Source organism: Ambystoma mexicanum, chromosome 10 (assembly GCF_040938575.1).
Source record: "Ambystoma mexicanum isolate Mex_15411 chromosome 10, UKY_AmexF1_1, whole genome shotgun sequence".
Classification (NCBI taxonomy): Eukaryota; Metazoa; Chordata; class Amphibia; order Caudata; family Ambystomatidae; genus Ambystoma; species Ambystoma mexicanum.
In genome coordinates this window covers 350531246-350675424 of record NC_090932.1, presented here as the reverse complement: position 1 = coordinate 350675424, position 144179 = coordinate 350531246, and positions in this window count along the sequence as shown.

Sequence of the window (144179 nt, the reverse complement as noted above, 5' to 3'; positions counted from 1 at the left end):
TCCCATTAAATAGATTATTACATATATAGAATACAACGATTCGTGTGAGGTGTTCACGCAGCTTGTACTTCTTGCAAACTCTCTTATTATGGGACTAAAAGTCTAATGCCATCCTCCAATTGAAGTTCATGTTGCTAGATATACGCTGATCGTCATGTTCAATAATAAGTGAAAAGTCATGATATCGTGTAGACCAGGGGTGCACAACTGATTTTGACAGAGGGCCGAAAGTACCTTACATGAGGGCTATAGTGGGCCGAAAAGTAAATGTGGGCGGGGCGGTAGGCGGGGCGTGGCAGGAGGCTTTTTAAACCCCCAATTTGTACTAAACACATGGAAAAAGAATGTTTTTGAGGGGTAACGATTTTCATTTGCATTTCAAACTTACATTTTGTACTACACATTTTCCATTGTTATAATTTATTTCTATTTAGTTATTGTATCTCGCCTGTTTAGTTAACTTATATATATTTTATTGACCCTAGATTGGACATGCCGTTATTTTGGACTGCTACAGTTTGCTATTTGGGTTGCCCAAGAGGAGTATGGCCTTCATTGAGTCAGGTTTCCTCAAAAAGCCAAAGATGAACATCTCCTAACTGTGCCTGTTTTAGCTTTATTATTGGGTTCACTCTTGGAGTGCAACACTATGCCCCATGTCCCTCACCGCCAACCAAACACTATGCCCCATGGCCCCCTCACATCCAACCAAACATTATGCCCCATGGCACCCTCACCCCCAACCAAACACTATGCCCCATGTCCCTCACCCCCAAGCAAACACTATACCCCAGGGCCCCTTTACCCCCAACCAAACACTATGCCCCGTGTCCCTCACCCCCAACCAAACACTATGCAGACCCGAACCCCCACCCCCCAACCCCAACCCCCCACCCCCCAACTCAGCACACACACAAACATGCACCCATACAGACCCGAACCCCCACCCCCCAAATCAGCACACAAAAACCAGCACCCATACAGACCCGAACCCCCACCCCCCAACTCAGCACACACACAAACATGCACCCATAAAGACCCGAACCCCCAACTCCAAACCCCCCACCCCCCAACTCAGCACACACACTCTCAAGCATGCACCCATACAGAGCCGAATCCCCCACCCCCCAACTCAGCACACACACACAAACATGCACCCATACAGACCCGAACCTCCCACCCCCCAACTCCAAACCCCTACCCCCCAAATCAGCACACACACACACACAAGTACCCAACCAGACCCGAACCCCCACCCCCCAACTCAGCACACTCTCAAACATGCAAACATACAGACCCAAACCCCCACCCCCCAACTCAGCACACACACTCTCAAGCATGCACCCATACAGACCCGAACCCCCACCCCCAACTCAGCACACACACAAACATGCACCCATACAGACCCGAACCCCCACCCCCCAACTCCAAACCCCCACCCCCCGAATCAGCACACATACACACAAGCACCCAACCAGACCCGAACCCCCACCCCCCAACTCAGCACACTCTCAAACATGCAAACATACAGACCCAAACCCCCACCCCCCAACTCAGCACACACACAAACAGGGACCCATACAGACCCGACCCCCCACCCCAAATCAGCACACACACAGACCCGAACCCCCCCACCCCCAACTCAGCACACACACAAACATGCACCCATACAGACCCGAACCCCCCCACCCCCCAACTCAGCACACAAAAAACATTAAAATCAAAACATTCATACACATCCGACAACTCCCCCACCCCCGCATCTCAACATACACGCAAAAAACATTCAAATCCAAACATTCATACACATCTGACACCCCCCCACACCCGCATCTCAACATACACACAAAAAATATTACAATCCAAACATTCATACACATCCGACACACATCCGACACCCCCCACTCCCGCATCTCAACATACACACAAAATACATTCAAATCCAAACATCCGACACACATCCAACACCCGCCCACCCCCGCATCTCAACATACACACAAAAAACATTAAAATCCAAACATCCGACACACATCCGACACCCCCGCATCTCAACATACAAACAAAATACATTCAAATCCAAACATCCGACACACATCCGACACCCCCCCACCCCCGCATCTCAACATACACACAAAATACATTAAAATCCAAACATTCATACACATCCGACCCCCCCTCGCAACATACACACACAAACATAAAGCAAAACAGACCCGACACACAAACACAAACAGACCACCACTTACCGGAGACGTGCTGGAAGGCAGGCAGGTAAGCGGCAGGTAAGCTGGAACACTTGAATCGTACTACGGCTGGGGTGGTCCAAGGCTGAAATGCCTTCCGGCATCAAGCTTATGGACCACACCAGCCGTAGTGCTGGCCCTCTATTGGTGCAGCACACACGCATTACGTGGCTCGTAGGAGCGACATGGTGCGTGTGTGTGCTGAGCCAATGAGGGCCAGTGTTTTGCCCGGAAGACAACAAAGACTTTCCTAATGGAGGGCGGCCGCGGGCCGCCCTCCATTAGGACAGTCTTTGTGCCTCGCAGGCCGGACAAAAGAGCATGGCGGGCCGCAACTGGCCCGCGCGCCGTATGTTGTGCACCCATGGTGTAGACAATTAGATGACATTGGGCCTCATTATAATGATGGCGGATACGGAATGAACGGTAAGGCACCGCCGAATTACATTATTGCACCAGCACCATTACCAACGGTGCTGGTACAACCATAGCGAGTTTGGCGGTAGCCGTACCTGTAAAACAGGCTAGGCTACCGCCAAACTCGTAATGAGGCCCATTGAGTTGTAAGAATAGTGGAATTATTTGTTCTTAAAATAGTGGTGGTTTAAGAGGAGCAATTCAAGTGTGATGGGTTTCAATAGGCCAAGAAGAAGTTTGTTTTCCAATTGACTTACTAGAGAAAAGATTTGTTTTTAACTGCTACCTGTGATGTCTAAAGTATTTAAAAAATACCATGCTTTGCATTAATAATAACAAATGTATATTGCGTTGTGATTATCAACAAGGGAGTTTTGTTTTCTCGGACAAGGCTGGAAAACCACTCCTACTGATTAGTTTTTAAATCTTAATATACTGTGGTGATCAGGAGTAGCCCAGTTTTAAGAGGCTGGTTTGGTTGCCTGTGATGTCTGAACGTTTTGTGTGGTCTAATAGTGTTTGCGACGTGTGAAAGATTATTGCATGTTTCATAAAAACCACTGTAAAATTAAATGGGGAATCAGGTCTACTTTTAACAATTTAGTGGGATGGGCCTTTTTTTACCAGGAACAAAGGTTGTGTTGGTGATGGGTTAGGAGGCAGATTCACTGGAAATTGAATAGCTTGGTGATCATTTCAGTGCAATATTTCTGTTAAAACATAAGTGATATCCATATTTTTACCAACCAACCAATACCAAGAATTCATTTAAATATGCATGGATATTGTGATTAGGCGAAGACTGTCTGGAGAGTCAAGAATGCTTTATTGTGTAACAATAAAGTACCCCGAACCAGAGATCCCTTACAATGTTCTGCTCTAGATCTACTGTTTCTTTGATCCAATAGAGCCTTCCTGATGCAAATCTATAACGCAGAAGGGAGCCACATTCCAGTTTAAGAAACAAGCCCTTCCGAAACAAATAATTCTTATTTTTCTCCATAATTGCAGCATCTATTTGGAAAGAGGAAGGCAAAAGGGTTATTGGTGGGATTACACAAAAAAGGATGCATTTGGAATAACAATACTAAACAAATTGAGAAAACAAGTTTCAGCATATTCGGTCAGCTCCATTGCCGTCATTATTACCCCATGACATAGTGGTGCAGCTTGCAGAGTGGTATCCTAATCCTAATTCTTCATTGTCAACCCATTGCAGATGTGCAGGTGCCCTGTCACAGAACTAGAGCTCCTTGTGGTTCGGCAAGCACTCATTCTTCAGGGTCACCTTTAGTCACCACTCTACATGGTCCTGCGTTTACCTGGAATGCCCCCACCTTGAACATTCCCTTCCAAATTACAATGGACAATCTTATCCTTGCACGACCATTGTTCGTCATCCAGAACCACATGGTGTGGGCCAAACCGTATAACCCTATGTGATGCAGAATACACAGAATGCCGTTGTAAACCTGAAATGGCTTCCAGACCCTCACCTATTCCCTAGGGGGAAATGATTCATTTCACATTCCTGTTTTTTCCTCCCTCATGCCTTCTCTTATATTCTAACTGATATTTGCATGCTCACTCAATCCAAAGGAATCTCATAAGCATTCCGGGGGCAGCCACAAACATTCTCATCTCTCTTCTTTTCATCATCACAAATGGTGTACACCTTGTAGCAGTATGGGGAGTGTGCTGTAAGCTGCAATCATCTCCCACAACACTTGGTGCTATGTTAGACTGCTTGCTACGGATATCTGTAAGTTCTCCTTGATCAAGAAATTCACCTTTTCCACCAATAGATTTCACTGAGGGTGGTACAAAGTGGTTCTCAAGTTTCTTATCCAATGAGTAGCCCAGAAGCTAGCCATTTCAACAGAAACAAACTGTTCTCCATTGTCAACTATGATGTAATTAGGAAACCCTCTTGAACAACTCCCTCCAACATGAAAACAATGACCACTCACGTGGTTAAAGCTGGGACAAATTTGTCTTCGAATCAATTTCGGATGTAATCCGTGAGGACCACCTCATACCAAGATGCATAACCCAGTATCTCCATGGGGTAAATAAAATAAATCCCCAATTTCTTGCACACTCTTAACGGAACACCTAAGGGAACAGGAATAAGCCTCTTAGTCATATCACTCTCTGGACAAGCAGAGCAAGTCAGGAACAGGAATAAGCCTCTTAGTCATATCACTCTCTGGACAAGCAGAGCAAGTCTTCACAATGTACTCAACTAAGGCTTCCTTGGTCGGCCACCAGTATTGTTTTTTGAGTCCCCAATATATATACTGCAGTCTAAATGTCCGGCATGGGAATTAGTAGCAATTGTCAGTCTAATGGCTTTGGGGGGGACTCCTCTCATTTCACCTCTTGCTAGACTCCACTCACACAGGGACAACACATCTTTAACCATTGCATATGAGTGCTTGCTCATGGCCTTGCTCTGCCACCCTCTCTGGAAATAGCCAATTACATTCTTTAACTCATCATACTCACTCAAGGTTCTCCTCCATTCCTATTTTGCTGCTATTGCATTCCCCATCTCCATTACACATGCCACACATGTATCAATTTGATCTATGTCCTGTCCTATTCCACTCTCAGGAGGGAGTCTGGATAACTCACCAGCCAATGGATTATTCTTCAAGATATGTAATTAACAAGAGCACGGAAGCCCACTACTGAGGACGCACATGGTTCAAATACCTGTTCTATGGAATTTCTTCCACCCAGGAGGGTCTACAACCATGTTTTAGCTCACTGCACCCTCCACAGAGGAGAAATGTCCCTTTGTATAACAGCCTGGTCCCACCCATAAGGGCAGACTAGCACCAAAAAATGCTAAGCAATTCACTTCTGAACAAGAGTGCCATCAGCAACCCTGACACATGTTTTGGCTTAGTTGGGCCTCCTCAGTGAAGGAAAGTTGATCCTCTGTAAGGGACAGTGAGCCAGGGGTCCACATATGGACTACCATTGGTTACGTAGGTTGAAACCTCAAGTATTATAAAATTAACAAGAGTGTGGAGCCATTGGGCCTCCTTACAAGTATTGTGGTACGGTAACCGTTGCTACCGTACCACCATACTAGGAGATGTGCTCACGGGTGCCTGTCTGACCTGCCGGGGCAGAGCAGCACCTGCGAGCACAGCAAGTCGGATGCACCATCACCGTTGTAAACGGTGCCGGTGCATCCGACTTCCCCATTCCCATTGACCCCTCTAGGGCTCAATGAGAATGGGGACTGACAGGCACTGGCACCCGGTAATGGAGGAATTACCGGATCCGGCAAAGTCAGAATACCCCGGTAATTCCTAATTGCTGGATGCCTGATTTTTCCGCAAGTTTGGAGGTAGCATTGCCAGTTATACCAGCAAGACTACCTCCAACCTCATAGTGAGTCCCATTGTGTTTGATGGTAAAATTAAATCCTTGCACATTCATTAAGCATCTTACTATAATGGGGGCATTCAGGCCTGAGCCAGGCATGAGACACGTGTAGTAAACTGATATACCAATCGCTTATGCTCACTATGTATCAGAAATATGATTCCCCAAAGTGAGTTCTAGAAGTAGCCTGCTGTGGAGCAACACTCTCAGGCCCCTTTTTCAGTAACCAAAAATCCAGTTTCTCCATTGCTGGGAGCATTGGATGCAAAGGCAATGACTACTTCTGACTCCCTTGGTACTGGTTCAGAACAGCTCCTAAGACTGATAGCCATGGTCAAGTGAGCATTTATTTGACCTGACCGCCAACCTATACAATGTTGGGGCATTTGAAATGGCTGGAATATGATCTCAACCATTATGTTCTTTTTGAGAACCCTGACATAAATATGGCTTACAACTCTAACTACTAACTTGAGGAAGGAACTTGACTGGTCCTTATCTTCAGGTTTGTTTACAACTAAAATGGTTATGAGATTGCTTTTACTAATCCTGGTTTAGGCTGGAGTCCAGTCAGTATATGTCCCAGACATGTTGCACATAAGACTTTGAATTTCTATCTATCTCTTTCTTTTTAGTTAGATTTGCTTTACACAATGTTCACAATTAGTGCATCAACAACTGATATTGCTCTTTCTCTTCCCAAACTGTGAGAAATTGCGACCTGAAAAGGGTGAAAATCCCTCTTTATTTAATTTGTATTATCACATAAAATGATGTGGGTAATCCCATCTACAAAAGTGTAATCTGCTAACCAGAATCCCCTTTTTGTCATCTCTATGCCAATAATATAGTGCTACCCATGCACTGCTGCATCAGTAGCCTGATCCAGAGTGCCTGCTCTACTCATGGAATAAAGGAGGTTTAAAGGTCACAAGATGCCCACAGGGCATCATTTAAGATATGTCCTCCTGCACCCAAACTACAATGATCATAAGCAACTCATGCTGGTGGCAGTGTAAATTCTTACTGAAGCTATGCCTGCATGTAGGCACAGTGCATGATACTACTTATGATCATGGGTGCCACATCCGAATTAATATTGCACATGTATCAGCTCCTGTGAGTCAGCTCTGTTGTGGAAGGTGATGTGTAATTTGGTCAGCTGGATGGAGACTTTGAAATGGCAGGACAGGAACCTGGAGGACAGGGCCCCTTCTTTGATCACTGTGTGAGGCCAGGTAACACCCTCCACCAGAGGTAGCTGCACAACAGGCAGCTGTCCTGGGCCTGGGCATCAAAGTGGCACACCCATTCAAAAGGAGTAGCTTCACACCAGTGTTCTGCATGCCTAAATGCCTTTGTTCTCAGTGGGATGGGAAGGGCAGGATTAGAGTAGGCAGGAGTGCCCTGGTCAATGGAAGGAGACTTCCACCTGTAAGGATATTTGGCATGTTACAGCACAGAGTACAGCACTACTGCACAGGTAGCAAACAGCACAGAGTACAGCACTACTACACAGGTAGCAAACAGCACAGAGTACAGCACTACTGCACAAGTAGCACATTTTTTTGCAGCACCACCACAAGGATGCGGTGCATTGCTATATGGGTCACCAGATTAACAAGGAAAGACAGGCTATTCAGTCAAAAACGATTTTAAATATAAAATGCAAATCCAGTTCCTCATTGTAAAAGCACACATTTTTACATTAAAAATGCATACTCTGCCTATATTGCTAGAGACACATTTGAAAATTAACAGCTAACCTATTAACCATTAACCTGACTAATAAAACCTTATTTAACATAACCCACTAATAAAATGTGTTCTCCACTGCAGAATTAGGCATACTCTGAAAGCCATTTAAATGTGTGTGCAGATTTTTTTTTCTCCGTGTTTTTGTGCACAGTAACTGCAGGAAGAAGGAAGTCAGATTTGCAACAATTGCAAATGTATAAGCGAAGCTATTGTTGAAGAGTAGGAGGATGAGAGATGATGGATTTCATTGGGACACGTCATACAGAGGGCTGAGAGGAAAGTTTTAGTGGGCAGTAACGGGGAAAAAGACAGGCAGACATTTTTCTGCACTACTGGGGAGAAGACCTGGCTGTGGGACTCCTGACTGAATGCAGATCCCTGCGTCCTGCTATAGTCAAGATTTGGCAGTCGAGATTGGGGAGAGCTGAAAGAAGGACCTTTCCACTGGCTGAGGCGTTCCTATCTGCAAAAGCTGAGAATTCCAGGCAATGACCCCGGTTTGAGAAGGCAAGCGTTCCTTTTTGCTGGAGTTAATCCAAGGGAGCCACATTCACAAAGAGAACAGCCAAAGAGAACAACTAAAAAGATAAGGTAATGAGAAGTGTGGGAGCTGAGTGTGTACGGTAATATGCAGTCAGTGTAGGATTCCTGTGCATGCCTTAATCAAATGCTAATGTTGCAATTTGAGTTCTGTTCTCCGCCACTCTCTTTGCAGTGTGTCATAGACAATGCTTTTACTGTACCATTTTATTTATTTCTGTAAAGAATGAGATCGTGTTTAAATGCAACTTTTATAATACAGAAAAATATTTGAAAACAGACGGGTGGTGTATTGACTATTTACCATTACAATGCCGATGATGTGGGGAGATTTTTAAACAGTGCAATGGTCATTTTAAGACAGATGTGTGCATGTCAGAATCAGTATGAATAATTGTGAGTGACTGTAGCATAGCTTGTTGGAGGTACATGAGCCAACGGGAAGAGAGACTCTCTGAACATAGCTCCCTACCGTATATAAGGTAGTGGAAATTACCACAAGACTACCATATATAGCTCTCTGTCGTAAATAAGTCAGTGAGTTCGCCCATGGTGGCACACCAACACTATCACTGAAAATGTGGTATTCCTAAAATGTAGGTCTGAGGTCTCTCTAGTGATCACACGAAAAATCTAAGCAAAGATAAGGGATTCTGGACATTGGGGCCACAAATAAAACAAGGGAATTATGCTCACCAAAATACCACCAACCACGTATACCAAATATGCAGGTCTGGGTGCTGAAATAATGCATGTCCATTGTATTATTGTTGCACATGGCCAAATCTGAATACAAAGAGTGATTATTGCTAAGTTATTTTTCGGCGGTAATAAAATACCGTCAGGCCCCAAATCTCCACAAAATACCCTACATATTTATGGTGCGTTGCAGGCCGGGAAAGTGATCATAGAGTACCTACTGGGCGTGGCAAGTGTGTCTCACACTGCCATTTGCACATTAAAGGGAACCCATTTTATAATAGCAGTGTGCCACTAAAAACGAATTTCAGAATGTCACAAAGGGAAACCACATTCTCAGATCTAGTGCAATATTTAGAGGCAAAGTTATTTGCACATGGGAATTGGTCTTCGAATAGCACGTTAGAATGGAGTAACCGCATTCAGGGTGAGGTGCAGAAAGAAAAACTAGACAATATTTTTGCAGAAGGCAGCATAATTCAGGTCTGCCTTACAAGATTATTGAATGCAGCCGATAAAAGTGCAGAGAAAGACTGTTTAATACGGCTATGCGGAAAAATATGGTTTATTTTAAACAAGTCCCTGCGAATGCAAGAGAATGATACTCAGCTAATTAACAGGTTAAAGACTGAATTAGAGGGGGCAAGTAAAAATCAGGAAATGTTGAGAGCAGAATTGGATGTATGCCAAAAAGACATGCAATTAAAATGCAGAGACTTTGATACTCAGTTATCCAAAAGCAAGAAACAATTTGAAGATAGTGAGCAAGAATTGGCACACTTAAAAGCCTTAGTGGATCACATTAGGCAGGATAAAGATGAGGTTGTTTCAGAAATGCAGATTTTACAAAAAGAACATTGCGAAAAAGAAGGTGATCTCCAGAGTGCAGAACAAGAAATGATTAAAATGATTCAAGAAAGAGACAAGAGAAATAAAGAGTTCAATGAATGCCAAATGCAAATGTGCGATATGCAGGAGGTGATTAATAAAATGAATGATGAAAATAATTATTTGCAAGATGAAGCCAACAGACTCCTTAAAAAGTGTAAGGACTTAGAACAGCAAATGTGCATTCCCAGGTCCCAGGAGAGGCGGCAGGGTACCACATTCAATGGAGTGGAGGTGAATTCTAGCTCTGCCCAAAGAGCTAGTGCCCCAGTGACTGGGCCGGTGACGGAAATTGGTTGCAGCGCCCTTGGGGGATTTGATACTCCCATTGGGGGCAGCCACCAATCTCATACACCTGAAAACAGGATTGAATCACAAAATAGTGCAATTCCATGCATTGCAACAAGTAGCCCCATAAAAATAATGAAATCCATTAAAGCCCTGATCAAACCATTTAAAAAGGGAGGAGAATGCTGCATTGAGGATCACTTAGAAGCGGTGCATGACATTTTTAAAGCACTCCAGATACCTAGGGAACAGTACAGACAATATTTTCATTTAACTTTAGATGCCCCGACGGCCAGCATCATAAGGGGATTAAATGAACAGCAGAATATGACATGGCTGGAGTTTGAAAAAGAAATTAGGCGTCATTTTTCTCCTTTTCAGTCATTGCAGGAGGCAAAGAAAGTCACGTACACAATTACTGCTGGACCTAATACATCCCCTCGCCAATTTTTACAAGACTTAAAAAGAGCATTCTCTCGCTTTGATGTATCTTTTGACTCAAATTCCAATGAGTTTAAAACCGCATACTTCTATGGGCTACAGAAAGACATCATATCCCAATTGGTCCGTGAATTTGACCGTGACAAGTCCCTTGAATGGATTGTACATCAAAGCACAAAGCTATATGAGGTACTCTATTGTCAGGGTAGAGAAAGTGATAACATGAAAGATACCAGGCCTAAATCTAAAGAACCCTCAGCCACAGTAATGGAAATCAGGTCAGCCAAAATGTCCCTTGAGTCTGCTCAAAGCCAAGGTAAAAATAATGTGACACCTGAACAAAGGGGTAATCAACAAAGATCGCCATTTCCTGTACCAATGTTCCAAACACATGATCCTAGTAATAGAGATAGCTACATCAGCCCTAGATATTTAGGGGATAGACCCCGGGTAGGATATCGGCCTGATATGGCAGGTATGAACAATGACCAGAGACAAAATCAAGATCAAAGAAATGATGGTCCCTACCAGTCATTGGGGACACAGAGCATATTTGATCCCAGCACCATGATATATGGTAATCAGGATAGGCCCCGATATGTGGATCGATTTACTGATAATGGAAATCAACATAGGGGCCAGTACCCACAATCTGAGAGACAGGACATGAGGCAAAACGTGAACTACAATCCACGCCAGTACAATGATTCCCCACCAGGGGACTATAATCAAAGGATGGGTGCAACCCGCCCCCCTCCACAAATGAATCAAGAGTTCAGAAACCATCCCAACCGACATCAATCACCTGAGAGGTATCAGAATAGATCCAATCAGGGGGAAAACAACCAATATCGACCTAGGCCACAGAAAGAGGATCCTAGAGAGATGGAAAGGTTCCAGTGCCTTGAGGCCCAAGTGAAAATGTTAGCTGAGCAAATAGGAAAGCTCTATACAGCGCAAAAACAACCTTCCAAAGAGGGGGCTGATGGCCATAGCAATGACCGGGGGGCTTCCGAAAAGTGACTAAGTACTCATGATAACTGCAGTGCCAAAATGACAGATTGCTCTGATATAATTTTGCATAACGACTCTGAGATGCCTAATGGATTAAAAATGAAAGTACCAGTAAATGAAATTGTGATAGAACGTGCAAATACTTCTAAAAAAGAGGTACGGTTTAACTTAGAGCTAAATAAAACAGTAAAGATTTGCACAAATGAAAAAGAAACATTAGGAATTCCAAAAGAACAAAGGAACAGATTTAAGAAAAATGACTCATGCATGGGGAATACCAGTGAACAGGGAGTAAGTGGGGATGCCATAGCTCCTTCCCTGGGCAAGCAAAACAATGACCAAACACGGACAGAAAAAGGAAATACTCACAAGGAGGGTACAAGTCAATCACCTGAAGAATTCTTTGAGCCACATATTTTTGAAGAGGCTGAAAGGGCTGGTATTACACTAAATGATCACAAATGCACAGAATTAAAAAATGACAAATTGCTGAATGATGTTGTTACACATGTTCAGTTGGAAGGTTGTAATGTGGTCTCTGATGTTACCCAGATGGATGGGCGAACAGTGGCCACACTCCAAAAAACCTCTGAACATGGAGAAATGAATAAAATATCTCGCACAGAAATGGGTAAAAAGGAGGGAAAAATGTCCTTTCATTTACCAATGTGCTTAGCCAAAAGTGAAAAAGACCTGAGAAAGGTGAGCCCTGAAATCAGTAAGAATTCACATTTCTTATGTGTATTAGAGGAAGTTGAGGACAGATATTATGCACCCATCACTGTAGAAGAAAAATGCCACACCTTTGCTATGATTGACACTGGCGCACAGGCCACAATTATGTCCAAGGAGCTGGTAAAGAGTATCAATGAAGGGAGGCCTCCACAGAGTCAGATCACAGTGAAGGAAAATCAAGGCCCAGTGCATAACTTTAATGGGGAGGAGGTGCCCATCATAGGTGTAACTGAGGTTGACATAAAAATAGGAAAGCACAGAATGAAACAAGAGGTATTGATCACATCTATTTGTGAAATTCCATTTCTGATGGGGACAGATTGCCTGAAAAGATTGTCTCCTCTCATAGATGGGGTGAATGGAGTGCTGTGGTCCTTAACCAAAAAACCATTGAGGCCTAAGAAACTAAAATCACAAAACAGCAATATAAATGAATGTCACACCGTTGCCAAAACAAATGATGCTGTGGAGGTATATCTCCAGAATAGCTGCATACCTAGTGTCACTGTTATATTAATGTGTCAAGACAAAATGCAGAGCGACAATGAAAAACTACCTGTACAAATATACTTGGACCCAAGGAAAGATTGGCAGACTGCCATAGATGAGCACACATTACGTTTCTATTTAAAAGAGAAAACATGCAAACAGAATATTGCTCCTAAAACAGATTCAGAAAAACACATTACCACTCTGGCAGAAATACACATGGAAGATGAGCAACCATGGGTTCATGTTGGTATAAATGATTATCTTAAAACAATAAAAGCCACTTTAGCACTTGAACATGAAAGGAGTTTCATTAATGAGAAATTGTTGCAAAAAATTATGGAGAGGGAAGAAATCCCGAAAGTTAGGATTAAAAACCAATATGTTTCTGGGTTGGACAGTCCAGACTTTGAAAACCGAATTGCAGGCAGATGCATGCTTAAAATTAGCATTGGGCAGAAAACAATTTACCATAATGTATGGATAGTGAGTGGAGCACAAAATGAATTTTACATGGGCAATGACATCATGCACAGAATGTGTATGGTGTTAGATTTCCTTAATCAAAAAATATGGTCACGCCTAGGTGGTCCGGCACCTGAATTTGAAGACAAAAGAAGGGCTTATCATTGTGCACAACTGGTTCCTTATGCCATCGAATTACAAATGAGGAAAAATACTATTATTCCTGCATTTACAAAACAGTTTACAATAACACTGAAATGCAAAAATGGACAGCAGATGAAAGGCTCTGATGCATTTGTATGCCTGAATGAATCCATAAAACAGCAAGGCCTGGATTATGAATACATTCCATTGGTAGACATTGGTGAGGGATCTGTAAAAATCATGGTAAATAATAAAGGTTGTCAGGATATTCATTTAGAGGAAAGCTCCCCATTAGGAATGGCCATACAAAAATCACATTATACGGCAGATTTAAATAACATGGTGATTGGGAATATTCCTGAAAAATATGTAGATGCCAAGGGCGAGTTGCCAGAACACCTGGACTCTCAGCCCAAAGGAATATTTAAAATTCATTCTGTGTATCCTTATGATTCAAATGAGACAGTGTGCTGCCATCAAGAGGATTGCATAATATTTAATTTAAATGAAAATGAAACAGGAAATCAGCCCATTGAAGTGGAAGCTGATATGCCAAAATATTTAAAAGTGGCAGCTCTACAAAAAGACACAGCCACACAGTTAGAGGAAAGCGCTGAGATTCCTTTACCAGAAGAGTTTCCAGAATTTTCCAGAATGGTAGAAGAGCAGATCTCCTTAGCGGATGCATGTGACAGCGATGAGGATCGAAACAATCTGAGGGAAATATTTATGGAGTTTAAGGATGTATTTGCAAAAGATGCTTATGATTGTGGTTTAACTGATTTACATGTGGCCACACTACCAGAAGGTTGTAGCAGAAATCCAGTGTTTGTACGCCAGTATAGACTACCGCTGGCATGTTTAGAATCATTGGCAGAGATTATTAAAAATTTGGAATCACGGGGAATAATCAGGCCCATTCATAGCACATCCAATACGCCTATTTTAGGTGTGTTAAAGCCAAATGGTCAATGGCGGCTGTGTGCAGACTTAAGAGAGTTAAATAAAAGAGTACCAGTATCTAGATGGCCACTACCATTCATTGATCAGGGCCTAGCTCAGATACATGGTTCAAATGTATTTACCACATTAGATCTCACATCTGGATATTGGTGTGTGCCATTGGCAGAGGAGATACAACACTTATTTTCCTTTACATTTGACAGGACTCAATATGCCTGGCTTAGAGCTCTGTTCGGGTACATCAATAGTGGGAGTGAATTTGGCATATTTTTGAGAAAGGCCATGCCGGATGCAGCGGAAAGAGGAACAATAGTTTATGTGGATGATGTCCTGATAAAAAATGAAAGCCTGAAAAGCCATTTTGATGAAATAAGACATGTACTTGGCCAATTGCAGAAAGCAGGCGCCAAAGTATCTTTGCAAAAAGCACAATGGTGCAAGAAAAAAGTGAACTTTCTAGGGCATGAAGTGACTGAACGTGGGCTAAATCCACAAAGGAAGAAAATAGAGGCCATACAAAGATTAAAAGATCCTAAAGATGTGAAAGGAGTAAAAAGTTTATTAGGGATGACAGGCTATAACAGAAAGTTCATTAAGAATTATGCAGAAATCACTCAACCATTGACTAAACTGCTTAAACTAAATACTCCCTGGAGATGGGAAAGAGAGCAGTCTGATGAAGTGGCTAGATTGAAGGAATGTCTTGTAAAGGCACCATGTTTAGCATACCCCATAAAGGACAGGGATTTCTTTATAGAAATAGGTTTTTCTGAACATTGTATGTCAGCAGTATTATCACAAAAACACGATTTGAATCACAAAACCATTGCATATGCAAGTAAGGCATTTTCCCAAGTTGAAATGAAATTTAATGAATGTGAAAAGGCCCTATTAACCACTGTGTGGGCGCTACAACATTTCCGCCCCATTGTTCAGGGAGAAAAGGTGATTATTGAAACAAATCATCAACATTTGCAATTTTTAGAGAGTAAAAGAATTAGATCAGGCAATCTAGCGCAATCCAGAATCACTTCATGGACGCTGGCATTACAAGGTTTTCCCGTAGAAGTGAGATATGGACAAAATAAAAAGAGCCCAATTGCTCAAGGGTTAGCTGACTTACATGACTGTGCAGCTGAACAAATACCAAATGAAATGGAAGTGGAAACTAGTTTGCAGGAATTTGAACAATCATCACACAAAGCTTTTGATGAAAAAACATGCAAGGATTTGCCAACTGTATATGTGGATGGTTGTGCTTTTCACATTGAAAATGACAGTAATAAACAATTAGTGGCAGGAATAGGAAATGTCTGGTTGAAATGTGAAGGCGTTCCCAGCATAGGGATGAGGATTGGAGATAGGAGCAGTCAGGTGGCGGAATTGGCAGCCATTTATAAAGCAATTGCTACTGCAGTTGATAAAAAGTTCAGTGAAATTGTCCTGGTGACTGATTCTGACTATGCACGGAATAGCTTTGTGGAGTATTTGCCTGGTTGGAAAGCAAGAGGCATGGTTACATACAACAAAAAGCCACTTAAACATGGAAAAATGATACAAGCCATAGACAAATTGCTTTCAGAAAATAATTTAACAATATACTGGAGAAAAATTTGTGGGCATTTAAAAACACCAGGAGAGGATAAGGAGGGAAATGATAAGGCAGACCATCTGGCTAAAATCGGGGCTGTGATGGGAGAATTGCTACATATTGATTATTTAATGGGTGAAATACAAATTGATGCAGTGACACGTTCTAAAGCACCAAAGGAGGTAGATCAACCGGTGGTGCAGTGGAGTCATGACACGCCAGACCAAGATTTGATTGAGGCACAAAAGAATGATCAAATTTTGGGAATCTATTATAATCATTTGATAGATCCTGAACAAAATCCTTTAACAGAAAAAGATTGTATGGGAAAAGAAGAGTTGAGGGTGTTATTAAAGAACAAAACACGAATTAGATTACAGGATGGACTCATGATTAGAGAGTCCATAACAGGGCAAATACAGTGGGTAGTACCCCTTTCATTCAGAGGACTAATGCTACACCATGCACATGATGCCATAACTGCAGGCCATAGAGGTTCACAAAAAACATTAGAAATACTAAAAGATTATGCTTACTGGCCACATATGTCCCAAGATGTGGAATTATATACTAGAGGATGTCTAGTATGCGCCCAATTTAAACCTGCTTCACCAATGCATAGAGCACCATTGATGAAAAGAGGCCTAACTCTCCCATGGTCAGATTTGCAAATAGACCATGTAGGTCCTTTAAAAAGGTCGAGCAGGGGACACCGTTATATTTTGAGTGTGGTATGTTTGATGTCAAAGTGGATTGAATGCATTCCTGCACCAGATTGTAGTGCGCAAACAGCAGCCACATTGCTGGTGAACCATGTGTTCACAAGGTTTGGGTTGCCACAAAGAATTGAGTCAGACAGAGGAAGTCATTTCACAAGTACTCTAATGAGTAAGGTATGGCAAATACTAGGTGTAAAAAGGAAACTACATATCGCATATCGGGCGGCGTCTTCAGGTACAGTTGAAAGAAGCAATAGGTCTGTTGTGGATATTTTAAAGAAATTTGTGGCAGAAGCAGGTTCCAGCTGGGATTTGCGTTTACCATTGGTTTTGATGGCAATCAGGTCGACTCCTGCCAAAGCAACAGGTGTTAGCCCCCATGAGGTCTTAACAGGTAGGAAAATGGTGTTACCACAACACCTACTATACAGAACACATGAGCAAACCCTTGTGAGTGCATCCACAGTTCATGAATATATTGATGAACTGAGGAGACATTTGCAACATGCATTTGCTTTTGTGCAGAGAAATCTGGAAAGAGCTGCTGACAGTGCAAAGTCATATTATGATAAAAAGACATCAGTAAAGGAATACAGTGTAGGGGATCAGGTGTACAAGTTTCATTTTGGAAAAAGTAAACAGAAAAATTCTAAATTTCTAGCAGCCTGGCAGGGGCCATTTCGGATTATAGATAAGGTCTCTCCTGTAGTGTATACAATTTTGAAAAATGAAGGTGAAACAGCAATAGAGCAGTTTGTCCATGTAAATCAAATCAAACCATGCCATCCCAGACATGAGATCAGGCGGCTTGAGCATGTAGAAACAGATAAAATCCCTTGAACACAAAAAGAGAAAATAAATGGGTACAATCAGGAGGCAGTGACAAAGAAGTTAAAAAGTTGATTGTTATGAAGGCACATAAACACTGTAGTATATGTAAAATATAATATAAAATAAATATAAATAAATAAATAAATAAATAAATAAATCATTGCACATATAATGGAAGCTCATGGTTGGTGTGCAGAGAGAGAGTGTGTTAAATATTGAATATATGCTTGTTTTCTTTTAACTTGTGTTTAATTTCAGGAAAAAAAAAAAATAATAAATAAAAATAAAAAAAAGAAATAAAAAATGAAATATTTTTACCAAGCATGTTTTATTTTTGGCAAAAGGATGAAGTTAGTATTATGCTATGTACTTAATTTGTTTATTTTCTATTTTGATTTAGACAATTAACATTATTTGATCGGAGGTTCCGAGATCAGAGCCCACGGGAGAGACGATGGAGTCCTGGAGTCCCCTGGATGAAGACCAAAAGATGCCTGCCTCCAGGTGGAGGTGAAGACAAAATAACCGGAATGCCAAAAGAGATGACTGCTGTGGATTCAAGATTGCCAAGATGAAAGAATACTCGAATGAACCGAATAACATCGCTGGTCGGGACATACCAAAAGAGACAAAACAGAAGTTCCGGCATATGAAGTTCCACGTATTTATTATTTTAATTATTTATTTTAATTTGTTATATTAATTATTTGTTTTAGTTAGTTGTTTTATTTCGTTGTTTTTAATTGACTTGGAAAATTTAAACTTAAAGTAATGCCACTTCCACTGAGAAGGCAAATGTGGAACATTTTATGGAGTGATGGACTCAGATGAAATATTGATTGCAAATTTTCATTGATGCACATGAATATTCATTTTGTTGGATTGCTATATTGTAAAAAAAAAAAGAACAAGTTGTTTTTAGGAATTGGCTTGGATTATAGCCAAGTTCTAAAAACAAAAGGAGGGTATATGTAAGGATATTTGGCATGTTACAGCACAGAGTACAGCACTACTGCACAGGTAGCAAACAGCACAGAGTACAGCACTACTACACAGGTAGCAAACAGCACAGAGTACAGCACTACTGCACAAGTAGCACATTTTTTTGCAGCACCACCACAAGGATGCGGTGCATTGCTATATGGGTCACCAGATTAACAAGGAAAGACAGGCTATTCAGTCAAAAACGATTTTAAATATAAAATGCAAATCCAGTTCCTCATTGTAAAAGCACACATTTTTACATTAAAAATGCATACTCTGCCTATATTGCTAGAGACACATTTGAAAATTAACAGCTAACCTATTAACCATTAACCTGACTAATAAAACCTTATTTAACATAACCCACTAATAAAATGTGTTCTCCACTGCAGAATTAGGCATACTCTGAAAGCCATTTAAATGTGTGTGCAGATTTTTTTTTCTCCGTGTTTTTGTGCACAGTAACTGCAGGAAGAAGGAAGTCAGATTTGCAACAATTGCAAATGTATAAGCGAAGCTATTGTTGAAGAGTAGGAGGATGAGAGATGATGGATTTCATTGGGACACGTCATACAGAGGGCTGAGAGGAAAGTTTTAGTGGGCAGTAACGGGGAAAAAGACAGGCAGACATTTTTCTGCACTACTGGGGAGAAGACCTGGCTGTGGGACTCCTGACTGAATGCAGATCCCTGCGTCCTGCTATAGTCAAGATTTGGCAGTCGAGATTGGGGAGAGCTGAAAGAAGGACCTTTCCACTGGCTGAGGCGTTCCTATCTGCAAAAGCTGAGAATTCCAGGCAATGACCCCGGTTTGAGAAGGCAAGCGTTCCTTTTTGCTGGAGTTAATCCAAGGGAGCCACATTCACAAAGAGAACAGCCAAAGAGAACAACTAAAAAGATAAGGTAATGAGAAGTGTGGGAGCTGAGTGTGTACGGTAATATGCAGTCAGTGTAGGATTCCTGTGCATGCCTTAATCAAATGCTAATGTTGCAATTTGAGTTCTGTTCTCCGCCACTCTCTTTGCAGTGTGTCATAGACAATGCTTTTACTGTACCATTTTATTTATTTCTGTAAAGAATGAGATCGTGTTTAAATGCAACTTTTATAATACAGAAAAATATTTGAAAACAGACGGGTGGTGTATTGACTATTTACCATTACAATGCCGATGATGTGGGGAGATTTTTAAACAGTGCAATGGTCATTTTAAGACAGATGTGTGCATGTCAGAATCAGTATGAATAATTGTAAGTGACTGTAGCATAGCTTGTTGGAGGTACATGAGCCAACGGGAAGAGAGACTCTCTGAACATAGCTCCCTACCGTATATAAGGTAGTGGAAATTACCACAAGACTACCATTTATAGCTCTCTGTCGTAAATAAGTCAGTGAGTTCGCCCATGGTGGCACACCAACACTATCACTGAAAATGTGGTATTCCTAAAATGTAGGTCTGAGGTCTCTCTAGTGATCACACGAAAAATCTAAGCAAAGATAAGGGATTCTGGACATTGGGGCCACAAATAAAACAAGGGAATTATGCTCACCAAAATACCACCAACCACGTATACCAAATATGCAGGTCTGGGTGCTGAAATAATGCATGTCCATTGTATTATTGTTGCACATGGCCAAATCTGAATACAAAGAGTGATTATTGCTAAGTTATTTTTCGGCGGTAATAAAATACCGTCAGGCCCCAAATCTCCACAAAATACCCTACATATTTATGGTGCGTTGCAGGCCGGGAAAGTGATCATAGAGTACCTACTGGGCGTGGCAAGTGTGTCTCACACTGCCATTTGCACATTAAAGGGAACCCATTTTATAATAGCAGTGTGCCACTAAAAACGAATTTCAGAATGTCACAAAGGGAAACCACATTCTCAGATCTAGTGCAATATTTAGAGGCAAAGTTATTTGCACATGGGAATTGGTCTTCGAATAGCACGTTAGAATGGAGTAACCGCATTCAGGGTGAGGTGCAGAAAGAAAAACTAGACAATATTTTTGCAGAAGGCAGCATAATTCAGGTCTGCCTTACAAGATTATTGAATGCAGCCGATAAAAGTGCAGAGAAAGACTGTTTAATACGGCTATGCGGAAAAATATGGTTTATTTTAAACAAGTCCCTGCGAATGCAAGAGAATGATACTCAGCTAATTAACAGGTTAAAGACTGAATTAGAGGGGGCAAGTAAAAATCAGGAAATGTTGAGAGCAGAATTGGATGTATGCCAAAAAGACATGCAATTAAAATGCAGAGACTTTGATACTCAGTTATCCAAAAGCAAGAAACAATTTGAAGATAGTGAGCAAGAATTGGCACACTTAAAAGCCTTAGTGGATCACATTAGGCAGGATAAAGATGAGGTTGTTTCAGAAATGCAGATTTTACAAAAAGAACATTGCGAAAAAGAAGGTGATCTCCAGAGTGCAGAACAAGAAATGATTAAAATGATTCAAGAAAGAGACAAGAGAAATAAAGAGTTCAATGAATGCCAAATGCAAATGTGCGATATGCAGGAGGTGATTAATAAAATGAATGATGAAAATAATTATTTGCAAGATGAAGCCAACAGACTCCTTAAAAAGTGTAAGGACTTAGAACAGCAAATGTGCATTCCCAGGTCCCAGGAGAGGCGGCAGGGTACCACATTCAATGGAGTGGAGGTGAATTCTAGCTCTGCCCAAAGAGCTAGTGCCCCAGTGACTGGGCCGGTGACGGAAATTGGTTGCAGCGCCCTTGGGGGATTTGATACTCCCATTGGGGGCAGCCACCAATCTCATACACCTGAAAACAGGATTGAATCACAAAATAGTGCAATTCCATGCATTGCAACAAGTAGCCCCATAAAAATAATGAAATCCATTAAAGCCCTGATCAAACCATTTAAAAAGGGAGGAGAATGCTGCATTGAGGATCACTTAGAAGCGGTGCATGACATTTTTAAAGCACTCCAGATACCTAGGGAACAGTACAGACAATATTTTCATTTAACTTTAGATGCCCCGACGGCCAGCATCATAAGGGGATTAAATGAACAGCAGAATATGACATGGCTGGAGTTTGAAAAAGAAATTAGGCATCATTTTTCTCCTTTTCAGTCATTGCAGGAGGCAAAGAAAGTCACGTACACAATTACTGCTGGACCTAATACATCCCCTCGCCAATTTTTACAAGACTTAAAAAGAGCATTCTCTCGCTTTGATGTATCTTTTGACTCAAATTCCAATGAGTTTAAAACCGCATACTTCTATGGGCTACAGAAAGACATCATATCCCAATTGGTCCGTGAATTTGACCGTGACAAGTCCCTTGAATGGATTGTACATCAAAGCACAAAGCTATATGAGGTACTCTATTGTCAGGGTAGAGAAAGTGATAAAATGAAAGATACCAGGCCTAAATCTAAAGAACCCTCAGCCACAGTAATGGAAATCAGGTCAGCCAAAATGTCCCTTGAGTCTGCTCAAAGCCAAGGTAAAAATAATGTGACACCTGAACAAAGGGGTAATCAACAAAGATCGCCATTTCCTGTACCAATGTTCCAAACACATGATCCTAGTAATAGAGAGAGCTACATCAGCCCTAGATATTTAGGGGATAGACCCCGGGTAGGATATCGGCCTGATATGGCAGGTATGAACAATGACCAGAGACAAAATCAAGATCAAAGAAATGATGGTCCCTACCAGTCATTGGGGACACAGAGCAGATTTGATCCCAGCACCATGATATATGGTAATCAGGATAGGCCCCGATATGTGGATCGATTTACTGATAATGGAAATCAACATAGGGGCCAGTACCCACAATCTGAGAGACAGGACATGAGGCAAAACGTGAACTACAATCCACGCCAGTACAATGATTCCCCACCAGGGGACTATAATCAAAGGATGGGTGCAACCCGCCCCCCTCCACAAATGAATCAAGAGTTCAGAAACCATCCCAACCGACATCAATCACCTGAGAGGTATCAGAATAGATCCAATCAGGGGGAAAACAACCAATATCGACCTAGGCCACAGAAAGAGGATCCTAGAGAGATGGAAAGGTTCCAGTGCCTTGAGGCCCAAGTGAAAATGTTAGCTGAGCAAATAGGAAAGCTCTATACAGCGCAAAAACAACCTTCCAAAGAGGGGGCTGATGGCCATAGCAATGACCGGGGGGCTTCCGAAAAGTGACTAAGTACTCATGATAACTGCAGTGCCAAAATGACAGATTGCTCTGATATAATTTTGCATAACGACTCTGAGATGCCTAATGGATTAAAAATGAAAGTACCAGTAAATGAAATTGTGATAGAACGTGCAAATACTTCTAAAAAAGAGGTACGGTTTAACTTAGAGCTAAATAAAACAGTAAAGATTTGCACAAATGAAAAAGAAACATTAGGAATTCCAAAAGAACAAAGGAACAGATTTAAGAAAAATGACTCATGCATGGGGAATACCAGTGAACAGGGAGTAAGTGGGGATGCCATAGCTCCTTCCCTGGGCAAGCAAAACAATGACCAAACACGGACAGAAAAAGGAAATACTCACAAGGAGGGTACAAGTCAATCACCTGAAGAATTCTTTGAGCCACATATTTTTGAAGAGGCTGAAAGGGCTGGTATTACACTAAATGATCACAAATGCACAGAATTAAAAAATGACAAATTGCTGAATGATGTTGTTACACATGTTCAGTTGGAAGGTTGTAATGTGGTCTCTGATGTTACCCAGATGGATGGGCGAACAGTGGCCACACTCCAAAAAACCTCTGAACATGGAGAAATGAATAAAATATCTCGCACAGAAATGGGTAAAAAGGAGGGAAAAATGTCCTTTCATTTACCAATGTGCTTAGCCAAAAGTGAAAAAGACCTGAGAAAGGTGAGCCCTGAAATCAGTAAGAATTCACATTTCTTATGTGTATTAGAGGAAGTTGAGGACAGATATTATGCACCCATCACTGTAGAAGAAAAATGCCACACCTTTGCTATGATTGACACTGGCGCACAGGCCACAATTATGTCCAAGGAGCTGGTAAAGAGTATCAATGAAGGGAGGCCTCCACAGAGTCAGATCACAGTGAAGGAAAATCAAGGCCCAGTGCATAACTTTAATGGGGAGGAGGTGCCCATCATAGGTGTAACTGAGGTTGACATAAAAATAGGAAAGCACAGAATGAAACAAGAGGTATTGATCACATCTATTTGTGAAATTCCATTTCTGATGGGGACAGATTGCCTGAAAAGATTGTCTCCTCTCATAGATGGGGTGAATGGAGTGCTGTGGTCCTTAACCAAAAAACCATTGAGGCCTAAGAAACTAAAATCACAAAACAGCAATATAAATGAATGTCACACCGTTGCCAAAACAAATGATGCTGTGGAGGTATATCTCCAGAATAGCTGCATACCTAGTGTCACTGTTATATTAATGTGTCAAGACAAAATGCAGAGCGACAATGAAAAACTACCTGTACAAATATACTTGGACCCAAGGAAAGATTGGCAGACTGCCATAGATGAGCACACATTACGTTTCTATTTAAAAGAGAAAACATGCAAACAGAATATTGCTCCTAAAACAGATTCAGAAAAACACATTACCACTCTGGCAGAAATACACATGGAAGATGAGCAACCATGGGTTCATGTTGGTATAAATGATTATCTTAAAACAATAAAAGCCACTTTAGCACTTGAACATGAAAGGAGTTTCATTAATGAGAAATTGTTGCAAAAAATTATGGAGAGGGAAGAAATCCCGAAAGTTAGGATTAAAAACCAATATGTTTCTGGGTTGGACAGTCCAGACTTTGAAAACCGAATTGCAGGCAGATGCATGCTTAAAATTAGCATTGGGCAGAAAACAATTTACCATAATGTATGGATAGTGAGTGGAGCACAAAATGAATTTTACATGGGCAATGACATCATGCACAGAATGTGTATGGTGTTAGATTTCCTTAATCAAAAAATATGGTCACGCCTAGGTGGTCCGGCACCTGAATTTGAAGACAAAAGAAGGGCTTATCATTGTGCACAACTGGTTCCTTATGCCATCGAATTACAAATGAGGAAAAATACTATTATTCCTGCATTTACAAAACAGTTTACAATAACACTGAAATGCAAAAATGGACAGCAGATGAAAGGCTCTGATGCATTTGTATGCCTGAATGAATCCATAAAACAGCAAGGCCTGGATTATGAATACATTCCATTGGTAGACATTGGTGAGGGATCTGTAAAAATCATGGTAAATAATAAAGGTTGTCAGGATATTCATTTAGAGGAAAGCTCCCCATTAGGAATGGCCATACAAAAATCACATTATACGGCAGATTTAAATAACATGGTGATTGGGAATATTCCTGAAAAATATGTAGATGCCAAGGGCGAGTTGCCAGAACACCTGGACTCTCAGCCCAAAGGAATATTTAAAATTCATTCTGTGTATCCTTATGATTCAAATGAGACAGTGTGCTGCCATCAAGAGGATTGCATAATATTTAATTTAAATGAAAATGAAACAGGAAATCAGCCCATTGAAGTGGAAGCTGATATGCCAAAATATTTAAAAGTGGCAGCTCTACAAAAAGACACAGCCACACAGTTAGAGGAAAGCGCTGAGATTCCTTTACCAGAAGAGTTTCCAGAATTTTCCAGAATGGTAGAAGAGCAGATCTCCTTAGCGGATGCATGTGACAGCGATGAGGATCGAAACAATCTGAGGGAAATATTTATGGAGTTTAAGGATGTATTTGCAAAAGATGCTTATGATTGTGGTTTAACTGATTTACATGTGGCCACACTACCAGAAGGTTGTAGCAGAAATCCAGTGTTTGTACGCCAGTATAGACTACCGCTGGCATGTTTAGAATCATTGGCAGAGATTATTAAAAATTTGGAATCACTGGGAATAATCACGCCCATTCATAGCACATCCAATATGCCTATTTTAGGTGTGTTAAAGCCAAATGGTCAATGGCGGCTGTGTGCAGACTTAAGAGAGTTAAATAAAAGAGTACCAGTATCTAGATGGCCACTACCATTCATTGATCAGGGCCTAGCTCAGATACATGGTTCAAATGTATTTACCACATTAGATCTCACATCTGGATATTGGTGTGTGCCATTGGCAGAGGAGATACAACACTTATTTTCCTTTACATTTGACAGGACTCAATATGCCTGGCTTAGAGCTCTGTTCGGGTACATCAATAGTGGGAGTGAATTTGGCATATATTTGAGAAAGGCCATGCCGGATGCAGCGGAAAGAGGAACAATAGTTTATGTGGATGATGTCCTGATAAAAAATGAAAGCCTGAAAAGCCATTTTGATGAAATAAGACATGTACTTGGCCAATTGCAGAAAGCAGGCGCCAAAGTATCTTTGCAAAAAGCACAATGGTGCAAGAAAAAAGTGAACTTTCTAGGGCATGAAGTGACTGAACGTGGGCTAAATCCACAAAGGAAGAAAATAGAGGCCATACAAAGATTAAAAGATCCTAAAGATGTGAAAGGAGTAAAAAGTTTATTAGGGATGACAGGCTATAACAGAAAGTTCATTAAGAATTATGCAGAAATCACTCAACCATTGACTAAACTGCTTAAACTAAATACTCCCTGGAGATGGGAAAGAGAGCAGTCTGATGAAGTGGCTAGATTGAAGGAATGTCTTGTAAAGGCACCATGTTTAGCATACCCCATAAAGGACAGGGATTTCTTTATAGAAATAGGTTTTTCTGAACATTGTATGTCAGCAGTATTATCACAAAAACACGATTTGAATCACAAAACCATTGCATATGCAAGTAAGGCATTTTCCCAAGTTGAAATGAAATTTAATGAATGTGAAAAGGCCTTATTAACCACTGTGTGGGCGCTACAACATTTCCGCCCCATTGGTCAGGGAGAAAAGGTGATTATTGAAACAAATCATCAACATTTGCAATTTTTAGAGAGTAAAAGAATTAGATCAGGCAATCTAGCGCAATCCAGAATCACTTCATGGACGCTGGCATTACAAGGTTTTCCCGTAGAAGTGAGATATGGACAAAATAAAAAGAGCCCAATTGCTCAAGGGTTAGCTGACTTACATGACTGTGCAGCTGAACAAATACCAAATGAAATGGAAGTGGAAACTAGTTTGCAGGAATTTGAACAATCATCACACAAAGCTTTTGATGAAAAAACATGCAAGGATTTGCCAACTGTATATGTGGATGGTTGTGCTTTTCACATTGAAAATGACAGTAATAAACAATTAGTGGCAGGAATAGGAAATGTCTGGTTGAAATGTGAAGGCGTTCCCAGCATAGGGATGAGGATTGGAGATAGGAGCAGTCAGGTGGCGGAATTGGCAGCCATTTATAAAGCAATTGCTACTGCAGTTGATAAAAAGTTCAGTGAAATTGTCCTGGTGACTGATTCTGACTATGCACGGAATAGCTTTGTGGAGTATTTGCCTGGTTGGAAAGCAAGAGGCATGGTTACATACAACAAAAAGCCACTTAAACATGGAAAAATGATACAAGCCATAGACAAATTGGTGTCAGAAAATAATTTAACAATATACTGGAGAAAAATTCGTGGGCATTTAAAAACACCAGGAGAGGATAAGGAGGGAAATGATAAGGCAGACCATCTGGCTAAAATCGGGGCTGTGATGGGAGAATTGCTACATATTGATTATTTAATGGGTGAAATACAAATTGATGCAGTGACACGTTCTAAAGCACCAAAGGAGGTAGATCAACCGGTGGTGCAGCGGAGTCATGACACGCCAGACCAAGATTTGATTGAGGCACAAAAGAATGATCAAATTTTGGGAATCTATTATAATCATTTGATAGATCCTGAACAAAATCCTTTAACAGAAAAAGATTGTATGGGAAAAGAAGAGTTGAGGGTGTTATTAAAGAACAAAACACGAATTAGATTACAGGATGGACTCATGATTAGAGAGTCCATAACAGGGCAAATACAGTGGGTAGTACCCCTTTCATTCAGAGGACTAATGCTACACCATGCACATGATGCCATAACTGCAGGCCATAGAGGTTCACAAAAAACATTAGAAATACTAAAAGATTATGCTTACTGGCCACATATGTCCCAAGATGTGGAATTATATACTAGAGGATGTCTAGTATGCGCCCAATATAAACCTGCTTCACCAATGCATAGAGCACCATTGATGAAAAGAGGCCTAACTCTCCCATGGTCAGATTTGCAAATAGACCATGTAGGTCCTTTAAAAAGGTCGAGCAGGGGACACCGTTATATTTTGAGTGTGGTATGTTTGATGTCAAAGTGGATTGAATGCATTCCTGCACCAGATTGTAGTGCGCAAACAGCAGCCACATTGCTGGTGAACCATGTGTTCACAAGGTTTGGGTTGCCACAAAGAATTGAGTCAGACAGAGGAAGTCATTTCACAAGTACTCTAATGAGTAAGGTATGGCAAATACTAGGTGTAAAAAGGAAACTACATATCGCATATCGGGCGGCGTCTTCAGGTACAGTTGAAAGAAGCAATAGGTCTGTTGTGGATATTTTAAAGAAATTTGTGGCAGAAGCAGGTTCCAGCTGGGATTTGCGTTTACCATTGGTTTTGATGGCAATCAGGTCGACTCCTGCCAAAGCAACAGGTGTTAGCCCCCATGAGGTCTTAACAGGTAGGAAAATGGTGTTACCACAACACCTACTATACAGAACACATGAGCAAACCCTTGTGAGTGCATCCACAGTTCATGAATATATTGATGAACTGAGGAGACATTTGCAACATGCATTTGCTTTTGTGCAGAGAAATCTGGAAAGAGCTGCTGACAGTGCAAAGTCATATTATGATAAAAAGACATCAGTAAAGGAATACAGTGTAGGGGATCAGGTGTACAAGTTTCATTTTGGAAAAAGTAAACAGAAAAATTTTAAATTTCTAGCAGCCTGGCAGGGGCCATTTCGGATTATAGATAAGGTCTCTCCTGTAGTGTATAAAATTTTGAAAAATGAAGGTGAAACAGCAATAGAGCAGTTTGTCCATGTAAATCAAATCAAACCATGCCATCCCAGACATGAGATCAGGCGGCTTGAGCATGTAGAAACAGATAAAATCCCTTGAACACAAAAAGAGAAAATAAATGGGTACAATCAGGAGGAAGTGACAAAGAAGTTAAAAAGTTGATTGTTATGAAGGCACATAAACACTGTAGTATATGTAAAATATAATATAAAATAAATATAAATAAATAAATAAATAAATAAATAAATAAATAAATAATTGCACATATAATGGAGGCTCATGGTTGGTGTGCAGAGAGAGAGTGTGTTAAATATTGAATATATGCTTGTTTTCTTTTAACTTGTGTTTAATTTCAGGAAAAAAAAAAATAATAAATAAAAATAAAAAAAAAAAAAAATGAAATATTTTTACCAAGCATGTTTTATTTTTGGCAAAAGGATGAAGTTAGTATTATGCTATGTACTTAATTTGTTTATTTTCTATTTTGATTTAGACAATTAACATTATTTGATCGGAGGTTCCGAGATCAGAGCCCACGGGAGAGACGATGGAGTCCTGGAGTCCCCTGGATGAAGACCAAAAGATGCCTGCCTCCAGGTGGAGGTGAAGACAAAATAACCGGAATGCCAAAAGAGATGACTGCTGTGGATTCAAGATTGCCAAGATGAAAGAATACTCGAATGAACCGAATAACATCGCTGGTCGGGACATACCAAAAGAGACAAAACAGAAGTTCCGGCATATGAAGTTCCACGTATTTATTATTTTAATTATTTATTTTAATTTGTTATATTAATTATTTGTTTTAGTTAGTTGTTTTATTTCGTTGTTTTTAATTGACTTGGAAAATTTAAACTTAAAGTAATGCCACTTCCACTGAGAAGGCAAATGTGGAACATTTTATGGACTGATGGACTCAGATGAAATATTGATTGCAAATTTTCATTGATGCACATGAATATTCATTTTGTTGGATTGCTATATTGTAAAAAAAAAAAGAACAAGTTGTTTTTAGGAATTGGCTTGGATTATAGCCAAGTTCTAAAAACAAAAGGAGGGTATATGTAAGGATATTTGGCATGTTACAGCACAGAGTACAGCACTACTGCACAGGTAGCAAACAGCACAGAGTACAGCACTACTACACAGGTAGCAAACAGCACAGAGTACAGCACTACTGCACAAGTAGCACATTTTTTTGCAGCACCACCACAAGGATGCTGTGCATTGCTATATGGGTCACCAGATTAACAAGGAAAGACAGGCTATTCAGTCAAAAACGATTTTAAATATAAAATGCAAATCCAGTTCCTCATTGTAAAAGCACACATTTTTACATTAAAAATGCATACTCTGCCTATATTGCTAGAGACACATTTGAAAATTAACAGCTAACCTATTAACCATTAACCTGACTAATAAAACCTTATTTAACATAACCCACTAATAAAATGTGTTCTCCACTGCAGCATTAGGCATACTCTGAAAGCCATTTAAATGTGTGTGCAGATTTTTTTTTCTCCGTGTTTTTGTGCACAGTAACTGCAGGAAGAAGGAAGTCAGATTTGCAACAATTGCAAATGTATAAGCGAAGCTATTGTTGAAGAGTAGGAGGATGAGAGATGATGGATTTCATTGGGACACGTCATACAGAGGGCTGAGAGGAAAGTTTTAGTGGGCAGTAACGGGGAAAAAGACAGGCAGACATTTTTCTGCACTACTGGGGAGAAGACCTGGCTGTGGGACTCCTGACTGAATGCAGATCCCTGCGTCCTGCAATAGTCAAAATTTGGCAGTTGAGATTGGGGAGAGCTGAAAGAAGGACCTTTCCACTGGCTGAGGCGTTCCTATCTGCAAAAGCTGAGAATTCCAGGCAATGACCCCGGTTTGAGAAGGCAAGCGTTCCTTTTTGCTGGAGTTAATCCAAGGGAGCCACATTCACAAAGAGAACAGCCAAAGAGAACAACTAAAAAGATAAGGTAATGAGAAGTGTGGGAGCTGAGTGTGTACGGTAATATGCAGTCAGTGTAGGATTCCTGTGCATGCCTTAATCAAATGCTAATGTTGCAATTTGAGTTCTGTTCTCCGCCACTCTCTTTGCAGTGTGTCATAGACAATGCTTTTACTGTACCATTTTATTTATTTCTGTAAAGAATGAGATCGTGTTTAAATGCAACTTTTATAATACAGAAAAATTTTTAAAACAGACGGGTGGTGTATTGACTATTTACCATTACAATGCCGATGATGTGGGGAGATTTTTAAACAGTGCAATGGTCATTTTAAGACAGATGTGTGCATGTCAGAATCAGTATGAATAATTGTGAGTGACTGTAGCATAGCTTGTTGGAGGTACATGAGCCAACGGGAAGAGAGACTCTCTGAACATAGCTCCCTACCGTATATAAGGTAGTGGAAATTACCACAAGACTACCATATATAGCTCTCTGTCGTAAATAAGTCAGTGAGTTCGCCCATGGTGGCACACCAACACTATCACTGAAAATGTGGTATTCCTAAAATGTAGGTCTGAGGTCTCTCTAGTGATCACACGAAAAATCTAAGCAAAGATAAGGTATTCTGGACATTGGGGCCACAAATAAAACAAGGGAATTATGCTCACCAAAATACCACCAACCACGTATACCAAATATGCAGGTCTGGGTGCTGAAATAATGCATGTCCATTGTATTATTGTTGCACATGGCCAAATCTGAATACAAAGAGTGATTATTGCTAAGTTATTTTTCGGCGGTAATAAAATACCGTCAGGCCCCAAATCTCCACAAAATACCCTACACACCATCTTGTTTCTCTCTGTCTCTCTTTCTCTTTCCTGTCCCCTTCACTTCCTCTGGAGCAAAGCACCTTTGGTGTGACATCAGATAGGCAAAGTACACTCCGTTCAAGAGCAAGGATTGGACCACTAAGGCAGGCTAGCTTTAGTCCAATCACCCTATGATGTTTGCCTCTAGAAAAATGGGTTTCCTACCCCTTCAGTAGATTCTCTGGATCCTTTTGGATCCCCTTAAGAATGCAGATTCATACTGAAGGAACTCTCTGGACTTTCTTTGGGAAAGTTTTACTTTCCAAAGCTCTCAGTGTGAGGTGAAGAACAAACTTTTTTAAGCAGAAGGAAGATCTGTCTTCTTCCCACTCCCAGGGCACATCGGGAGTGGATTTTGTTATGGTCCAGGACCTGCCACTCTGCACCTACCACTCTGCAACTGACTCTCCTAGAGCTGTTCAGCAGCCCCTGAATGGAACCATGCTGTCCTCGAGTCCCCATGAGTGGGCCTCACAGCAGCTGAAATGCCAGGCCAGTCAAATCTCCCTGTTCTACTACACCAAAATGGTCGCTCTATGTTCACTGCACCTTGAATGGGACGCAAGGTATGGGAACTGGCTTTGGATCTCCTCCACCAACTCAAAATCTCTTGCACTATTGACCAGCTCGATGTTGCATTGTGCCCTAACTAAGCCCACCACCTGCCAGTCCTGAATTAACTGCTCAACGCTGTAACCCAATCCAAATCACTGGTGAGTCCCACACCAAATCTGGGGTTACAACCATGGCTCGACCAAGCTAGCCCTTGATCAGCTAACTCATGGAGCTGCACATCGACCATGTCCAGGGTCACCACTTTGCTGAATATTGTCTGCCCTCTTAGGAGCATAGCCTTCCCTAAGCCAACGTTACCGCAAAAGGCATGGAAGCTATAGCTCTCAATTCTCCCTGTTTCACCTTTATGATTATGTTGGGTTCTGGTTTGCAGAAATGTGAGGGGTGAGAGGGCAATATTACCCCTCCTCATCCTTGTACTCCTCAGGTGCAGATTCCAATTCGTAACACCGGTGTCAGTGTGGGATTTGAAACAGGCAGTGCCTACAGCTCAGCCACACAAAATACAAGTGTGCAGTTAACATTAGTTTTCACTGCCAAGGTGTTTTTACAACCATGGATGTCACCATGTGTAGAACCTGAAAGCAAGTATCTTGTGTGACCTCTCCTCCATGACAGTAAAGTTTAGAAATCTGAACTCTTAAAAGCCTCCACTTTTTCAAGATAGCTAGGGGTCGTTTTCAAGATAGCTAGGGTTATGCAGCGTTCCCAGGTGAACAGGGTCCAACTGGATACCCTATCCCTGTTGCCAATGTACCTGAGGGGTGTGGAAACTGCTGAAGAGAGCAATAAAGATAGTGCATCCAAGCATTCCTCCCACAGAGGATATCTGAAGGGCCACAAGTTTCCTGCAATTTGCACTCATCAGGTAGATCCTGCGCTTCTGCCTGGCCATGAGACATCCTACCAGCACTCAACTCTGACATGCTTAAACCCCTAGAAGAATCGAGGGTGGCTCTGGAAGAGCAGAAGCAAAGGGAATAAGTGACCTTGTGCAAGCCGGAGCATGAGGCCCAGAAGGATGCCAGAAAAACATTTAGTGTGGCGGGAAGTGGCTCCAGAGGTGCCTCTCTATAAAAGCCTAGGCGTCTCCTCCCCAAGGACTTATTCCAACCGTCAGAGGAGGGCAATTACTTTTTTGACTGGTTCAAAATGCTGGAGTAAGCTCTCTGCATGCAGGAGGGGGAAGAGGAGTTTTGTGTTGCATCCCTTATGAGTAGGGTTGTACTAGGATTGCACTGAATAGTACATTTTAGTATTCAGCCAAATACTAACTAGTTGGACAAGTATTTGGCCGGAGCCGAATATGGAGCTAGATCATTGCCTTTTTAATAAATAAAATTATGTAGAAAAGCTAAACACTTTGTTAATTAAAAGCACTTGAAAACATGTTTATCCATTCTTTATTGCATTGCTTTACTTTGCCGTCTATGGAAGATGTTTATGTGAACCACGAAAGGAATACATTATGAGAAAATAAACTGTTCAATAACAACACAGCTTATTTTTGTGCGCATTCATAGGTGTCACTTGTTGGATGTAATACAACTATCCCAAAAGCATAGTATGCATGTATGCAATCACTTTGAGGGTAGACTTTTATGAGTCTTTCTTGTACTTTCAAATGTTCCTTTTGGGCCTGCCCATTTTTAGCCTTGTGGCTCAGAGTGATTACATCAATTAGCACCCTGCTGTCTGCTGTAGTACTACTGAATACAAACCTCTGTGATGCTAAAGCCATGCTTTCTACTTGTGGTACTTAGTGGGGTTGAGGCCTTTGATAGTATTTTCTTTCTTTTATGGACAGGGGTATGCTTGTAGTGTTTTGAGCATGGTAAAAGACACCAGACACAAAATATAGGGAATTATGGCTGAGTCCTCCATGGTTCGGAGCTGACCCTGTAGGGAAGGGACAGTACTGATTTTCAGATCTTTAATTAGCATGTGCATGTTTAATGTACGCATTTGTTTCACTTGCAAATCCATTTTATCCAATGTTTCTAAATGGTAAAGTTGTATCCCCTTGTCTGTATTACACAAATAGTCCGCTATTTTTAACTCCCTAATGTTGGGAGAAATATTTATGCTGCCACAGACTGGGGCATTTTGGTCAAAATATATAGTCATGTTCTTTAGTAACATCTGTCACAATTACACAATTGAAAGAGACTCAGTTTGGCAACATGGAATTGTTGGAGGGCAGGAAACCTATGTTTCGATATTACAAGCACATCTCTGCCTCAGGCATGCTTCCCACTGAGACATTTTGCTTGATTTATAATCTTGGCCTTCAGGCTGTAAACAGTTCTTTGCTGCTGGCACAATACCTCCTGAACTATTTTACTCATAGTTTGCAACTTACTGGGATCTGTACAGCAGCTATATTAATCCAATCAATGATATTATTTGGATTGGGAATTGGTGGAATTAGAAACTGAACATTTAGATTTCTCATACACATCACCAGCAAATCAATAAGCACTTAAATAAAGTGCCATTTTCCAATAGTGACTTCATAAACATTTGTTCCAGCTCAATGGTTTTTAACTGCAAAACGAGGGGAGACCCCAGATACATTCAAAATATTGAGAGTTTTGCTTCAGCTCACTCCTCCCCAGCAATCCACCAGATAAAATTCTGTCTGTCCAGCACATGAAGGTGAGGAACTCTAGTTGAACTTTAAACCCTCTGCTCTGCCTGTACTAAATCAGAAAATGTGACAGCAGCATTTGTTTAATGATCCTTTTAAAGGAAAAACAGGACATGCCTGAATGATTCCAGGCACAAAGTCAAAACAGTATGTTATGTATTATGTAGGGGAAACTATTCAGCTCTGAGTGATAACTAATTAAGTATTCAGATAATGCTGAATATCAAATTTTCACTCGGAATTCAGCTGAATAGTTACTCAATGCTGAATTTTGGTACACCTACTTATGAGCAGTGTACTGATGGTTGGAACTGATGTTCATTTGACTCACAAGGGGAGGCCCATCTTTTCCAAGATGAAGGCTGCAATCCTCAGGACATTCTGCAAATCCCCAGAACAATACATCAAGAGCTTTAGAGAGCTCACCAAAAAATGGATTCAAACGTTTGAGGCGTTTACTCATCAGTCCCTGAAATATCTGAGTGCTTGGGTCACAGGCAGCAAAGTTGATACATTTGAGGGCATGTTTAATCTGATTGCATGTGAGAGCATCCTTAAACAATGTTTGATGGAGTTACACCAGCATTTAGTGGACAAGAGTATCACAGACCCTCCTGAGCTTGGAAAAGTTGTCCAACTGGGTCATGGTTACTCACATCCAGAAAAAAGCTGTGGTAGGTGCATACAAACCAAGTGAGATGGGGGTTGACAAGAGTAAATCTAAGGAGGGTAAGGGCAAAGGATTGCACCCTTTTGGTTAGAAATGGCCCCACAAAGCAGAGGGGAAATTCCAGTCACCTACATTGTCCACTGCATCAGAAAGGAGAATAGGGGGCTACCCACATTCACCGCCTGCCAAGGCATCCACAATTTCAGAGAGCAGAGACATAGGAAGGAAGATCCTGCCTGCCAGGGTAGACCCAAGCTGGCAGCAGTTAGTACTACTCTCATAGAGGAAGAGGAAGAAGAGATGATAAATTTGTCATCTTAGATGATGAATTTTCACTTGGGCTGGTAAAATGTACCCTTCTATCACTGAGCGGGAAAGGTACTGGGTCTCCCACAGAGGTCACAGTTCCTGCTAACACTGAGATCTTCTTGGACCACATACTCATTAATGGGAACAGAGTACAAGCACTTTGTGATACTGCTGCGAGTATCGACACTGCTCAATGACGGTGGGTGTGCGAGGACCAGAACATCCCTGGTCCTCCCAAGCTAGTAAGGGGATTCAATGGTCTCACCCAATGCCCATTGGTTACTATGGAGAACAGTTGGAGAGGAGAAACCTCACTGCTCTATGTCACTGTTAAAGATGACATTTCTGTAGACTTTCTATTAGAAAATGATAAACCTGATCCGAGAAATCATTGCAGTGGTCACATAACCTAGGACAAATGAAGCAGCTCGGGAAGCATCCCTGTCAGCCTTGGGTCCAGGGGCTCTTCTGGCTGATGATGGTGAGAGAGACCAGCATTGGCAGTAATACCGAGTCCTGCCAGAGAGGATTTAGTGGCCACTGAGGTGCCTGCTGCGGAGGCATTGGACACAGTTACATCAGGGTTGCCTTCAGGCATAGAACCAGAACCTGGGGAGTAGGACATGGTAGCTTCAGCCTTCAAGGATCTCCCAGAGCTTAGTGACGTGCCCTTAGCTGGCATCGCTAGTCAAGCTGGCATTTTCCACACACAGCATGACTGTTCAATTTTGGCAGATCTGTAGGAGCAGACAGAGAAACAGGCCCCGGGGGAAGCCATTAGGATGTTCAAGGTTTACTGGGAGCCTAGAGGAGCAGGAGCTCCCTCCATCCACTGCAGGAGCAGCAGGCTACAGGATCGATGCCCAGGTGCCCTGCCAGATGCAAGGTAGGCCATATGCCTCCCCAGCTGCACTCCATATTTCGGCAGCATGCTTGTTCCTTCTCGTCCCTATAGTTCTTGGGCTCTCACCAGCAAACAGCATCTAGACTGCTTTTTCTGCCAGATTTAGTAATTGTACCCCAGCATTCTAACCTGCCAGCTTGTGCCTTCTAGATTTGCGCTCTGACACACTAGTACTGTCTTCGCACATGACACCTTAGTTTTGTAGCTTTAGGTATGACTCGGAACTCAGATGCTGCCCCACTACATTATGTGTTGTGCCTTATGGTCGCTAACAGACCACATTTGATTTGTGTTGTGCCTTAGGGTCGCTAATAGACCACATTTGATTTGTGTTATACCTTATGGTTGCTAAGAGACCACATTGATTGTGCTGTGCCTTATGGTCGCTAACAGACCACATTTGATTTGTGTTGTGCCCTATGGTCGCTAACAGACCACATTGATTGTGCTGTGCCCTATGGTCGCTTACAGTCCATATTTGATTTGTGTTGTGCCTTATGGTCGCTAACAGACCACATTGATTGTGCTGTGCCCTATGGTCGCTAACAGACCACATTTGATTTGTGTTGTGCCTTATAGTTGCTAGCTAGTTACCACCTGAATCCATACCTGAACTATGCCAGCCTGGCTAGTATTCATCATGTTCGCTAACTGCATTATGCTTGATTGCATGCCATGTAGCAGAAATAGTTATATCCCATTCAGTAATGGATTTGCCAAGCTTGGCTGTCCTAGACACCACCCCATTCCATGCCCCACACCCTTTCTGCCCTCCCTACCTCCTTTCTCCCACAGTGCACCGACAGACCATAGTACTAAAATTAGCGTTACTTCAGGTAACCCTCCACCTAACCTTGCCACAGATGACTGAAGTGGGAGGATGGAAGAACAGGCTCCCGCCCTTCCCCTCTCGCGCTTGGCCTAGAGGATCACGGCCTAGACACCCGCCACGAGAGGAGTTTTCCTAACTACCAGACGACCAAATACCCTGGTACAGGAACATACGGATGTGCCCACCTACCTGCCCAGCAGCCCGCCCTGCCCATGCCGACACCTGCGGCATGGATCAACTCGACTAAACCTACACGTCGTTAGAGATGCCATGACGACCTAGCCAACGGTCAGCACACCTGTGCAAACATGCACACCGGACACTCCCACACCAATCCACACGAAGAACATACTCAGTGGTATGACGCAGGCGACAGACATACCCACGGACGTGCATCTTTATTATTTTCCACATAGGCTCTCAAAATGCAGAAACGCAAGACGCATCATGAACTTATCTAAAAAAAAAAGGCTTGCTCACGCTTCTTCTAAGAATCATGTACCATAATGAAGAATATAACGGAGACACGATACTGAGGATAGAGCAATATGATACCGTAACCTAAAGCGCTCTGCGTCAAACGGTTCCGCCTATGCACCAGGCCCAAGTAGGCCGCAAGCAAAAGCTTCCATGAACATTGAATGAGCAAGAGCTCGGTTGCTGACCCTGCAGAATGAGCCCAGCGAAAGCACACCGCCAAGGGCACGATGTTGCAATCTCGCACGCCGCAAGCCGACGCCAAGGTCGCACCTGCAAGATAAACCAGGCACACAGTGGGAAAAACAATATTAATTGTGCTGAATTCTGCCTCAAGCACGGTCCCACCTCACGTGACAAAGCCAAACCTGACAGAATGCCAAGCCCAGGAGGAAGGAGACGCCTGAATTCCACGTTTCAAGACACAGGCAGATACAATTAAAAGACTCATTGGACATCTGCAGCAGTGGGAGTAGTCGACCTCCCAACATATGAATAAATCCTCACATTGTTTACACCTACCCATAGTAAAACATTGTTGCAAATGACAGGTGCACCGCGAGCTGGGAACAGCGATAGTCCCAGACTGGGAGGCTCGCGAGCGGACCAATCAGAACATGGGGCTCTTATCACTGACGCCATTAACATTGACCAATCCTCAGAGGTCTTCATGTAACAATTTTCATGTATCAAATGAGGGACAGCCCAAGTATATCACCTGACTAACCCTCAACCACTAACACTGTTCTCTATAGGTATGCTATACTAACCCTACCACTCGAGTAACCAATCCAGAGTGGAAATAGGTTTTTTGCTAAACTTTCTAAGGTGACGCAAGTAGCGCGTCATACTAAGGTAAAAAGGGCCTGCGAGCCCCACGATTGTGTGTGTGTCAGGACGGACGCATACGATCCTTGACCCGCTGTCATGATCTCTGCTTCCAAAAGATCAGGACTTGCCCGACTCCCTTGGATGCAGACCCATAACCCCAGTCCCAATTGGGACCTTTTGGACCCTGTCCTGGCGCCAGTGGCACCAGGCTCATAAAGATGCCCAGTCCCAGCGCTGGAAGCGCCGGGCTCATAATGCTTGGGTGGACTTACCTGCAGCAGACCATGCTGCTTACTTACCTGCCAGTTGAACCCCTGATCCTCTTCTGTTTGGGACTACTTTTCCTGTTGGGTGGGGCAGGAGCCACTCCCTAGGTTCAGAACACTGGAACTCTTCTGGAAAGCAGGAACTCTTTTCTTACCTAGGCGTGGCTGTGGAAGGAGACACCTAAGCACTACAGGAGGCTATTTAAACCACACCCGATGGATGAATCTTGCTTTGCGTTATTCTGCATTCTCTGCAGCAGAACGCTCATCGTGTCTTCTGCTTCTGATCCTGGGCCTAAGGGAACAAAGGCTTACCATCCTGGAATCCAGTCTTCAGCAGCACCTGTAAAGACAAAGAAAGAACAGGTTAGCACTACGGTCTTCAGTGGCAGCGCATCTCTTACCTGGTCCATCGGCTGTCACCAACGCCTCGCACTGCATTCCGGCATCTGAAAGACAAAGGCTTACCTACTCTTCGCATGCTCCGGAGGTCTTCGCACTGCATTCCGGCATCTGAAAGACAAAAGCTTACCAGCTCTTCGCACGCTCCGGAGGCCTTCGGCGCTGCATCCCGCATCTGAAAGACAAAAGAAGGTGCGTTTAAAGACATTGGGCAACTTTATTACTCACGTGCCATTACTCCTTCCCACGCCGAATCCAGTGGGTATTCCAGCACCCTTCAGCTTCTCTAAAGCTCCGAACTTGTACCTGCAAGATAAAAGGGACAGTTAGTGCGCATCGTGAAGCAGGCTACAAGCGCTTACTTACGTGCTTCCAGGCGCTTCTATTCCTCACGCGGGTTTGATCCTCAACTCTCATCAGCCCGCCATCCGCCATCGCCGGAACCCTGCAAAACAAGAGATATCATTACAAAAGTCTTTTAAGACATTTGAAGTGCCCAGAACTTACCGTTCGTGCAGTTAACAACGGACAGCAGTCCTCTGAGGTCAAGAGGCCTGCACCCTTATCCAGTGAAGAAACTGGTTACGGCACCCTGCCCCGAGGCAGATGGAGAGCTCGGCGTTCACTTACCTAAGGTGAGGGCGTTAACCTTTGGGGTTCTACAGGAGAAGAGAAAGGGAAGAGGAGAGAGGCACCCAATAACCCCAGTTCATTAATCCCATATTTTCTATCTGCAGACATCTTACTCTTCGAGTCAGACATACAGTGCACAGAGGTCCAGCCCAAAGAGCCAACCGTGTGTTATACATCACCTTTGAAGATACGGCATTCACCCAGTCAAGACCGGCGCCTCTGCGGGAATCAGGTGAGCGTTACAGAACGCAAAGCCTACCGCAAAACTCCCACCCAGGCGCTATGGAAACCTCGGATACCGACCAGCTAGCCCAGTTACTTGGGGAACTAAGAGCAGAAGTGCATGCAGCCCATCAGGAAACGAATGCTCTAAGAAGGGAACTGATTATTTCCAAGGAGCGAACATACAATCTCGCTAGACAATTGCTACAGTCACAAGCCGGACAAACTCCGTTACCTGCATCAGGGGCAAATCTTCCTTCAACATCCTCTACGAACCCAGTGCAGATCAACCTACCTGGGAATGTACCTCTGGCTCCGCCCGAACGATTTTCTGGTGACCCAAAGAGGTTTTCAGTATTTATTAATCAGTGCCGGTTGCACTTCTTATGCCGGCCAGCAGCCTTTCCAACTGATCAAGCTAAGGTAGCTTTTGTGCTTTCATACCTTAGTGGCAATGCGGCAGACTGGTCGATCCCTCTAGTTAATCAAGATGATCCGGTTCTCCATGATTTTCAAGCTTTTCAGCTCAATGTGGAAAAACTGTTTGCAAGACATTCACAGGGGCAGGCCTTGGACAAAGAGCTCCTTTCATTGCGACAGGGTAATCAAGACCTTTTGGCTTATATTGCGTCTTTCAACAGACTGATAGTGGAAACTCGATGGCCTGAGGACAAAAGGATTACGCTGTTTTATAGAGGTCTACGTGGAGAGCTCAAAGATGTGTTAGCCCAAGTAGTGAATCCCCCGCAAGACTGTTCGGACTACATATGGATTTAGTCGTTCAAATTGACCACAGACTGCAGAACAGGAAGGCCGATCGTTCCAAGTTTGATGCTCGAGTATTTTCCAAACCACCAACTCCTACCAAAGGAGTAGACTCCGGGGAACCCATGCAAATAGGGGGCCTGAAAGGACCACTAACACAAAAGGAGCGGGAAAGGAGAAAACAGCTGCAATTATGCCTCTATTGCGGAAACTAGGGGCACTTTCTTCGAGACTGTCCGGTGAAACTAGCCAAGAAGGCAGTAGGAGCTGCAGTTACCAGGGTCACAAACTCTGAGCAGGGAAACGACCTCGCCCGACAAGAATAGAGGTCCTCTTGCCGAGCGTTAAAACCAGTTCCGTGACCTCGCATTTCGTGATACCTATGGTCCTCATTAGCCCTGAACATCCGGATCGATTACATGCGATTGAAGCTTACATTGACAGCGGTGCCATCGGCAATTATGTGGATCATGAAATGGTTTTGAGGATGAATCTGACTCTTTGTCCAAAGGCTGTAAAGGACGTCATTACTACGGTGGATGGTACGGAGATAGCCTCCGGACCAGTAACGCATACCACCCAAGAAGTGACGCTAGTAAGTCAAGATGGACACCATGAGAAGATCGTGTTCAATGTGATCAAGGCCCCTCAGTTCCAGATTATTCTAGGAATTCCTTGGTTAGAGAAGCACAATCCTCAGATCGATTGGCGAGCAAGAACGGTTCAGTTTCCAGAATGTGTCTCTACTTGTCACCCTCGACCTGGTGTTGCACTGGCAGCAATTTCCTCGGAGGCTCCCCAGTTACCTCCTGAATACCTAGAATTCCAAGATGTTTTCCGGAAGGATCAGGCTAACTCTCTACCTCCTCATAGGTCTTATGACTGCCAGATAGACCTGATACCTGGATCTACTCCTCCTTGTAGTAGAATTTATGCCCTCACCGAGCCTGAGAAACTTCACCTCAGACAATACCTGGATCAATACCTAGCGAATGGGTTTATTCGTCCTTCCAAGTCCCCTGCTTCCTCAGCTTTGTTCTTCGTTCCAAAAAAAGAAGGGGACCTTAGAACTTGTATAGATTATCGCGCCCTGAACCAGATCACCGTTAAGAATAGATATCCGTTACCTTTGATCCCTGAACTCCTGGACCAAGTCAGAAAAGCATACATATATACAAAGCTGGATCTTAGAGGAGCCTACCACTTGGTACGAGTAAAAGAGGTCGATGAATGGAAGACGGCCTTCCGCACCAAGTATGGGCTATTTGAATATCAGGTCATGCCCTTCGGACTTTGCAATGCCCCGGCCGCCTTTCAATATTTTATGAACGATGTCCTCAGAGAGCTCATAGATGTGTGTGTTGTTGTTTACATTGACGACATCCTCGTTTATTCTTCATCGGAAACTGAACATCGGAAACACGTGAAAATGGTCCTCGAGAGATTGCGTCAACACAAACTTTTCGCTAAGTTGGAAAAATGTGTTTTCAACGTGACTGAAGTTGAATTCTTGGGATTCATATTATCACCTAGCGGAGTGCGTATGGATTCAAAGAAGGTCGATGCAATTCTCAAATGGCCATCGCCATCCTCCGTACAAGGTGTTCAAAGCATGTTAGGCTTCGCTAACTTTTACCGCAGGTTTATCCCCGAATTCTCTAGAATAGTCCAGCCCATCACCGCCTTGTTAAAGAAAAACAAACGTTTTGAATGGTCTACCGAGGCGGAACAAGCTTTCCAGAATTTGAAGACTAGATTTATCTCTGCACCGATCTTAAAACATCCTCGCCCAGAACTCCCCTACATCGTTGAAACTGATGCTTCGAGCCTTGCCATGGGGGCAGTTCTATCACAAAAGGACCCAGTAACCAATCAGTTGCATCCCGTGACATTTTGGTCCCGCAAATTCTCGCCTCCTGAAATCAATTACACTATTACTGATAAGGAACTTCTAGCTATCAAGTCCGCCTTTAAGGCTTGGCGGCATTATCTTCTGGGGGCCCGACACACCGTTACTGTGATTACAGATCACCGTAACCTGCAATATTTGAAAACCGCAAAAGCTCAATCCTCTAGGCAACTCCGTTGGGCACTATTCTTTGCCGAGTTTGACTTCATAATTACCTATCGACCTGGTACAAAAAACGGTAAAGCTGATGCCCTTTCTCGGATGGGAGTGGAAGAACATTTGATCAATCCTAAACCTGTACCTATCATTCCCGAACAAAGAATTCTAGGTGTAATCGCCACACAATCCATAGAGGAAGTTAAGGATAAAGCCAGGCTACTGGTAACTCCAGCAGACATACAGAATTGGCATCTGCAGGGAAAGGACTTTACGGTGAAGGACAACCTATTATATTTCCAAGAACGGTTATACCTGCCCAGCACAGATTTACAGAAAAAGGTAATCTCTTGTTATCACGATTCTTTAATGGAAGGACATCCCGGTATGACCAAGACCTCGGAAAAGATCAAGCGCTACTTCTGGTGGCCGTCTTGGAAAAAAGATATCAGAGACTTTATAATGTCCTGTGGAGTATGCGCCCAAAACAAGAGTCAAAAGGAAAAACCAGCCGGCCTCTTACGCCCTATTGACATCCCGCCTCGCCCTTGGCATACGCTTTCTATGGACTTCATCACCGATCTACCTCCATGCTCCGGATACAATACGATCCTAGTAATCGTGGACCTATTCTCCAAGATGGCGCATTTCATTCCACTCAAAGGCTTACCAACAGCAGCATCTCTGGCCCGAGAATTTCTCGAAAACATCGTCCGACTGCACGGTTTTCCTTCAGTTCTAATTTCGGATCGAGGTAGTCAATTTATTTCTCATTTTTGGCGAAGTTGCTGTCGGTCGGCTCAAATTGATCTGAGACTTTCGACCAGCCACCACCCTCAAACCGACGGACAAACCGAGAGGACCAATCAAACTCTGGAACAGTATTTGCGCTGCATGCTACAACAAACTGAAAAAACTTGGAAAGATATCCTTTGGATAGCTGTATATGCCTACAATAACTCTGTCCACTCGGGAACTGGGAAGACCCCGTTTTTTCTTTTATACGGTAGTCACCCTCGAACCTCGGAGTTGGATCCACTCCAAGATCTTGGAACACCAGCAGTAGACCACCTGCATTCTACAATCACCCAAGCCTTTAAGGAAGCCGTTTCTCACCTTCAAAGGGCTAAAGAACAATACAAGAAAGGAGAAGACCAACATCGGAAGGAAGCCCCCCAATATCAAGTAGGAGATCAAGTCTGGTTATCCACCAAATATCTACCTCTAAAAGGACCACGCACATTCAACCCAAGATACCTTGGTCCCTATTCCATCACTACCATAGTAAATCCAGTAGCGGTCAAGTTGGACTTGCCCCCTCACATGAAGATACATCCGGTCTTCCACGTCTCTCTATTAAAACCCGTGCAACCTCAAACCCGACTAACTACATCTCCAAAACCTATTCTAGTTGATGGAGAACTCGAGTTTGAAGTCAAAAGCATCCTGGATTCCAAGATCTCCAAATCTAAACTATTTTACTTGATTGACTGGAAAGGATACGGTCCCCAAGAAAGATCCTGGGAACCTGCAGAATATGTCCATGCGCCTCGTCTAATCAAAAGATTTCATCAAACATTTCCTAACAAGCCCAAACCCCCGGAGAAGCCCGGTTTGGGAGGGGCCTTGAGGGGGGGTGCTGTCATGATCTCTGCTTCCAAAAGATCAGGACTTGCCCGACTCCCTTGGAAGCAGACCCATAACCCCGGTTCCGAGTGCCAGCCAGTCCCAATTGGGACTTTTTGGACCCTGTCCTGGCGCCAGTGGCACCAGGCTCATAAAGATGCCCAGTCCCAGCGCTGGAAGCGCCGGGCTCATAATGCTTGGGTGGACTTACCTGCAGCAGACCATGCTGCTTACTTACCTGCCAGTTGAACCCCTGATCCTCTTCTGTTTGGGACTACTTTTCCTGTTGGGTGGGGAAGGAGCCACTCCCTAGGTTCAGAACACTGGAACTCTTCTGGAAAGCAGGAACTCTTTTCTTACCTAGGCGTGGCTGTGGAAGGAGACACCTAAGCACTACAGGAGGCTATTTAAACCACACCCGATGGATGAATCTTGCTTTGCGTTATTCTGCATTCTCTGCAGCAGAACGCTCATCGTGTCTTCTGCTTCTGATCCTGGGCCTAAGGGAACAAAGGCTTACCATCCTGGAATCCAGTCTTCAGCAGCACCTGTAAAGACAAAGAAAGAACAGGTTAGCACTACGGTCTTCAGTGGCAGCGCATCTCTTACCTGGTCCATCGGCTGTCACCAACGCCTCGCGCTGCATTCCGGCATCTGAAAGACAAAGGCTTACCTACTCTTCGCATGCTCCGGAGGTCTTCGCACTGCATTCTGGCATCTGAAAGACAAAAGCTTACCAGCTCTTCGCACGCTCCGGAGGCCTTCGGCGCTGCATCCCGCATCTGAAAGACAAAAGAAGGTGCGTTTAAAGACATTGGGCAACTTTATTACTCACGTGCCATTACTCCTTCCCACGCCGAATCCAGTGGGTATTCCAGCACCCTTCAGCTTCTCTAAAGCTCCGAACTTGTACCTGCAAGATAAAAGGGACAGTTAGTGCGCATCGTGAAGCAGGCTACAAGCGCTTACTTACGTGCTTCCAGGCGCTTCTATTCCTCACGCGGGTTCGATCCTCAACTCTCATCAGCCCGCCATCCGCCATCGCCGGAACCCTGCAAAACAAGAGATATCATTACAAAAGACTTTTAAGACATTTGAAGTGCCCAGAACTTACCGTTCGTGCAGTTAACGATGGACAGCAGTCCTCTGAGGTCAAGAGGCCTGCACCCTTATCCAGTGAAGAAACTGGTTACGGCACCCTGCCCCGAGGCAGATGGAGAGCTCGGCGTTCACTTACCTAAGGTGAGGGCGTTAACCTTTGGGGTTCTACACGAGAAGAGAAAGGGAAGAGGAGAGAGGCACCCAATAACCCCAGTTCATTAATCCCATATTTTCTATCTGCAGACATCTTACTCTTCGAGTCAGACATACAGTGCACAGAGGTCCAGCCCAAAGAGCCAACCGTGTGTTACACATCACCTTTGAAGATACGGCATTCACCCAGTCAAGACCGGCGCCTCTGCGGGAATCAGGTGAGCGTTACACCCATCCCTGCCGTTTTGTCTAATAAACAGCAGAGTCACCTTGCTTCTTGCGTGTGTCTCATACTCTATCTCTTTTGGGATATACGGGAGGAGTTGGGGCCTCCCTGCCCGGAGGTCTACGGACAGCCCGGCCGACCCCAGCAGAATTTCCCCCCATGACCATCCAGACAACATCCAGAACTCATGTAATTTGCTAGAACATCGCTCTACAGTCTACCCCAACCTCATGACCCGTAACGACAGACTAGGTAGTAGACTCCCCACCTTACTTAGCAAAATGACCAACAATCCTACAACTAAAATCACCAATAAAAACACTTTTGCAAACTCTGTGCCACTCAAAGGAGCCTTACTTAATGTTAAATCCCTTGTGGCCCACCCTACAGAAATTGCAGATATCATCCGTTCAGCAGACCTGGTTCTCCTCGCCACCACAGAAACCTGGCTTCATGCAGCAGCAGGTCCCTCTCTAACCCTCGCGGTTCCAGACAACTACTCCATCCTCAGGGCCGACAGACCTAATGCCCGTGGAGGAGGTTTAGCACTTATATTCAAATCCTCGCTTGACATTAGATCTATGACCTCCCTTATCTAAATTCCTGTGAACACCTATCCATTAAAATTCAAACCACACCTAAGAACACTATCACCCTGGAACTAATATACAGAGCCCCGGTCCCATAGATTCCTTCGAGGAAGATATAACTTCCCTCATAGTTGAAAAATCTAAACCTCTATCACAGAATATTATTCTAGGTAACATTAACTTGGGATACAATGATCCCCACGACACTCCAGCATCTTCCCTTGCTAATGCACTTTGCGAACACAACTACATTCAACTTAACACCTTACCTACACATCAGAAAGGCAGAACCTTAGACTGGCTCGCTGCCCACAACTGTAACATTATCTGCAAGGACCCCCAACCACTTATATGGACCGACCACTTCCTACTTTCATTTGACATTAGTACTAATAACCCACTCCACACACAGCGCCCACCTGCACCAGCATGTCTGACGAGAAATAAGCGGAACATCACCGCTGAAGCCCTCATCCCACTGGTTCTACCCACCCTAAATATGATCCCCAACACATCGGACCTCAACTTACTAGTAGACACCTACAATAACGCCATGACCAAAGCTATCAACCTTGTTGCCCCTCTAAAACTATGCAAAGGTAAACCCAAAGCACATCTTAACTTCTGGTACACACCAGAACTTAAAATACTAAGAAATAAAAAGTCCAAAATGGAAACCCTTTAGAAAATGAATCCATCAGAGGAACACAAAATCAATCTCACAAATGCATCCTCCCTTTATAAAAAAGAAATAATTTGCACTAAAAGGGAAGCCTACAATATAAGAATAAGTAATGCTAGTTCCAGTACCAAAGAATTATTCACTATCCTGAAGGAGTTAGAAAACCCCAATCCACCTACGGACACGTCCGTGAAGGACCAACTCTGGTGCACTAGTATCCAAGATGCCCTTGCAAACAAAATCACAGGCCTACAAACAAAAATAAATCGAAAATAAAAAACTACAACTTTCCAATAGCATCCCCACCCCTAGCCCCCCTATTCCCAGTGCACCCACCACCCCTAACACTAACCATGGCTTCACCTTCAAAAAAGTACCGTACTAGAAGTGCAAAAAATTATAACATCCCTCAAACCATCAAACTGCAAAGGGGACAGTTGCCCCGCACAGATCATAAAAGATGCAGCAAGAGACCTCGCCCCCTTCATTTCTAAGCTCACAAACGTGTCATTCTCCACTAATTCGATACCCAACAACCTGAAACAGTCTTGGGTCCTCCTGCTACTAAAAAAAACAGACCTTGGACCCAACCATCCCCACAAATTACAGGCCTATCACAACCATTCCCTTAATGTTAAAAATCCTTGACAGAGTTGGTTACTTGCAAATTAAGAATTACCTAGAGTCCAACCAATTACTCGGATTGCGTCAGTCTGGCTTCCGGCCTCAACATGGAACAGAAACTGCCCTTGTTGATCTTAAAAGTAAGATTGACGAAATTAAAGATAAGGGTAAGGCTGCCATCCTACTCCTCCTAGATCTCTCAGCAGCCTTCGACTTGGTCGACCATAAAATACTGTGCAACCACCTTTCCTCTGCCGCCCACTTTTCCCCCTCTGCTGCCACGTGGATACAGTCCTTCCTGGCCAATAGAACCATGAGGGTCTTCTCGCCGGTGGCAGCAGCAGACCCTATCCCTATCACCTGTGGTGTCCCTCAAGGCTCATGTGTTTCACCCACTCTATACAATATCTTTACAAAGCCCCTCTTTCATAAACTGGATCGTCTGGGTGTCACCTACACAAACTACGCGGATGACACCCAGATACTCCTCACCATCTCGGTCAATTACAATGCTGATGTAGCCAGGATCAATGAAATCTTCTCCGTCATTCAGGCATGGATGGCCACACGCAGTCTCTGCCTGAATGACGAGAAGACTGAACTGCTCATTGTTGGTTCACCGAACAACTTACATAAACTAAGTCCCAACTATTCCAACATCATAATTGATGGCAACACCATCCCAGTTGCCAAAAACGTGAAAACACCTGGCTTTTATCTTGATGCCAATATTAACCTCACTAAGCAAGTCAACTCGACCGCGTCTGCCACTGCCTATACTAGAAAACTAATCAGAGCCTGTAGACCATTTCTTTCCCCTAACAGTTGCCTCACACTAGCCAGAGCTCTTATTCAATCTAAGTTAGAATACTGCAACAGCCTCTACTTAGGTGCCAACCAAGCGATAATTAGTAAACTCCAAGTCCTTCAAAATAATGCGTTACGGGCAGCGCTAAACATCCCCAGGCGTGAGCATATCTCTGCCACTAGAACCATATGCAAATGGCTCACCATCCAACATAAAATTGAATTGATCTAAAAACACTCTGCCTCACTTACAAAGCTCTCAACCATCTAGCCCCCCCTACCTGACTAACAAATTCACCTTGAAATCTTCCATGAGAACCACAAGATCTTCCAATACCTTATGTCTCACAATACCTAGATTTACCTCTAAAAGAGCCGGAGGCTCGAGCTTCACTGTCCTCGCCTCCCAACTCTGGAACACCCTGACACTGAACATTAAATCATCCAAATCCTTCCAGTCGTTCAGGAAACTTGCCATCGGGTGGCTTCTGACAAAAAGTCAACCTTGAAGTTAGACTCAGCCATAAACTGCACTTATTGCAAATGCCTCATTTATGTCATCATTGGTTGCTATCACCTCCACTGCCTGTATATCTTGTATATAACTGTTGTTCCTAGTATATAAATGTTGTTCATGCTGTTCTAGTATCACTGCTTTTCACCATGTACTGTGCCTTGTAACTTGTACTAAGCGCCCTTTTACTCCCGGGTCCGGAGCGCTATAGAAATAAAACAAACAAACAAACAAACCAGTCTCCTGTACAGTGAGACCAAGAACTCGGAGGGGAGCTTAGTCAGCGTTTGATCATCCCTCAGTGCCACAGAAGGTTCCTTTTTTGACTTGGCTTCCAATATTCCACGAGCAGGTCACATAGGAATGCCACAGACAACCAACAGGTTGTCTGCCCAATACTACTGGCACCAAATGGGAGTCAAAGACAAAAAAAATTATCTGGCCCTACCACACTTGCCAAACATCTGGAAAGGCTGGCAGCACCACAAAGGCCACCATAATTCCTCTAACCATCATTGAGTGGACGTTCGAGAGGACAGGTATAAACATTGTGGGTCCTTTGAAAGCCCAAACCTCTGGGAAACCACCACATCTTGGTTGTGGTAGTTCATGCCACGCAGTACCTCGAGGCAGTACCTTTGATGAGCATCAAAATCCCATCTGGTCATGAAGACCCTCATCGGGATATTCTCTCATGTGGGATTCCCTAAAGAAGTATCTTCTGCCAGGGGATCCAACTTCATATTGGAGTATATGAAGGTTATATGGTATGAATGTGGAGAAACCTACAAGTTCTCCAGAGCCATTCACCAACAAACCAACAAGCTTTTTGAGTGATTCAAAAGACCCTTAAAGGCATGATAGGTAGCTTCGATATGACCCCCAAGAGAAAGTGGGATATTCTCCTGCCATACCTCCTATTATCCTACCAGGAGGTGCCACAGAACGGTGTTGGGTTCAGTCCATTGTGCTCCTGTTAGGCCATCATGTTAGGGGTCCAATAAGTCTGGTGCGGGAAGGATGGAAGGGCAATCCTTGAACTCCTTCACTCATCATAGTGGACTATGTGCTTCGCATCTGCTCCAAGATGGTCAAGTACAGACAGCAGCGCACCCAAAACCCAAAGATAAGCCAGGAGCTCATTAAGCACTAGCATGACCAGAAGCCCACCATGAAGGGAGTACATGCTAGGTCAGATGGTTTGGATCATTGAACCCCTCAACCCTTTGCCTTGCATGACAAGTGGACTGACCCATATGTGGTGTTGGAATATAGTGAGCTTAACTACCTAATCAGCAGTAAGGGCCCCAAGGCAGACACATTTGGTCTTCCACGTCAACTGGCTAAAATCTATTTGCACCAGGGTGACATAATGAGGAATCTGGGCACAATGATGAGACAGAGGAGGAGATTGATACCCTCCATATCTTGTAACACTCTGATCCCAGTGATGGGTCTCTAGAGGGAGTTCAAATCTCCCTAGACTTCCTATAGCCACAAATGCAGGACTGCCAGCAGTTTTCTGGATCAGTTAGCAGGAGTGTTCTGACTGATTCCAGGGAAGATTAATTGGTGTGTCCATGATATTGACACCAGAGTCCGCAAGCCAATGGAAGTAGGATTCACCAGAAGTCTGACAAGGTCAAATATACCATCTAAGGAGGATGTCTCTAAGATGTTGGCATTGGGGGTTATCTAGCTTTCCAGCAGCCCTGGCTTGCCAGGTGGTACTGGTCCATGATATTCCAGTAGCAGGAAAACCAAAGTCCGCTTTTGCATGGATTACCAGGGGCTCAACTTTGTTACAATGATGGATACACACCCCATCCCACAGGCAGATGGACTGATTCACCGATAAGGCATTGCTAAGTTCATGAGTACTGTTGTCTGCATGGCAGCGTACTGGCAGGTTGGTCTGACCGATCAAGCAAAAGACAGGTCTTCAGTCCCCACCCCAAAAGGGCATTATCACTTAATTGTTATGCTGTTCGGACTAAAGTATGCCCTTTCCACCTTCAAAGAATGGTAAACCATGTCCAAACAGTGTTAAGATGGTCTGCAAAAACCTGGTTTAAGCAGAAATGAGAAGCCAGTAAATCCCACACTCATTAACGGAAATAGTCAAAGTGAAAGGCAAAACCTACTTTTATGAACAATCCAACATAAAACAGGGGCCACATACAAGCATCAACTATCACGACTCAATGAACTCTTCATGTAAAACAACAGATTATAAACCAGAAACACATCATAATTACGATATAAAAATACAAAACCCATGGGGATAGGTGATTGGTTAAGGGATACACTAATATACATTTCTATAAGGGTTAGCCTTCTAATTGGGTACACTTTCTACTGGCTCCTCCTTGGATGACCTCTAAATTGATACCAAAAATAAGACATCATCTTTACAGCTAATTATTGGTTAGTTTAATACATATTGGGTGCCCTGGAATTGGGTCTTTTCATTGGTTGGCACGTATCTAACGAACCTTGAGCAGATTACAGATCGTCATAACATGAGCCAAAATGGGAGTAGGAGAAGGAAGGTTCACAAGCTGCATATTTACTTTAAGAAGAATACCAACCCTCATCTCCTATGCCATGAGTCAGAGTGATCAGCTTTGTTGTTAACCTTGTACGGCGCCCTGCCTCTGGAAATATATGGGAGGGGCAAGGAATGTGTCTCATCGATGTCTGTACTAATGAATAGACAGTGTTCTTGAACTGTGGGTCATGTATGAGAGAATAATGTTTTGAATTATTTTACTCTGCATTTATGAGTATTTTACCTTATATTAATTCAAATGTTATAGTCTTTTCTACCAATTGGGACTTGGTTAAGTTTACTTTTCATAGAACCAATAATGATCCTGTATCTGTCTCACAATGGATGGTTGTACTTTTCCAAATTGTAATTAGTTCTGGAGTATACTTATTGCATACTGGGAATCCTTATCTGGTGTCTTCTTGGCAGCGTGCAGACCCTCCCTAAGTCCTTTGTAATCTTAGCTAGGGCTTTGAGCTACTGCCTGAGCTTCTGCATGGGTCATCATTTTGTTATTTAGCATTTGAATTCTTGTGAAACCTTGAGGCTTTGCGATCACTTTAGAAGCGTGATACAGCTTCCATTTTTAGAAAAGATGGCTGCCCATTACTGCTGCATTTCTATGTTAGTGAGCTATACTTGCGTGTTGATCATGTTGCATTCAGCATATTTATTGCTTATGTTATATTCTTTATGTATTTATTATTGCAATTAAAATTAACATTGTTTATGTATAAATGCATATTTGACCTAGTGCGTGGCTTCATGAAGAGTGCACGTTTGCTTCATGTCGAGTGGATGCATGTGTATGGTTCTATCATCTCTCCGGTCATTGTTGCCGTCTTTTACTCACATCATGCTCAGCATTTGCTGCACCTGCTTGGGTTATGGGTGCTATGGTTGCCTCAGTGAATATCACTTGGGGGTATTAGTCCAGGGCCGGGGTCCTAGCTATAGATGGCATATTCATCTGTCCCTCAACATCCCCCCTGTGGTTGAGTCCTCAACCACACCCTCGTTCTTGTCCTCTTCTGTATAGAATATGTTGGGTATCCATATTTTAGTCACCCCCTTCAGGTCACCTGCACGTTTTATGCATTTGTCCACACTCCAGGTCATATAGCAGCACTCCCCAACAAAGTTGCAGAATATCCACCTTCTAATGTAATTGCAAAGGTTTTGGGGATAAGTACATTTTGATCCTGGAGGGACAATAGGGCTTATTTTCATGTGGACATGAGGTAGATTGTTGGGTTGTGTGTATAGATGTATGTGAGTGTCCAGGTTTATTACTACTGCCAACCTAACTCCTCCTTTGGCTGCCTTTTTGCAACCACTTATTGCAATTCTTGAAATGCAAAATGCTACTAAGATGAATATTACTATGGCTATTATTATTCTGAATGCATTAGCTAGCCAGGTGGGGATCCATGAGAACAGATCAGTTAACCAATCATCATTTCTCCACCATTTTCATGTCCTGGTCTGTTAGCATGGCTATGGCCTCTGAGGGGGCCCCATTGTCATCATCGTGGGATGGTATGTATGTGCAGCAAGAAAGTCTGCTTTTTGTGCACATGCTCCCTTCAATGGTGGATGTCAGATCAAGGATGTATCTGTTTTTGAGAGTCATGAGTCAAGTGGCCATCAACTCTTCTTTTATGGCATTGAAGTCTTTAACTGTTGCATTAATTGTTTGCAACAACGTTCACCTGGTTATTTGCAACCACTTTGCATTCATATTAACTGCAACCCAGAATAAAAGAGGGACTTAAAGAATGCTGTTGCTCTATCAAATAACTTATGCTCATCCGGTATGTCATTGAATGCTTTCATTGATTTAGCCAAAAATAATGTTCCCTCTTTCTATTTTGCAGGGTAAGAGATCTTTTGTCTGTCAAGTGTGTGTCCATTCGCGAAAAGCTGCCAACTTGCATGAAACTTTGAGGTACTACCTAGATGTGGTGTACCTATTGTTAATATGGAACACAGACCTCCCATATTCGGGGTCAGTTTCATGCAAGCGTTTGAACCACAGGCCCAATAGCGGTCCATTAATACTGCAGTGTCTAGCTTCATTCCTGGCAATTCAAAAATACATGTGCATTTTGTGTTTTCTACCACTTTCACCGGACCAGTATTCTTAAAGCATCATGTGGCATTTTATGTGGGTATTATGGTTAAGGGGCCTGCTGCGTCTTCTACCCATGTGAGCAATTTGGAATATTTAGTCCATTCCTTAAGACATACATCATTTGCCATCTGCACCACCTCTACACATATATCGACAGGAGTGTGTGTGCTTTGCACCCCATCATTCCTTCGTCCCAGCCTGCTGCAGTAAATAACTCTCCATGTATTAATAACTGGGGTCTCTCGTGGCATTCTGGCACCCCAGGTGTGTCTCTCCCCACAACATTTGGGCATTTTAAATATTTTGGATCTACTATTGTAGCGTCTATTTTATTTGGGCAGTCGAATATGTACTGTACCATCTTATTTTTCATATTTGGCCTTTGTTTTTTTTAATGTCTATCTTCATAGCGGAGAAGGAATAAAGAGTTTTGGGAAGGGTGATTTGCGCTCAGGATAAAGTTTCACTAAACATATAGTAGACATAAAACAGTCTGAATAGTATATAAAAGACCAGTAGTTCTACTGAAGTGTAGAATTTATTCCATAGTGTGCACAGCCGACACGTGTTTCGACCTTGTGGTCACTCCCAAGGCCTATTTCATGGTATTGACAAATTCAAGACCTTATTGGACTATGTTGTCCTTTTAAGACAAACTGGTTTAGATGTTGTAGTTAATGTGGGACTATGTGGACTGATATATTAGTGCCAGCCTCATCTGAGATCAGGTTAAGTTAGTGAGCCACGAATTACAGCAAGCATCATGGTAGGTTTGTGACTGCCAGTTGGCACTCAATTCTCCAAATCCCATATAAGATAATTGTTGGAGGATTCTATATCACCTAAACTAGGCAAAAGGCTAAATAAATGGGTCAATCCCTCCCATGATTGGGACACAGCCGAGTGTAATGGCAGACCACTTTTGCATCCATAGTAAATTGGCCCGTCTTCCTTCAAATTGCCCTCAGTTATGCAGAGTGCTAAATGTGTTAGGAAATGGCATCATGTAGGGGTACTTCTGTGGCAATTAATATTCTGGAGGCGCTCAGGTGTAGGGGAAAAGGGAGCACACATAACAGTTCTCTTTACATGTCTCTCTCCCTACTTTAGGCATGTGCTGATAGAATAAATTATTGGCAACATGAGCAGAATCCGATATATATTGGTTCATGTGACCAAAATCATCCCGCCTGCTTCTTTTCAATCTGTTCACGTGTGCGCTTCCCACAGGTTATTCATTTATTGCCACCTCATTTGTCATGGTAATGGCAGATATTTTTCCATCTACTGGTTGAGCTGTATTATAAAAGACCAGCTCTCTCAAAGCTATAAGTATAATAAAATAAAGACTGCAAAAAGTGAAAAGGTTGCTCTGAGCATTATTGCTAGCGTATCTACCTTCTTCAAATAGCCGGGAGTATTATTTCTTCTTCGTGCCAAAAGCAAATATCTAACAAAATTAAAAAGTCACATTTTTCTCTCCCCCAAAAAGTTCCTTTCTGCTTCTTCAAAAAGTCAATGTTCCCAGGATAAATTGTGTTTATTCAGCAAGAAATATTCTTTCAAAAATAAAATAAGTTTTCAGATTTACCATCAGCACAGTGAGGGTTATATTGCTCACTCCTAGAGCAGGATAAGTATCCACTAAATAAAATAAAGCCATAAGAAATACGACTCTTAGAGGAAGCATTTAGTTTTTTGGTTTACTGTTAGAGTGCTACTCCTTGTTTCATGCAGGCATATTTGAAAAAGTGTCCATCAAGTCTCCTCTATTGCTGTATAGGTATATGTATGTAAACAAAAGAACACTGTCTATTGTCCTGGTTGCTGTTTTGATCTGGTCATCGCTCTTGTCTGCACTCATCCCATCTCCTTTTCATCTTCAGATTCAGGGTATTGTGGCCGGGGGGGTGTCTCCTTTGTAGGGTTTGACGTCACTAAGGTACAGCCACGCCCATCTTCCTTGGATCTTCACAGCTGTTTGTGTCATTTACTCCATGAAAAAAGGACCTTCAAACCTTGGTTTATGCCAGCGGCATGTGAACATTCTACAGAGGACCTTGTCCTCTGGGTAGAAGGCTAGAGGTTTCAGAATTGTTGTAACATCAATTTGTTTCTTGTCTTCATCAATCTTCTTTGACCTCCACTGCTGTGTTCGAAGCTGTCGAGATATAAATGTAACACTTTCCATCATAGCATTCAAATAATCATGCATTTCAATTCCCAATACATTTGAAACACTACGTGCATCAGTGTGTGCTCGAGTGGGAGGAGTAAGAGGTACACACATATGGCATCCCATCACCAGATCATGCTGAGTTAGGTGATGGTCTGAGCCACGCTGATTATGTTATGTAAATAGGGCTAAAGGTATGCTTTTGAGTGTTTGGAGGGAGATGGCTTATTGCACCCCCCCCTCACCACTCCCGCATGAAATTATCTCACTTGTGCTGAAGGTGGGAGATGTTCCCCCTTCCGCCCAACTGTAATCTGTGTTAATTACTTATTAATTACTAACAAGGAAATCATGCAATTAGGCCTTACTAATGCATAAAGAACCAATTTTTAGTAACTCACCATACACCATCTTTTACTAGGCCCGAAAATTATCTCTAAAAGCCTGTCTCTTCCTTGGTCCCACGCCGTACACTGCCAGCCCAAGCCCCCACCCCACTGCCTCCTGCCAGTTTCTAACAGACCCTGTTCTCACAGAAGTTCAGCTATTCGTTGTTGCAACCTTTAGTGCGTCTCAGAACAGATGAGCTCACTGCTCTGTGTGAGACTAGAACAGGCCCCCGCCTGAGAGCTCATCCGTCTCCACTAACCTGATTGTGCCCCTTTCGATCCCCACCCTGCTAAGCTGTATACTACCAGGCCCATACATCTCTGTTCTTTGATACAGATACACATCTGGCACCCTGTAGTGACCCAACAAAGACACTCTCGTGAGTCCCTACCCGAGACCTACATATATTTCTTTCTAACCATAACAAGTGTCTATTCGTACCATGAGGCATTAGGTAGATCGAAACCTCCAAGGTGGGCACCTGGGACAGAGATACTAGGTTTATGGGTACAGGGGTGCAGAGGGTACAATGCCTGCCTATTATTTGTATATGAACTCTGAGAAGCACCCACATTCCTACCTTCATTTGGTGACCATCCAACGTGATATTCCCTGATGTTTCCATCTGCGGTGAGATCCAGGGCTATCCTGGAAAGGCAGACCCACACCTACGGCTGACCAGATTAAACAAAAAACACATACGCAACGAGGCAGGTTTTGTGGGTCCAGCTTTGCGAATATCCAACTGCATGCCGGAGCCAGGTAGGTGCCACGATGGAGAGGCCCCCACTTGTTGATAGACTGCGAACGGAGGCTCTCGGAATACCACGGGCACGTGAGTATTGATTGCAAGCGGAAGTAAAGGGTGGAAAGAGAAGGTGTGGAGCAGATTAATTAAGGGGGAACATACAAAAATGGTGTTTAGTGTGACTGAATGGAGTGATTGTTGAGAAAAAAGCATATTTTTTCTTTATTCATGGCCATTAGGTTTTTATATAAAGGAGTACAGTGAGAAAATAAGAGGAGATACAGGAACCTAGCGCTGAACTGTCCCGACCAGTGCTGGAAATAAGTGAGGAATTGGAATAAATGGAGCCTTGTATATTTAGTAGGTTCGGGAATTAGTATTTAGTATCTATACTGTTCTATAACTCTTGTGGAGGTAAGCCCAGGAGGGGCAGAGGGTGATGTGAGTATTGGGTGTGGGGAAGGGAAACTCAAGGGCGCGTTAAAAAGGGGACTTAAGGCATATGGGTTTATGCTAGAGTGTTTTATGTTCTTTGTTCGATGTTGTCAGTGAAATTGTTGGTTTGTCCTGTCGAAATGCTTATTGTTTATACGTAACTGATATGAAATTACATAACTAATATTTTTTGAAACGTCAACAATTGAAGAATAAGGTTGATGCATTAGAGGTTGAGGTGTTACATCATACGGAAAATAGATGAGAGGGAGAAGAACCTTTTTGATAAATATGGCTTTAGATACACCACTTACACACATTTGCAAACATCTCCCCTTGTATAGTGATCGAATAAGGAAATACCATGGCCAATGGGTAACTGAAATAAAAGGGGAGGGGTCACCTCATGTCTGGCCAGAAGGAGGGCCCTTCGATAAAAGGATATTGGACCATGTAGCAACCTATCTAATGGCAAAATACAAAGGGAAGCAGCTTCAAAATAGACGTGAAGTGTTAGATTTGTGGAGGATATTCGAGGAAATGTCCCCTACAAATAATAAAGAAAAGGAACCAGAGTCCCCAGCAGTGTCAAATAATGAGATAGGGGAGAAAGGCAAAGAAAGTGAAGAACCAAAGAAACTATACCCACTGTTTACAAGGCCCGCCGAGGGATATTGTGATGCAGTACACCTGCCAGAGGCGAGCGTATCAGACACACCCGTAATAGAACCGCCCCGTATGTTCCATCAAATACAAATGTTGCACCCAGGGCCCGACGACACAAGATCTAGAAATATTGATGACAAATACCCAGGCAGAGTTATCCAGATTGCGAACATTGTGTGAAACAACACTGCTGCTACAGGGGGAGGGCAGCCACCACTGACACCCCCCCTTACAGAGTTCCTACTTGCTACCAGAAGATGAAAGGAAATCTGGAGACTTCCTCTTTTGAATAGATAGTGCCCCAGTTAAAACACTGTGAATAGAGTGAGGGGGGAAGCAGCGAGTGTGGGGTATGACACAGTAGCGTCAGAAAGGGAAGTGGAATAGTGGAGCGACTTTGATGAGTTATACGAAGGAGCAGTAGGAGGGATTCAGCAGATAAAGTGGACCACTCCACAAGTGACAGAAGTAGAGGAAGAAGGGTGTTAGGATATGATATGGGATTTATAACACGCCTATACACAAGTGTTTCAAGGCAAGATGTGGCAAGGGAGGGGAAACAGAGGGAAGACAGAGACAGTGATACTATAAAACCAGGTGACATTGGGATTGCGCAAGTGCAGGGGAGAGGGGAAGGGGAAAAGTGCTGGATGAAAGGGGAGGAGACAGTGCAGTATATAGGATAACAGTAAAATAAATAAAGAAAATAAATAATAAATGAAAGTGCGGCCAGCTGGTGGCAAGTACAAGGGTAAGTGCAGACATCAGGTATCAAGTGCTAGTAGGGGCTGTAGGGATACCGAAACAGTCCCTGAGTGCAAGGATTGCCAGGGGGCAGTGCAGGTGCACAACTGGTGGGGATGGGACCTGGCTTGAGAGCAGAGGATAGCCAGGTAACCAGTGCAGTTTCAGATTCAGCCGGAAGATCAGCAGGGGAGAGGAGGAGAGAAAGCAGAAGCAAATAGGAAGGTCTTGAGGTGCTTCCGAAACGGTAGATGGTTCTCCTCAAGTTCCAGAGTGGCAGGGAGGTTATTCCAGAGGGAGGCTCCAGCAGAAGAAAGAGATCTACCACCAACTCGCTGCTTGGAGAAGCGACTAACCCGGAGGTAGTTGGAGGCGTATGAGCGAAGAGCTTGAGAAGGAAGATATTTAGGAAGAGAGAGTTGAAGGTATTGAGGCTGCAGGCCCCAGACGGTGTGGACAATGCAGAGGGTTTTGAACTTAATCCGCGCCGCCACTGGGAGCCAGTGCAGAGATTTCAGTCCTGGAGAGATACGATCTCTGGACTTGATGCCAAAGACAAGTCTCCCAGTCCTGTTTTGGATGAGTTGCAGAGGGTGGAGAGTAGAGGCAGGAAGATTTAGAAAGAGGCTGTTGCAGTAGTCCAGCCTTGAGAGAACCAGAGCTCTGGGGACAGTGAGCTTCCGGGGGAAGAAGAGGAAAGGAAGAATACCTCTGAGGAGTTGTAGCTGGTAGTGTGACTTCTTAGAGATATCAGAGATGTGAGTAGAGAAGGAAAGTGTGGAGTCGAAGTTGACCCTGAGGTTGTTAGGTGGGAGCAGGAAGAGGGCCAAGAGAGTCCGGCCAGAGAGTGACAGGAACGGAGGGAGCAGGTGTGCTGATGAGGAGAATCCCGGTCTTACTGCTATTAAGGCAGAGATCCTTGGTGGCACACCACTCCTGGATGGGGGACAGACAGTCAGAGATGAGAGAAGGAGAAGAGGTGGCAGAAATAGAGTGGAGTGTCATCCGTATAGCACTGAAAGTTGCAGCAGAGGGAGGCAATGCAGTGGACAAGAAGTGCCAGGTATTGGTTAAAAGCCAGGGAGAGAGGTTAGACCCCTGGGGAACACCACAGGTAGATATAGAGATAGAGGAGAGAAAGGACCCAAGTTGGACCTGGGGGTCATTCGTTGAGGAAGGAGGTCAGCCAGGCCCGGCCCTGATCGGTGATACCCAGGTTATCACAGAGAAAGTTGAGCAGGATGGCATGGTTGACCGTGTCAAAGGCAGAAGAGAGATAAAGTAATATGAGGACACAGGGGGTGTTGGAATCAAGGTTGGAGAGCAGGTCTTCATGGATGTTCCAGAGAGCAGTTTCTGTGCTTCTGCCTGCTCTGAAGCCAAACTGATGGTCATGGAGACAATCAACAGATTCAGAGTGAAGATTAAGCTGAGAGATGGCCATCTTTTCCAGGAGTTTGCCAGGAACGGAGTGATGGAGATTGGATGACAGTTAGCTGGGCAGGAAGGGTCGGCAGATAGTTTCTTAAGAAGACGGTGCACAAGGGAGTGCTTCAGGGGGGGAGGGGAAGACTCCAGTGGTGAAGGACTGGTTGCAGAAATCAGCCAGAGCAGGAGCCAGGGTGTCAATGTGGTCCTTGATGGTTTATGAGGAACAGGGGTGAACCTGTTTTGACGAGACTTCATAGATCAGACTTGTCTAGAAACCTCGTCTGAGGAGAATATGTGGAAACAGAAAAATTGATATGAGGCCGGGAAGCCCAAAGGAAACACACCAACACAGGTTACAAAGGACATACAAAGCGCTTTATTCAAAGTTACAACAATTACCAAAGTCAATTGACATACGGATAGCTATTCGGCCCTCAGAGTAACAGAACGAACCATCAACGGTAGTTCGCCGTGTTAGTGTGAGAGAGCGAACATCGGGATACTTGGGTTTTTATACTTTTTATCCAGCCTTGGCCAACCCCCTCGCGGGTTAACCATTCTTTGGACCAGGCCTAGGGTTTGTTGCCAGGTCAATCCCATAATGTATGCAATTTGATCAGTTCCGCTGATACAGTTGTTCATTTACACATAGGTTAGGGAGAGGACAAGGTCTCAGTTCGCGACCCTAACAAGTGGCCTGCGGGCATATTACTTATTCATGTGTGCGGAGGTCACAACGGCCAGAATCCCACTTGAAATGTCATTCGGCCTCCATTTTGTTGTTCAGGGTGACTTCCACACTGCAAGAGTACCCAAAATGGCGGCTTAATCCAAGATGGCGATTTGCACAATACATTAAGGTCAAGACCTTGCCGCGGAATCTATGTACACAATGTTTTTAGACAACTTGGCGTAGGCTAACATACATTCAAACAATGCGATAGGAGGTACAATATTATTTTGATTTCCACAGACCCTCCTTTTGGCCTATGCCAAGTGCTAAACATCGTCCCTAATGCTTTCGAAAATGACTCCATGTATTATCATCCATAGGTTCCGCATCATTGTCTGTAATGTTTATAGCCATAAGGTCATTCATAAGAACCTCTTGTAACATGAATTCTTTCGATGCTGTATCTGGGGTATATATTTTATGCCCTATTGCGCTCACTGCTTGAGCGCAACACCCCCCTATCATTCCACATATACTTGGGAGGCATTGAAAACAACAACAAAGGAATAACAGGATCCCTAAAATAACCAGAATGACGGAAAGCACCTTCCAACCCCAAGATCGCAGAGAATCCCAAAACCAAGTACTAAGGTTCCAGTCTCCTGCGGGGATGTGGACTTCAGAACTGAGAGTATGCAAGTTCTGAATTGCTTTAAAAATTGTTGGTGAGGAGTCTGGTATGAAAACACAACAAGCGGACCCCACTAATTTGCATACTCCACCTCCTTCTGCCAAGATGACATCTAATGCCATCCGATTTTGAAGTGCTACCAATCTTATCGCCTTTTACTCAAAGGTCATATTGTAGAGTATGTCCGTGGTCCGGTTGATCGTTCTCTCCAATACCCTTGCCAATCCCCTAATGTTCTCTGAGTTTTCTATTTGTCCCCAAAAGGGCACAACTGATTTGGCTATGTCCCCAAATACTTGCCCAGGGGTATCTCCATTGTTGTCTCGCCGTGGGCGAGCCTTAGAAACCTCCAAGGTACTAGCTACAAATACCCCGGGTAACAATATTCTTAAATAACAGGTCCCCTGCCAATCCTTGGGCAACCAGGGAAATGCTAAACTACCACAAACAAAATAAACAGGCCCTCCTACATACAGAGGCCTGTTTTCCCCAGTCAAATTTACAATATTTTTACAAGTTTCAAAATCTCCCATTGGCCTAGTGCCATTTCTCTGTACACAGAAGGGAACCGAGTCAGGACTATGATTTACAGAATAATAAGGAGGTACAGCGTCCTTATTGCCTATCAGAGCCATTTTAAAGGAAATCAGAGTTTGAAAAGGAAGAGATAGTTTGTCAGACGGCCTAATAGAAGCGACGTTAGGTTTACTTCTATTTGCGAAAAGCGAGCATCCCAGGGGAGTCAATTCACGTTTCTCAAAGTCATTTAAATTAGTTCCATCAAAGTTCCCTGAGATGCTATCATTCCATCGGCCAAAGAATAGTGCTCTAAGAGAGGCATAGCAAGAAGTCGTTAAAGGTAGAGGATGTATATACCATCCCAGTCCCTTGTTCCCATGTTGCGGTAAGTGAGTACAAATCCAACAATTACTCTTATTAGAAATGGCATGAGTAGCATTCATTACTATCATCAGAGTATTATTATGATACTTCTGTCTATGTTGGGAGTCTCTAGGGGACAGAGTATGAAGGTGTACAGAGGGAGTCAAAACAGTTGGTACGATCTTGGTCGGTAATAAAGGTTTCAAAGGATATACTTCTTCGAAATACCAAAGTCCTACAGCAGCAGTTGCAAAAATAACAATAATCAAAATCAAAACACAACAGTACGTTTTCGGGGCCCAGGCACATTGTTCATTGTTCGATTTGGTCACCCCCTTATCTAAAAGTCCAGTGCAGGGAGCAGCGGTGAAGGTGGCAGGCATCGTAGTTCCTTGATCGACGGCCCCAATGTTCGTTGCTGGCGACACTACGGTCGCCTGATTTCTTAGTCCTTCCCAACCCTAGCCAGCAGAATCCCTTTTTGTTCAACAAAACAAAACAATTTTCCGATCACTTCCTTTTCCAGATGCACGACACTCGTGCCGTAGTTCTATTTCCGTGGTCGAAGGTTGTACCTGATGGTACCCGAATTTGTCTGGTCCAGAAGCAAAGTATCGTCACTTCCTGAGGGAAGCGACGTGTCGGTGGCGACGGAAGTCGCAGAGCTCGAAACAATGTTTTCCGGAAGTGATTTATCAAGAGAGTGGGGAGACGAAATGGGCTGTTCCCCAAGCTCCACGGGCTCAGAGAAATTCTCCGACAAACTCGCAGCGCTGTTTGCTACTCCAAGATCAGAGACTGTAGCATCAGCGAGGGGTTCTGCTTCTTCTGTAACGTGTGGCGTCGGGTGAGGAAGTTTCTTGACGTGCGTCGCGTGAATCCAGTTCTTCTTTCCAGCCACCCGCACTGCTGTCCTGGTGACCAATAATACCTGGTGGGGTCCCCGCCAGCGAGGCGCGAGACAGGAAGACCTCTCGTAGGCCTTCACGAGGACCCAACTTCCGGGCAGTATATCGTGTCCTGGGCCCGTGAACCGTACAGGTAAAGCAGCATGCACCTGGTGGTAGATGAAATACAGGTTTTTAGTTAACTGGTTACAGTAGTCTACAAGCAATACATTCTCCACCTCCCTCAGGGCTTTAGGTTTCGGGAGCCCCCAAATGTTAGCAGGCCTCCCCATCACTACCTCAAATGGAGAAAGCCCAGTTCTAGTCTGAGGTGTGGTACGCATAGCTAATAACACAATAGGCAAAGCATCTGGCCATTTCAGTTTGGTATCAGCACATGTTTTCGCAAGTTTATTCTTTAAAATACGGTTGTGTCTTTCTACCAACCCAGCACTTTGAGGATGCCTAGCTGAATGAAATCGTTTCTCAATACCCAGGGCTGCACATATTTGCAAAATTACTGCAGCGATAAAGTGAGGATCATTGTCCGACCAGATTATCCTCGGGAGCCCAAATCGAGGAAAGAATTATTTTACCATAATCTTTGCAGTGGTCATGGCGGTAGCATCTTTGACGGGGAAAGCCTCGACCCATTTACTAAAGGCACAAATAATGACAAGAACATATTTCAAATTATTACATTGCTCCATTTCAATAAAATCAAAGTGAATGACCTCAAAAGGGACAGAGGGGGGCCCGAAACTTCCCCTTGGGGTCACTGTCCCTTTACCCACATTGTGCTGTAGGCAGATCATGCAGTTCTGGACGTGCCTTTTTGCAGTTTCCAGAATTTTGTCATTTACCCAAACCTGTTCTAACATTTTCGTGATCTGCTGGGCACACACATGCGTAGGACCGTGTGCCATCGTAACCATCGCCAATACATAAGAATCAGGAAGCAACCATTTCCCTTCGGATGTATCCACCCAACACCCTTCGTCATCCAATTTCCCCAGTCCTTCGGCCCACTTTCTACATTCTTCCATCGTGGCATCAGTCTGAATATCTCGCACAGACCCAATACCTTCATCCATTATGCAAACATCTCTCATTTCCCTCTAGGTATACATGTCCGTGCTAAGGTCTGTGGCCGTTTGTCTGGCTATCAAATCTGCAAAAGAGTTCCCTTTGCCCACATCATCTACGACCTTGCGATGTGCTGCATATTTCATGATCGCTAACCGTTTAGGGAGTGAGAGGGCCAAAAGTAATTGCACTATCAAAGGGCCATGCTAAATCTTGGTCCCATGCGAGGTCAGGAACCCTCTTTCCGACCAAAGCTTTTCGAAGTTGTGAGCCACCCCAAATGCGTACTGGCTATCGGTATATATATTTACTCTTCGCCCTTGGGAAAGTTCACAAGCTCGGGTCAATGCTATAATCTCTGCGGCCTGCGCGGAGTTATGCGAAATTCTCTTAGTTTCAACAATCTTGTTCAATGTAGTAACTGCATAAGCAGCTGTAGATGTACCATTCGAAAGTTTGAAGCAGGAGCCATCACAAAACAGCTCCCCTTCTGAATTATCCAAAGGAGTATCTATGAGATCTATCCTGCCCTTCGTTTCCTGCTAGGTGGTATACAGGCAGTCATGTGATTCTTCATCACCGCAAACAGTGTTTTGCGGGAAAGGTAAGAGTTCAGCCGGATTGAGAACACAACACCTCTTAATTTGGATATGAGGGGCAAACAGAATCAGTTCATACCTTGTTAACCGTGCAGAGGTGAGGTGTTGCGTTTGGGTTTTGTTCAATAGGATATCAACAGAGTGAGGTACCATCAAAATCAAATCATGGCCTAGGACCATTCCCTCACTCTGTTTTACAGACGCGGCAGCAGCAGCAACAGTGCGCAAACATCTTGGCAAAGCGCATGCGACAGGATCAAGGGTGGAGGAGTAGTAGCCGCACGGCCTATTCTTCCCTCCGTGTTCCTGTGTTAACACAGCCAAAGCACATCCATCACATTCATGCACAAACAACACAAAGGCCTTGTCATAATTTGGAGTACCCAGAACCGGTGCCGAACATAGCGCGGTTTTGAGAAGCTCAAATGATCGTTGATGTTCCGATTCCCATGGCAGTGGCAGAGAAATGCCCTTCTTCGTCAAAGCCAACATCGGTTTTACCACTAGTGCGAAATTCGGGATCCACAACCTACAGTAGGACGCCATCCCTATCAGGGCTCTGACTTCCTTCTGCGTTTTTGGAACAGACATGCCAGAAATGTGTTTTATTCTTTCAGGTGTCAATCTTCTCCCCTCCTTTGACAGGAGGTAGCCTAGATAGGCAACCTCCTGACAACAATATTGAAATTTTTTAAGCAAAGCTTTGTGACCATTTTTAGCTAGATGAACAAGCAACAGTATCGTGCCTTCTTTACAGGCTTTCTCAGAATCTGCAGCCAAAAGTAAATCGTCAACATATTGAAGCTTCGTGCAAGTAGGTGGCAATTCAAGGGTGTCGAGCTGCTCCTTTAAGGCTCTACTATAAATACTAGGACTTTCAGTATACCCTTGAGGTGCCCTTGTAAATGTAAATGAGCGTCCCCCCAAGGTGAACGCAAACAGATATCTGCTTTCTTTATGAATAGGGATACTAAAGAAAGAGTTTTTCTGATCCACAACACTAAAGTGCGTAGCCGTAGCAGGGATCATTGTTAATATCGTCGTCACATCAGGCACAATTGGAAATTGTGGGGCGACCACTCGGTTAATGGCACGAGATCGATTATAAACCGGTATGGAATTGCATTGTCGCCTTTCTTATATACGGGTAAGATCGGACTGTTACACAAACTACCTGTAATCTCTTCGATCACCCCACGATGTACAAAATCGGAGACAATGCATTTCAAAGCACGTTCGCCTTCAGCTGATATTTTATACTGCGGAATGCGTGGCAGTTTCACCCCATGTTTCAGGACTATTTTAACGGGTTCAATATGTAATACTCCGACATCATTGTCGTCCACCGCCCATAAACATTCCGGGATAATGCTAAACTTGGGAGGTAAAGGTCGAATCAAGAACTGAGAATTAGGAAGTTGCTGTGGTGAAACCGTTAGCCGTATTCCATCCGAAGAACAATGAATTACTGCGTTCAATTTCTTTAACAAATTCAACCCCAGCAAATTCTCTCCACAGTTTGAAGTGAGAAGAAAAGGGCAATGGTCTGTTAACGGACCCAAAGAAACGGATACCGGCGCAGAAACCGGACAGACAGTTGGTATACCAGAAAACCCTATGGAAACATTTGTTTGCCCTGACAGTGGGATGTTTGGAACCCTGGAATGATCAATGGAGCACTTCTGTGCTCCAGTGTCAATCAAAAACTGGTGCTTCCTATTCCCCACTAATAATTCAACGTAGGGGCCTTTTTGATTAACGGGAATAGGCAAAGGTTCCAAACCCTGCTTCGGGCAATCCTAATAAAATAGAGCCTCATCAAAAGGAAGCTCTTCAGAAAGGTAGGCAGCAGAAGGGTGATCAAATATGTTTCTCGAGTCCATACTCGAGGTCTGATTTTCCAGTGAAAAAGGTTGCTGAGAATCTTGCAAAAGTTGACCTCTGTCAGGGCCCCCTGCTCCAGGACGGCCCCTAGGTCGTCTACCCATACCCCCAAACGCACTACTTGACCTCTGGCTAAGGACAGGGCACTGTGCTCGCCAATGACCTTCCTGGCGGCAATAAGCACATTGATTAATATTCACAGTACTCAGAGGAGCATTTCCTTTTGGAACATACTGACCTCTAGTCTGTGTCGTACCTCCTCTGGGGTTTCTAACAATTTGCTGCAATAATACTTTGGTTTTCAAATCACCCTTTCTCTTTTCGATTTTCTCTTTTTCACTATTAACATGGTTCTCATAATACTGAGCCATGTGCAAAACCTCAGATTGAGATTTTGCCTGCCAAGCGCTCTCAGAGGACATAATTTGTGACTGGATGTCAGGTAACAATCCACGTACAAATTTGTCCACGAACAACCTCTTCCCCGACTCTGTACCTAAATCATGTCCACTGAAGTCAGAAAATACCTGCTCGAATCTATTGAAAAATTCGGTGGCGCCTTCAGTTTTCCCTTGGACACAGGCCGTAAGCTTGTCCCAAATAATCCTTTTTTACTGGAATTATAGTCTTTAGTTTAGCGACAATCCTATCAGGTAAAGTAAGTATTACCTGTGGCGGTTTTTCACCAGCTGGTCTTTCTACATCAATTCTAATCAGATTTGCCCACGTATACCCCAGCCCTGGCACATCGTCTATTGTCCGAACCTGTTTTCATACATCTACGGATAGGAGCACAGGAAATAACAAGTCAATGTAACTCAAGGTGAACACAGAGAACTGTAGAACGGACTCTATTTCTTTGTAAAATCCCGTCGGGTTTTTCCTAATATCGGGAACTGATTGTCTAATTGTGTTCACTTCCTGTCGTGAAAACGGGACGTGAATGAATTGCGATACATAATGTGCAGGGATATCCACCTCGGGGGCACCAGTTGCCGCGTTGGCGGGGATCTCAACTTTTGGGACAAAGGTCGGAGGAACCTCTCTCATAGGCAACTGAGATATAGGTACCTCCGGCCGCTTACTAAGCAATAGAGCCAGGTCGAGCGCTAAGGCAGCTGTAGAAGTGTCGGGTGAAAAAGCCCTTTTACAAATCCCCAATAATTCTATGGGGCAGCTAACCATCTTCCTTACACATTCCTCTTGTAGGTGCTGTACCATCACCTGAATTACTTTTCTTTGCATCTCTACTGTATACTGACTATATGTGTCATACACTTCGTCTGGCGGTATCGATGAATCTGAGATCCATCGAACCGCATCTTTGGTACAAATTCATACTTCCTCAGGTGCCGCTCTATGGCATGGAAGGAACCGTTTCTGTACATATATTCTATCGTCTTCATCATCCTCATCTCGTGATTTTTCGAAGTCTTTCCTAAACTCAAACAATCTTTCAACATGTCCATATACTTTCTGCTCTGTGTCCCTCGAAAGTGCCAAAGCATTCAGATCTCTCACTCCTTGTGGAAGATCTGAATTTTGTAATCTACCCCACATCACACACAAATGAGTCCCCAAACCTTCGATAAAAACATTTTTCTCGGGAAAACTATTCAAATTAGATAATGTAGAAAAAACATTAGCTTGATCACCATTCTCCATACAATGCTTAGCCCATGCAAACAATTCCTTTTTCCTGTCTGCAGAAACAGTACTACGAGTCACAATCTTTGACCCTGCACCTGGATCGACTCCAATCAATACGGGGCCACTCGGAAGCGGAGGTATAGGTAAACTTAACAAAGGTGCAGGTGCAGGGGGAAGGGGCGGTGCGATAGGCGGAGGAACAACAACTAAAGGACTAGAAACAATAGGCTGTACAGGGAGAACAGGAATAGCAACAGGAACAACAGCAGGAATGGGCAGAGTGCCCAAGACAGGAGCATACGGAGGTGGCGCTGAGGCATCGGGCCTGCGTTCATTAAATAACTTCTCAATAAATTCCTCAGAAACATGGAAATCTTTAGAGGGGTAAATTTTCTGGATCCCGAGTGAAAAGGCTCTATCCATATTTTTATCTGATTCTGACTGCTTTTCTTTACCATACAATAATGCTTTTTCAGCGTTTGTTTTATGACAACGTGCATGTTAATCCCTACTTTTAAGCTGCTGCAATGCTTCTTTCTTCCAATTTTGTAACACATCAAAGGCTGCTGGTCTAGCCTTTTTCTTTAACAAGACGATTCTAAATATTCAATACGGGGGATCTCAAAACTACCATTGATTGGCCACTGAAATTCAGAGGCATGTCTGGTCTGTCTGTGCCAAATATCATTAAATACAATACTACCAATGCCATACTTACAGTGCATAGTACACGCCGGCGACCCCTCCTGTGGTGCCGGACAGCTAAATTCCAAAGATTGTCGATCGCTGCGGAACAGAGCCCTAAAACAGCTAGACAATTTCCCAGGCATTTCTCAAAAAATTGGTGTTACCTGGTCCAATAATTGTGTCTGCAGATACAATACGCCAAATTCAAATTGTCAGGGTTAAATTAAGAGCCGGGTCATGACTGCACCTGACCAAACCTAAGGAGGACCATACAGTTTACAAAGGACTTACCTAACGAATTTTGCCTTGCGTTTGGTGGTTTCGGCAAATCTGCCCGTCTCAAAAATTGGACCCTCGTCAAGATGCCGTGTCAGACCACACGACTATCTTCCAAGGATCGGATCGTGCAGCGCTGCCGAGGTATCGCGTCTCGATCGGTCAGGCCCGCAGAATCACACCGTCCGATCCCGGTTCGATAGTCTGCGTCAACCTTCAATGATCCGGCATCAATCTTGAGGGTCCCTATTCGGGCGCCAACTGTGGAAACAGAAAAATTGATATGAGGCCGGGAAGCCCAAAGGAAACACACCAACACAGGTTACAAAGGACATACAAAGCGCTTTATTCAAAGTTACAACAATTACCAAAGTCAATTGACATACGGATAGCTATTCGGCCCTCAGAGTAACAGAACGAACCATCAACGGTAGTTCGCCGTGCTAGTGTGAGAGACCGAACATCGGGATACTTGGGTTTTTATACTTTTTATCCAGCCTTGGCCAACCCCCTCGCGGGTTAACCATTCTTTGGACCAGGCATAGGGTTCGTTACCAGGTCAATCCCATAATGTATGCAATTTGATCAGTTCCGCTGATACAGTTGTTCATTTACACATAGGTCAGGGAGAGGACAAGGTCTCAGTTTGCGACCCTAACAAGTGGCCTGCGGGCATATTACTTATTCATGTGTGCGGAGGTCACAACGGCCAGAATCCCACTCGAAATGTCAATCGGCCTCCATTTTGTGTATTCAGGGTGACTTCCACACTGCAAGAGTACCCAAAATGGCGGCTTAATCCAAGATGGCGATTGCACAATACATTAAGGTCAAGACCTTGCCGCGGAATCTATGTACACAATGTTTTTAGACAACTTGGCGTAGGCCAACATACATTCAAACAATGCGATAGGAGGTACAATATTATTTCGATTTCCACAAATAGGTGAAAGGCAGAGAAGGAGGGAGGGGAGGTAGCCGCAGAGGGGCCAGAGGAAGAGCAAGGAGTAGAGGGAGGAGGGGGAGAGGAAGAGAGAGAGGACAGCATGTCCTGAGTTTTATAGATGAAATGAGAAGCCAGGGCTGAGCAGTGGTCCTGGGGGGGGACAGGACAGGTAGAGACTGCAGCAGGTTTGGCCAGCTCCTTGCAGATTTTAAAGAGTTTGGGCGAGTTGTTAGATGCCACAGAGACCCGGGCTTGGATGTGGGCTCTCTTCTTGGTGCGGACAGAGAGCCGGTATTGCCTTTGGAACAGGTGGCAGACCAGTTTGTCAGAGGATGTAACAGAAGCAAGCCATTTCCTCTCAGCCACCCTGCACTTGATTTTAAGTCATACCTAGAGTTGCACTTGGCTCTGGGCTTCAGGCGGATCCTCATAACAGAGACAAGTAGATCAGGAATATCCGGTATAGCAGAGTGGAGCATGGGAAGGGCTGTCTCAGGGTGTGAGTCAGCCAAGGGGGGTTGGGGAGGGAGAAAGCGATCTCAGGAGAGAGGAATGGTGAGAGGGATCAAAAGGAGAAGATTAGTAGAGATCAGAACATCCAGAGTGTGCCCTACAGAGTGACTCGGGCCAGAGCGAAGGATAGAGCGAAGGATAGAGAGTGAGAGAGGTCACAAAACAGTCCAGTGGAAGGACAGGAAGCATCCAGGTGGATGTTGAAGTCTCCAAGAAGGAGGAGTTGAGTGGTTGAGACCAGGAGGGAAGAGGAGAAGTCCGCCCACTCAGAGAGGTAGGAGTTCTGACCAGGTGGCCGATATGTGGTAGCCACAGTAAGGGAGTGGCCAGGGGAGAGAGAGAGCCTGCAGACACGGCATTCGAAAGAGCAGTAAGCCTGCATAGGAATGACAGAGGCAGGAATCCACTCCAGGAAGATCAGGGCTACACCCCCTCCAGAACGGTTGGACAGCTGATCGAGAGTTTAAAGTGGCAATATGGAGAAAGTTGGCATCCTTAAAAGCATTCTGGCGAGGGGTACAAATCAGAGGTACGCCCTGCAGAGGTGTAGAAGCAGCCCAAGGGGGGGCAGGAGAGGGAAAGGTAGCCAACGAGGAGACAGCAGGGGTATGCAAGGAAGCCGTTAAGAGGGGGCAGCAGGAGAAGAAAGGAAATTGATGCAGCACTGGGAGCATCTATCAAAGAGGATAAGGTTGGTCTGAGGGACTTGGATCAAGATGGTACCATTCAGATAGACATTAATAATGGCCTTAGAGGGGTGGAAAGAGGCCAAGAGGGCCTCCCACCAGGTGCCACCATTAATGAGAGAGGAAGAGAAGGAAGAGAGCACAGAGACCATATGTAGATGCCATAGGTCTATCGAGGGAACAACAAAGAGGATGTCAGTGAAAGGTTGCCTAGATAAGGCACTGGTATAGGTGTCAGCGATAGGGAGGCCTGGGTTGTAGACCAGCATGTTCTTTTTAAACTTCTTCCTAGCCAATTTAGTGAGGAGAGCAGAATAGTTGATAGAGAAACAGTTAGAAAAGATAGGAGAGACAGAGAGCACCATAGAGTAGGTAGGGAGAGGTGAGAAGAGGAAGAGGGCAGAGCAAGGAGCAAGCAGACGAGACACAGAGATGAGACAAGTTGACAATTGGGCAAAACGACAGGCACTTAGATAATGGTAGAAAGATTTGCTAGAGGATTGCTTTGCTAGGAGGCAAGCCACAGCACGGGACTACTTTCACAATGCAATTTTTAAAACAGGTGAAAACACACCTAAGTTTGAGAGTCCTGAAAGTGGGAAGGAAGGCCCTGTAATACACTAGGGCAAATGGCATTGGCAAAAAAGAAAGGAGTGAAGCTAAGTAGAGCGAAGGTGAGGTCAAATTTACAGATGCCTCTTATTCACAAGGGAGCAGGATGACACCATTTTGGCCCTTGTGCATTGATGGACAGAAACAACTTATTAAAGGCCCTCCCGCCACTCTCGGGGGGAGTACGGGGAAATTAATATATGTATCTGAGAAAAACACAGCGGGTGTGCCCTTAGCTATAGGGGATATCAAAAGCCTTTTGGTGTTGGCAGTAGGTGACCAGGCTGACTCAGTGTGGGTGAAGGCGAGGTTCCCAGCACTGGCCATGGTTAACGATAGACATGACGGGACGCCTTTTAACAATGTGAGAGCACAGGTATGGGATGCACTGCGGAGGACCTTCCCTGACACCCCAGATTTATACTCTGTATTGCACTAAGGGGGATGAGAAAGAGGCTCCACAATTCATTGTTCAGATGCAAGAGATGTGGCCGCCGGAGACGGGTACAGCGTGGGACCAATCCAGCTCCCTGTTCTATTTCATTATCAAAAAAGGCTTCCCAAAGGAGGTACTGTAGGCCCTTGATAAAATTGCTGGGATAGAAGCCAAAGGATGGCCAGAAATACAAAGCATCATAGTACACCACTGCAGCAGGATCAAAGAAACGAAAAAAAGAAATAGCCCAGAGAAAATTAGCGGATTAATCAAAACTGGTACAGAGCAAGTTAATTGAAGGTCACTGCGGTAACAGCTGCACCTCCCTCAGAACAGCAAGGAGAAGAAGGGAGGGACCGCTAGCACTACAGGCCAGAATGGCAGATGCATCGGTAGACAATGGACAAGAGCAATGAGGTGGAGAGGAACGGTACACAGGACCTCATTGGCAGGGAAGACCGGCAAGAGGACGAGGTGGGTATCAAGGACAGCAAGGAGGGGGGATGGTTATGCATACGGAGGGGAAGGACCAAGAGGGGGGTGGCCCTGGAACATGTTGGTCATGCAGGAGGTGGGGACACTTTGCCAGGAAATGTTGTATCTGGCGTCTAACAAATTATCAGAACATCCAGAGGTACAACAGTGAACAACAATGTGGGCACCCGCACCCAGGTAGGCTGTATGGATTCCCTATGGGCCCCTGCACACAGGTTGGACAGCCCGACAATAGGCCCGCTCAAGGGTACCCTTCACAAACCCGTTCAACGCAGCAAAATCATATTGTACACACACATACTAGCCCATTCACCACCACAGTCAACGGAGCTCCTGTCCCCTATCAAGGAATGTGTGTGCTAAGTGAAAATGTTTACTCTTGCCCAGGAACAAACACCCACCCAGACTAGGACTGCCCACAGAGAACCCTTGCGTGTCCAGTCCTATCCACTACCTTACGTCCAGACGAGGAACCACTGGTGGGGGCAGAGATAGGAAACAAACAGTTAATCTTTATGTTGGACTCATGGGCGGAGAAATCTTGTTCATGTGAAGGTGATTTTCTGTTATCTGGCAAGAATCTCGAGACTTAGGGATTTTCTAGGGCTGTAATCATGGTTCCCTACAGAGAAGAGCTGGACGATAAAATAGGAGGAAAAATGGTACGAGCACCCCTATTGTATTACGAGGACTTGCCCATGAATTTACTTGGACAAACTTATGAAGTAGGTTGAACATGACCATCGCGTTTACAGACACAGGGCTGGTATGCTCCAACCCGGGTATGTGCCCAATGCGAGCAATGCTTCTCATACGGACAATAGCAAATGAGACAGCTGTCTGAGGGGTACCAAGCAATGCAGACATGTTTGTCTATGGCATACAGGTGTTAGCAAGCGTGGTGCCAGAGATTACACATGAGGGTTGGAGAGTGCCCTCTGATTTTGTTTTTCGACCAGTAGCAACCCCCAAAATAGTACCAAGCACCATTTTGTCTCTTGATCTGCAAGAGGTTCAGGGTTCTGCAAAAGGATTGTGGCAATTGGACTGGACACCATACAAAGGGTAAAATTGTCAAAGGACAAGTACCGCTCTCTAACCATTTATAATGTGTAACTAACACGATAACGACTGACCAATTCCTTCCATGAAAAGGTGGCTGTTTTAAGCACAAGAGGGAGGAATTACCGGGCCCTCCGAACTTGGAATGGCCCGGTGTTAGGCAGAATTCTGTGCAGTGCCCTTAGGAACCACTACACACAATTAAGACTACAGGTGGCAATACATGTTTTACCTTTGGTACAAGCCTGTACTACTATGTCAGAGTAGTAGCAGTGGCGGAGCAGCCAGGCTTATCTCAAGAGTATATGAGCAGTAGCAGAGATTACACAAAGGGACCACAATTACTGTGACCCAAGCAAACACTGACTCAAGGTTTCGGGTAAAAATATAAGTACATTTATTTTTAAACCATTTGTTATAAACACAACACTTATATTAAACTCAAATGAAAACCACACGTTAAATGTACTACAACTAACCAATTCACTTTGTACAGTAAGTCTCAAGGTAAGTACCCCGTGTTTGAATGAACCGGTGTTACGAACAAAACACGTTACCGCGAATATGATTGCAGTCACTTTTTTACAGTTCGGTCTACTAAATAAACGCATATCTGTGACATGAAATGCTACCGGGGCAAATACACACATTGCACCTGAGATACCCAGAGGGAGTTGGAGGCAAAAATCACAGACAATATTTTGGTTAGACAGGCAGAATCAAGAAGCACTCAGAGACAGGAGTTCAAAATTCAAAGGGCCGTAGTCAGGGTCGAAAGACACCAGGGCCTGTTGCCGAAGATCACACAGACAGTTCACGATTCCATGTAGCCAAAAGTACTTGGATATTGTCAATGTTCGGAAGCAAAAGTTATAAGAAGGAGGGAAGACAAGGGCAAGCCTTGGAAAATGAAGAAAAGGGATTCACCGAGTTTCCTCAAGTAGAACACAGTACCTTGTTCCAATGGTGCAGCTGGTGCCCTGGCAGTTGTTCCTGATGGTTTCCCGCAGACTCACGATTCCTGGAGCTTCGTTGTGAAGGAGGACGTCTGAAGAGGGTCTGCACCACAAAGGGATGAAGCCGGCAGCAGCGACGAGGAATAAAAGGTGCACTCCTTAAAAACAGGAGAGGCTCTTCAGGTGGCTATCCGGACCACTAAAGCAGCGTGCAGCGATTTCGACCAAGGAAGAGGATCCTCTGGCTGTAGCAGATGAGCTGGTTATCCCCACCAAGCTCAAGGGAAGAAGAGTCCGGACTGGATCTTCACTAAGTCATTGAAGGGAAGATAGCTCAGTACTGCAGCAAGGCTTCACCGGGACGGGGTAGTTGCAGCAGCTGTCGTTCTCTCCGCTTCTCTTCGGTTCCTTGTAGTTTCAGTGGCGACTCTCTGACTTCTAGCCCAAGAGACCTGCCTTTTTTGCGAAAACCCCCCATTCACACAGCCTGGCTGTCAATCACCCAGCAGGGGGGTTGTCTAGCTCGGACAACTACCCTGGCCAATCATGACAAAGTGCGACTTGGGTTTCCTAGGATACCCTGTGCAGGGGGTGACTACACCCCTCCCTCACATTCAGCCCACCTAGACACCCAGGTGCCTTGAGGAGGGCTTCTGAGCAGAAGCCCACCAAAAGACATTGAACAAAGAAGGCAAACCTAGTTTGCCGCGCAAAGTAAAACACAAGAAAGACTTTAACGAAAAGAAATGGCGAATAAACCCAACCGGAGCCAAAAGAAAGACGATTTGGTCAAGCAGGTTTATTTTCGAGGCTAATATAATAGCCAAGAACAGTACCACGTTTATCTAATATAATCGTGGTAGAAAAGCTAGGGTAGATACCACTGCCACCAGCCAAGTTTAAATGTTAAAAGAGCGAAACAATGCTCTAGGAGGTACAGATAAAAAGGGATACGAATTAACCCTTTCCAGTACTCCATGGAAGATGGGGTGTACTGGATCTGTGGTAGATTGACTAAGTAAAGTTAATGGTAACTTAACCCTTTTCTGGGGGACGGTAGTCGCCTCAGAAATGGAGTCGAGGGAAGTCTCAAAGACAACCCTGTGCCACAGCACTGAAGGTGCTGTGTGACACACGAAAAGAAGGGGGCTACTGAAGTGGTGTACTTTAGAGTCCACAATCACAAAAACAGATAGAAATGCATAGCAAAACACAGGTAAGAGTGGGGGAAAAGCTCTCACTCTTACCAAGTGGAAAAAATAAACTCCAGAAGTCCAGCAAAGCTGCTGGGGGACTCACTAGGTGAGGGGAATTAGCCATAGATGAGAATTCTCCCTAACACCCGGTAATTCCCCATTCAGGGAACCCGGTAAAGGAGCCCGGTTTGGTAGCAGTCATGGAGCTAATAGCTCCATGGCTACCGCCAAACTCGTAATGAGGCCCATAATGTCTCAACATTCATCTCCTAATATTTCATTCTCATTCAAACCAAAATCATTCATACTTGTGCAAGCCAACGCAGTCTCTATTGTGTGTTCCAAAAACAGAACAAACCACTGTATACCAATAAACCTTAAGACTCTAAAGCATATTTTTAGTCTTATAAAGTGCATCAATATGTGTTCTAAAGAGAGTATATATTAACACATTTCTTTCAATATATACAATTGCTCTAATATTTCTATGTAACCCAAGTAGAGTCCAACACCGAGATGGAGTGGAACCTGTGGTCTTGTCGACTCGATTTTCGGGAAGCTAGTTGGTAAAACTATTTCCAACTAGTGCACCTCATCAGGACATACAAATACAAAAATACATTCTAAAAATGACTACAAGTCGGTATGTAATAAAGTGCATTTCTTTGATGTTCAACTGTATTTGTTCTTGTATGTTTCACATTCGAGTCCTAAAGTCGTCCCCAGTGGATGTAGCTTTTGCGTGATATCTTGTCGAGCTAGTATGCTCGTTATGTGCAAATTCAAAGGCCATTCACCAGATTTTGACCTCTCAACAATGATCTTGGGTCAGATCCACCAATTGACTCGCTCTCTGTTGTGCCAATATGCTCCTATTTTCAGAGATGTCTTGCAGGGGTGCTTTGTCAATCTTTTGGTGCATGTCCCCATTAACAATCAACTGAACTTCACGTTCTCTGAAAGGGATCTGAATTAGCGGAGTAGAAGGAACAATTGCCCCAACCCTGTTGCTCTCCAGATCAGAGTCAGTCTTATATCTTCTTTCTGGTCGCGTTCGAGTTCAAAACGTACACGTCTCGATCTCCCCAGAGTCAGCTTCTGACTGTTGTTGCCGTCACCTAAATTGGACTGGACAGGCATGGTTGTGAGTGGAGGACAGTGTTGTGTATTGACCCCAACATAGCACTGTGCGAGTTAACTGATGAAGAGCTGTTCACTGATGATGACGCTGATGGAGAAATAATATTAGAAGTATGCATGCCTTGTGACATAATGGTGCAAAACAGACAAGTGTTTAACCCCCCTCATGGCAATCGTCAGTTCACTGCTGTCTTTCTGTAACAAAGATTTACAATTGGGCCACCCAATTTATGGACCACTAACCCCCATGATGTAGGGTTATTGAAGGAAATGACCTCAATAAAAATAAAGATTAAACCAGGAGCAGTGTTGCCCAGAGTGAGACAGTACCCCTTGTCCAAAGAAGCAGAGGAAGGCATCAAATAAACGATATAAGCACTATTAAAACAGGGCATCATTGTACCCTCAAATTCCCCATCTAACACTACAATTTTCCGATTAAAAAAGCGAAAGGGGGATCATGGAGGATGGTATAGGACCTACGCCCACTTAATGATATTGTTCAAAAGGAGTTCCCCCTTGTCCCGAACCTGGCGTTCACCTTATGGAGTATTCCAAAACAGGCCACCCATTTCACTCTGGTGGACTTGAAAAACACCTTTTTCTCGGTCACTCTCGATCCAGGTTCTTAATACCTGACAGCATTCACCCTGGGATGGAAAATATACAAACATTGCCAACTGCCCCAGGGTGACTGTGAAAACCCAAGCATTTTCAACAGAATATTGCACAAAGACCCCTGCAACATTTCTGTTCAAAGCACCATCATTCAATACGTTGATGACCTCCTAGTGTGCAGTGAAGGAGAGAAAGTATGCAGAAAAGTTTCAGTAACTTTGTTAATGTTATTGGCCCACAAGGGTTGGCAGAGTACTGTACTTGGGCCAATTTATATCTAAAGATGGCAAGAGAATAATCCCTGACAGAGCAGCAACAGTAGGGAGACAGTCACACCCTACACAGTGAAGGAAATGCACAAAGTCCTCTGTATTTGTAAATATTGCAGGGCATTAATCTTAGACTATGCCGTGTACACACAACCCCTACTGCACGCTTCAAAGAAAGCACTAAAAGAAAACAGTCATTGCATGGACACCTGAAATGCATGCTGCTTTCACAACGTTAAAAGACCTAATATGCACAGCACCCGTCCTCACCATGCCTGATTATGAATGAGAATTTTTCTTGTTCTCACACTCAAATGGAACACTGATGACAGCAGTATTGACACAAAAAACATGGCTGGGTTTTAAACCACTAGCTTATTACAGTGGTACCCTTGATTCAGAGATGCAAGGACACTTTGCATGCAAACAGGCGCTTGCTTCGGACACATTCGCAATTGAGAAGAGCTCCACGATTGTGATGGGGTGCTCAGTAACGTTGTTTGTTGAACATTCTCTGTTTGCCATACGTGAGCGATGGAAATCCACACTCACCACACTCACCACACAGAGGGCCACTGCTTATGAGATCATCATCTCAAGCCCATACATTCATGTGATATGTTGCAAAACAGTGAACCCAGCCACATTCTACACAGAGCAATGCACATTGGAAGACATGCAAACACATGATTGTGCCTCCTAAGAGGGAGAAGGAGATGACATTCCCAAAGCAAGTGAAATTCCTTTGAGTGAAGGTGAAGTGTATTTTGTAGATGGGTCAGCGTCCATTTGCCCCGAGACTGGTGAAAAGCATGGTGGTGCGGCACTAGTGAGATTGGAAGAAGGGGAATGCGAGGTGTTAATACAGAAGAGATTGCCAATACAATATTCAACTCAAGCAGCAGAATTGGTAGCATTATTAGAAGCACTCCATGCAGCAAAAGGGTGTGCAGTGACGATATATACAGATTCTGCATATGCAATAACCACAGTACATGCTCGACTCGGTAGATGAAGGAGAAGGGGGCTCAGGAGAGCAGATGAGTCACCAGTTCAACATGCAGAGCTATTAAATGAGTTATAGAGGCACTCGCAGAACCATCAATAGTAGCCCTGATAAAATGCCAACCCCATACTAACAACAAAGATGAAATATCACTAGGAAACACGGCAGTCGAAGCCGCCACCAGACATGCAGCGTACTTCCAGAAATATTTTGCAACAGAATGTGCGATGAAGGAACGTGTAGGGGATCAAAAGGATAGCGGCTATAATTCTCTCACCAAAGCGCAAATAATGGAGCTGCAGAAGACAGCACCCCAATCCGAACAAGAACTATGGGCAAAAAGGAGTTGCAACAGTCCCCGAAAGACCTCCTCTGGAGGCAGGACACGACAGGGAAGATAGAAATGCCTGTATAACTATTACAAATTGCTTTGGCACAGCTACATTTTCCAGCCCATATGTCAAAACAACACATTGCGGCAGACATCCAGGAGGATTGGTTCATCCTAAACCTCCAGGAATACATTAATACATTGACAATAGAGTGCATAGCATGCCAAACATTTAGCTCTGGAATGACTCTCAGAACATTGCGGGGAACATTGCCCCGTCCTATTGGACCTTCCCGTGAACTGCACATTGACTATGCAGACATGGGAGAAAGATACAATGGGGCAAGGTACTTGATTGTAGTGGTTTGTCCCTTTTCTCGCTGGGTGGAGGATGGACCCTGAGCTCACCCAGATGCCAACTGTGCAGCTAAATTTCTAGTAAGAGAAGCATTCCCATGTTGGGGAATATATGCGATGTCATACGCTCCGACAATGGGACACACTAAGTTAATTAACTCTTCAGAGAAGAAACAACATTATTACGAATAAAACATAACATTTGTTCAATTTATCACCCCAGGCAAATGGGTGGTATAAAAGATCAACAGCCTCCTCAAAAGTAGACTGTCCAAACTATGTCACACTCTCAAAAAGAACTGCCTTGATTGTCTCCCACTGGTCTTGTTTCAACTGTGCACCTATCCAAGTAAGGAGCACCATTTGTCCCCCCATGAAATAGTAACAGGGCAACGAATGCAAACGCCCTTGTCCCCCGTAAGAAGAATGTCCGATGCCAATAGAAGTGCCACAGTGTTTGGAGAGGAAATCAAGGAATACCTTTCGCAGCTTACAAGGGTTGTACGGGTAATTTTCAAACAAACAGTTCCTCTGTTTACGAGGGAAAACGAGACAGACATATCCATTCCCTCAGCAGATAGCCCATCAAGCCCTCGAATGCCTGGAAAACTAGTGTATGTGTGCAGCTTTGTACGCAGATGGAACAGTCCAAAATGTCATGACCCTTATAAGGTTATATACTGCACACCTTCAGCAGTAAATGTGAAGTGCCTGAAATACTGGATCTATCTGTCAGATGTCAGAAAATCACATGACAGTGTAGTACCAGAAAAGTTCCAGCAAGGCGAACAAGAAACAGCAACTCCTTAAACAATATCAGTATGACACCACACAGTGATATAAGAAATAATAGATCAATAGCATTATAAATTAATCAGGAAAATGTATATTTTAGAACATGATGTATTGTCTCTCTCTGTCTCTTTGTCCCTGTCTGTCTGTCTGTCTCTCTTTCTCTCTCTCTCTCTCTCTCTCTCCCTCTCTCTCCGTCTCTCTCTCTCTCTCTTTCTCTCTCTCTCTCTCTCTCTCTCTCTCCCTCTCTCTCTTAAAATTGCACCTGTATGTTTAAATTGGTTTATTTACAATGATGATGAACTGCTTTTTTAAATATTACTACACTACACAATAATTGAACAAAGGTGTCATCACAGCTTGGGCCATTTGCAATTAATGAAAGCGAAAATTTAATGTACTAATATGACAACTCTTTTTCTACTCCACTAATGTTTACAACACCACCAAGTGACTTGTACACAACCAAGTGTCCTGCCTCACATGTAAAAAGTGTATATAATCTGTCTCCTACTGATATGTCAGAAGCACTTTTGAATGCTCAACACTGGCAACTTAATAATGATACCAATGCAGTATCTGATGTGGGTTTCTTCCCCATATACTGTTTGTATGCTTTCAGCATACACAAAACACCCATTGCTGACGGTAGAAGGTACAAAAGGTCACTAACAAAGGGTAAAAATAAGTTAGTACACAGGCAGAAGCTGCAAACAAAAGAATTAAAATATGATGCATACCATGGGTTGGGATTGGGTGAGGTGGAGGATCTTCGTCATCCGGACCTGTCTAACAAGTGGTGCTCTGATATGTGCACCACAGGCAGACAGGCAACAAATGGGAGCTGCTATGTGTGTTCACTGATACCTTATGCGTCAGGGATACCTAAGGTTTTGGTGCCAAAAGAATCCCCCTTAGTGGAAGACCAGTGTCTTGTTCATCTTGCACTAGGTAGGATGTGTAGCACCTTCCAGTCACATGCAGTAAACATACAATTGCTTCCTCCTGTGAAAAGCTGTTCAAAAAGAAACCTCAAGGTACCACATGCTTTAAAGAGCCATTATTTGCAATAAAGGGGACAATGTTCACTGAAAACAAATGGCAAGACACAGCAGTGATGTTTAAGGCAGAGGCGTTCTGTGACTTATCAGACAAAAGACTGCAATGGATGGAAGACACATGTTCCCACGTTTGGGGAACATCACAAAACGAACATGGGTCACAGCTCTCAAAAAACCGATCAAGATCCGGAATGAAGAAAATTACGGAATGTGCTTACAGGGGGAGGGAAAAGTACCCATGGGCTCTAACACACACTGCAACAGAATTCTCGTGATACCTGGCATGTGAAAAGGAACAGCTGCATTGATGGACCACTACTGGGTGTGCAGCAAACAGGCATACTTGCACCTCCCGTATCATGGAAGGGCCACTGTGCTCTGGCAATGCTGCACTCTGAACTGCTGGTGATTCAGTAGGACCACATCAAGGGGCAGGCACCCAAACCTGCAAGCTAAAAGCCCCCCATCTATGACGTGCTATTGAAGATAATCTGCAAGATTAAGTATCCCACAGGTAGAGAACATCCAATCACCTCTCAAAAGACTCTTCAAACCTCTTGGTGCAAATACCTGATCAGTAAAAGCTATTCAACTCAGCAGAGACATTTTTTCCATCACTTATTCCCAGTATCTAGGCATGAGCAAACACCGGGAACTGATCCACCTGGTCAATGACACAGAAGAAGGATTCAACGTGATAAAGGTAGATCTAAGAGCACTAAGACTGATGGCGATGCAAAATCGTTATGTGCTCGAACTGCTTATGGCTATGGTAGGCAGTGTTTCCCAAAATATTGGGAGTGCCAGTTGCACTTTCGTGCCTTCTTCAGATGCTGAAAATGGAACACTTTCGCATCCAATATCAGCAGTGCATGAACTCGGAGTGCGGATGAAAGAAGAAGGTGGCATTCAAGTGACTGGTTTAGCGTGCCATTCGACTCGGTACTGTCCTGGCTTGGGACTCCAATGAAGCTACTGGTTCCTATTATTGTCTTCCTCCTGCTGATCTTCTGTGTGTGCCAACTGGGAGTACGTTGTTGTGCAGAAGCAATTCTTAATAGTGCGATGATGATGGGGACTGTGGGCAATCCAAATAGTAACGGGAAAATGCCTCATGGTACTAGGGAAGCCCAAGTACAAACAGGGGAAAGTGATGAACCTAAATATCGCATGGTGGCCGTTTACAATACAGGGAACATAATAGACACTCTACGGCACACAACCATCAAACAGCCCCGAGATTTGGAGAACTATAAGGAGGTTTGGGTGGACCTGGCAGGGGATGTAGGGTGCATTTATATGATGTGTACTCTGAGGAGTATGCACACATGGGGAAAGTTTAAGAAGTGTGTGCCGTGCCTGGATGCCAATGAAGGGTACACCTGCATGGGATGAAGTAGTAAAAAGGGCAGAGGAATGTAGAAGTGCTGGAGGAGGGTATTCGTTACTTTGGAGTAACTAAAGGGGGAGTGTTGGGAGGGATATGGCTTATTCCGCACTCCTCAGCACTCCCACATTCACGGATCTCACTTGTGCTGAAGGTGGGCGATGTCCCCCCTTCTGCCCAACTGTAATCTTTGTTAATTACTTATTAATTACTAACAAGGAAATCATATAATTAAGCCTTACTAACACACAAAGACACAATTTTTAGTAACCCACCAGACACCATCTTTTATTAGGCCCGACAATGATCACTAAAAGCCTGTCCCTCCCTTGGTCCCACGCCGCACACCGCCATACCAGGCCCTGCCTCTCTGCCTCCTGCCAGCTTCGCACAAACCCTGTTCTCACGGAAGGTCAGCTATTCATTGTTGCAAACTTTAACTTGAAGTTGAAACAAAAAAGGTCAGGAAGTTTAAAAGAGACACATATGATTATCTTAACGAAGAGGTGTACACTTGGATGGACAAGTATGGACCACCAATAAGAAGACCTCGACTGAACACCTCCAGCAATACATCAAGTTCTGAATCTGAGACAACCACAGAAACCCAACCTGAAAGAGACACACAAGTACCAGAAACCTCAGGACCATCACAGGATAGACAAGGCACTTCAGGAGTCTCTTTTTTAGGAAGAGGCCAAAGAGAACAAGGAGGGGGAAAAGAAAAAGGATGAGAAGGTCCGCAGACAAGATACCAGCAGAAGAAAACTTAGTTATTAATCTCTCCAGAAGAATCCTGACACAATCCGAGATAAACACTCTACAAAGGGGATTGAACTTTGTACCAACGTATGATAGTTCATTGTTTGACACCAAGGTAGAAGTACTCAAGCTTGTAAGAAAGATTAAACTAAAAATTTTCTTCGACGATTTGGGAGATCAAGGAGACCATATGGATGGATCACCATACAAAGAATTTAAATCTAAAAGTACATTTGTACCACCTTGCAGTACCCCTGCAGTGGAGATCTTTCAAAAACAAGTACTCAGAGATTTAGGTAAGATTACATTTTCAAACAATAAATACAAAAACCTCAAACCTCATGAATTAAAACTCCTCAAAGACTTGTATGGGGACGAGTCTATAACCATCAGACCTGCCGACAAAGGAGGAGCATTGGTCATACAAAACTTCACAGACTATGATAAAGAGTGCCTAAGACAACTGGCGGACACCAGCACTTATAAACATTGGACAATGATCCTACCATAAGGATTATGCAGGATCTGGATAAGATCCTGGATGAGGCTGAAGAGAACTCTTGGATTAGTCACCACACACATAAATACCTACAGAATTCTAACCCACGTGTTCCAAATTTCTATACTTTACCTAAAATCCATAAGAATCCACAAGAAGCGCCCGGAAGACCAATGATGTCAGGCATTAACAGTGTACTACAGCAAATTGGGAAATATATTGACTTCTTTCTTCAGCCACTCATTCAGAATACCCCCACTTACATAAAAGACACTACGCACTTCTTAGAACAATTTAAAACAATACCTCATGCCTCTTTACAGCTACTGTTCACCCAGGACATTAAAAACCTGTACACATCTATTTCACATGATTTGGGAATACGTGCAGTTGATTGGTTACTATTGAACACTGGTGAAATTGAAGCAAAGACAGAATTTCTGATTATCTTATTGGAGTTCATTTCCAAGAAGTCATACTTTAAGTATCAAAAACAATATTATCAACAGATCGCCGGAACATCAATGGGTGCTACCATGGCACCCACATACGCAAATACCTTTATGTATAAATTTGAGACAGACCACATCCTGAACCATCCGATATGGAAATCACACCTACTGATCTGGATCCGCTACATTGACGATATCTTTGGTATATGAACCCAGAAGAAAGTTTACTAGTATTTTTCAGTGATCTCAACACAATCGATGAGACGATTCAGTCCACACATGAGTATTCTAAAGAGAGCATCCATTTTCTGGATGTTGAAATTAAATCCACAGAAGAAGGATATAAGACCAATATATACAGTAAACGGACTGATCGCAACAATTTGCTACACAGGCTGAGTTTTCACCAACCACGCCTCATACGCAATCTTCCATACAGCCACATGTTACGTGTCAAACGTCTCATTAGCGACCCCACTGATTATACCATCGAATTACAGAAAATGGGTGATAAATTTATCCATAGAGATTACAAGGAATGTGAAATTGTTGAGCCTAAAAACAGAATAGAAGCGATCAACAGAGACGATCTATTGACCCAACCAAGGAGAATCAAATCAGATCCACCACTTGTATTCGTGACCAGATACTCCACACAAAGTAACCAGATTAAATCAATCACCAAAAAGCATTGGCAAATGTTATCATGTGACCAAAAAATCAAACACTTGTTCAAAGATTCACCCACTTCCGCGTACCAGCAGAGTAGGAATTTTAGAGACCATTTCGACAAACACGTCCAGCACAGACAAAACGAAAAGGAACATTCACATGCCTACAATGTAGCAATTGTGGGTATATATTTAAAGGACAAGTATTAATCATCCTCACAGTGGTGAGAAATTACCCATCAAAGATTATGCGACATGTGAAATGGCAAACATCATCTATGCAATTAAATGCCCGTGTGGATTGTATTACGTGGGTCAGTCGAAAAGAAAGGCGAAATTACGCTGGAATGAGCATCAGTCATGCATCCGGAACAGAAACACTAAGTCATCAGTGGCCAAACATTGCGTAGAGAAGGGGCACAATTTGGCACAAATACGTTTCCTGATACTTGAAGTGACTCATAGACATGAACCTCACGAGAATCTGCAACTAAGACTTGACCGAAGAGAGTGTTTTTAGATAGACAGACTTGGAACACTTGTCCCCAGAGGACTCAATGAGGAGATTAACTGGTCTTGTTATTTTTAGTGTGACAACAATATACAGTACCTTACTTACATTTTTATGATGCTGGTAGAGAATAGGTATTCATTATTGTTTAGATATAGTTTGATTGGGTTTACATAATTGGATTTAGTTCTACATAATCACCAGTCTATGTTATTTTAAATTTTTTAATTTTAAATTTTTTGGCTTTTTAACAAATTACAGAGAGATCTATTATGATAGTAGATTAATTAGGTAACAACCGATTGTAGATACCAGCATATACATTTATGCCACAATCATAAGTGCGCACAAAGCAAACAATTTGCCTGATTCATGGAATTATTTGCGTGAAAAATGCAGATACGCGCGCCTTTCTGCCCAAAAATCCCCATACTTCAAACAGGATTTTCAGGCAGAAAGGCGCACAAATCTGTGTTTTTCACGCAAATAATTCCATGGATCAGGCCGAATATATGCAGAAATTACAGAGTATGCAATGATGTTTATGCACAGATGTGATTTTCCATTCATATACCCAATATATGACAAACCTTTCGATTTTTACACCTATGTTTCCGTAACTGTTGGGCTTCCCCGATCTCCCTCTCCCTCTTTTTTTGAATTAGTTCTATCTGCATACTCACTTTTTCACTTTACTAATTTTGACAACCTCTGGTGTCTAGTTTTCTTTCCGATACCTACAGCGATATCACGGGGGTATCTTACCTATGAACCTATTCGTATTCTAAGTTACATTTTATGTCATTATACTTTCTGGTTCACTGTTTATTTCTTTCCACTCTAACAATTTATGATGGTTATTTTCCTTGATTTTGTTTTTTTTCATTTTCATTTAAGTATATTTTCCTTTGTTACTATTTTTCATTAACATTTTCATTTTTTCTGGCTTTATTTATTTATTTTCTTTCGCACAGCCATTATTCTTTTATTCATTTTCTTCTTTTAACACATCTAAAGGGAAACCCGAGCCTTATTTCCATGATATTGTGAACGCATTCTCACCTAAAGGGGAGATTCAGAGGTACTTTCAGCGAGGCTCGCACACTTACTTAGACATACCTTTTCACGCATCTGGTAATTCCCCATTCCCGTTCTACTGTTACCCAGGAGATACGGGACGCGAGGCACTGCTACGTCGATACATCTATCGACGTTACGCAGTGCCACGCCGGGGATGCCATGACAACGAACATAACAAGGAAGTGAACGCCATTCACATCCTTGGATCCGCAAGGTTATCGCGTTCCTACGCGCATCTGAATGCATCGGTAAGTAAACTGATATCCCCAGCACTACTAGTCTGAGTGCCCACATGTATTTCTCTATACTTTTTGATTCTACACTATTTACGGTTGTGTTTATTCCTCTGCATTCTTTTCTCTTAGCATTCAAGGGAGTTTCATTTACTCCTTCTATTTGATCTACGGACAAGATGTAAGAAAGTTGACTGACAGGTACACACACTGTGAATAATTTGATTTGGGCGTTACCATTGGTTGGCTCATGAGGACCATGCATATACATGGATTATTGAACCTTATACATATTATTTTTATCTCTTTTTTTCTACAACACACTATGTACTTGAAATGTGGTATGTATTGCTTTATGTACTGTTTTCTTACCAATGATTTGCTCACACTGTGATTGTGTTTTCTTTGGAATATGAAATGAATTTGTTGATTTATATTAGAATAGAACTAACTAAATAGGGTTTCAGCCCTGAGGAAGGAGCTAGACTCCGAAATGCATAGGCAGAGATAACCATATTTTCTATGCAGTCGACTCGGATGGTTTTAAGTACATTATTCATGCAGATCAATGAATGAAGTACATACACCATAAAATAAATTAAATTGTGAAGTAACAATTTTTTTATGAACTCGCCTAAGAACTTTGATTGAATATTCAAGAACTATTTACAAAATCGAATAAGACTATTCAGAGCTCTGAACACAAGCGTGAGCGTCAATGTTTGCTGGATGGTCAATCCAGCTTTTTTCATTTTTGTCTAAACCTTTAGTGCCGTCCCAGAACAGATGAGCTCACTGCTCTGTGTGAGACCATAACAGGCCCCGCCTGAGAGCCCATCTGTCTCCACTAACCTGCTTGTGCCCCTATCGACCTGCACCCTCCTAAACTGTAAACTACCAGGCCCCTGGCCCTCTGTTCTTTGATACAGATAGACATCTGGCCCCCTCTAGTGACCTAACAAAGACCCTCTTGCGAACCCTGACCCCAGACCCACATATATTTCATTCTAACCATAACACTTGTTTATTCGTACCATGAGGCATTAGGTAGATCAAAACCTGCAACGTGGGCACCTGGGAAGGGGATTCTAGGTTTATGGTACCGGGGTGCAGAGGGTACAATGCCTGCCTATAACTTGTGAATGAACTCTGAGAAGCACCCACGTTCCTATCTGACTTTACGAGTGTCATTTGTCTCATGCTCTCAAATACTCTTTTGCAATATCAGTTAGTTAGGGAAAGTGTAATTTTGCCGGCCTGACCATCACCTTGCAAAGATGAGCCCAGCTGACCCAAGTGCTACAGGAGTGACGTTAATCACCCACCAATCCCATGTGGTGAACACGTATGGATCCATACTGCACTGATAATTTGACCCAATGGAGTTGCGGGATTGTATACTGTAATGTGATGTCATTTATGACATTGGATGACTTTTTAATGTGCTGCCCGTGTATCTGTTGGCAGACCGCTCTCCGGGCAGCAGAGGTCTCTGCATGCACAATTTATCTTATATAAAAAACGTTGTTCTACTTGCAATCTCTCTTTTGGTCTCATTCCCTAATGGGGTGTGTCCATTATTCTGATTTTGGGATATTTTGTCGAGGACTGGGCACCTTCAGGACCCATCCTTTTTTCAGAGTAATTTTTATTTGGCAATGCACTCTTTGAGGAGGCTGGTAAGGCATTTGCAAATATTGTTTGCTTGTGGGTGATAAGCGAAGGAAAATGTGTGCTTAATACCCAATAACAGAGTAATGTGCTCAAATACTTCATTACAAAGTGAGGTCCTTTATTAGATCTGAGCACTTCGCACACCCCCCACCTTGGGAAGACCTCACGTATGAGAAACTGTGCAGCACATATGGCATAAGGATGTGTGCATGGGCCTGCTTCAATCCTTCAGGAAAAGGGGCATACGACCACTAGCATATATCGATATGCAAATACCAAAATAGTTCAGCAGGATGAGGTATTGCTGTTCTCACTATTTGCAAAGTGAGATTAGGCAGTTCAAAACAAACTCAGCAACATGCTCTGCCAGGTTCGGAACAAACTAGTCTTCAGAGATCACTCCTGCAAGACACTCTTGTGTTGTGTGTTCTGGGTGATGTAATTGGTCTAATGCTACTTTAATTAATCCCAAGGGCATAACTAGTTTTCCAGTGCTGTCCTGCCACCAAATTACATCTGTGGGTGGCAATGAACACCCCTTTCATTTCCATAATTCGTTTTCTTCTGGTGGTGCTCTTGCCTGCAATGCAAATATTTGGACGTTGGGTAATGTATTAAAACCTTGATTTGATTCGATTTGATTAAGAATTTCTAAAGTGACACATACGCCCAGGGGCATCTTGATGCTAGGGACGCTACTGTGAGTCACGCAGAGCAGCCGGGGATTAGAACAAGTGGATTTTAAGAGCTCTCATGAAGGAGAGATGGTCCTCAATAACATGGAGAGAGAGAGAGAATTCCACAGTCTAGTGGCCATAATAGAAAAGGCCCAGCTGCAAATCTGAGTAGTATACTGACCCCGAGGAACAGCAACTAAGCATACGTGAGTAAATTGGAGTGCTCGGGCGGCAGCATAGTGAACACATATCTTTTGGAGATACCCTGCTCCCTTGCCATAGTACACCTGGTGGGCAAGACAGATAGACTTAAAGGAATTTGATTGTCAACTGGGTGCAATTGAAGGCAGCGAAGAATGGCAGTGACAAGAGAAAAACATGGAGCAGAGGTGGCAACCCTGGAGCCCTAAGCTGCCCGGGTATGAAGGGAAGAACCTTCCTCAGGATTTGAAGCTGCAAGTCACCCTGTTGGTATACCACACTGATCTGCTTATCAGTCGAGAGGGTGGCTGATATCTTGACACCACAGTCTTTCAGCATAGCGATAGGGACAGGGAAAGGTCCAAGAGTAGGGAGCCAAAACAGAGGGGTCCAAAGAGCAGTAGCAGAGGTGGGCCTACCACCAACACCTCAGTTTTGCTACCATTCAGCATAATCCAATTAAAACTCAGCCAATCCCCCACAGCTGACAAACATACTCTAAAGCGAGAGGCCATCTCAGTGGAAAGGTCTAGATGGATGATTATTTGGATGTCATCGGTGTAGGGGTAACAGTCGTGGGAGCCGATTAGTTTGGTCAGAAGTAGAATGTAGATGTTAAACAAAATGGGTGAAATGGCAGCCCCTTGGGGTACACCACAAGTGAGAAGGGCAGGCAAAGACCAAAAGGGAGGGAGGGAGAGAGACTGAGGGCTTCATCTGGTGAGTCTGGTGGTAACCCTTAAATGCAGCGGTAGCACTATTACTGGCGCATTTAAGGGTCTGCCAGATCATAGCCATGGCAGATTTCCCCCCAGCTCTAAGCTAGGGGGAAATCTGCGGCAAATTTTCCGATTTTTGGCGCTATTACCGCCGGCGGGAACTCCGCCGGCGGTAATAGCGCAAATTTTCCCCATTGGGCCCAATGGGGAATGAGGAATTCCCGAATGGGCCCAATGAGGAATGGGCACTAACCGTTCCGCCAAACCCTGTGATCCGGCGCTAATAGTGCCGGGGGGTTTGGCAGTAGGGCTAATAGCACCGGCGGTAATAGCGTCAGCGTTACCGCCCAACTCATGATGAGGCCCTGAATCTGGCCAGAGAGAAATGAGCCAAACCAGGCAAGGACAGTGCCAACGATACCGGTCTGCAAAGGTGCTTCAACAGGACTGAGTGATTGACCATGTCAAATCCGGCAGAGAGATCAAGTAGAATGAGAGCTCCCCGCCACCCTGGTCCTAGAGGCTCATAATATCATCCACTGCCATGGCAAGCAATACCTCTGTCCCATGCCCATGGCGAAAGCCAAATTGAGAGACATCAAAGAAAGAAGACTTTTCCAGAAAAAAACAGATACACAAGACCACCAGGGATTTCAGAGGTTTAGCAAAAAAAGGGAGAAGAGAGATAGGATGGAAATTGGCTAAAATAGAAGCATCCAGCAAGGGAGCAAGGGATTTTTTAAGAGGGGAATAACCAATGCGTGTTTAAGGCTGACTGGAATAGTGCCTGTGCTGAAAGAATGATTAATGGCCTGGGTGATGAGAGAAGCAATGAAGACAAAATATCCTTCGGCATGTGAAGAGGGATCCCATCGCTAGGAGAGGAAGACCTAAGCTTGAATGTATCTGTCGTAATATCCTGAGCAGAGAAAGTTGGGAAATTGTACCACAGGTCACCAGGCTCTGGAGCATGAGAGGTAGGAAGAGCGTGCTCCAACTGCACACCAGAAGGGCATATCTGTTTGCGGATGGTGTCAATTTCTCCTGCAAAGAAGAGTACTAATGAGTTACACAGAAACTGACATGTGGCCACAGGAGGGATAAAAGCGAGACAGCGTACAATACTGTGCAGCTTACTAGGCTGACTAAGGGAGTCTACAATTTCAGAAGGAAAATAGGTACAATTAGCTTCACAGATTGCCTTAAAGTTTAGTTTAGTTTAGTTTAGTTTGTTTATTTATAAAGCGCGTCCGAACCCTCAGGTAGCTGGGCGCATAATCATGTGCACAGCAGAGTTACATATCGTTACACGAACATCATAATACAACAGACATACATTAGTCCAGGCTCTGAATGTTTACATACAAGAGTAGAATATACCGAGAAGAGTATGTACAGAGAATAGGCACAAAATAGTTACAGTGGCGAGTGAGGACCGGGTTACAGGTTGGTCCTGAATAGGCTGTAGATAGAGTAAACATTACTACCGATAGAGAGCGGCGGCTGGCCGGTCGTATCGGTGAGAGTCTAGATGTTTAGGCTAGTAGCCATGATTTTACCATGGCTCTGAATGGCCAGAACGCGGTTTCTGATCTAATTGTAGGAGGGAGGGTGTTCCAACATTGTGCTGCAAGCACTGGGAAACTGGAGCCTCCTGCTATTTTTAGGTTATAGTTAGGGATCTTTAGTTGGTGCAGGTAAGGAGTTCTGGTGGGCCTAATGGGGCAGTGTCTAGAGAATTTGTCTGAAAGGTAACGTGGGGCAATACGTGACAGGCACTTGTGGGTGATGACCAAGGTTCTTAGCTTGATTCTGTCGCGGATCAGGAGCCAGTGGACTTCTTTGCTAACCGTGGATATGTGCGCCTTGCGCGGGAGGTTGAGGGCACATCTTAGTGCATTATTTTGCAGGATCTGGAGCCTGTTCAAGTTTTTTGTGGTAGTGCCTAAGTAGAGTGTGTTTCAATAGTCTAATTTAGACAATATCAGCACTCTAGATAGGGTGAGGCAACTAGAGGAGGAGAGAAAAGGCCTGCAGGCATTGATCAATTTATTGGTGTATGAGGTAGCTGAGATGGTAGAGTTTATTTGTTTCTTTAGTGACAAGGTAGAATCGAGGTATACGCCTAGTGTTTTGACCTCTTTGGATACTTTTATGATGTTGCCATCAATGGTAAAGGATTGGGTTGCCATCAATGGTAAAGGATGGTACCTTTAGTCCAGTTTGTTGAGGCGAACCTGGGAGCCTACGATAAGCAATTCTGTCTTATCGTCGTTTAGGCAAAGACTGTGTGTAGCCATCCAGGCTTGGATTTCTAAGTAGATACCCTTAAGCTTTGCAACATCTTCTTCATAGCTACCAGTGAGCGTGATGAGGTCCTGGGTGTCGTCTGCATAATTGGTGTAGCTGACACCCAGATCGTCAAGACGGTCAAATAGGAGCTTCGTGAAGATGTTGTACAGTGTGGGAGAAATGCAAGAGCCTTGGGGCACTCCACATGTGATTGGGATAGGGTCCACAGCCGCAGTGGGGGCAAAGACTCTAGTCGACCTGTCAGAGAGAAATGACTGGATCCACTTAGGGCATTCTGAGAGAATGCAGCAGCCGAGGAGAAGTGTTGAGTGAGGATCTGGTGGTCAACCAAATCAAAGGCAGCAGAGAGATCCAACAAGAGCAAGATGGCCAGTTTGCCCTTGTCTTTGGCGTCATCCATTTGGATTTTTAGATCCAAGAGGGCAGTTTCAGTCCCGTGCCTTGGTCTAAAGCCGGATTGTCGCAGGCCTAGGAGGTTGTTGTCTTCCAAATGTTGTTGTATTTGGAGATAGGCTACCCTGTCCAAAATGTTTAGAAGAAATGGGACTGTGGTGATGGGCCTGTAGTTTTTGGGGATGTTGGGATCGAGGTTAGGTTTTTTTAGCAGGGTTAGGACCCCTACACAAAAAGTATACAGATGATGCCTGATGCAGCAGGAGCTTGTTCTGTGGGCTATAGGCTGACGGCCATCTCTGCACAGTTTGCCTCCTCTTGAGACAGAGTGCCCGAAGAGAGGCATCAAACCAAGGCTTTGAGCAATGAGCTCTGTGTTTAGAGCACTGAAGAGTGGCTAGAGACTCGTCCGGCACGAGAAACGCAGTCCAGATCTACTAAGGGATGGGCCTTACAGTGAGCAATCTGTGAGGCAGCAATCTCAATAGGGGGGACAGTGTGCCACCTGCAACGGGCTCCCAAGGGAATTTTAAGCCTGGCGGTAGGTGAGGAGAAATTCCACACAAACGGAATCAAAACATGTTCAGACAATGTCACAGGGTAGGGGGCAAAGGTGGTACATAGCTCAGATGCAAAGGTAAAAAGGTAAAATATTGCTCAATTTATGAGTTGGGCTATTCACGAGTTGCGGAAGAGCCGTCTCAAGCATAGTGGAGATAAGGCCGTTTCTATGGGTATTAGGCAACTCAATAGGCCTAAAATTGATTTCCCCCAGCACCTGAAGGTTGGAAAAACAGAGTTCAAGGTCAGAGACCAATTCAACAAATAGTTTAGGGAACTTAGTGTCTGACCTGGGGAGACAATAATGAAGCATAATATGGACCGAGGCAGTGGCAGAAAAGACAAGGAGAACCAGAAGAACTCCCATTCTTATGCTATGATGTAATGCAAGAAGGGTACCAGTAAACTTGGACCTAAATATAATGGAAGCTTACCCTCTGGGGTGCACAATACATCATCCAAGCAGAGAATTTTCAACCCCAGACGGAGGAGCTGAACCACTATATGGTCTCAGGAGGCACCGAGCCAAGTTTCTGTTACACATAAGATATCTGAGGCATATTAACAGAGAAGCTCATGACACTCAGGGAAATGGCTGTCAGTGAGCAGCATTAATTAGGCCACTTCAGGTGGGAGTGGACCAAACCAGAGGCAGTTGGAAATATAGTGGAGACGGGGCAAGCTGCAATATTTAATCCCTGGACAGGCTTTGGTTGATGATGGTACCGGAATCAGACCAAGGTTCTTGGCCCTGATGGCCTATCTCGTCACGGATGAACACAGACAAGCGTGCCTTAAGCACAACCATCATGCACATACACTGTACGTTCGCTCCCCTTCACATATGGGTAGGAAAACACGTGGGGGAGTGACGCAGCTGCTATGGAGATGAAGAAAACACTTCCCATTAAAAGTTACATATAGGGTTCTCTCTTCCAAGGTTCTTGATTGGTTTTGTAGACATCTAGGATATTCTACAGGTTCTGTTTTTCTCGTTTCTGGTTCTTCCAAATCTGACCACGCTGCCTCGTTCCTACTGCATGTCTGGGGCCTGCCAGGGCAGTGGGGTATGTTAAACCTTTGTCCCATTACCAGAACTCTTGGAAATAGTAAATAAAATATATTCAGGGGAATGATATCATGGACATTAGTCGAAAGAGGCAGAGGCAGGAACAAGAGTGCTTTCAGTGGCTACAGGGGTCCGTTTTGCATCCCAAAAGTAACCCACAAATATTTCTGTGAAACAGAACATTTAGGGCCTCATCACAAGTTTGGCGGTAACCCTTAAATGCGGTGGTAGCGCTATTACCGTTGCATTTAAGAGTCTGCCAGATCATGACCTTGGCAGGTTTCCCCCCGGCTCTGAGCTGGGGGGAAATCCGCAGCAAATTTGCCAATTTTCAGCGCGTTTCCGCCGGCGGTAATAGCGCAAATTTTCCACATTGTGCCCAATGGGGAATGAGGAATTCCCGAATGGGCGCAATGGGGAATGGGAAATAACCGTTCCGCCAAACCCGTGATCCGGCATTAATAGCGCTGGGGGTTCGGCGGTAGGGCTATTAGCGCTGGTGCTAAAAGCGCCGGCGTTACCGCCCTACTAGTGATGAGGCCCTTAGTGTTGGGGCCCATAGATATTTTTGGGGCAGTTCTGTGGAAATACATCTAGCATTTCTCATGATACCTTTTACAATAATTTCAAAAGAAAAATAGAGCAATTACTTTAAGAGGAGAATTAAAGCTCAGTTCATAGAGTATTGAACTGTCATCACCAGCGTAAGGGGTTCAAACCCCCTGTTAGGCCAGATGGCCTAACGAAAGGAAGACGCAACACCGGAGGGAAGTTGGAACATCTGTCTTTATTTAATTTCAACTGCGTACTGACTTTTCCTTTCAAGATCCTCCCACCTCCCAAGTCATCCTCCCAAGTGGTCTCCATCTGCTGCCTCTTATGGTGGCAGTGTCTGGTAACATCACCCCAGGACGAATGTCCAGACAAATATCTCAGCATTCCTTAACTAGGCGAGGAGGCCTCGTGATGGTTCATTGTGGTCTTTCACTTCTCTCGCCGCTTGTGGTTTCTCCTGTTGGCAGTACTGGTTCTGCCACGCAATGACGGGTCTCTCCTTGGGGAATCCACAGGTTATATCTGGGCTCTCGTGGTTCCGGGTCAGGATCAGATGGCAGAGGCCTTTCATCTTCTCCCTTAACAAAGTGCTCCAATTGGAAACTGTTTCTGATGAATTCCATGTCTGTGTTCTCAGCTGTCACCATGGTGCCTTTGATGGCTACTATACTGAACGGCTTTTGGGAAAACCGGGCGTCAGTCTTCTTAGTGATGGCCTACTGGACCAAGACTTCATCGCTCATGTGGAAGTCCTTAGCCGTGTCTTCTCCTTCCTCTCGTTGTCCCTTTTTATGACATTGGGATCTCCCTCTTATTGGGTTGCTGGGTGTTTCACAATATGGGTGTGGACCCCATATTTCATCATTAACTCTGCCGGTGCCCTCTTGGTGGCTTCATTAGGGGTGTTTTGGTAGTCTCGGAGAAGCTGACATAGTGCTTGATGGGAGTCATCGCCCTCGACGCGAGCTCTCTGCATTGTCTTCTTTATGAAGGCCATAAACCTTTCGCCCATTCCATTGGCTTGTGGCCACCTAGGCGTAATCTTCAGATGGGTGAACCCCATGTGTGCCGCGAAGAATGCAAACTCATTGCCACTGAATGGGGGACCATTGTTAGATTTGATTGTCCTCAGGATACCCCATTCACTCAATACTTTATTGAATGCTTCTGCTACGTGGGTAAATGCAGTGGACACCACTTTTTTGACAATAGTGAACCTTGAATGCTCATCGATGAATAGTAGGAGGTAACCTCCCGATTCCATGGGTCCATAAAAGTCAACCGCTACTCTATCCCATGGCTTTTCTGGGATGTGTGTTGGCTGGAGTGGGGCTGGGGCTCCGGCCTTCACTGTGCATTGGTATGCTAGGCAGTTCTTCACCCATCTTTCAAACATTGCATCTAGAAAGAGAAACCACACATGACACTGTAGTTGTCGTTTCATGTTGTCAGTGCCCCTGTGGCCCTCGTGGGCCATCTTAATCACCTCTGCCCTGAGTGTTGCAGGAATGACTAGCTAGCATCCTCTCAGTAAGATTGCATGGTCCTTCATGGCCAGTTCTGTGTGTATCGTCGCAAGTCTGTCCATCTCTTCCCTGCACAACCCCGGGTGGTTTAGAACGGCACGTTGTTAGTCCTTCCACTTGTTGTTTCCTGTTAGGCTCATCACTAGAGCCATGGAAGGGTCTGCGGCGGATGCTGCTGCGACCATCTTGAGCATGATTGCTGGTGGGAGTGCATTGGAAGCTACATAGTTTATGTATTCCATGCTGCCTTCTCTAGGAATGGGTGTTCCTGTTGGGTGGTGTGACAGGTAATCCGCTGGATTGTTATAACCCCCAGGTGTGTGGACAATGTCAAAGTCGTATTCTTGTAGTCTGATGCCCCAGTGCTCGATCCTGGGAGGCATCTTGGTGCGTGGGTTCCCGAATACGGACAGCAGTGCCTGGTGGTCTGTGATTAGCGTGAATATTTTTCCTATGACAAAGTTTGGAAAATGTTCACAGGAACAGACGGCTGCCAGGCTCTCTTTTTCTGGCTTTGAATATACTGATTCGGGGGGAGCGGGTGGCAGGACTCTGCTCGCATATGGTCCAATGTGCTTGGGGTATACATCAGGACCAATTGTTCATGCCAGAATCGCTCCTAGCCCAACGGGGCTTGCATCCACTATAATTTCTGTGTGCCACTCAGGGTCGATGTAGGCCAAATGACGGGCTTCTGCCAAGGCTGTTTTGAAGGTGTCAAACACCTCTTGACATTCCGTTGACCAGGTGAATAGAGTGCCTTTCTGCAGCAGGCACCGTAGTGGTTCTGTAATGGCCGCATAGTGGGGGATGTTGCGAGCCCAGTAGCCTGTTATCCCCAGAAATTATCTAGTGTCTGCTACTTGCGTCGGTTCTCGGAGGTTTGAAATAGTGGTGACCTTGTCTGGGTCTGGCCTCATTCCTTCAGCGATAAAAATGTGTCTGAAGAATTTTAACTTAGTCTTACTGAAGCAGCACTTATCAATGTTAAGGGTACGTCCTGCTTCTTGGACAGCAGTGCATGTTGCTAATAGTGCAGTGTCATGATCCTCTTGGGACTTGCCGAAGACAAGGATTTCATCACTATAGATCAGAGCCCCCTTCACAGGCCTGAAGATTTGTCAGATTGCCTACTGAAAAGTTTCAGCCGTCGACGAGATGCCGAAGTTGAGGCATCTATATCGAAATAGGCCATCGTCTGTGGCGAAAGTGGTAATGCCCCTTGAATCTGGGTGTAGTTCGAACTGGTGGTACCCCTGAATGAGGTCCAGTTTGGAGAACATCACGGCCTTGTTGAGCTGGACAATCAAGTCTTCTATGCAGGGTCCCGTATGTCGCTCGCTTTGGATGGCAGTGTTGGCCATCCTCATGTCTACATATAGTCTTAAACATCCACTTTCTTTGTGCATAACCACCAGAGATGAGACCCATGGGGTGTGGCCTGTTGCCGGTTCAATTACGCCATTGTCGAGCAGGTGGTTACGCGCTCTGAAGACTACCTCTTGCAAGTGGAAACCCGCTCTCCTCAGGTGTTGGTGAACGGGCTGCACCCTGCTGTCGATATGCTGTGTGATGGTAGGTCCTCATAGTTTTCCTAGGCCTTTACAGAGCAGTGGCAATTTTGCCACAATCGCCTCTTTCGTGATGAGAGTCCTTGATGTGGGGTTGGTATCTAGCATGCGTATTCTCTCTTTCTTGTCGCTTATTGTTGCAATTGACTGTATTACTTCACCATCCTGGAAATGAATGTCAATGAGTCCTAGGCCGGATGCCGTATGGAAACTCAGCAGGCACCACCCTTTTATTGTGTTGCAGATTACATGAATTACTGTAGTTACTGTGTATCCATTGTATATAATGGCTGAACAGGCACAAGGCTGAAACACGTGTATGGGGTTGCTGATGGTACTCTTGTTCAGAGAGGAATTGCCATAGCATTTCGGTGCTGGACTGCCCTTGTGGGCGGGACAAATACTGATATGCAAATGGATATTTCCCATCTGTGAAAGGTACAGTGAGCAAAAAGCAATGGCTGCGAACTCTCAATGTGTTTAATAACCACTGAACAGGTTATCATGCCTTGTTCTTTCGAGAGAGGGGCGCCTGCTACCTTTTTTTGTATTTTTGAAAGGAACTTGGGGTTGGTCACCCTGGGTTACCTGGGGGCAACCAGACGTGGACTCCCTGCTCACTGTGCTTAGAGAGGCTCAGCTTCACCTCACTGATGATGCCCAACAAGGTTGAAACACGTGTATGGGGTTGCTGATGGTACTCTTGTTCAGAGAGGAATTGCCATAGCATTTTGGTGCTGGACTGCCCTTGTGGGCGGGGCAAAGACTGATATGCAAATGGATATTTCCCATCTGTGAAAGGTACAGTGAGCAAAAAGCAATGGCTGCAAACTCTCAATGTGGTTAATAACCACTGAACAGGTTATCATGCCTTGTTCTTTTGAGAGAGGGGCGCCTGCTACCTTTTTTGTATTTTTGAAAGGAACTTGGGGTTGGTCACCCTAGGTTACCTGGGGGCAACCAGACGTGGACTCCCTGCTCACTGTGCTTAGAGAGGCTCAGCTTCACCTCACTGATGATGCCCAACAAGGTTGAAACACGTGTATGGGGTTGCTGATGGTACTCTTGTTCAGAGAGGAATTGCCATAGCATTTCGGTGCTGGACTGCCCTTGTGGGCGGGACAAAGACTGATATGCAAATGGATATTTCCCATCTGTGAAAGGTACAGTGAGCAAAAAGCAATGGCTGCGAACTCTCAATGTGGTTAATAACCACTGAACAGGTTATCATGCCTTGTTCTTTCGAGAGAGGGGCGCCTGCTACCTTTTTTGTGTCCATTGTATATAAGTTGGCGCTTGAAGTGTCCAATGGAGTTGAGGGGAAGGTTTGCATGCCACTGGAAAATCCTCAAGCTGGTTTTGACTAGTAACGGTCGTTCAGGGATTTTTATGAACTTTTCTTCCCCCATAATGTTGACGGTGGCACCAGAGTCAACCAGGAAATATAATTTGCTATTGCCAATGTTGACAGCTGTCCTGAGTGCCTCTCTCACCTCTCTGTCATCCAGAATGAGATTGACGTACTCATCTTGGAAGTATTGGTCATAGTCGTGCCCCCCATATGGGCGTTCAAATTCTTCTTGCACATCGTGACAATGTAACATTTGCAGGGGTCCGTCATATTCATCTTCGAGAAGAAGGCTGTGGTTCTAGGGAGTATTCTCCAGGGTGTAGCTCTTCTACGGCTCTTACTTACCACCTTAGTCCCTGTTAGTAGGGTCTCGTCTGCTATGTCGGGTTCTGATGGGTCCGACTATATATTTTGCTTTGTGGTAATGGAGACATACGCGGTGTGGGAAACGGACTGCCTTCCCTGCAAACAGACTGGAAGAGTCCTTCTCTGCCTTAGTTGCCACATTTTTGTGAGAGCGCGCGGCATGTCCCTGAGTGCGGAAACGCCATCCTGCAGCGGTAGCACTGTCTCTATGGTTTGGGGCCTGTTTGATCGCCCCCTTTGTAAGGCATGTCTCCCCTGTCACCAGGTTGTCTGTTCACGGGTTGGACTGCTGCAATGAGCTCACCTTTGTCTTGCCTGGTGCTGGAGCTAAGTGTCATCGACGCCGCTTGTGCGTCCAATCTTTCAAAAATTCTTGCTAATTCGCTTACTTCGTCTATTGAGAGTGTTTTTTTTTGTAGCTCCATATTGAGAGTTTGGAATGAGCAGCCCTCTATGACTTGCAGCCTAATTGCTTCATCCAGTGAGAAGACGTGGAACAGGCAGTGCACGCCTTTGACTCTCAGGCGAGCGATGAACTCATTGACTGTTTCTTTTCCGAGCTGCTGGAGTCACTGGGCCATGGAGGGTGGAGCAGCGTGAGGAGAACGCACTGCGTGATATTGGCAGGAATGCTGGTTGTTGAGGAAGCACCCACCTGGAGGATCTGCATGTTGCTTCGTTGTCCTGCACGAGGAGGGACGGAAGCCGCTGGCAGATTTCCACGTGGCGTGGCCCTGGAAGCCTGTGTACTGCATGGACAATGGGGCCATCTGGAAGTGCCTGTTCAGCAAAACCCGGGATCGGGTGCAATGGCGCTCAGTGGGATCGCTGTCATTCAGGATGGAGTGTGCACAGGCCGTGTACTTGAGCTGGATGCTGGATAAGCGGGCGGCGCGGTGGGATCACCCGCCAGCTGAAGAGGAGGACTCTGAGGTCACAGGAGACGTCATCATCACCAGCTTGTTAGGCCAGATGGAAGGAGGATATGACACCGGAGGGAAGTTGGAACGTCTGTCTTTATTTCATTTCAACTGCATACTGACTTTTTCTTTTCACGATCCTCCCATGTCATCCTCCCACGTGGTTACCCTCTGCTGCCTCTTAAGGTGGCAGCATCTGGTAACACCCCTCAAAATATTTGTAATTGTTCATTCTTTATCGTTTGTCCTGTTTTGCTTTTCACTAAAACTACCTTGCAGATACCACCTGAATCTGCAATGATAAATGTTTGATTCTCATGAAATCGTTGACAATCATGTAATAAGGCTTAAATCAATATTTTCTGAAGTGAGACCAACAGCTCATTGGGTAGAAAAACAGACTCACATTCTCAAGGTAATGTTTCATACATAATCACTAGCACCATGGAGTCAGTGGCAGAGCCAGCCTCAAAATCGTGTGGGGGCTGGATGACAGCTTTGAAAGCTTTAAACCTGTGCTGCTGCTCCCATGTTAAGGATTTTTTAAATGTGAATCAGCTCTCCCAGATGAGAAATTTGACAGGCTCATGCCGTCCAATGATTTGCTTTCGTAGACTCAGGGTGCACAACCTTACAAGTCGGGGGCTGGCGCTTCCCATGCAAGGCTTCAAGATGTACAATGAGCAAAATAGTTCCAATATTTTCTTCTTAGGCGTTATTGATAACATCATTTAGTTCAGGTTTCCGTTTTTTTTTTTTTTAAAGTTGGCTTCGAGATACCAACAGAAATCCAACTTGGTAGTGATCATTCGCATATAGTGGTGCACTCAGTGCACCTTTCCGAGTCAAGTTAGAAAGGGAATGCATTTTCTGAAGGGAGACAATCATGTCCTAAGCAAAAATAAGCTTTCCTAAAGAGATAGCTGAAATAGTGGATGGTGTTCCGACATACATGAATACCTGCAGTATTCGATTGGTCTACAAACTCGAAAAACACATTTAAAATTCTGTCCTCGTGGTACATTGTAATATTCACAAATGTGCGCTATATGTCTACTTGTTATTACAAAGTCTACGCTATGTTTGACTTAGTGCACTCCCGGGTTTAATAAAAAAATTAAATGATTAATGAAAAAGTAAAGGGGTGCCGGGAGAAAACCAACCCTGACACTGGGTTGTACCTATGAATATAAAACAACAGATGTCAACAACCTTGTGGAACTCTCTCTTCACCTACACTGCCTATTTGTATTGTATAGACAATCAATTTTTTGTTGATTAAATTACGAGTAAGGTAAATTGAATTCAATTAATTCCATTCGTACTACCGTTGTTCATAAAATAAATCAAATATTTAATTTAATCAACTATTGGTTGATCTATTGTATTAATTTCATGTTTGGTTATTCATTTGTGATCAATTCAAAAACAAAAGAATTTTTTAACACATCAAAACATAGATTTTGATCATAATTGAGTAAACAATTTCAAGCATATGCCTATCAATATCCTGTAATATATGAATTCTTTGTTTTCTTTCTCTACGTGTTTTGGGGTATTTTCCTCCCCTTCTTCAGGAGTTGTCTACTCACTTTGTTATTTCACTATTCCAATCTACAGTAAGTAATCAATCATAATTAAGCACTATGGTGGCGGGGGCATTACCGGCTCAGGTTATGCCCCGGGGCCCTTAGTTATAGTTATGCCACCGTGCGAGGGTCATATTGCTTTTAGTAAACTCGGCCCGCAAGATCTGTGTGACCGGCGCACTAAAAGCGTTTCGGAACAGAAAAAAAAAAAATTACCAAGAAAATGGCCGACGGGAAAGGGAGAATGGAGTCCATTTTCCCTTTCCATTGCGGCCATCACGAGTGGACGCACTGGAAACACTTCTGTTGCCAGCACGTTCGCTCCCGAAAAAAAAGACAAGAGGATAAGTGGGGGTGGGGTTGGCAGGGCGAAAGAAAAAAAAAACGTACCTGGGTCCCCGGCGGGGGACGATGGAAGCCTCCAGCCATGTGTAAGCTCGGAACGGGGATGGCCCCGCTCCGGATTCTCCACATGGCTGGAGGCTGCTATCGTCACCCACTAGTGACAAAGCATGCTTAAGGTAAGTGAGGTTGTGAGGGGGGAGGAGAGGAGAAAAAGAAAACGTACCCAAGTCCCCGGCGGGGAGTGAAGGCAGCTTCTCAACCTTGGAGGCTCGGAGCAGGGAAGGCCCTGCTTCGAGCCTCCTCATTGTCTGAGGGGCTTCCATGCCCGTGCTGGGAACAATGGGTGTGGAATCCCAGCTGAGGGATTCTCAGCCGGGTAATGCCTCGGCGAGGGCCAATCAGAATTGTTCTCTCATTCTGATTGCGCCCTCGCCGGGTACTGATACTTGTTATTCTTTGGCATGATTCAGAATCTCATAATCACCTGCCTTCCATTCTCTCTCGGGATTCCTTTTCAAGAATGTCTTCTAACCAATTGCCCATTCAGTGGACTTAAAAAATGCTTCCTACAAAATCAAAACAATGGGCTACATTACGAGTTTGGAGGTAGCCATGCCGTCATTACGATATGGCTACCTCCAAACTCGTGTCCGTGTGAGGAAACTGGGTTGGTGGAAACAGAAAACGAGGCAGCAGAGGTCTCACCAGGCTTAAAAGACATGTTTAGGCTGTAAAACTACAATTCAATGTAGTTTTTGCTGTGCGCGCATCGGGCCAGATGAAACTAATTAGCTACAGCTTATTACGGGCCAACGGTGCACGGCAGGTGTGGCTTATTTTGTTTTTCATGTGGAAGCCATGCCGGAGGATCGTCTGAACGCCGCCTAAGAATTACAAATACATTTCCCCTTCATGAAGGTGTGCCGGAATGAGGAAGATTCGGGCGGTGCTTAAGGCAACATCATATTACGTCCGGGAAGGCTGTTTTAGCTTCCCGGATGAAAAGATAAGTACAGGAAGGGTTTACCTTGGATTGTATTTTAAATTGGGGAATGTATGCAGCAGCGTCCGCATACTGGAGCCTCAAGGCTAACAAGGCTACATGATAATTCGTCCGGGAATGCTGTATAGCGTCCCGGATGAAAAGATGAGTGCGAGAAGGGATTTTGGTTACATCATTACTGTTAATGATTTATGGTGCTTTTCAAATATCAAGGAAGCCGACTGAGTTATGTGTATTTTCAAGCGTCACGGCAGTTCATTGAATGGGCTGTGCACAAGACTATGATTACCCACTTTAGGGTTTGCCAATAGACTGCACTCGAGTTTTATTACAATTCGCTCGAGCTCTCCGAGTGTGTTTGTGCAACATCTACGGGAGGGCTATTTACATGTGCTATGTTCTATATGTCGCATCTTGCTTGCCCAGAGGGCCATGTGTTATGTTTCTTCATGTGGGAATGAAATCCCAAGAGTCTGTTTTCATCCTTGCTTGCTATATGTGATTCATGTTTATGACTAACAATCTGTGCCTGTATTAAGAGGTACTTTGGGCATACAGGAGATTCTAATAGGAACACCAATACCCAGTATCAAGTGGGAGTATTGGTGTGTGTGGTGTTATACCCAGTATCAAGTGGGAGTATTGGTGTGTGTGGTGTTTTCTGTGTGGGTTTACGTAAGAAAAGTATTAGGAGGTAGTGTAGGGTTTGTTCCTCAGTGCTTCCCCGTTCCTATCCACCTTAGGCATTCCCTAACCCTCTTTCCGGTTTCCCTTTACTTCCCCCTCCCTGTCCACAACCTCTCCCTAACCCTCTTCCCCCCACTGGCTGCCACGTGGTACCCTGTAATATATAATCAGGTATCTGTGCCAACCACGGGTGGAGGGTCGACTACATTCGGCTTCTGTGGTTCGGGGGAGAGTGTTGACACACCTTCCCCCCTTATTGTGTACTTGAGCAGTGACATAATAAGCCACCCCCAGATTGGGATAATTACCACCACCCGAGCCAAATGGAGGCGACCACTCCGGCCTTATCCTATGTGCTCAAAGCACTTCAGGATGTTCAAATTGAGTTAGTACAAGCAAGACAGGAATCTGATGCGTTAAAGACACAAGTACAAAGTTTGGTAGCCCAGCAAACCCCGTTGGAGGGGACAAGTGCTGCAAGAGGGTCACTGAATCAGAATCCCACGCTAATTGTTCAACCTCCTAGTAGTGTTCCATTGGCTGCGCCAGAGTGCTTTTCAGGAGATCCTAGAAAGTACATGACATTTTTTGACTCAGTGCCGTCTTCATTTTTTGTGTAAACCTACTGCTTTTGAATCTATTCAGGCTACAGCGGCTTTTGTCATTTCATATTTGACAGGAGATGCTGCAGCATGGGCTATGCCGTTGGTCCAGAAAGACGACCCTTTGCTATACAATTGGGATGGGATTTTGGGAGAGTTTGGCAGACTATTTGATCGCCGAGAGGTTTCATTAGCTCAAGATAAGGAGTTGTTAGGATTACGACAAGGAGGTAGGGATTTAGTCACATATGTTACCCAGTTCAACAGATTGGTAATTGAGACAGAATGGCCGGTGGCTAAACAAACGGTGCTATTCTATCAGGGACTACGCAAAGAATTGAAGGATGCAATTGCGCAAGTGGAGACGCAACCAAGCACTTGCACTCCCATGATTGATTTAGCATTAAGGCTGGATCATCCCATAAATGAAAGGAATGGAGATATAAAGAAACCAGAAAGAGGGCCTTTTGTGCGTTTGGACAGAAGTAGAGGACGGACAAGTGAGGTTGAGCCCATGCAAATCGGGATTATATGAGGACCTTTGTCGTCAGCAGAGAAGGAACAGAGGAAGGCTAATAAATTGTGTCTCTATTGTGGACAAGCAGGCCATTTCATACGCACATGTCCCAATACTCTGCAGAAAAGTGGGGGGGGGGACAAAAGTATTAAGGAAGCGGGAAAAGAGATGGGCCAGCCTTAAGGGGAACACAGGTGACAGGCCCGATGGAGATCAAGTTCCCCAGATGGGTGGCAAATACAGTGGGGGGTAAGACTTCTCACTTATATATTCTGGTGACATTATGTTTTGCATTATCTAAACAGGAGGTATTGGCCATGGTGGATTCAGTGGCTACGGGTAACTTTGTGGACATTACGTTGGAAGAACAGTTAGGATTGCCTTTGTTGGACAAACCAAAAGTGGAAGGAGTACAATCCGTGGATGGTTCTCCTTTGGTATCTGGGCCTATTAAAAAACAGACAGAGAAATTGGAAATGATTTGTGAACAGGTTCATAAGGAGGATATTACATTTGATTTAATAGCAGCCCCTCAATTTGGGTTAATTTTGGGAATGCCCTGGTTGGTGCGCCATAATCCAAGGATTGATTGGGTGAAACAAACAGTGTGGTTTGATGGGACAAGATGTCAAGAGCATATGGTTTCAGAGACAGGTTTAGCAACATGGTTAGTGGAAAAAAGGTCAAAAGAGCAGATGGTGGGAGCAGTGACAGAAGAAATTCCTGCTCCTTAACAGGAGTTTAGTGGAGTTTTCGACAAGAGATTGGCAGAACAGTTACCGCCGCATAGACCTTATGATTGTGGTATTGATTTGGAGGAAGGAGCAAAATTACCATGCAGTAGAATCTACGCACTTACAGAACAGGAAAATCAGTATTTACGGGAATATTTGGATGAGATGTTGGCTAAGGGTTTTATTAGACATTCCATGTCCCCAGTCTCCTCACCCTTATTTTTTGTTCCCAAGAAAGAAGGTACCTTACGTACTTGTATTGATTATCGGGCCTTAAATAAGGTAACTATAAAGAACAGATTCCCGTTGCCTTTAATTTCAGTTCTTTTAGATCAAGTGAGGTCCTCCAAAGTGTACACCAAATTGGATTTAAGGGGTGCTTACCATCTGATATGGGTCAAAGAGGGGGATGAGTGGAAGACAGCGTTTAGAACCAAGTTTGGTTTGTTTGAATATCTGGTAATGCCTTTTGGTTTATGTAATGCCCCTGCCGCTTTTCAGTTCTTTATGCAAGAAGTATTGCAGGAATTTATTGATGTTTTTGTCATTGTATACATTGATGATATATTGATTTACTCTGAATCCCTAGAACAGCATGTACGACATGTAAAGACAGCGTTGAAACGATGAAAGGAATTTTTGGGATTTATTTTGACCAATACAGGAATTGTGATGGATCCTAAGAAAGTGCAGGCAGTTAGAGACTGGCCCTCGCCACAATGTATCAAGGATATATATTCCTTTCTAGGCTTTGCCAACTTTTATAGACGATTTATCAGTAATTTCTCCAAAATTGTGACTTCCATCACACATTTGTTAAAAAAAGCGGTGAAATTTACGTGGAGTGCCGATGCAGAAAAAGCCTTTCAGGAATTGAAAATAGCATTCAATATGTCTCCCGTGTTAAAACATCCGAACACTGAGAAGGCATTTCAAGTGGAAACAGATGCAAGTAATGTGGCAATAGGAGCCATCTTGTCACAGAAAGATGAAATGGGAGTATGGCACCCTGTAGCTTTTTATTCCAGAAAATTGTCAGGGTGTGAGCAAAATTACTCCATAACAGATAAAGAGTTGTTGGCAATACGGTCTGAATTCCTTGAGTGGTGACATTATTTATTGGGAGCCAGGCACCAGGTGATGGTGGTAACTGATCACAAGAATTTGCAGTATTTCAAAACAGCTCAAACTGTTAGTCCTAGACAGTTTAGATTGTCTCAGTTCTTTAATGAATTTGATTTTGTGGTTACTTTTTAGACCAGGTAGTAAAAATGGTAAGGCAGACATGCTATCTAGACAACAGAATTTGGATCATACTGTGGGTGAAGTGAAAACTGTGATTTCATCAGATAAAATTGTTGGGGCCATTACCACGCAGATTCCTGAACAAATCAAAAAAACCCTAAATTCACAACAATTATCCGAGTGGTAGGATAGCCATCCGGCACGAAAGATACAAGCAGGGTTGCCCGATAAGCAATATGACACCATATTGGTAATGATAGATTTTCTGTCAAAACAAGCCCACTTCATTCCCTGTGAGGGAATAGCTGAGGCAGTATCGTCCTTGATGATATGGCAACCCTGCTTGTATCTTTCGTGATACTCCCGATTTGCATGGGCTCTACCTCACTTGTCTGTCCTCTACTTCTGTCCAACCGCACAAAAGGCCCTGTTTCTGGTTTCTTTTTGTCTCCCTTCCTTTCATTTATGCGATGATCCAGCCTTAATGCTAAATCAATCATGGCAGTACAAGTGCTTGGTTGCGGCTCCACTTGCGCAATTGCATCCTTCAATTCATCGCATAGTCCCTGATAGAATAGCACAGTTTGTTTAACCACCGGCCATTCTGTCTCAATTACCAATCTGTTGAACTGGGTAACATATGTGACTAAATCCCTACCTCCTTGTCGTAATCCTAACAACTCCTTATCTTGAGCTAATGAAACCTCTCAGCGATCAAATAGTCTGCCAAACTCTCCCAAAATCCCATCCCAATTGTATAGCAAAGGGTCGTCTTTCTGGACCAACGGCATAGCCCATGCTGCAGCATCTCCTGTCAAATATGAAATGACAAAAGCCGCTGTAGCCTGAATAGATTCAAAAGCAGTAGGTTTACACAAAAAATGAAGTCGGCACTGAGTCAAAAAATGTCATGTACTTTCTAGGATCTCCTGAAAAGCGCTCTGGCGCAGCCAATGGAACACTAGTAGGAGGTTGAACAATTAGCGTGGGATTCTGATTCAGTGACCCTCTTGCAGCACTTGTCCCCTCCAACGGGGTTTGCTGGGCTACCAAACTTTGTACTTGTGTCTTTAACGCATCAGATTCCTGTCTTGCTTGTACTAACTCAATTTGAATATCCTGAAGTGTTTTGAGCACATTGGATAAGGCCGGAGTGGTCGCCTCCATTTGGCTCGGGTGGTGGTAAGTATCCCAATCTGGGGGTGGCTTATTATGTCACTGCTCAAGTACACAATAAGGGGGGAAGGTGTTTCAACACTCTCCCCCGAACCACAGAAGCCGAATGTAGTCGACCCTCCACCCGTGGTTGGCACAGATAACTGATTATATATTACCTGGGGCAGGTAGATTGGCTGAATTATTCCTACAACATGTGGTGAGACTACATGGGTTGCCACAAAGTATTATATGTTGGGAATCAACTGTGCGCTTTCTACCAGCTATCATCCCCAGACAGATGGCCAGATGGAAAGAGTTAATCAAACCCTTGAGCAGTATTTACGAGGCTATTTGGGTGATGGTAGATAATTCTGGGTACAGGCTTTATGGTTGGCAGAATTCACTTACAATAACACATATCATACATCTTTGGGGATGTCACCTAATTAATGTTTATATGGCCATGAATCATGTTATCAGAACATTTGCCTGACAGTGGAAATATACCAGTATTACAGGAGCGCAAACAGTTCCTTCTTGCGATGAGAGGGAAGACACAAGAAAATCTTGAAAAAGCCAAGAGGCAGTACAAAGAGCAAGCGGGTAGACACTGTCAGGAAGGTCCTCAATATAAAGTAGGGGACATAGTTTGGTTGTCTACTTGAAATTTGGCTTTAAAAGGGTCACGGAAATTTTTAACTCGGTTTATTGGACCCTACGAGGTTAGTAAATGTATCTCTGCCACTGCTATGAAATTGCGTTTACCTACCTCTTTGCCTATACACCCGGTGTTCCATGTGTCTTTACTTAAACTTGCAGCTCCGGGCATGATTACCAAGCGACCTCCTGCTATCATGAAGGAAGGCCAAGAAGAATATGAAGTGCAGTGAATTCTGGATGTGAAGAGAAGAAACTGTAAATTGTGGTACCTAATTCAGTGGAAAGAGTATGGATTAGAAGACTGTTTGTGGGAACCTGCAGAAGCAGTACATGCTCCGAGACTGGTCAAACAATTCATCGGACGCATCCAAACAAATTAGGCCTCTGGGAGAGGAGGTAATGTGAGAAAAATGGGTTGGTGGAAACAGAAAACGAGGCAGCAGAGGTCTCACCAGGCTTAAAAGTCATGTTTAGGCTGTAAAACTACAATTCCTAGCAGCCTTTTGGGTTTTCAGTAGTTTTTACCGTGCGCACGTCGGGCCAGCTGAAACTAATTAGCTACAGCTTATTACGGGCCAACGGCACACGGCAGGTGTGGCTAATTTTGTTTTTCATGTGGAAGCTATGCCGGAGGATCGTCTGACCGCTGCGTGAGAATTACAAGGACTTTTCCCCTTCATGAAGGTGTGCCGGAATAAGGAAGATTCGGGCGGTGCTCAAGACAACATCATTTTACGACCGGGAAGGCTGTTTTAGCTTCCTGGACTAAAAGATAAGTACGGGAAGGGTTTACGTTGGATTGTATTTCAAGTTGGGGAATATATGCAACAGCGTCCACATACTGGAGCCTCGCGGCTAACAAGGCTACATGATAATACGTCCGGGAATGCTGTATAGCGTCCCGGACGAAAAGATAAGTGCGGGAAGGGATTTTGGTTACATTATTACTGTTAATGATTTATGGTGCTTTTCAACTATCAAGGAAGCCGACTGAGTTATGTGTATTTTCAAGCGTCACGGCAGTTCACTGAATGGGCTGTGCACAGGACTATGATTACCCACTTTAGGGTTTGCCAATAACCTATTGACTGCACTCGAGTTTTATTACAATTCACTCAAGCTCTCAGAGTGTGTTTGTGCAACATCTATGGGAGGGCTATTTACATGTGTTATGTTATATGTCGCATCTTGCTTGCCCAGAGGGCCATGTGTTATGTTTCTATATGTGGAAATGAAATCCCAACAGTCTGTTTTCATCATTGTTTGCTATATGTGGTTCATGTTTATGACTAACAATCTGTGCCTGTATTAAGAGGTATTTTGGGCATACAGGCGATTCTAATAGGAACACCAATACCCAGTATCAAGTGGGAGTATTGGTGTGTGTGGTGTTATACCCAGTATCAAGTGGGAGTATTGGTGTGTGTGGTGTTTTCTGTGTGGTTTTATGTAAGAAAAGTATTAGGCGGTAGTGTAGGGTTTGTTCCTCGGTGCTTTCCCGGTCCTATCCACCTTAGGCATTCCCTAACCCTCTTTCTGGTTTCCCTTTACTTCCCCTCCCTGTCCACAACCTCTCCCTAACCCTCTTCCCCCCACTGGCTGCCAAGTGGTATCCTGTGATATATGATTAGGTATCTGTGCCAACCACGGGTGGAGGGTCGACTACATTCGGCTTCTGTGGTTCGGGGGAGAGTGTTGACACACCTTCCCCCCTTATTGTGTACATAAGCAGTGACAGTCCATGCCCGGAAAAAAGGGAATTACCGGGCCATTCTGTCTTCTGAGGGCCTGGTAATTCCAATATTCGGTACCCGGACCCGGTACGTCCCCATTCCGGTTTGAGCCCCATACGCTCAATGGGAATGGGGAGGATGCTAACAATGGACCCGTTAATGACGGTCCGTTGTTAGCAATCTGGTCTGCTCGCGAGTGCCGGCATGCACGTCTGGCCAGACCAGACGTGCATACCGCCACCCATGAGCAAACTAGTAATGTGACGGCCCGGTATGAACGGTGCCGGTACCTTACCAGCACCATTCATACCGCAGCCGCCAGGGTCGTAATGAGGCCCAATGTAGTTGCAAAACCCACTCCTCCATCTTATATACAAATAGCACCTACTAATGTCCATATTGATTTCATGTTTAACTAAAACTGGATGTCTAAAATAAATGAGTTTGTCTAATAATTACCTGTTTGGTAAATGGAGAAACCCACAGTTTCAGAAAAGAAATAACATTTCTTGTTGAAACTTCTTTGTCTATAGCTCACATTACTCATCCAGGGTTGGTCCTATTGTCTATTCCAAAGACTTGGGTATTGTTATATTTCTCTGGAGTTTCCTATAATTTAAATAAAAGGACTGTTTTTCATACAGTGTTTCAATTTCCCACTAATTTAAATATTGTCTACATGAAATCTTTGTCCATGTTTCACTTAGTTCTTAGCTTATTAGGTATTCAAATGTGAAACATCTGGGATACCGTTCTCTGGATTAGAATATTGGTAATGGCAGTCCCACATGGGTCAATCCTGTGGAGTAATGTACAAAGTTCTATTTTACTGCCTAATGTCTAATTTACATATAAAAAGTATTTCTTACTCAGGCACTTAGTCCAATGATGGAGTACATCACTCTATAACAATTGTGTCTATCTCATTCTTACCTAAGTTAATGTATTTTAGGCTTCTTGTATGGTTCTGTCTCCATTCATCCCGTGCCGCTAACAAAACGTGGAGTGGCAAGAATGGCTGCCATATGTTTGTTAACATTATGATGTCATCACGTTATTATGTGATGGTGTCATAGCCGTCTCTTTATCGTCATGTCTTGATGAACCACGCATCATGCTGATTTAATAGTCTTCCTATTGATGCAGGTGCTTATGACATTTAGATCATGGTCACAATCTAATGTCATGCTCTGGTGTCATTTTTACAGCGAGCGGTACATTATTTACACTCATCTATGGATTTCAAAACAATAATATACTCTTTACTTAATAAAGACTTCTTAGAACAATCAATGCTTTGTGCGGTAACATTGACATAAAACAGTAAAACAGTATATTGTTTGTTGTTTACATTCATCCAGGTACTTCAATACAACACCAGTGATTTTTGTATGTGTTAAACATTTTAACAGTTTTATGGACTCAATCATTTAAACTGTGAACTGTATTCCTGTCATCCTGCTCACACTCTATTGACTTAATGATCATAAGTCATACATTCATTACTGTGATGACCTCAAGTTACAAGCCAATTTCTTATTATTCTCTTCTGTGGTATCTAGTCTTATGCCATGATATTTAGATGCATAGTTAAATGTTCATATTGTAACACTTGTTCTCTAAGTTGTTAATAATTTTGGAGGAAAGAGCCTTTGGGACAACGAACTTGAGATGAATAATTTTTGAGAAAATCAATTCTAGAGGGAAGCTTTTAAAGAACAACTCCAAAATTGTAGTCCTCATTTATACCCTTGGGTGATAGACTATTGAGATGTTCTACCCAATACATCTCTCTTTGATTCATACGTTTTGTGTTTTCCTCCTCTAGGAGATTCCTTTACCACTTCCAAGATTATTACATTCAGTTGTGATATATTGTGTTTGTACTCATTAAAATGTTGTGCCACAAGTGATCTTGTATTGCTGGTCCTGATATTGCTCTTATGTTCATACCAGCGTTCTTTGGCTTTTCTGATTGTTTGTCCCACGTAAAAAATCCCACATGGGTAGCTGAGTCCGTAGATAACTCATTTTGAAACACAAGTAGCATAATCATTCAATTTGATTTTTGTTCCATTATATGGGTGTCTTACATAGCTGCCTTTGATTATATCACTACAATGGCTGCAATTAAGGCAAGCAAAGGTTCCTGTCTTCTTCTGTCTGAATGTTTGTTGTTTGTCTTTTGGAGGTCTTTCCGCCTTAACAAGTTGGTCTTTAAAATTATGGCCCCTCTTGTAGGCTATGATTGGAGGTTTGGGGAATAATTTGTTCAGTTGTGTGTCCATTTCAATAATTCTCCAATTTTTCTGGTTGTGTCCCGAATATCTTAAAGCTTATATGAAGGGTGTTTCTCCTGATTTAATTTTGGGGGTTAGTAATTTATTCCTGTCCAGTCTTTTTGTCTTTTCTCTTGCTTTCTCAATGATATCTCTAGGGTATCCTCTCCTTTTTTATTTCTCAACCATATTTAGGTTCTCCTCTTCTAATGTTTCTGGTGATGATATGATTTTTTTTAGCTGTAGGAACTGACTGTATGGTAAATTATTCCGTAAATGTTCTGGATGGTGGCCCAAATAATGTAGTCAATTGTTGACGTCTGTTTTTTTTTAATGGTATATTGTTATTGTAATCCCTCTCGGTCCAATCTCTATCTAACTCCACATCCAAGAAATAAAGTTTGGGTGAGCCAACTCCCATCGTGAATTTTATTCTCTCATATAGGTAATTCAGAAGTTCGAAAAAACATCAGCTATAAATCTTTTCCAGATTATTAGATTGTTTTCCCATCTCGGTTCATTTAGTATTTGTGTGCTTTCTAGGTGATACATAAATAGGTTGGAATAGGCTGGGGCTAATGATGAGCTCATAGAAGTTCCTGAGGCTTGTAACTAAAACTGGTTCTTGCATCTGAAGTAGTTATTTACCAAAATGATTTTGCTTAATTCTACTATGAACAGTCTATTGGCCTTGCAGTCATTGTTGTTTAAGAGTATCCACTCTAGTGCTTCCAACCCATCTTGATGTGGAATTAAAATATACAGACTCTGTATATCAAATGATACCAGTAGGTCATTTTCTGTGATTTCTGGTAAATTGTTCAGGTTGTTTAAAGAATCTGTGGTATCTTTAAGATATGTGGTAGTAGTTTGTACTAAGGGTTGTAATGCTTTGTCTACGTAAACTGCTAGCGGATTGAAGATGCTGTCAGTTCCCACTACAATTGGCCTTAGCTGTGGTGTTTGAGCCTTTTTGTGGATTTTTGGCAATCCATAGACCACTGGTATAATGGGCTGTTCTTTGGTTAGGTATTTATGTGTCTTGTCTGAAATCCATTCTTATTCTGATGCTTTGTCTAGAGTCTCCTAATAAAGCTTGTGATTTATGCTGTAGGATCCTGGTCGATCTTGATATAAGTTCCTTCATCATCCAATAGTTCTTTAATCGTGTTGTCATAGTATACTGTGTCCATGATGACAATCGCTCCCCCTGTATCCGCTGGTTTAAGAGTTAAGTTGTGATTGTCTGCTATTTCCTTAATTAGCTGCCTCTGGTGTCTTCTGATATTATAATTTTTGATTTTTGAAAAATATACTTTCTTTAATTCCTTCTGCATTTGTTCCTCAAACAGTTTAATGCATATGTTGTTCACTTGAGGATCAAAAAGGCGTTTAGGTTTTATTTCTAGATATTCCTGTTCTTCTGATGGTATCCCAGGTGTCACTTGTGTATCAAAAAATACTTTAAGCCTCATCTTTCTTGTTAACCTTGTTAACCTTTCTCTTCAAGAAGATTAGAATTTTGGGTCAGTATAAAGGAGAGTCCCAGGTTCAGTGTATCTAGTTGATCCTTAGATAAATGTTTAGAGGAGATATTCACCACTAATTGTTTGGTTTGTTTTTTCTGCATTACGTTTCTTTTTGCTTCATCTCGCTGTCTTTTTTCTAAAAAAGAAGTTGGTTGCGCTTTTGATATTGTTGCTTCCTGTCATGTATGTAAATTAGATATTTGTGCTTGAGTATTTTCCGTATTCGTTCTGTCTTCCCCACTCGTTGGTGCCTCACTGCTTGGGTCACTCAAGTCCCGTTCTGGTCCTTTTGGACTTGGTGGTCGTCATCTATTTGGTGGTGACCTTGCCAAGTGTAGCTTATATCCTGTAGATAATCAAGAGTGTCCCTCCTAAACTTTTGTACCTTTCCGTGCTCAATTTCGTTTTTATGATTGTCTAGGGATTCATTCACTTCCTCCAAAATTGTATTCAGGTCTTCTTTATTCTTAAATTTTGCCAGTTGCTCTGTTAGGTCTTCAATTTCCTTATCCAGGTTGTTTACTGATTTTGCCAATTCTTCGATAGTGAGGAGAATTAAATCAAGAGAACATTTATTAAGGATGTGTTCACATCTTTTTACAAATTCTGTATGGTCTTCACACAAAGTTGGTTTTAAATAGACTCTAAGGCCTCTCGTATACGTTGAGCTCTATAATATTAGGCCAATGTTGTGGCATGAAGGTTTTTGGATATTTCTCTTCTAATAACTTGTTCTAGCTGTGTTATTAATTTTTCAGGATTAGTAGCTGTTGGTATATTACTTTCTATGTCTTTTAAAATACCGAGTATACGGTTTGTATCCTTTTCATCAAACGCTAGAGTGGTAGAATGTTTTTCTGTCAGTGTGTTGATTTTTGAGAATGGCATATTTAAGTGTCACTATCTTTTAGTGGGTGCTATTAAGAACTTAAATTAAATAATCACACCATCAGCATGACACATGGTTTCTCAAGACGCGACAATAAGAAGACAGCTATGATGTCATCACGTAATAATGTGATGACATCATAATGTAAACAAACATATAGCGGCCATCTTTCCACTCTGCGTTTTGTTCACGGTGCGGGATGAATGGAGACAGAACCACAAAAGGAGCCTAACAAAATAATTCTGGTAAGAATGAGATAGGCAGGAATGTTATAGAGTGATGTACTCCATCATTGGACTAAGACCCTGAGTAAGAAATAATTTTTATATGTAAATTAGACATTGGGCGGTAAAATACAACTTTGTACATTAGTCCACAGAATTGACCCATGTGGGACTGCCATTACCAATATTCTAATCCAGAGAACGTTATCCCAGATGTTCCACATTTAAATACCTAATATGGTAAGAACTAAGTGAAACAAGGACAATGATTTCATGTAGACAATATTTAAATTAGTGGGAAATTGAAACACTGTATGAAACACAGTCCTTTTATTTAAGCAACATGACACGAGCGGCGGGGGCATTACCTGAGTCGGCAATGCCCACGCCGCACCCCTGCCCTGCTGAGAGGGTCATGTTGCTTTTAGTACCCTGGCCCACAAGATCTGCATGACCGGGGCACTAAAAGCATTTTTTTCTGTCCCGAAAATTTCGGGACAGAAAAAAGAAACAGAAATGACCAAGAAAATGGGTGCCGAGAATGAGAAAACGGAGTCTGTTTTCCCTTTCCATGGTGGCCATCGGGAGTGGACGCACTGGGAACACTTCTGTTCCCAGTGCGACCGCTCCCAAAAAAAAATACAAGAAGGTAAGTGTTGTTTGGGTTGGAAGGGAGATGGGGGAGGGAGTGGGAAGGGAAAAAAAATGTACCTGAGTCGCCGGCGGGGGACGATGGAAGCCTCCAGCCATATGGAGGCTTGGAGCGGGAATGGCCCCGCTCCGGAGTCTCTACATGGCTGGAGGCTACCATTGTCACCCGACATTGACAAAGCAGGCTAAAGGTAAGTGGGGTGTGGAGGGGGGAGGAGAAACAAAAAAACTGAAAACTAACCCGAGTCCCCAGCGGGGAGCAAAAGCAGCTTCTCAGCAGTGGAGGCTCGAGGCGGGGATGGCCCTGCTTCGAGCCTCCTCATTGGCTATGGGGCTGCCACGCCCCCTGGTGGGAAGAATGGCTATGGAATCCCGGCCGAGGGCTTCTTGGCCGGGTAATGCCTTGGCGAAGGCCAATCAGAATGTTTCTCTCATTCTGATAGCGCCATTGTTGGTTACTAATTAAATCATAGGATACTCCGGAAACACATAACCATACCCAAGTCTCTGGAATAGACAATAGGACCAACCCTGTATGGGTACTGCGAGCTACAGTAAAGAAGTTTAAACAAGAAATTATATTTCTTTTCTGAAACTGTGGGGTTTCCCCATATACCAAACATGTAATTATTAGACCAACTCATTTATTTTAGACATACAGTTTTAGTTAACCATGAAATCAATATGGATATTAGTAGGTGTTATTTATATATAACAAGGACGAGTGATTTTTACAACTACATTGGGCCTCATTAGGAGTTTGGAGGTAACCATGGGGCTATTAGCGCCATGACTGCCTCCAAATCCTTACCGACTCTGCCCTGGTGAATGGAGCTATAACCGCCCCATTCCAAGGTTGGCGGGGGCGGTAATTCCCCATTCACCAGGGCCCTTCCCCATTCCCATTTGAGCCCCCAAAGGGCTCAATGGGAATGGGGATGGCGCTAATAACGGTACCGCAAATTGCAGCACCGTTATTAGCTCCAAAGTCCCTTTGCGGGTCCTATCCTTAATGCCTGGTAAAACCAGGCGTTAAGGGAGGACCCACATAGGGAACTCGGAATTGGGCGGTAAGGGATTACCGACACCGGTGCCCTTACTGGTGCCAGTAATCTCTTACTGCCCGGGTCGTAATGAGGCCCATTGTTTTGATTTTGTAGGAAGCATTTTTTAAGTTCACTGAATGGTTTTGGTTAGAAGACATTCTTGAAAATAAATCCAGAGAGAGGATGGAATGCAGGTGATTATGAGATTCTAAATCATGGAAGATTATAACAAGTATGGTTAAGCAAATGATGATTATCAAGAGCAGAGTAACTGAAATTATGATTAATTATTTACTGTAGATTGGAATACTGAAATAACGAAGTGACTAGACAACTCCTGAAGAAGGGGAGGAAAAATACCACGAAACGCATAGAAAAAGAAAACAAGGACTGAATATATTACAGGATATTGATTGGCATATCTTGTCTGAATACAAGATCACATCAATGCTTGAAACTATTTTCTCAATTAGGATCAAAATCTATGTTTTGATATGTTAAAACATTATTTTATTTTTTAATTGATCACAAATGAATAACCTAATATTAACTTAATACAATAGATCGAGCAATAGTTGATGAAATTAAATATTTGATCTATTTTATGAACTATAGTAGTACAAATGGAATTATTTGAATTCGATTTACTTTACTCGTAATTTAATGAACTAAAATCGATTGTCTATACAATACAAATGGGGAGTGAAGGGGACGGGAGAGTTCCTCAAGGTTGTGGACATCTGCAGGCCGATTCATGGAATTAATGTGCGCCGACAATTTCAGCGCAAGCGTGCAAAAACGTGCGATTCGCAGTGCAAGTGCGAAAATCGCAGGGAAACCAGCGCACATCGATTCATGGAAGTCCGTGCGCGAGAAAAATATTGGATGTGCGCTGAAAAAGTGCGTGGTGCACGCTGGCGCACGCTGGCGCACAGGTCATCGAACGCAGTGCGATAAGGCCACAGCAAATTCGCACATAGCGCGGCGCACATAACAAAAGTAGGTGTAATACGGGGCGTTACACGCAGAATGGGGAACAACTCATGAAAATGTGGGCGTCACGGGGGAAGTACAGGAGGCAAGTGCGCGGAACGCCCACACGCTCGCCTACAACACGTATTCATGGAATGGAATAGGGAAAAACAGCGCACGGCCAAAGACGCGCACAGGCCCATACATGTCCGCCACACGAAAGCAGGCGGTAGTGTCCCTGCGCAGGCAAATAATGTGCGCCAAAGTTCTACACGCACGAGAAGTTCCACACGCGATCGGGCCTGGGGGAGCGTGTGCATGTATTTCAGGGTTGCGCGCGAAGTTTCACACGCGAATGGCCTGGGTGCGTGTATTACAGGGGTGCGCGAGAAGTTACACACGCGATTGGGCTGGGCGCGTGTATTACAGGGGTGCACGAGAAGTTCCACACGCGATTGGCCTGGGTGCGTGTATTTCAGAGGTGCGCAAGAAGTTCCACATGCGATCGGGCCTGGGGGAGCGTGTGCGTGTATTTCAGAGGTGCGCGAGAAGTTTCACACGCGATTGGGCTGGGCGCGTGTATTACAGGGGTGCGCGAGAAGTTACACACGCGATTGGGCTGGGCGCGTGTATTACAGGGGTGCGCGAGAAGTTCCACACGCGATCGGGCCTGGGGGAGCGTGTGCGTGTATTTCAGAGGTGCGTGAGAAGTTTCACACGCGATTGGCCTGTGCGTGTGTATTTCAGGGGTGCGCGAGAAGTTCCACACGCGATCGGGCCTGGGGGAGCGTGTGCGTGTATTTTAGAGGTGCGCGAGAAGTTTCACACGCGATTGGCCTGTGCGCGTGTATTTCAGGGGTGCGCAAGAAGTTCCACACACGATTGGGCCTGGGGGAGCGTGTGCGTGTATTTCAGGGGTGCGCGAGAAGTTTTACACACGTATGGCCTGGGTGTGTGTATTTCAGGGGTGCGCGAGAAGTTTCACATGCGATTGGGCCTGAGAGAGCGTGTGCGTGTATTTCAGGGGTGCGCGAGAAGTTCTACACGCGATCGTGCTGGGCGCGTGTATTTCGGGGGTGCGCGTGAAGTTCCACACGCGATCTGGCCTGGGGGAGCGTGTGCGTGTATTTCAGAGGTGCGCGAGACGTTTCACATGCGAACGGGCTGGGTGCGTGAATTTCAAGGGTGCGCGAGAAGTTCCACATGCAAGTGGGCTGGGCGCATGTATTTCAGGGGTGAGCATGAAGTTCCACACGCGATCTGGCCTGGGGGAGCGTATGCGTGTATTTCAGAGGTGCGTGAGAAGTTTCACACACGATTGGTCTGTGCGCGTGTATTTCAGGGGTGTGCGAGAAGTTCCACACGCGATCGGGCCTGTGGGAGCCTGTGCGTGTATTTTAGAGGTGCGCAAGAAGTTTCACACGCGTTTGGCCTGTGCGCGTGTATTTCAGGGGTGCGCGAGAAGTTCCACACGCGATTGGGCCTGGGGGAGCGTGTGCGTGTATTTCAGGGGTGCCCAAGAGGTTTTACACGCGTATGGCCTGGGGGAGCGTGTGCGTGTATTACAGAGGTGCGCGAGAAGTTCCACAAGCGAGTGGGCTGGGCGCATGTATTTCAGGGGTGCGCATGAAGTTCCACGCGCGATCTGGCCTGGGGGAGCGTGTGCGTGTATTACAGAGGTGCGCGAGAAGTTCTACACGCAAACGTGCTGGGTGCGTGAATTTCAGGGGGGCGCGAGAAGTTCCACACGCGATTGGGCTGGGCACGTGTATTTCAGGGGTTCGCGTGAAGTTCCACACGCGATTTCAGCAGGGTACGTGTATTACAGGGGTGCGCGAGAATTTTCACACGAGATTTCAGCAGGGTACGTGTATTTCAGGGGTGCGCGAGAAGTTCCACACGCGATTGGGCTGGGCGCGTGTATTACAGGGGTGCGCGAGAATTTTCACACGAGATTTCAGCAGGGTACGTGTATTACAGGGGTGCGCGAGAATTTTCACACGCGATTTCAGCAGGGTACGTGTATTTCAGGGATGCGCAAAAAGTTTCACACGCGATTTCAGCAGGCTACGTGTATTTCAAGGGTGCCAGGGAGTCCTACATGTGATTTGGCAGTGTGGGTCCTCCCAGGTGTTCCCTCTACACCCTCCACGGCCCATGCAGGCAGCCCACACCACAGGGGACTACCCTGCATCCCTGGTCATGTCCTGCAGGCAGCCCACCCAACATGGGCATGCCTCCCAGCAAAGGCACATGCCTCCTTGCACTACTGATCACCAACTCATGTCCCCTTGTACTCCCACCCCCCAGCATTGCGGGGCACCTGCCAGCAGGCCCCCACTCATGTCCCACTCAAGTCCCCCTGCACCCCCACCCCCCAGCATTGCGGGGCACCTGCCAGCAGGCCCCCACTCATGTCCCACTCATGTCCCCCTGCACCCCCACCGCCCAGCATTGCGGGGCACCTGCCAGCAGGCCCCCACTCATGTCCCACTCATGTCCCCCTGCACCCCCACCCCCCAGCATTGCGGGGCACCTGCCAGCAGGCCCCCACTCATGTCCCACTCATGTCCCCCTGCACCCCCACCCCCCAGCATTGCGGGGCACCTGCCAGCAGGCCCCCAGTCATGTCCCACTCATATCCCCCTGCACCCCCACCCCCCAGCATTGCAAGGCACCTGCCAGCAGGCCCCCACTCATGTCCCACTCATGTGCCCCTGCACCCCCACCCCCCAGCATTGCGGGGCACCTGCCAGGAGGCCCCCACTCATGTCCCACTCATGTCCCCCTGCACCCCCACCCCCCAGCATTGCGAGGCACCTGCCAGCAGGCCCCCACACATGTCCCCCAGCCAACATGTCATCACAATCTAGATCCCTGGCCCTTATGGTCAGCCTCCAAATGCCAAACACCCACCCGAGTATTGCATCCACCCACTTAGAAATGGCAATGACATGATAGAACCCCAATTGCAAGTTTGGAAATGAACACATGTCCCTCACATACACCCAATGGGTGTCAGTGAATCTCAAAACCCATATCATGATATGCATGATACCAATGAAATTATACTACACATTGAAGTTTGATGAAAAAAATGTATTAAAAACAGCATAAATCGAATTAAAAATAACCAAATGACAATGGGAATCAAAAACCAAAAGCAGCATGTCCGTAAAATAATGAAAAACGACAAATCATAATCCAAAGGAAAGGTGTCCAAAGTCACAGTTCAAGAAAGTAAATCCAAGGTAAAAACAAAACCGAAAACCATTGCTCCATGGGTAAATCCAAAAAAAAAACTAAAATCCAACAGTCAACTATATACAGATCAACAATCCAGGGTCCATGATCCCAACTGAAGAAATGAAACCTATATAAAAACACAACCTAATAAAAAAACTATATACAAAAATGTGGTCCATTGTCCAAAAGGTCAAAAAATAAATAAAAAAGCTAAGGAAACCTAACACTAACTACATAACTATTTACAAGGGCAGCGGGCTAGTCCGACTGCTCACTGGTTGTTGACATGGGCCAGGGCATCATCGAACTCCTGTTCAATGGCTTGGAGGCGGGCATGTTCCCTGGCCCCGAGGTCTTGCAGGGATAATGCAGTGTCCAGCTCCAACTCCCTGTGAAGACCCTCGAGGCACTCAGCCCGCCTCAGCGCCCTCCGCATGGAGTCCTCTGCCCTGACCATTGTGAGCCGTTCCTCCTCTGCCCGCTGCCGCTCCGCACCTATCTGCTGGCCCAACCGCTCCCACACAGAAGCCACTCCCATTCCAGGGTTCTCCTGCCCTCCGGCCGATGCCTGCACCCCTGATGTTGATGGCCCCGAGCCATGATGCCTACCAATTCGAGCCTGCCGCTGCCTCCGACACAACTGCCTGTGCCAGCACGACAGCATCCAGGCTGATGGAATCTACCGACGCCGTCGTGCACGTGCCCTGCCCGATGATGCCGTCACATCCTCCATCTGCTGGGGTCCAGTTGCCGGTGTGTCTACCCCTGCTGGACCTCCGACTCCCGACTGTGGCAGGGATGGGTTCCCCAGCGAGGTGGCTGCATTGGTCGGGGCAGGTCCACAGGGGACCCTGGTGGCATCTGGGCCAGAATACGGCATGGAGTACGACTGGCGCATAGCCTCCACAGAGGAGGAGAGGGTCGCCAGAGTGCCCGACACATGTACGAGATCCCCGACCATGACCGCTCCCAACTGGGCCACGTTGGCACGGTGCTCTTCGTGATGACGTGTGTGCTCCCCCCGGGAAGCACGCACCTCATCACGAATGACAGCCGTGCGCAACGCGACACCAATCAGGACCTTCTCCATACGGCCAGGGGTCCCGTCGTCCGCAGGCGGAGGGGAGTCAGATGACATGGACATCCCCCTACCTGCGAACGGGCCTGGGATGGGGCATCCCTGCTGGTGCATGGTGATGCAGTCACAGTGTCAGGGACAGTGACATGCACAGGCACCTCCACGGCGACCTTTGCTGCCTCCTGCCCCTGCACCTGGACTGCATCACTTGCACAAGCAGGGATGCCCCCACCAGGCCCCATGTGCGGCTCAGTAGCAGCCTCCTCCTCCTCTGTGGAAACCACCAACCTGGATGGCTCCACACCGTCTTCCGCCGTTGCAAGCCCCTGTGGAGGCTCACCCACCCCTTCTGCTGCAGCCATGGGGGCATCCCCGCCGCTTAGCTCCACAGCGCTGTCTCCGCCCTCTTCTTCACTTTGCACTGTGTAGAGGGAGACATAGAACACAAGCATCAGGGTACTGTACAATGGTCTCCTAGACAGGAAGCAATAGCAGATGAGTGGCACTGTCAAAGATCACTTCCATCATGTCCCTCCACAACACATGGGTCAGTGCAGGCAAAACACATGCAGTAACAGGCATGGCGCATGCTATGGACATAAGCAAGCATGTCCAAGGGACTCTTGAAGCATACAATGTTGTTTTTGGACTCACATGCATCATGGGTCATGCCTATCACATGCACACACTTCAACGTACTTTCATCCATCTGGACTCGTACACCCCAGACACAGTGGATGCAAGGATAACTAGGCTGCATCAGTGATTCTGAACATTGTCACAGGCATGTGTCATGCATTCATGGCACATTGTCACAGACACGCAGGTCAGAAACACAGACATGGACACCATACATGTACATGGCATCAGCACCCATCCCTCACCCCCACCCATGTCCAGGAACAGACACTGGCATGCTCTCATGTGTCCATTCCGCATAGGGCTCCCCAGGTTGCATTTAAACACATACACCAACTGTGTGCTTCACACATTACTGGTCTCACATGCATGACCATGATATCCCTGCACACACACAGGTGTACATGGCCTATGTCACACATACAGGCAAGTATCAGACAACAGCACACTGCAACATGCCCTGTCTCACACAGCAATGCTTGGCAACTTACCGCTCGACTCCAGACGGGTCTGCCTCTCAAGGATCTGGGCATGGAGCGCTGGGCGTACGCGTTCCAGGACCCTCAGCTGGATGGTCCTCATGCTGCCTCGGCCCCCCTCCATGAGGCGCCGGGCATTTATGAGGGTCCTGGACCTGAAGTCCTTCCAGTGCTTCTTGACTTGCTTGATGTTGCGGGTTCGCACCCCCTCCGCGTTGATGGCAACCACAAAGTCGGCCCAGATCCTGTCCCGTCCTTCCTTGTCGGCGCGTGGTGATTCGAAGAGGGCATCATAATGCCTCAGGACAAGCTCCACCAGGACACCAACTTCCTTCTGACTGAAGCTGGTGGCCCTCTGCCCCTCTGGCAGGCGTGGGTGGGCAACTGGGTCCTGGGGCTGGGCTGTGGAGCGATGGTATCCCAGTCGGGAGTGTTCTGTTCCAGCAGGGGTGGACACAGCAACTGGACCCCTGCAGATGGCTGATGTGCAGGCACCAAATGGCAGGGCACGGTGGCGGCAGGCAGGCAGGCAGCAGCAGATGGCTCGTGGGAGGCTGCTCGGGGCACTGGGGGGCAGTAATTCGGCCTTTTGGGCAGGAGTGTGGTCTTACGTGTGCTTATGCGTGGCCAGCTTGATACAGAGTGATTTGGCACGTGAAAATTCTGCACCTCAGCGTGTAAATCGAGGAAAGGCCCCTAGCGCCTAAGCGCGTCAGCACGCATATGCGATTCCATTGGACCACAGGCCCTTAGCGCGTATGCGCGTCTTTGACATATCGCGCACAGCGTTGCTTTTCGTGGGGTGCGGTGCGTGTGTTTTGCAGGCGTTGGGGTTCACACGCTATTACTTCACAGCGGGTGGGTGTTGGCTACGAGTTCTTCTATACGCAAGGCAGACGGTGAGTGGTACCCTGCTCCCCCAGGCCCAATCGCGTGTAAAACCACCTGCGAGCCCCTGAAATACACGTACCCCGCTCCCCCAGGCCCGATCGCGTGTAAATCCACCCACGAGCCCCTGAAAAACACGTACCCCACTCCCCCAGGCCCGATTGCGTGTGGAACTTCTCGCGCACCCCTGAAATACACGCGCAAAGGCCAATCGCGTGTGGAACTTCTCGCGCACCACTGAAATACACGCGCCCAGGCCAATCGCGTGTGGAACTTCTCGCGCACCACTGAAATACACGCGCCCAGGCCAATCGCGTGTAGGACTTCTCGCGCACCTCTGAAATACACGTGCCCAGGCCAATCGCATGTGGAACTTCTCGCGCACCCCTGAAATACACACGCCAAGGCCCATCGCGTGTGGAACTTCTCGTGCACCCCTGAAATACACGCGCCCAGGCCAATCGCGTGTAGGTCTTCTCGCACACCTCTGAAATACACACGCCCAGGCCAATCGCGTGTGAAATTTCTCGCGCACCCCTGAAATACACGCACCCAGGCCAATCGCGTGTGGAACTTCTCATGCACCCCTGAAATACACGTGCCAAGGCCAATCGCGTGTGGAACTTCTCGCGCACCCCTGAAATACACAGCCCAGGCCAATCGCGTGTGGAACTTCTCGCGCACCTCTGAAATACACACACACGCTCCCCCAGGCCCGATCGCATGTGAAATTTCTTGCGCACCCCTGAAATACATGCACACGCTCCCCCAGGCCCGATCGCGTGTGAAACTTCTCGCGCACCCCTGAAATACACGCGCACAGGCCAATCGCGTGTGAAACTTCTTGCGCACCTCGGAAATACACGCGCACAGGCCTATCGCGTGTGGAACTTCTCGCGCACCTCTGAAATACACGCACACGCTCCCCCAGGCCCGATCGCGTGTGGAACTTCTCGCGCACCCCTGAAATACACGTGCACAAGCCAATCGCGTGTGAAACTTCTCGCGCACCTCTGAAATACACGCGCCCAGGCCAATCGCGTGTGGAACTTCTCACGCACCCCTGAAATACACGCACCCAGGCCATCCGCATGTAAAACTTCGCACGCACCCCTGAAATACACGCACATGCTCCCCCAGGCCCGATTGCGTGTGAAACTTCTCGCGCACGCGTGTTCCCGAAACCCATAATACACGTTCCCCGCTTTACGTTTGCTGTTTGCCAGTCCGGGAAACTGGTCCAGGGTTGGCGCAGCCTTTTGCGATGGTTTTGCGATCTTGATGGCTTTTCCTTGCGCGAGGGCGTTCTTGGGGGCGTAACTGGCGCTGCTGCAGGGTCGCTGCGCCACTCTGAGCCACGTCTGCTTTTAGAGGCGAGGATCCATGAATACGCTGTGCGCGGAAATTTATTTTATAGCACGTGGCTGGCGCAGACATCCGCACAGGCACGCTGTGCGCCAGCCGCGTGCAACACTTTTGTGCGAATTTCCATGAATTACCCTGCTGTTGTTTTATATACTTGTTATTGCAAGACACTTGCAGAAGTAATCCCTGATCCTAATCCATGTTGAATGTTTGAAGGTGTCAGTTGACAGTCATATGAGAAAGCAAAAGCAACGTTATCTAAGGCAGACGTAGTAGGACAGTATGTAGATCAAATACCTTCCAATGTCAGAGTGATAGGAAAGCAAGCACAACTATTCATGTGAGCTGAGATGTGTTAGCTGAGTGTCTGGCTGATAGCACTACGCACATTAAAGTGACGGGTAGACGTCAGAACTGAGACAGAAACAGTTACCCTTAAAGTTAAGATGTACTCTGTGGTAGACCCTTTTTTTAGGTTCTTAGCAAATTGGGTGATTCACAAAATGTTTTTAATATTTACTACAAATAGTTTGCAGATAGTAGAAAAAAGTCGATACAATTGTGGGTGTTAGTTTGTAGATGGAAGCGTATCCATAACAACTTCAAAAGTCATTTCATAAGGAAAAGTAAAGATTGGCCAAAGAAACACCTGTCTGTTCATGAAGTAGAACAAATGGCTATCATTCTAACGGTCGGTGGTCCAAACTGTTCATCAAGCAGAACACATTGAACAGTTTAGGTGAACTACATACTCGGGGGGGGGGGGATGCAACATTTAACATTTTCAACGAATTGTGCTATTCACAACACCCGTTTGTGATTATATGTATAACACTATTTGTGGATCACATCAGAAACCACAAACTCCATTTGCAGTGATAATTTGTACATATAGATTATCTTCTTAAAACCTTGTAAGCCATGGCATAAGGATAAAAAACATCTTTTCTATCCTTGGATGCATTCGCTCAGTGGGTAGAGCATAATATGACCACTCTCAGAACAACAGGGTATAGACATCAATTAAGCAGAAGAACAGAGCTAAGCTACTTGTTTAGGAAAATAGTTCAAATAGGTAAAACTTAATCGTTTGTACCATTCACAAAACCGGTTTTGCATTCATGTATATTATAATTGGATTTATGTTGTAAGTAGATTGTAGATCGAAGCAGAAACCACCATTCTGATAGTTTGTAGATCATGCTTTACTCCTAGCACCTTTGACAGTCAAATGGACAAATGAGAAGGCTTCCCAAAGAGAAAGCTATTGACTTAGCCAATAGAACATCAGCCACCTGTGTGTAAGGACGTGAGTTGAAGAAATGAGTCAGATGGAAAAATCTACACCATAAATCTGAGCTGAGTGGAAATGTCCCACTTTTAATTCTGATTGAATAAGCAAGTCACAGTTGTTTATTTTACAAATTACTTTCAGATACAAGCATAAACATCTATCCCAAACCCAAGTTGATAGTTTGCAGAAAGCTGTTCGCTCATTTCAACACTTAATGTAATGAACTAAATTTAATGAACTAAAATCGATTGTCTATACAATACAAATGGGGAGTGAAGGGGACGGGAGAGTTCCTCAAGGTTGTGGACATCTGCAGGCCGATTCATGGAATTAATGTGCGCCGACAATTTCAGCGCAAGCGTGCAAAAACGTGCGATTCGCAGTGCAAGTGCGAAAATCGCAGGGAAACCAGCGCACATCGATTCATGGAAGTCCGCGCGCGAGAAAAATATTGGATGTGCGCTGAAAAAGTGTGCGGTGCACGCTGGCGCACGCTGGCGCACGCTGGCGCACAGGTCATCGAACGCAGTGCGATAAGGCCACAGCAAATTCGCACATAGCGCGGCGCACATAACAAAAGTAGGCGTAACACGGGGCGTTACACGCAGAATGGGGAACAACTCGTGAAAATGTGGGCGTCACGGGGGAAGTACAGGAGGCAAGTGCGCAGAACGCCCACACGCTCGCCTACAACACGTATTCATGGAATGGAATAGGGAAAAACAGCGCATGGCCAAAGACGCGCACAGGCCCATACATGTCCGCCACACGAAAGCAGGCGGTAGTGTCCCTGCGCAGGCAAATAATGTGCGCCAAAGTTCTACACGCACGAGAAGTTCCACATGCGATCGGGCCTGGGGGAGCGTGTGCATGTATTTCAGGGTTGCGCGCGAAGTTTCACACGCGAATGGCCTGGGTGCGTGTATTACAGGGGTGCGCGAGAAGTTACACACGCGATTGGGCTGGGCGCGTGTATTACAGGGGTGCGCGAGAAGTTCCACACGCGATTGGCCTGGGCGCGTGTATTTCAGAGGTGCGCAAGAAGTTCCACATGCGATCGGGCCTGGGGGAGCGTGTGCGTGTATTTTAGAGGTGCGTGAGAAGTTTCACATGCGATTGGCCTGTGCGCGTGTATTTCAGGGGTGCGCAAGAAGTTCCACACGCGATTGGGCCTGGGGGAGCGTGTGCGTGTATTTCAGGGGTGCACGAGACGTTTTACACGCGTATGGCCTGGGTGTGTGTATTTCAGGGGTGCGCGAGAAGTTTCACATGCGATTGCGCCTGAGAGAGCGTGTGCGTGTATTTCAGGGGTGCGCGAGAAGTTCTACACGCGATCGTGCTGGGCGCGTGTATTTCGGGGGTGCGCGTGAAGTTCCACACGCGATCTGGCCTGGGGGAGCGTGTGTGTGTATTTCAGAGGTGCGCGAGAAGTTTCACATGCGAAAGGGCTGGGTGCGTGAATTTCAGGGGTGCGCGAGAAGTTCCACATGCAAGTGGGCTGGGCGCGTGTATTTCAGGGGTGAGCATGAAGTTCCACATGCGATCTGGCCTGGGGGAGCGTGTGCGTGTATTTCAGAGGTGCGCGAGAAGTTTCACACGCGATTGGTCTGTGCGTGTGTATTTCAGGGGTGTGCGAGAAGTTCCACACGCGATCGGGCCTGTGGGAGCCTGTGCGTGTATTTTAGAGGTGCGCAAGAAGTTTCACACGCGATTGGCCTGTGCGCCTGTATTTCAGGGGTGCGCGAGAAGTTCCACACGCGATTGGGCCTGGGGGAGCCTGTGCGTGTATTTCAGGGGTGCGCAAGAGGTTTTACACCCGTATGGCCTGGGGGAGCGTGTGCGTGTATTACAGAGGTGCGCGAGAAGTTCCACACGCGAGTGGGCTGGGCGCGTGTATTTCAGGGGTGCGCATGAAGTTCCACGCGCGATCTGGCCTGGGGGAGCGTGTGCGTGTATTACAGAGGTGCGCGAGAAGTTCTACATGCAAACGTGCTGGGTGCGTGAATTTCAGGGGTGCGCGAGAAGTTCCACACGGGATTGGGCTGGGCACGTGTATTTCAGGGGTTCGCGTGAAGTTCCACACGTGATTTCAGCAGGGTACGTGTATTACAGGGGTGCGCGAGAATTTTCACACGAGATTTCAGCAGGGTAAGTGTATTTCAGGGGTGCGCGAGAAGTTTCACACGCGATTGGGCTGGGCGCGTGTATTACAGGGGTGCGCGAGAATTTTCACACGCGATTTAAGCAGGGTACGTGTATTTCAGGGATGCGCAAAAAGTTTCACACGCGATTTCAGCAGGGTACGTGTATTTCAGGGGTGCCGGGGAGTCCTACATGTGATTTGGCAGTGTGGGTCCTCCCAGGTGTTCCCTCTACACCCTCCACGGCCCATGCAGGCAGCCCACACCACAGGGGACTACCCTGCATCCCTGGTCATGTCCTGCAGACAGCCCACCCAACATGGGCATGTCCCCCAGCAAAGGCACATGCCTCCTTGCACTACTGATCACCAACTCATGTCCCCTTGTACTCCCACCCCCCAGCATTGCGGGGCACCTGCCAGCAGGCCCCCACTCATGTCCCACTCAAGTCCCCCTGCACCCCCACCCCCCAGCATTGCGGGGCACCTGCCAGCAGGCCCCCACTCATGTCCCACTCATGTCCCCCTGCACCCCCACCGCCCAGCATTGCGGGGCACCTGCCAGCAGGCCCCCACTCATGTCCCACTCATGTCCCCCTGCACCCCCACCCCCCAGCATTGCGGGGCACCTGCCAGCAGGCCCCCACTCATGTCCCACTCATGTCCCCCTGCACCCCCACCCCCCAGCATTGCGGGGCACCTGCCAGCAGGCCCCCACTCATGTCCCACTCATGTCCCCCTGCACCCCCACCCCCCAGCATTGCGGGGCACCTGCCAGCAGGCCTCACTCATGTCCCACTCATATCCCCCTGCACCCCCACCCCCCAGCATTGCAAGGCACCTGCCAGCAGGCCCCCACTCATGTCCCACTCATGTGCCCCTGCACCCCCAACCCCCAGCATTGCGGGGCACCTGCCAGGAGGCCCCCACTCATGTCCCACTCATGTCCCCCTGCACCCCCACCCCCCAGCATTGCGAGGCACCTGCCAGCAGGCCCCCACACATGTCCCCCAGCCAACATGTCATCACAATCTAGATCCCTGGCCCTTATGGTCAGCCTCCAAATGCCAAACACCCACCCGAGTATTGCATCCACCCACTTAGAAATGGCAATGACATGATAGAACCCCAATTGCAAGTTTGGAAATGAACACATGTCCCTCACATACACCCAATGGGTGTCAGTGAATCTCAAAACCCATATCATGATATGCATGATACCAATGAAATGATACTACACATTGAAGTTTGATGAAAAAAATGTATTAAAAACAGCATAAATCGAATTAAAAATAAACAAATGACAATGGGAATCAAAAACCAAAAGCAGCATGTTCGTAAAATAATGAAAAACGACAAATCATAATCCAAAGGAAAGGTGTCCAAAGTCACAGTTCAAGGAAGTAAATCCAAGGTAAAAACAAAACCGAAAACCATTGCTCCATGGGTAAATCCCAAAAAAAAACTAAAATCCAACAGTCAACTATATACAGATAAACAATCCAGGGTCCATGATCCCAACTGAAGAAATGAAACCTATATAAAAACACAACCTAATAAAAAAACTATATACAAAAATGTGGTCCATTGTCCAAAAGGTCAAAAAATAAATAAAAAAGCTAAGGAAACCTAACACTAAATACATAACTATTTACAAGGGCAGCGGGCTAGTCCGACTGCTCACTGGTTGTTGACATGGGCCAGGGCATCATCGAACTCCTGTTCAATGGCTTGGAGGCGGGCATGTTCCCTGGCCCCGAGGTCTTGCAGGGATAATGCAGTGTCCAGCTCCAACTCCCTGTGAAGACCCTCGAGGCACTCAGCCCGCCTCAGCGCCCTCTGCATGGAGTCCTCTGCCCTGACCATTGTGAGCCGTTCCTCCTCTGCCCGCTGCCGCTCCGCACCTATCTGCTGGCCCAACCGCTCTCACACAGAAGCCACTCCCATTCCAGGGTTCTCCTGCCCTCCGGCCGATGCCTGCACCCCTGATGTTGATGGCCCCGAGCCATGATGCCTACCAATTCGAGCCTGCCGCTGCCTCCGACACAACTGCCTGTGCCAGCACGACAGCATCCAGGCTGATGGAATCTACCGACGCCGTCGTGCACGTGCCCTGCCCGATGATGCCGTCACATCCTCCATCTGCTGGGGTCCAGTTGCCGGTGTGTCTACCCCTGCTGGACCTCCGACTCCCGACTGTGGCAGGGATGGGTTCCCCAGCGAGGTGGCTGCATTGGTCGGGGCAGGTCCACAGGGGACCCTGGTGGCATCTGGGCCAGAATACGGCATGGAGTACGACTGGCGCATAGCCTCCACAGAGGAGGAGAGGGTCGCCAGAGTGCCCGACACATGTACGAGATCCCCGACCATGACCGCTCCCAACTGGGCCACGTTGGCACGGTGCTCTTCGTGATGACGTGTGTGCTCCCCCCGGGAAGCACGCACCTCATCACGAATGACAGCCGTGCGCAACGCGACACCAATCAGGACCTTCTCCATACGGCCAGGGGTCCCCTCGTCCGCAGGCGGAGGGGAGTCAGATGACATGGACATCCCCCTACCTGCGAACAGGCCTGGGATGGGGCATCCCTGCTGGTGCATGGTGATGCAGTCACAGTGTCAGGGACAGTGACATGCACAGGCACCTCCACGGCGACCTTTGCTGCCTCCTGCCCCTGCCCCTGGACTGCATCACTTGCACAAGCAGGGATGCCCCCACCAGGCCCCATGTGCGGCTCAGTAGCGGCCTCCTCCTCCTCTGTGGAAACCACCAACCTGGATGGCTCCACACCGTCTTCCGCCGTTGCAAGCCCCTGTGGAGGCTCACCCACCCCTTCTGCTGCAGCCATGGGGGCATCCCCGCCGCTTAGCTTCACAGCGCTGTCTCCGCCCTCTTCTTCACTTTGCACTGTGTAAAGGGAGACATAGAACACAAGCATCAGGGTACTGTACAATGGTCTCCTAGACAGGAAGCAATAGCAGATGAGTGGCACTGTCAAAGATCACTTCCATCATGTCCCTCCACAACACATGGGTCAGTGCAGGCAAAACACATGCAGTAACAGGCATGGTGCATGCTATGGACATAAGCAAGCATGTCCAAGGGACTCTTGAAGCATACAATGTTGTTTTTGGACTCACATGCATCATGGGTCATGCCTATCACATGCACACACTTCAACGTACTTTCATCCATCTGGACTCGTACACCCCAGACACAGTGGATGCAAGGATAACTAGGCTGCATCAGTGATTCTGAACATTGTCACAGACATGTGTCATGCATTCATGGCACATTGTCACAGACACGCAGGTCAGAAACACAGACATGGACACCATACATGTACATGGCATCAGCACCCATCCCTCACCCCCACCCATGTCCAGGAACAGACACTGGCATGCTCTCATGTGTCCATTCCGCATAGGGCTCCCCATGTTGCATTTAAACACATACACCAACTGTGTGCTTCACACATTACTGGTCTCACATGCATGACCATGATGTCCCTGCACACACACAGGTGTACATGGCCTATGTCACACATACAGGCAAGTATCAGACAACCAGCACACTGCAACATGCCCTGTCTCACACAGCAATGCTTGGCCACTTACTGCTCGACTCCAGACGGGTCTGCCTCTCAAGGATCTGGGCATGGAGCGCTGGGCGTACGCGTTCCAGGACCCTCAGCTGGATGGTCCTCATGCTGCCCCGGCCCCCCTCCATGAGGCGCCGGGCATTTATGAGGGTCCTGGACCTGAAGTCCTTCCAGTGCTTCTTGACTTGCTTAATGTTGCGGGTTGCCACCCCCTCCGCGTTGATGGCAACCACAAAGTCGGCCCAGATCCTGTCCCGACCTTCCTTGTCGGCGCGTGGTGATTCGAAGAGGGCATCATAATGCCTCAGGACAAGCTCCACCAGGACACACACTTCCTTCTGACTGAAGCTGGTGGCCCTCTGCCCCTCTGGCAGGCGTGGGTGGGCAACTGGGTCCTGGGGCTGGGCTGTGGAGCGATGGTATCCCAGTCGGGAGTGTTCTGTTCCAGCAGGGGTGGACACAGCAACTGGACCCCTGCAGATGGCTGATGTGCAGGCACCAAATGGCAGGGCACGGTGGCGGCAGGCAGGCAGGCAGCAGCAGATGGCTCGTGGGAGGCTGCTCGGGGCACTGAGGGGCAGTAATTCGGCCTTTTGGGCAGGAGTGTGGTCTTACGTGTGCTTACGCGTGGCCAGCTTGATACAGAGTGATTTGGCACATGAAAATTCTGCACCTCAGCGTGTAAATCGAGGAAAGGCCCCTAGCGCCTAAGCGCGTCAGCACGCATACACGATTCCATTGGACCAAAGGCCCTTAGCGCGTATGCGCGTCTTTGACATATCGCGCACGGCGTTGCTTTTCGTGGGGTGCGGTGCGTGTGTTTTGCAGGCGTTGGGGTTCACACGCTATTACTTCACAGCGGGTGGGTGTTGGCTACGAGTTCTTCTACACGCAAGGCAGACGGTGAGTGGTACCCTGCTCCCCCAGGCCCGATCGCGTGCAAAACCACCTGCGAGCCCCTGAAATACACGTACCCCACTCCCCCAGGCCCGATCGCGTGTAAAACCACCCGCGAGCCCCTGAAATACACGTACCCCGCTCCCCCAGGCCCGATCGCCTGTAAATCCACCCACGAGCCCCTGAAATACACGTACCCCACTCCCCCAGGCCCGATTGCGTGTGGAACTTCTCGCGCACCCCTGAAATACACGCGCAAAGGCCAATCACGTTTGGAACTTCTCGCGCACCACTGAAATACACGCGCCCAGGCCAATCGCGTGTGGAACTTCTCGCGCACCACTGAAATACACGCGCCCAGGCCAATCGCGTGTAGGACTTCTCGCGCACCTCTGAAATACACGTGCCCAGGCCAATCGCGTGTGGAACTTCTCGCGCACCCCTGAAATACACACGCCAAGGCCCATCGCGTGTGGAACTTCTCGTGCACCCCTGAAATACACGCGCCCAGGCCAATCGCGTGTAGGTCTTCTCGCACACCTCTGAAATACACACGCCCAGGCCAATCGCGTGTGAAACTTCTCGCGCACCCCTGAAATACACGCACCCAGGCCAATCGCGTGTGGAACTTCTCGTGCACCCCTGAAATACACGCGCACAGGCCAATCGCGTGTGAAACTTCTTGCGCACCTCTGAAATACACAGCCCAGGCCAATCGCGTGTGGAACTTCTCGCGCACCTCTGAAATACACACACACGCTCCCCCAGGCCCGATCGCGTGTGAAATTTCTTGCGCACCCCTGAAATACATGCACACGCTCCCCCAGGCCCGATCGCGTGTGAAACTTCTCGCGCACCCCTGAAATACACGCGCACAGGCCAATCGCGTGTGAAACTTCTTGCGCACCTCTGAAATACACGCGCACAGGCCTATCGCGTGTGTACCTTCTCGCGCATCTCTGAAATACACGCACACGCTCCCCCAGGCCCGATCGCGTGTGGAACTTCTCGCGCACCCCTGAAATACACGCGCCCAGGCCAATCGCGTGTGGAACTTCTCACGCACCCCTGAAATACACACACCCAGGCCATCCGCATGTAAAACTTTGCACGCACCCCTGAAATACACGCACATGCTCCCCCAGGCCCGATTGCGTGTGAAACTTCTCGCGCACGTGTGTTACCGAAACCCGTAATACACGTTCCCCGCTTTACGTTTGCTGTTTGCCAGTCCGGGAAACTGGTCCAGGGTTGGCGCAGCCTTTTGCGATGGTTTTGCGATCTTGATGGCTTTTCCTTGCGCGAGGGCGTTCTTGGGGGCGTAACTGGCGCTGCTGCTGGGTCGCTGCGCCACTCTGAGCCACGTCTGCTTTTAGAGGCGAGGATCCATGAATACGCTGTGCGCGGAAATTGATTTTATCGCACGTGGCTGGCGCAGACATCCGCACAGGCACGCTGTGCGCCAGCCGCGTGCAACACTTTTGTGCGAATTTCCATGAATTACCCTGCTGTTGTTTTATATACTTGTTATTGCAAGACACTTGCAGAAGTAATCCCTGATCTTAATCCATGTTCAATGTTTGAAGGTGTCAGTTGACAGTCATATGAGAAAGCAAAAGCAACGTTATCTAAGGCAGACGTAGTAGGACAGTATGTAGATCAAATACCTTCCAATGTCAGAGTGATAGGAAAGCAAGCACAACTATTCATGTGATCTGAGATGTGTTAGCTGAGTGTCTGGCTGATAGCACTACGCACATTAAAGTGACGGGCAGACGTCAGAACTGAGACAGAAACAGTTACCCTTAAAGTTAAGATGTACTCTGTGGGAGACCCTTTTTTTAGGTTCTTAGCAAATTGGGTGATTCACAAAATGTTTTTAATATTTACTACAAATAGTTTGCAGATAGTAGAAAAAAGTCGATACAATTGTGGGTGTTAGTTTGTAGATGGAAGCGTATCCATAACAACTTCAAAAGTCATTTCATAAGGAAAAGTAAAGATTGGCCAAAGAAACACCTGTCTGTTCATGAAGTAGAACAAATGGCTATCATTCTAACGGTCGGTGGTCCAAACTGTTCATCAAGCAGAACACATTGAACAGTTTAGGTGAACTACATACTGGGGGGGGGGGATTCAACATTTAACATTTTCAACGAATTGTGCTATTCACAACACCCGTTTGTGATCATATGTATAACACTATTTGTGGATCACATCAGAAACCACAAACTCCATTTGCAGTGATAATTTGTACATATAGATTATCTTCTTAAAACCTTGTAAGCCATGGCATAAGGATAAAAAACATCTTTTCTATCCTTGGATGCATTCGCTCAGTGGGTAGAGCATAATATGACCACTCTCAGAACAACAGGGTATAGACATCAATTAAGCAGAAGAACAGAGCTAAGCTACTTGTTGAGGAAAATAGTTCAAATAGGTAAAACTTAATCGTTTGTACCATTCACAAAACCGGTTTTGCATTCATGTATATTATAATTGGATTTATGTTGTAAGTGGATTGTAGATCGAAGCAGAAACCACCATTCTGATAGTTTGTAGATCATGCTTTACTCCTAGCACCTTTGACAGTCAAATGGACAAATGAGAAGGCTTCCCAAAGAGAAAGCTATTGACTTAGCCAATAGAACATCAGCCACCTGTGTGTAAGGACGTGAGTTGAAGAAATGAGTCAGATGGAAAAATGTACACCATAAATCTGAGCTGAGTGGAAATGTCCCACTTTTAATTCTGATTGAATAAGCAAGTCAAAGTTGTTTTTTTTTTACAAATTACTTTCAGATACAAGCATAAACATCTATCCCAAACCCAAGTTGATAGTTTGCAGATTGCTGTTCGCTCATTTCAACACTTTGTGGGGGATCATTATGATCAGGATTTCTCATTATGGGCCTCAAGTTCAAAGTCATGCACTATAATTGGAACCTTGGCTTTGACCTGCATATTGAGAACAATTGCTTTGTATTTTGCATTCTTAATGCTTTGTACTTTTTTCACAATAGGGGTTGTTCTCTATCAGATTCTAATTGCAAAAAGGGGACAACCATCGTGTTCACTTATGAACTGCCGGGTCCCCTGCATAGAATTTTCGTCATTCACAAGGTATAGGCGGATAGCAAGGAGAAAAGAAGAGGTAAACACACTTTTACTCTTTCATTTCACTTTCCGTCGTGAAAAGATAAATGCCACCTGCAAATGACACTTTGCAGATGCTGTTTACTCATAGATTCCTTTCGAATCCCTTTAGTCTTTAGAAGATGCAAAACCGTGGAAGAGTACATAGGAATCCATTCATTTCATGTCTGTGTGAACATTTCATGCAAAAGTAAAATGAAACAAACAGACAAAACAGAGTAGGTAATAATGGTGGAGATCTTACCTATGCTCCGAGTACCTCTTCCACCTTGTCACTGCAGCAAAGTGGGGCAGAGCATGAACTGTGGGTGTAAAAGCATTATGCTCGATTTTACATGTCAGTTTTCCTCAATCTCACCCCATTTAAAATGATGCTGAATCTGTGCAAGCAGAAAACTCCATCAGATTTGGGACTGACTTTCTTAAAATGAAGCTTGATGTTGGTGGGTGCTACGATAGATAAGTATCCGGCTTGACCTATAAACGTGCTCTATCCAACATGTCTACATGTATACAGTATCATAGTGGGTTAAATTGTAATATAAACATTTGTTTACCAGCTGGTTTGTTCACGTTTACTTTATGTTCTGGAGATGGTGGGGGTGTTGACCAGATAGAGTTTAATCAATATGCTGAAATCTTGTTGGTTTTTGTTCAGCATACTCTTAATTTATTTTCGCAGATTGCCGATTGCATTGATTTGTGCTCATGATGTATGAGGCTAATGGGTCCATGTTCTTGCCTATTAATTGCCTATTAATTATATCACCCCAAATGTTTTATGAAATTGGAATTACCAAGCAAAATATGTATGAAATGACACCTACAATTGGCTTCTTAGTTTAAGTGGCGATATACATTGACCCAGTACTTATTTCTTGTCGACTTTCTATATCGGTTGAATTTTTTGGACTGAGAATTGTGTGACAAGTTACCTGTTCGCTTTCTTCTCTTGGGAATTATGCACTGTCCTATAATGTTCTGACCCAATGCATATTTGTGTCTAATGTCTACAGCTATTATTTTCTACATGAAGCACAATGATGTATGCTTATCATTCTAACATATATTTTATTACATTTGAGTCAACTGATGTATTTATTGATTTTTAGAATCTGGTAATTTCATTGTTGATCATGGTACTTTGACTGTGGGACATTGCAAACCAGTGTTGAGCATGTTTTGTATGGTTCAATTTCATGTAAATAATTAAATGTTAATGAGTCTGGAATTCTGGAGTAACCTCAAAAGATGTATGCTGAAATGTTGGTGTGACTTAACTGGTGGCTTGTCATTTTTGGTGACAAGTTGTGGCAATCGCTAGTTGACACATTGGACTGTTCAAAGGAATGTGCACATGTGAAAACGTACTACTTATTAGGTAGTGGGGTTGATAGATTGGATCAATTAGATCCATGGACTGCCTTTTTGAATAACCTGACTTGGTTTGAAACTTGGCTAAATTGGTTAGTTGTTTGGTGCACTTCATAGTATTAATGGGATACACAGAACATGAACATGGTACAAGTGGAGTATTATTGTTTATAATGTATAGAGGAGGTTGCTTACTTAATAAGACATACATTTCATATATTGGCTCCTTTGGGTACTGTTATCTGGTCATTATGTGATGTTACTGAGCAAATCCAGTTGTTATCGGTTATGTTTGGGTCTTGGGTTAATCCTTGGTTACACGGAATCCGGTTAATGCCTTGAGTGCATTTATAGTGTGATTTTGTTGGCAGTATTACTATTTTAGATTGTCTGCTTTGATTAGGTGATAGTGTTATATAACTTTACTTGTTTTACCAGTTAGTGTGGAGCTGAAGATTTATGTTTATTATGTGGTGATATGTTGTGATAGAGTTCAGTAATAATTAGGAGGGGAGCCTAGAGTATAGGACCTTTTGGAATGCATTGTTTGTATTATACATTGAAACTGTTGCTGGTGTCTAGGGTTGGGGATAGGGTTTTTTAATCTCTGTTTGGGATTGAGTCTAGTACCTGCTCATGAATATTGATCAAATGAAGCAATAAGGAAGGATAAGATTGGTGATGAAATTGTATAACAACCTGGCATGTGAATGGTTTGAATAATAATGTCAAGAGGAAAACACAATGTAATTATTTGAATTATATGAAAAGTGATGTATGTTTTCCACAATAAAAAACATTTATTACAGGGGGAAATAGCGAGTTTGGAGACAGGATGGGTTGAAAAGACTTATGGTTCTTCATTTAACTCAAAATCCCGGAGTGATGCAATTCTAATGCACAAAACGCCCCACTAAAAGTTCTGAAAGAAATCTCGGATCGTGAGGGACAGATAATTTAATTGCTGGTAAACATCTAGGGGGCTATTGTGATTCTTTGTAATATATATGCACTGACGATGGATCTTTTTTCAGGCAAGTGGCTCAAATCATTCAAGATTTGGGCTCTTCGGTCATCATTTTGGGAGGTGATTTTAATGTGGTCATGGATCCAGAGAAGGTTAAAAGCCAATGTAGAATGCACAGAAAATAATGATAACCACTTCCAGTCTCTACAGGCTTTGTTAAAAGAACATAATCTAAAAGACATTTGGAGACTGGAACATCCTTCCACTAGTGAATATCACTTTTGTTAAGGGGCTCACGCAAACTATTCTAGATTAGATGTGTTGTTAACTGCGGGGAAGATGACATAAAAGTACAGTACTAGTAAAATTGGGAGTATACGTTTGACAGACCATGCGCTTGTTTCCATGTACTTGAAACTGGATACATCAATTTTAAATGATGAGAAAATGGTTGAGAAAATTGTTGCAGAAGTGGATTATTTTATGGAAGAGAATCACACTGGTGAACTGCAACCACAGATAGTATGGGAATCCTTTAAGTGTTCTTTGAGGGGGATACTCATTGGTCTGTCAAGTGGACAAAAGAAGAGACTTGAGAAAGATAGGCAAGATCTGGATTCAATGATATGGGCTCTGTCATGAGAAGTCATGGACGCACCGGGACAACATGAGAATATGAAGGTGTTACGGAATTTGAAGACAACGTTGAATGCCCTAATACCAGAAAGAGTCTTTATCAGCTGAAGAGTTCATATTATGAAAAGGATGAAAAGTGTGACCGTTGGTTGGCATACAGATTGTGGAAAATGAAATCCGAAAGAGCTATAGCATTGATAACGGACAAAGATGGTATGATTGCGTTTAATCCGAAGAAGATCAATGACACCTTTAAGAACTTCTATACGGTTTTATATCAAAATGAACCAGAAATCACTGTTGATGGAGAGCAATTTTTTAGGGGATTAGAGATTCCCAAAATTTCGAAAATTGATCTTAAATCATTAGAAGGAGACATACTGATTGAAGAAATAAGACAGGCAATTGGTAGGTTGAATACAGGCAAATCTCCAGGGCCTGATGGACTCCCTGTAGAGTTTTATAAAATGTTGCCACATTTGGCACTTGCCTTGATGAAAGAAATGTTTGATACGTCTCTGAAGGCCGGCCCTTTACCCCATACCACCAGTCGTGCTAAGATTTTGGTTTTAAAAAAAGGGAAAGATGAGAATCTACCTTCGAGTTACCACCCGATTAGTTTGATAAATACTGATAACAAAGTTCTATCGAAGGTATTGGCATTGAGGCTGGAGAAATTACTTCCATGATTGGTTTATGATAACCAGTCAGGTTCTATTTAAGGTAGACAAACGTCTAGTCATATTTGCAAACTGGTCAATTGGTGTGTGCTGTGAATACAAAAGATGATATTGCAGTTCTGTTACTTGATGCGGAAAAGGCAGTTGACTGTGTTAACTGGAATTACTTGTATTTAGTGATGCGTGAGATGGGGGTTGATGAGAAATTCACTTTGTGGATAAAATTACTATAGACCAGTCGTACAGGGGATATAAATACTAACAGACTAAGACTAAGATCTGAAGCTTTCAAGGAGGGGTACGAAGCAAGGATGCCCATTGTCACCTCTTTTATTTATCATTGCTATTGAACCTTTGGCTATTGCGCTCAGACAAGAACATGCGTTGTGCGGAGTGAGGTGTTGGGGCCTAGAACAGAAACATGGGTTCTACGTGGATGATCTACTTTTGATCTTGAGGGATTTGGAGAAATCATTGCCCGTTCTTATGAAAACCCTATCAAATTTTCATCGAGCATCTGGTTATAAAATTAACTGAATGAAGTCCGAAGTTATGCCATTGACAGTAATATGCAATAAACATTCAATAACTTCAGTGGGTTTCAAATGGTCTCCTGACAGGCTGCGGTACCTAGGGATATGGTTAGCATTTAAGATTGATGACATTGTACATGAAAAACTAAAAGAATTATGTAAGGATTTCAAACTAGAATTAGAACGTTGGAGGATCTCTCTGGGGTAAGGTTAAAATGACTGCTCTCCTAAGGTTAATTACGTCCTTGAGATGATACCATTAAATATCTATTTGCACTATTGTAAGGAACTGGATAGGCTTGTGCAGGAATTTATCTGGGATCATAAACTACCCAGAATGAAACTTTGGAAATTACAGCTGCCTCTAGAAAGAGGTGGACCTGGGGTTCCTAATTTCAGGGCTTATCACCTAGCTTTCATAGCAACATTTTTTGTCCCATTTTTAGATGACAATCCGGATGAATGGGAGATTGCTGAGGCTGGTTTTGTGAGCCTTTGTCACCAAGGTCCATACTTTCAACTATGTCAAGATCTGGTTGTGTGAAAAAAACCACCACTGAAAGTTCCTGGAAAAAGCTAAGTGAACTCCTGAAGGTTGACCTAGGAGCTTCAGTCTGGTTGAATGCCGGGGTCAAGGTGGATGAGAAGACTACATTTTGGCCTGAATGGTTTCTGGGAGGGGTCAAGTGGATTGCCGACCTGTTCAAAGATGGGAAATTGTTGACGGCCAGGGAAGTTATTGAAAAATGTCATATTATTGGATTTATGAACATGGATTACCGGAGGCTATGGGAAGCCATTGGTTTAGTAGAGGTAGACAATGGATTACATCTAGAATTTTTCACTGCTAGATCAAAAAAGCATGAAGGAGATTTGGCTAGTAGGATTTATAGACAGATTGTTACAGAATCCAAGGATTCAACTGTGTGACAAATGGAGCCCCGGAGAATTGGTTGTGATATTTCGTCAGCGCTTTGGATGAGAATGTGCCAAAATGTCAAACTTTGCTCTTTAAGTCTGGGTGAAAGGTCCAGGAAAATTAAAATCTTAGACAGGGTATAATGGACCGCAGAGAGATTGTGTAAGAGAGGACTTTCTGATACCAGCGGCAGCTGGGGTTGTGTGCATCAAGTTGGGACACTGGAGCATTTGCTGTGGGATTGTGTAAGGGTGCATGGTTTTTGGCTGGAGTTTGGTGCAGTTTGCGAGAAGGTACTGAAAGAGAGAATTGATTATTTCAAGACTTTGATACTGGGAGGAGATGAAGTACTTGAATACATGACCACTTCTCAAAAAATGGCTATTTCGAGGTGCAGTGATGGGAAGGAAATTGATTCTTACTGGCTGGAAATCAGCTGTTTCACCAAAAATTGATGTCTGGATTGATGAAA